Source organism: Talpa occidentalis, unplaced genomic scaffold (assembly GCF_014898055.3).
Source record: "Talpa occidentalis isolate TD23 unplaced genomic scaffold, MPIMG_talOcc4v2.1 talOcc4.7, whole genome shotgun sequence".
Classification (NCBI taxonomy): domain Eukaryota; kingdom Metazoa; phylum Chordata; class Mammalia; order Eulipotyphla; family Talpidae; genus Talpa; species Talpa occidentalis.
The window spans coordinates 102,920,235-103,063,381 of NW_023605083.1; the positions used below are offsets into that span (position 1 = coordinate 102,920,235).

Consider the following 143,147-nt stretch of genomic DNA (forward strand, 5'->3'; position numbering starts at 1 on the left):
CTCCCCCCATCCCTGGGGCCACAACCTATCTCTGCTACTCCTACTGTGCTATGCAGGATGGTCATAGTTTCTTAGCAGGATCTGTTTCACTGTGAATGATGATCTGTATCAACATGTGTTTACCAAGAGCCCAGCCATGGCAGGGAGGACAGGGGACAGTCTTGCTCTTGAAGCCAGTACCCTGGCCACAGCACAATGGGTCTTTCTTCAGTTGAACAAGAGGTTGCTGCACAGAGATCCTACTCAGGGGCTTGACGTCCTCAAGCCACACCATCTCCTGTGCACATGTCTATTCAGTGCCCCATCATCAGCTCTGAGCCCATTTTCCTGGTTCGGCCCTCACTGAGATTAAGAGGTAGCTGCTCCCCTTCTGTCCACATTTCAATAATCCTACAGAGACTAGGACATGCTCCTCCCACAACTATGTCAACAGGAAGGTATATGCCTCAGTGCAGCTTTTTCCATCTAGTCACTCTATCCATAGGCAAGGAGGATGAGTGAACCCCATTGTCTGGTCACTACTGACAGGTAGAAGAAAGTCACTGATCAGCAGGCCTATCTCAGGCAACATTCTATAAAACTGGTTACAGGTCCAGAGGCACAAATACAAAATCAACTTTCCAACCCAGATACTTTGGGGCACAGAGGATGAATACCTGCCCAGAAGACTCCTAACAAGGGGACCACGTGGTAGAGACTGATGAGAGGAGTTCCTGGGGGTTTGGTGAGCAGAGAACTCCCAGGAGCAGTCTAAGTATGTGACATGGAAAGGTATCTGGTCAGTCACCCTGAGACCCCCTCCTCCTGCTCATCTCGGGTCCTTCTCCAAGAAGCAAGAGTAAGAACAGCAGACCAAGAGCATATTCCAACAAACTCTTTATTTACAATTTACATCCAATGCCCCAAAGGTGCTTCTCATACCTCCCACCCACCCACATCCATACCCTCCCCCCAGGCCCTGCCCTCCCTCCCTTGCTGTCCCAGACACACCAACCCCCCACCCCCAGACCCCGCCCCATCCCTCCCCATCCCACCCTTCCGGTCCAAGGACAGCTAGTTAATAACTGAGATGAGGAGGAGTCCCCGAGGATCCTCCACTGGGGAGAGCAAGGACAAAGTCAGAGCCCCCACCCCTGGGGGGAAACATGAAGGGGCCTCCTGCTGCTCCCTACTGGCTGCAATGGCGCTTCCTCCTGTGCCCTGTGAAAAGAGGAGCACACCTTCTCTTCCAAGGAATTGAGGGGCCAAGCAGCTCCAGTGGCGAGGCTGGCCTCCCAGACACCCCCGGGTCAGCCCCTGGGAGGGGGCTCTTGTTGGCAGGAGCTGGGCCCACACACAGAGGGCGCTTCCTAGACTTGGCCCCACGAGGCCCAGCTGGATTGAGGCCCCGCCTCTGAGGACAGGGGAACTGGCTTGCCTGCTGACCGCCAGAGCCAGTAGTGGAGGCAGGGCCAGGACTCTGGGGGAGCCCCCAGGGCAGCAGGCTGTGCTGAGAGGCCAGGAGGAAGGCCAGACTGGGGAGCTCCTCCTCATCCTCCTCACTGGACCCATCCGCTGGCACATGAATCCCCCTGACTGCAGAGGTCTGCCCCAGGACGCAGGAGTCTCCACTGCCCAATCTAGAGGAAGCACATTTCTGAATCTGTGGGGGACAGGCGGGGTGTCCAGCCTGAACTGGAGGGGGCTCTTGCTGTCCCGAGGAGAAGGCAGCGGTGCGAGGCCTGGACAGGCCAGTGTCCACTTGGCTGGCTCTTGGAGGGGCCTTACAGTCAGGGTTCCCGGGGCACCCGTCACCACTGGCCCTTGGCTGGGAGCCAGGTCCGTCAGACTTGGGGGACTTTGAGTCCACTTTGGGCGCACAGTGGCTTGGGACGTCCAGCACGGCCCCTTCCTCCTTCAGAGCCAAGAGCCGCTTCTCGACCAGCTGGGAGAGAGAGGGCACAGTGACTGGGTCTGCAGAGCAGGACAGGACAGGCCCAGGGCGTGGGTGCATGGCACTTGAGAGGAACTGGGGGTGACCCACTGACTCATCTCAGAGATGGCAGCAATGTCATGCTCTGCACCTTCTCCCCAGCTATGTGTCCTCCCCCAACTCCAATTCCCCACAGGCTCCTTCTCAGTCCAAACTGTACCCCCAAAATGGGCAAGCCACTATCATGCCTCTCAGGCAGAGAAGGGATGCACAGAGCAACACAGGGTTCCTGTTCTGGAGATCTCCCCTTCCTGGATGCAGAGGGTGCCTGGTCCCCTGGCTCCCCTAGAGTGCCTTGCCCCCTGCTCACCTGTGCCAGGGTCAGTCCTTCCTCCTGCTCCAGCTCCGCAGCGAGGGCTGACAGATCCAGCTCTGGCTCTGGGGAAAGCAGCTCTTGCAGGAAGCGGGGGTGAATGACCGCCTCCACCTGGGACAGAAGGAAGAGGGGCTGAGCGTGCTTCAGGGGCACCTGTGAGCAAAACTGAGCTGCAAGAGTGGAGAGGAGAGACCCTTCCACCCTCGTGCACAAGGCAGGATGCTTCAGACCATCATGGCTGCAGGTACACACACGTACAAACACAGGCACACACACACCAGACACACAACTGGGCACATGGATGGACACAGGTAGACACAAGTGAGCATGTGAGTGCACACATGCATGCATTCACATGCACATGGACACACACACCAATTCCTGGGTCAAGAAGGAGTACACACGTAGGTACACATGTCTGCACATCAACACACGGGGACACGCGTGCACCCATTTGCACATAGAGAAACACCCATGCACACACATATGCACACACACACACAGCCCACACTCACAATGCACACGTAAGCACACACAAGGAAGATGGAATCACGTGCACACACACACGCAGGGTGACACATACCCACAGTGAATATGTACACCTCTGCACACTGACACAGACAGGCAGGTGAGGACCGAGGAAGAGAACTTAATTCCAAAGGCCTGGGGAGAACCCACATCTGGTCCTGGCAGAACCCTGGAAGCTTCCAGGACCCAGAGCTCTGGGGCAGCCCACCTTGGTGACAAAGTGTTGGTCGGAGCACAGCTTGTCAATGTAGCTCAGGAGCCCCGGGTCAGGGTAGTTTCCCTCCTCGTCTTCCTGCTGCTCCTTCTCCGCCTCAATGCATTCTCCCAGGGGTTCCCCCGAGAGGAGCCCCAGCAGAGCGTCCATGATGTCCACATACTCGTTCACGGCCTCAGGGGGGATCTCCTTGGGTGCCTTGGCCTCACGGGGCCGCAGGGGGCGGTGTGGCCGCTGGCGGGCGGCCTGGGCCCTGGCACCGGCCTTCCTGGGGCCACAGGCTGAGGCAGGAAGCAAGAAGGAAGGAAGCATGAGGGCCTCATCCCCATCCCAATGCATGGCCAGGGCACAGGGCGGGGCAACAGTAGCCCGCACAGCTACTGCTGGGTCAGGACACCGAAGCCCACACGCCACAGGGGGAGAAAGGGGAGGAGAGCATCCCGGAGGGTCGGTGGGAGGATGTGAGGCCACAGCTTCCAGGGGCTCCTCACGGCCCTCTTCCTGGGTGAATTTGTGATGGGCCTTGGGGCGGAAGGGGGAGAGTCCTGAAGCAGGGGAAGGGCCCTGGCACAAAGGGCAGCTGAGCCTGATGTCCAGGGACGGCTCTGGGTGAAAGAGCCAGCGCGCCCCGCAACCACCACCTGGCACTGAAGGGACCCCCATGGGACAGGGCTTTCCTCAGCCATGGCCTCTGGCCATCAGCTCCTGAGGGAACAGGGGTGCCATACCTGGCTGCTGAGCCAGCGGTGGGGGTGGGGGGCCCCGACTCTCAGGCTGGGGTGGGGCAGGAGTTGGCAGGTACCGCACCCCCATCGTGCTCTGTAAGTTCTGCATCTGCATCTCCTCCTCTGCTTCAAATTCCATGAACCTGGTGAGTGGGAGGCGCAGCCATGCTGAGAGGGCCCAGGCGGAGCCCACATGGGCCAAGGGGCAGCGGGAATGGGGAGGCTCTGCTGGGACCATCACGGCCACTCGATGAGGAGACGGGGCCTGGGGGCTGGACAACAGGCCCTGCGCGCCCCCAAGCAAAGGGCTACCGTACAGCCCCAGTTGTCATGTCAAGGTTTGGGGGCCGGGGTCGGGGGTGAGTGTGGGGGCTGAGTGGGAGGAGGAGCCCAGCACACAGGGCAGGGAGAAGTTTGGGATGAAGGAAGAGCCCTGGGACTGTGGGCCCCTCGCCCCGCAGCCTCGTCCTCCGTTGTCCCTGAGGAGCTCGTCTCAAGCCGCCCCTGGTCTGCACCCAGCCTCGGCCTGTCGCCCCGACTCACTTGGCCGCCATCTCGTAGTAGATCATCCTGTCAAAGTTGCTCTTGGCTTGCCACTCCCGCACGGCTCTCCACAGGCCCTCCTCCAGCGTCATGGTGGGCTTCAGGCGGGACAGCGACCGAAGCACAGGGCTGCAAGGAACGGGTTAGTCGGTGTCTGCAGCGCACCTCCAGCCCTGCCCCCGGCACACGCCTGCCCACCACTTCCTGCCTCACCCCTTCCCTCCTCCTGACATGCAGGTCCAGCCCCAGGAGGCCCTTCTGCAGTAGTTGGCCTCTGGGACGCCCTGTGGGTCACTAAGTTACTTTGGCTTATGAAGTGAGGTCTGTGTCCCACCAAGTGACATGTGAGGCATCTGAGCCCCCAGGAGAGGGTGCTGGACAGCGGGGCTATGGCAGGTGGCTAGGAGGAGGGGTCTTGAGGAGGGGGGGGCTCCGCTTTGCCATTACTCTGCTTAGAGAAGACTGCAGAACGCCCTTTCTACCATGGGAGGACACGGTGGAAAGGTGACCACCTGCAAGGCAGTAAGAGCCCACCCAGGGCCAAATCTGTCAGCACCTGATCCCACACTTGCCAGTGTCAGAGAAAACGGACCCTGTCATTAAAGCCGCTGATCCTGCCGGCCGGGTATAATAGCCAGAGCCCTCAGACACCGCACACAGTGGCTGGGAACAGGGTTCAAACAGCCTCGGAGCCCCTGAGTGTGAGGGGCAGGGCCAAACACAGGGCCCGGGCAGCTGGCCTACCCTGGGCTGCCTGTCCACGGAGAAGAGATTTGCTCAAGTACCCAAAGCCTTTGCTCCAGGAGGAGAGGCCGCTTCTCCAGGGCGTGCACGCAGCCAGCAGCTGGATGCAGGGTAAGACACTGCCCTCGGGCTGGGACTCCTCCAGGAGATGCACTGGGGACCCCAGGCCATGCTAACATGGCTCTGCAGCCTAAGTGGGCAGGATGAAGCCGATGGGGTGGGAGAGGTGAGGCCTGGGTATGTGTAGGGTAAGTAAATGATATCAGGCTTTTCTGCCCTCCTGCCGTTAGGATTGATGATGGAACCCTGTGGTCCCGAATGCATGCCTGATGGCGGGCACCTGGCGTAGGGTGTGGGCATGCATGGGGGGATTCACCTGGGCGCATACTGCTCTTTTAAGAGAGGTGTCACGGGGACACCAGCAGAAGTGGAACCACGAGTAGAGCAGAGAAGCAGAGACCACCAGAGAACACTGGAGAGCCCAGAGTAAAGACTTTCTAGGGGCTGGGAAGCCTGCCAGTCTCCCAGCCCCCCAGCTTCCCTGCCTGCTGTGTACCTGGTAAATCCCAAAAAAAGCCTGAAAAGCCACCAACGGCTCCAGGACTCCTCCTTTACCCTGTCTGTCCGGGTCATAGAGAGCGTGCTCCCTGGCCCTTTCTGCCCCTTACAGTATGGAAAGCCCACGTCCTAGCTACAGTTGTGACTGCTCATAACAGATCAGGCTCAACTGGAAGCTCACGTCACTTCTCTTCTAGAGTTGGGGCATCAGCTGGGGGAGCTCTTTGTTCAAGATGAACCTTCCATCATAACCACTGCTATCATTTCAAGAGTGGGCCTCAGGCCAGACATCTGCTGACTCATAGATTAGCCCCAAGGATCCCTGTGCACAAGCCCTGGGCAGTGCCTGTGCTGACTCACATGAGGAAGCAGGAGAGGGCTTCCGTGTCCGGACTCTGAGGAAGGTGCATCCGGGCCAGGGCCTTGAAGCGCTGCCACCGCCGGAAGTTCTCGTAAACGCTCTTGGCGTTGCAGGAGTCATCAGCTGAGGCATTGTTCTGGGTGGCAGCTGGCCCAGCCTCCCTGGAAGCCCCTTGTGGCTCTGGCCCAGTGTTCACTGGGAGCATGATGGGGGCCAGCTGGGCAGCGGGTGGTGGAGCGTGAGGAGGCAGGCCTAGGGCCCAGCCTCCATTGCCAGCCTGCGTGCCCACAACAACTGGGCTGGGCACAATGGTCTCAGCTGTAGAGGCTGCCACGAATAGGGGAGCAGGATAGCCAGCTGCCCCACAGAGGGCCCCTGGAGCACTCCAGGTGACGGGTGCTGATGAAACGACGAAGGTCTGAGTCTGGGGGGGCACCACTGGCCCCGCCTCGGACCTGACTTGCAGAAGAACATTGCAAGCCCCTGCCTCCTGGGGGCCAGGGCCAGGTGCTCCCACCACCAAAGGTGGCCTGGGGAAAGCTGACATCACCAGAGGGTTGGCCGGAGGGAAGACTGGGGTCATGAATGGGGGTGGGGGTGGCTCCCAAGGTGTCAGGTGAGGGAGGCCTGGAGTGGCAAGGGGCAGGGGATTGAAAGGAAGCATGGAGGGGCCAGGGTTGATGGTCAAATCCAGTCCCAGCATTGGAGACGCTGTGGAGAAAAGGAGAAGGGTGATGCAGGAGCAGCCCTGGCAGGCAACATGATGCTACCTTTTTCCTGCAGGCCTGAGGCACTAGCGATGAACAAGGCCACTGAGCAGGAAAACATGCAGTGTGCACGTGTCCTCAAGTGTACATGGTCTGTGCAGCCTGAATTAGTCTCCCAGGGACTTGCTCCCTGTTCACCAACACATGACCCCCGTGTGCTGAGAAACAGCCTCCCTACATCCCTGGTCTGGCCTGCACCCCATGCCTGACTGCAGTGTCTTATCTGAGCATATCTATTTGCGGGAAGCAGCCCCTTGTGGGTCACTAACTGATAAGGTCATATTATAGCTACAGAAAAGTCTCTTTCTGGGCTTTTTACCACCCCCCCTTAAAAGAAGTCAGCCTGCACACACTTGCCAGGGCATCATCTGTCCCTTTGCGTGAAGCAGTGATGGACAATATCCCCACCAACGGGAAACAAGGGCTGTGGGCCACAATCAGGGGCTGGACAAAGGAAGGAAGTCAGAAGTAGTTTGCACAAAGAACGACCCAGAGCAACTCGGGAGTCAGGCCCTATTGGTTGCACTCAACTGGCTGCCTTAGCCCCGTTGAATCCCAGACAACAGCACCAGGACTGAAAGGGAAGTGCATTTGGGCTCCAAAGAGCACAGCCCTGGCCCTGGCAGCTGCAGTGAACTCAGCCTGGCTCTGGAGAGGACATTTCATCGCCACCTTGGTCCCACAAGGGACTCACTAACAGTTTCCGAGCTTCGCCCCACCTCCCCATTACCCACTTGAGATCCACTTCACCACATTTCAAAGTCCTTAGGAAAATAAGGTGGGCCATTCCCGGGAGCCGAGTAATCAACACGGGGCTCAGCTTGCCCCCTTGACCTTCTCTGTGCCCCAGAAGAAGTCCCACGACTGCCCGTGAACATGCGACAAAGTGGCTTGTCCCCCTCAGAAAGCACCAGGGTGCCTGCTGCCTTCCTTTCTCCATACCCAGGGTGTTCTCCTGAGCCACCTGGGCCCACGGACTCTCCAGCTCCCGCTACTCCATCCAAACTACACGTCCCCAGCAGCAGAGTCACATCTGCATCTCAAGAATTGGAAGGGTGTTTGGGCCTCTGAACTCCCCCCTCCTCCAAACCCACAGACTGACCTCCAGAAGCCATCTCCACGGGCTTGGGTGCAGACCACAGCGGCCTGGCAGCCTCCACAATGACCTATGTCAGGTGCAACACGCAGAGACTGAGCTGGTTCCAACAGATGCTAAGTTGAAGTGGGACAAGTTTGAATTTAAACCTGGTTAGAATGTTGGAGTCAAGACATTCCGCAGTGGGGGAGGGGCCTGACCAGGTGGGCCTGGGAGGGGTGAGGTCTTGGGGGAACATTCCATGGAGGGCTCTGGCAGGAAGACAGAACCAGAACTCCTTTTGAAAGTATTCAGTGGCAATACAGTTGGCATGGGTGACCTTTAGCAAATGGAGGCACCGTTTATTTCACATTCCCAGCATAAGGTTTTACTCGTTTCTTTACTTCAGTTCTTTATCCAGCAATATAGCTTTGTGTCCCCCAAACTGTTAGGGGGAAAAGGATGTCCTAAAGGTAATTCCATACAGGCTTTGTGGACTCCACCCCCACCCCAGGCCAAAGCCAAAAGACACTGGGAACTCCAAATCCCATTGCCACCAAAGGGAAGGTGGCTGGGACCTGAGGGTGGGGTTAAGCAGCCAGGTTTGGTATAAAACCAGACACGTGGGCTTTGGGGGATTCCCCTTTTCGGCCCCCCCCCCCTCGCCCCGCCAGCTCGCAGTGCAGCCACCAGCTCTGAGAGTGCCTTTGGGTTTCCAGGTCGGCGGATCGGGTATTTCCCTATTTTCTCCCTGAGTTGTATATTTCCTCAATTCCTTTTCCCTTATAAATAAACCTTTTATTAACCTTTTGTGTGTGCCTGTAGTGGAGTATTCATAAGTCCCTTTTTAAGCGCGTGGGTGAGGACTCACAGCCAGGCAACCTGTTTTATATTGGGGCTGCTCCGTGACAAAACCACTCTGCTTACACCTGCAATAGCTATTCCCTATTTATCTGAGATTTGCATTGGACTGGGTTGCAGTATTTTATCTGGCAGCACTACCAAGAAAATATAACATATTGAACTAAACAATTAATTACTCACCCTTGTAAGAAAGAGAAACTGGAGTAAAGTCATGCAAGTGTGTATCTTGGGTCAACCACCGGTTTTGTAACAATTGGACTGACACACACACAAACCTGTATCTTTGGGCATTACAGACTTTTTGGAGTCATCATGCAGCAAAGTTCTGGGCTTACTGTGGTAGGAGTAGAAACAAGGCAGAAAATCTCCTTCTCTAAATTCAAATGACCTAACACCTTAGAGCCTTGGTTTGTCCAAGTGTTAAAGATTCCTAACCATGGATGTGCTCCCTAGAGAAACAAGGATTCTCACCACCAATGTCCAAGTCCCAATGCACGACCCTCCTCCCTCTTACCTTCTCATGACCATCTGAGCCTGGAAATCCTCATTGGCTGCCCAATTTCCAGTCTTCATCTCAGCACATTTCTCTTTCGAATCCAGCCTCATCATCACACAGTCTCACCTGCATGAACTCCTCATAGCTCCTTGTAAACAGATATGCGTGGCTCTTCTTTTCATAATTGGAGTTAATGTCAGTTTGTCAGTGTGAAATGATAGGAAATAACATTCATGTTCTTTGTAGCAAAAAGAGAGGAATTGGTAGGAAATTCCACAAGGGCATGCGGGTGACTATGCAGGGACCTGCTAGCAAACCTTAGCAGACAAGCTTCTTTGCCTTCTGCAGCAGGAGTAGAGTTCTCACTGATGGTTCAGAGTTGGGAAGGAAAGAGAGGTTTAGAAGGACTCTTCGAATCTGTGAATATTCACTGATAAAGTCTTATGTTTGTGCTTAAGTTTTTCTTATCCTTTGGGAAGAAATGACAATTTGAATCATAAGGACAAATTGTATGAAAATTAAACAGTAGCTGAATTGAAGTAAATTGGTGGTAAATTGGAGGTAAGGTCCAAACTACTTCCCATTTTGCCCAGGTTTTGCAAGAAAGTAATACCTGAATCTGCACAATTTCCATGTGATTTCTATGTTTTCCCTGAACTCTCAAAGTGCAAGTTCCAGTGACTATTTGCACTGAGTAGTTCCAGAGTGCTTGGCTGTCCCTCTGAAGGCTCTGACCTCCACAGTGACTTCCTATAGGGACGTCTGCTTTCTCTGTAGCATGGAAGTGTTTTCACGTACATGTCTGTTTTGAATATCTCTGCAGTTACTTTGTGCAGACAGTACCTTGAGGTGAGAGCAATACAAGGAAAATCATGGTGAACTTTACTGCCAAAATCTACTGTTTTGAACTGAATAATCAACTGCAGAGGTTTCATGATGGGGAAACTTTAGAAACCTTAGTAACTTCAACAAATAAGTTCTTATGGAAGGGTAGTGAGTCCAAATACTACGCACAGCTTTCCAGAAAGGATGGCTTCCTTGTCTGACCCTCCATTTGTCATGTCAGGTGGTCAGTTATTTCCAAGGTTCTAATAGTTTTCATATAAGATTGGAATGACTCCCTTCAGAGTAATTGAGATTAAAAATTGCATGGTGGGAAAATTGGTCGCAGATGCAATTCTTTTGCATTACATCTAAATCCACACCCTAGAAGGAGAGATAATTAAATTAGCCTAAAAGTAATTTGGGTTGTGCAGCCAATGAAGGGAGCAGGTAAAAGTCTTTCACATTATGATCGCTGGCCATGCCTGCAGAAAGCCTCTGTGCAGGCATTGACTGCTGGAGAAAATCTCTCTGGACATGGATCACATGCCTCAGAAGACCATGTCCAATCACAGAATGGCAAGATAGCGTGTTTGTGTCTTGTGGAGTTTGCAGTCTGGGCACCTGGAAGTTCTTGGTGGTGTTAGATGTCAGGAGTCTTCAGAGCAATCCTGTGGAATGAGAAATGAAACTAAACTTGCATTGGCCTAAGATACAGAGAGGATGCAACGATTGTTGAGTTTGTTGGAAGCATCACAAACTCAAGTCCTAAAATGATTCTATGATATTCTTCCCTAAATTGCAAAAGAAGGAGGGCTGGGGGCTGAAATTGTGCCCATATTCCATGCCACGTCAACTGAAATTGGCCCTGACTGTCAAGTCTTGGTTCAATTTATAATTAAAAACCCTATATAGGAAAGAACTATGAATCAACAACTATGGAAAAAGTCCAAGCATTCAATAAATGCAGTCAGAATGATAGTCTATTGCACTAACTGCGTTTCGAAAAGCTCTGGAAATGCACTCAGGGCAACGCACCTCTTAGATTCTTTGCCAGGTCTACAATTCTCTGCCAGAACTGTTCTTTAATGGAAACTTCAGAATTGGCCGGGAAAAGCACACGCCGTTTTGAAAGGCATGAACAAGAATCCAGGAAATGCACTGCAAAAAGGTTTGCACGCATCTGCCCCAATTTGCTTCAGGGTAAAGCTCTGCAAAACCATTCCCCGGTGTCACATGAGCGCGTGAAGCGCACGCTTGTCATTAAAATCGTGAGTGCTGCTTCCACTCGCGCTGGCTCTAAGGAGTACGGCCAGCCGGAAAGTTCTGGGGGGAACTGGCGCTGGCGCCTGCGGAGCTGCCACGACGCCCCGGGGCGCCCTGGCTTTCCTCCCCTGCAAGGGCACCTGGGACTGTTCCCTGCAGGCCCCGCGCCGCAAGCACGTGCCCGCCCGCGGGGGGCGGAGCTGTGGAGCCCGAAACGTCATCACCCAACGGCTCCCAGCGTCCGTTGCGGCTGTTTAGTGCGTGAGACGCGCATGCGCGCTACCGGGGGCGTGGCCACAACGGCCCTTATTGGGGGGGTGCGGGGCCTGGCAAGATGGCGGCCTCGTCGGTTGTGTCAATGTGGAGGTAATGGGCGCGCGGAGTGTCTGGCTCTTCAGGTGTGCCGCTCTGTGCCTGTTGTTCATGTGCCAGGTTTCTTCACTCCGTGTCTTTGTAGGAGACTCTATCCAGTATTTGTGTGCCTCTCTCTAGCTCACTCTGGGGTGTCGGTACCCCTGATCTGAATCCACTGTACCCCATATCCAAGGGCGAGTCAAGGATGCTGGCTCCAACGGGTTAACGGATGCCGGGGTGAAACCAGGCCGTGGTGTGTGTGTGTGTGTGCTCTCTGTGTAATGCAAAGCCAGAGGGAAATTGTTCCAAATTTGAAATGATCTCTCCAAATACAGGCTCACGTCGTTTGTAGAATGAGTGAGGCCTGACATACATCGTCACAGCTGCACTCCTTAGTAACAAAATTATCCACCCACCCTTTTTTGTTTTTGTCAATGAGGCAGCGACTTTGCTAAATCTCATCATCATCAAGCGTTAATCATACGCTGGTGTTTCCAAGTCATGATGGAATTCATAGAATTCGTAGTTTGGTGCAGATCCAAGAGCAGCCAAAATCAATAAGAGGATTAGTTAAGAATCAGTTGTGTAGATGGAATTTAAATGGATATAAAAGAATATTTTATACTTTTAATACTATGTAAATTATGCACCACATGTTCATTATAATGTTAATTTTTTTTTTTCTGTATGTATGTGTAGGTAGAAAGATACAGGACATACCTCTCTAGAGTGAGGTGCTTCAGGTGGTTAAGCCTTAGCCAAACACCACTGTATGTGTGTTTTTGACTTAAGATGGCTTGTGATTCCGGGAGAGTGAAGGTGTGGTGTCAGTGTGTTTAGTATTGTGTGTATGTGCTGTTATCGTTTAGTGTGTTCATTTTTTAACACGGTGTGTTTGTAAGGATATGCATATATGGTGGGTACCATCAAATCTAGACCTGTGTTGTCAGTACAGTAACCACTAGTTACTTGTGGCTACTTAAATTTAAATTCAGTTGAAGTCAGGGCCTCCCTGGTGGTGCAAGGGGTTAAGACACAACCTAAGACACAACCTGCAGAGGCTATTTGCAGTCTCTGCAGCATGAGTTCGATCCCTGGCCAGGGAGCAACTCACATGGTGCCGCAGACTCGCGGTCTTCTCCCCTCAGCAGTGTACTTCGGTCAGTCTACCTGTTCTGTTCCTCACTGTCCCTGGTGAATCCTGTACCCCACCTCTTGTATGCATAAATAAATATTTTTTTAAAAAAATTCAATTAAAGTCAAACATTTTATAAATCGTCTTCTCAGTCACACTAGGCTCATTTTTATTGCTCTTTACCATATTGGCCAGTGGCCACTCATTGGGCAGGACAGATACAGAACATTTTCATGATTACAGAAATTTTACTGCATACTCCTGCCTGCCCTAGAGTGTATGTTCATCTTCCTGCATGTTTGTATGTGTCCTGGTTCATGAATTTATGTATGGGTAAGTCCCTTCATATGCTTCATGAATTCATTTTTTATTCTTGTTCAGCCTGCTTTGTTTGTGTATCTGCTTCTGTGAGTCTTTTTTTATATGTTTCTGTGTGTACCCAGGAGTGCCTTTATGAATCCATGTGTATGTTCCTGGCTGTGCAACATACCCTTTCCCCCTGCCCCAGTGTTGGCATTTTGTTTAAAAAACAGCAACAACAAAAAACACTCCCCAGTTATCACATTTTCTTCCTTATCACATAGAAGAGGGAGTCTTTGTAGCTGGATTCACCATCACCCTCCCCAACCAACACAACCTGTAATTTAAACTTTTAGCCAAACCCTGTTTAGTTGTTTATACTTTCACTGAATTGTTGTAAATGTGGAAATGTTGATCTTCGGTATGGTTTCAGATCTAGAAGAGATCTTTGAGATGATATATTCTACAATTAAATGTGAATTGTTCAACTGTGCAATACTCCTATGATGATCCTTCTTGCATGTCTCTAGTGATAAATATTAGTGGACACATGGAAGTTGGGAAAATTCCTCATTATTCTGAGCTGTAAACTGTCATTTTTGCCTGCTATCCTAGGTTCTTCTGTCATTGTACACACAGTCTTTCCCCCTGGCACCCTGTGAATTATTTGAAGGCATTGTCTTGACTTGTCCAAATCTTCTTTATCCAAAAGTTCATTTCTTGCCAATTAGATTATCTCTTCTAGGATGGCCTGTTTGCTAAGATCCTTTGGGCCTCAGTCCCAAAGTTGTGTAGACCAGAGCCAGACTTTCTCAGGGTATGGCGTGATTGGGCTCTTAGTAATTGCAATCAGTAACAGTTAGAGATACTATGAACAAATTTTGCTAAATCTTTGAAAAGTTTCCAAAGGCCATAAAATTAGTTCAAAGCTTAAAATTAGTAAAATTCTCCTTCTAAAAGAAAACTGTACCTTTCTATCTATCTGGAACATTCCATGTTGCTCAGGTTTTCTGCTTTATTAAGGAGGATAAGGAGAATTACACATGCATATGCTCTTCATAAGGTAAAGAGAATAAAAAACAAAAACAAAACAAGGCTTAGGTGAAAGTTATAGCTAAAACCCAAAGATGGCTTCATAAAACCTGCCATCTGCCCCGTTCAGAAAGAATTTTGAGGCCAGGAATAAGGGGCTCAATCTATGTTGGGGAGAGTCACAAAGTCCATGTCTCTAAGACATCTTTAGAGACTCAATAGACATCTGTTCTATTGAGTTATCCTTCACAAGAATTCATACTGATTCATAGAAGCTTGTGTCATTCTGATTCATAGAATTATAAAATGTCAATTTATAGTATCACATATTCATACTGATTCACAGAAGCATAATGTTATACTGAATCTCCAACTCCAGTGTAGCACCACAAAGTATGTTATAGCCTTACTCCTGGATTTGTAGTTTCTTTATCCAACTTTATCCAAGAGAGAACTTGGTTCTCATCACCCATAATATATTTACTTCATCCTCAATACTAGAATACACATTAAAAAGTGTGGGATACTACCTGCAATCCTTTTTGACTTACATTATTTTTGAGCACCTGAAAAATTAATACATTTCTAATGTAAGAATAATTATAAGATGCACTCAAAGAACTGTCCCTCTTCCTGTTCTTTCTACCCTATTCCCATTTCCTCACCCCTGCCCTTTACCCCTTCCCATCCCTATCATTTTATTAATTTTTAGTTTATATTTTCTGTGATGTTTTGTGCACATGAATAGGCAGATGTGTATTTTTTTCTGTTTTCCTATCCTTTATTGTGTGAAAAGTAGGTACTTCATGAAGTTCTTTATATCTAGTCCAATGCCTAGATGAGCCACAGAAATCTTAAATATTTTAGCAACTTTAAGAGAATGAAGAATAGTTACTAGAATTAAACTGAACTGTTGAACATACTATTTTTCCTCTATCCATAAACATTCTGTTCCTTATAAATACGTAAAAACACTTACCATTTATCCTAAATGTAAGCACAAAATGGCAGTGGGTATCCTGATTGCCATTCTGTGCTTTCAAAACACTAGTCTCTATTTCTAAACTAAGAATGTATACAAACTTAAAAACTTCTTCTCATAAATAAACATAAAATTTTAGGCTACCTGGGTCTCTGACAGTACTCAGCTCTAAGATTCTGTGAGTCCTTGTTCCCATGGTACCTTCATTCTAATATTCCAAGCTTCAGGAGAATCATTTCACTGAGACATTTACAGGCAACATTACTGACTGGCCTTGAACCTGCTACCAAGGTTTGAGCATGGTTGGAATGGAATATACAATGAAGAACACCTTACAAATAGGGGACTCCATATACATACGGAGGGTCCTTGTGAACAACATGGGAGAAGAGAAGAGGACCAGGCTCCACATTAAAAAACTAGAGCAGACTTTAAATTACAGGCTCAGGGAGATCGATAAAGAAAAAGCAGCCCTGAGGAAGTTCTTGACAAAGCTTTCCAAGACAACTGGCTATTTTCCTCGACTGCCCTTCTGGTGACCAGTACCACTGTAGGTGAGGAGTTCATGGAAAGAGTCAACACAAAATACATGGGAGTCTCCTGTTACCTGTATGTGACTCAAGAAAGCAGTGAAAGAAACCACGAGGACAAGTTAAAAAAATGACTATACAACTGAACATACAAATAGCATGTCTGTAAGACAAACAACAGATGCCTCCTACACGAACGGAATAGTCATTTTTTCCAGATGATCCCATTCTTTATGACTTGAATGGTAATATGCAGTGCACACATTTTTTCTGCTCAGACTTTCCTTCAGACAAGAATAAATCTTAGCTATTGTAAAGATCTTTCTGATAATGATCATGGAATACATATATTTGCCTAATCCTGTTCTTATTGCTATATTTTTTAATAGCTTAAATAAAAGTTGAGGGTAAAATTAGGATGAAAATTATACAAGAAAAGCATAGAATCTTTTTTAATTTAAATATTTTTTATATAATTCTTACATCTTTTTTCATCTTTGCACAATGTATGCATTTTCATTTTTGTTATATTTCCCCATACAATTGCACCCCCCCCCTTATTTTGACTCTAGTCCTTCCTTTCCCTGCCCCTCCCTACCCGTCCCCGCAGTGTGTCTCTGGTTTATAGTTGCTTGTTGATTTTGATTTTTACTTTGCATTGATTAGTCTTTTTCCTGGTGTCTTATTTAGGTTCTAAATTCCTGCTATGAGTGAGACCATCCAGTATTTTTCTTTTTCTTTCTGACTTATTTCGCTGAGCATGATCCCTTCCTGTTCCATCCATGTTGCTGCAAACTGCATGTGTTTATCTTTTTTGATTGCTGAGTAATATTCCATTGTGTATATGTACCACATCTTCTTGATCCAGTCATCTATTTTTGGGCATTTGGGCTGTTTCCATAGCTTAGCTATTGTAAATAGTGCTGCTATAAACATAGGGATGCAGGTGCCCTTTGGAATTACTGTTTCTGTGTCCTTTGGGTAAATACCTAAGAGTGGAATTGCTGGATCATATGGAAGCTCTATGTTTAGTAGTTCAAGAAATCTCCACACAGCTCTCCATAGTGGTTAGACCAGTTTGCACTGCTACCAGCAGTGCAGGAGAGTTCCTTTTTCTCTACAACCTCGCCAACATTTGTTGTTGCTAGTTTTTTTAATATGTGCCATTCTCACTGGTGTGAGATGGTATCTCATGGTAGTTTTGATTTGCATTTCCCTGATTACAAGTGATGTTGAACATTTTTTCATATGCCTGTTGGCCATTTGCATTTCTTCATCAAAGAAGTTTCTTTTTGCTCTTCTGCCCATTTTTTGACTGGATTATTTTCTTTGTTTTTGTTGAGTCTCATCAGCTCTTTGTAGATTTTTGTGATCAGTCCTTTATCATTAGTGTTGCGTGCAAAACTTTTCTCCCAGTCAGTGGGGTTTCTCTTTGTTTTGGTTATTGTCTCTTTTGCTGTGCAGAAGCTCTTTAATTTGATGTAGTCCCAGCTGTTTATCTTAAAGCATAGAATCTTGAGGCTAAAAAATACATGATTCAAATCCAGGTTTTGCCATGTATTAACAGGTGTGATGCTGAACTTAGAAACTTTTTTCTTTTATTCAAGATGGAGATTAAACACGTGTATTAAAGGATTGCTTTAAGGATTGAATAATGTATGCACAGACATCTCCAAAATGGTAATAGTATTACAATTGATTTTCTTTTAATTATTATTTTCATTATGTAATGAAACCCAGATTCTTTTTTTTTTTTTAGCATTCTTTTTTTTTTTAAATGTATGTTAGGCATTTATTTATTTATTTATTTATTTAAATAATAAATTTTATTTTTATATTCCTCATACAATTGCAACCCCCCCATTCTAACCCCAATCCCTCCCCTCCCGCCCCCCACCCCCCAAAAAGTGTCTCTGGTTCATAGTTTTTGTTGATTTTGATTTTCACTTTCTTATAGTTATTCATTTTCCTAGTCCCTTATTTAAGTTTTCTAGATTCTTGCTATGAGTGAGACCATCCGGTATTTTTCTTTTTCTTTTTGGCTTATTTCGCTGAGCATGATCCCTTCCAGCGCCATCCATGTTGCTGCAAATTGCATGTGTTTATCTTTTTTGAATGCTGAGTAATATTCCATGGTATATATGTACCACATCTTCTTGATCCAGTCATCTATTTTGGGCATTTGGGCTGTTTCCAAAGCTTAGCTATTGTAAATAGTGCTGCTATAAACATAGGGGTGCAGGTGTTCTTTGGAATTGATGTTTCTGTGTCCTTTGGGTAAATATCTAGGAGTGGAATTGCTGGATCATATGTTTAGTAGGTCCAGAAATCTCCACACAGCTCTCCATAGTGGTTGGACCAGTTTGCACTCCCACCAACAGTGCAGAAGAGTTCCTTTTTCTCCACACCCTCGCCAACTGGTGTAAGATGGTATCTCATGGTAGTTTTGATTTGCATTTCCCTGATTACAAGTGATGTTGAGCATTTTTTCATATGCCTGTTGGCCATTCGCATTTCCTCTTCAGAGAAGTTTCTTTTTAGCTCTTCTGCCCATTTTTTGACTGGATTATTTTCTTTGTTGTTGTTGGGTCTCATCAGCTCTTTGCAGATTTTTGTGATCAGTCCTTTATCATTAGTGTTGTGTGCAAAAATTTTCTCCCAGTCAGTGGGGTTTCTCTTTGTTTTTGTTATTCTCTCTTTTGCTGTGCAGAAGCTCTTTAATTTGATGTAGTCCCAGCTGTTTATCTTTGCCTTCACTATCACTGCTTTGGGTGATGTGTCTGTAAAGATGTCTTTGATGTGAATATCACGTAGTGTTTCGCCTATATTTCCTTCTATGTATTTTATGGTTTCAGGTCTTATGTCTAGTTCTTTAATCCATTTTGAGTTGATTTTTGTGTATGGTGTGAGGTAGTGGTCAAGCTTCATTCTTTTGCATGTAGCGACCCAGTTTTCCCAGCACCATTTATTGAACAAACTTTCTTTGCTCCAATGCATAGTCTTTGCTCCTTTGTCAAATATTAGTTGACCATAAATCTGTGGGTTTATTTCTGGACTTTCTATTCGATTCCATTGGTCTGTATGTCTGTTCTTGTTCCAATACCATGCAGTTTTGATGATTATGGCTTTGTAGTATAGTTTGAAGTCTGGGAGTGTGATGCCTCCATTCCCTTCTTTTTTTTTTTCAGGAGAGCTTTGGCTATTCGGGGTTTTTTGTGATTCCATATGAATTTCATCAATAATTGTTCTATTTCTTTGAAGAATGACATTGAAATTTTGATTGGAATAGCATTGAATCTGTATATTGCTTTTGGTAGGATGGCCATTTTAATAATGTTTATTCTCCCAATCCATGAGCAGGGGATGTCTTTCCATTTCTTTGTGTCTTCTTCTATTTATTTTAACAGTGTTTTATAGTATTCTTTGTATAGGTCCTTTACCTGTTTTGTTAGATTTATTCCCAAGTATTTGATTTTTTTTGTTTCAATAATAAAAGGGATGGTTTTTTTGATTTCTTCTTCTTCAGATTTATTGTTTGTGTATAGGAAGGCTACTGACTTTTGTGTGTTGATTTTGTATCCTGCCATTTTACTGAACTGATTGATGAGTTGAATTAGTTTTTCTGTGGAGTTTTTGGGGTTCTCTATGTATATTATCATATCATCTGCAAATAGTGATAGTTTGACTTCTTCTTTTCCTATTTGGATTCCTTGGATGTCTTTCTCTTGTCTTATTGCTCTGGCTAGGACTTCCAGTATTATATTGAAAAGCAGTGGTGAGAGTGGACATCCTTGTCTTGTTCTAGATCTTAATGGAATTGCTTTCAGCTTTTCAAAACCCAGATTCTTTTCTTAGCTCATCTATTAACATAGGTCTCCAGGCGAGTCCATTTCCATTCATAAACCTTAGTTTTCTATGTAATGTGAAAACTGGACTAGCTCACTCACCAGGCCCCTTTTTGCTTTAGGTTCTTTGATACTAAAATTCTACTTTGAAATGTGTTTACAGCAAAGAGGAAGGATTTAGCAATCAGAATGCGTATCTAAGATGGTTTTAGGGGTTGGATGCGTATTTCCATTTAGTCATTTACCGATCTCCTGTTTAAAGATGTATGTTATTCAAGTATGATTTAGTTGTGACTAAGTTGCACTCTTTAGTATTTGTTTAGGCTCTGCAAATGTCATTTCTGCCAAATAGTGCTGTTTGTCACCAGGCAAGTTTGTTAACATTTGTATATCTTCATGTGTACCTCAAATTGCTTAGATTTTTCAACTAATAGGAACAGTAGTACTTAACTTAGAAGACTGTTGTGATGTTCCCCTGTGATAGAAATCTATTTGTACAACATCTAACATTTTGCAGGCATTCATTATGTACAATTGTTGTGGTTGTTATTTCTGGAAATAGGCAACAACTAGAGCTTCGGGGCTATAAAATGTGGACTCTCAACACTCACAGTGTGACTCATTATTCTTGAATCTCAGATATGAACTGCTTCACTAAATCTCAAGACACCTGCAAAAGAAATGTGTGTATCCAAAAAAAGGTGATACATAGATAGATGATATAGAGAAAGGAAAGGTGATAACTTGAGGATTTTGAGGCTGACCAAGGAAGACATGACTATGAGACAGCAGTAGTATACCATGAGCTTTATTCGGGCAGTGTTCTGTTAGGGTGCAGGAGAGGGGAAGTCTCTCACAGTCACAGATGTAGAACAGTGGCATGGAACCACACCACCTAGACAGGGGAATGGCATAGGAATTCCTAGGGGAAAGATGACATATGTGTATAGTCATTTTTATTCAGCAGCAAGATAGGAAGTACATTGGTTTGCTTAGGCAGCTGTAGTAAAGTAACTTGGTGGCTTAAACAAGAGAAATTTATTCTCTCAACCCTGGAGATTAGAAGTCAAGATCAGGCTTTGGAAGACTGGTTTCTTCTGCTAGCTCTCTCCTTGACATGTGGCAGGCCATCTAGTCCCTGTGTCCTCACTTGGTTGTCCCTCCATGTTTATGTCTGTGTCCTAATCTCCTCCTATAAGGACTCAGTCATGTTGGATTAGGATCCACCCTACTCGCCACATTTTACCTAAATTATCTCTTTAAAGACTTATTTCCAAATGAAGTCACATTTTGAGGTCCTTGGGTTAGGTCTACAATGTAAAAATTTTTAGAAAAAAGAACTAGGCTGATAACTGGATCAGAGAGCACTTGAGTCTTTCCTAGCCCTGAGGTTTGTCTTGTCTGAGGCTAGTAGATGTTGCAGTTTCGTAGGGCACACAAAACTGCCCTATGCAGTTTCATAGGGCACACAAAAGCTGGCAGACTCTAAATAGCTATGAATGGGTTTATTTGGGCTCTATTTAAAACAATTGGATATGTAAAAATTTGAGTTTGGTACCAGCAGGATATGTATCAAAAGGACCATAATGGGGCCTCCCTGGTGGCTCAAGGGTTGAGATGCAACCTATGAGGCTGTCCGTAGCCACTGCAGCATGAGTTCGATCCCCAGCTGGCCAGAGAGCAACCCACATTGAGCAGCAGACCTCTCTTGTCTCGCCTGCTGCTCCCCTCAGCAGGGCATTGACTTTGGTCAATCTGCCTGTTCTGTTCCCCAGTCTGTCACTGGTGATTCCTCTTAAACCCCCCTGCCCTCCCTCCCCGCACTCTGGCTTGTACCCCAGCTCTTGTATGCATAAATAAATAAATCTTTAAAAAAAAAAAGGACTATAATGTCTCTCTACTGATTAAATAAATTGAACAAATCAAAACCATCTCCTAGCTTTCCCTTACTATGTAGGTTAACTGCAAATGAACTTCAAAATCTTACTTTGTGTGCATATATGCTATGCAAATATTTTCTCCCACTCAGTGGGGTGTCTTTTTGTAGTTTCTTTCACTGAGAAGTTTTTTAGCTTGAGATAGTTCCATTTGCTTATTTTGCCTTTTGTTTTTCTGTCATTGGAGCTCAGTCCCCAGACATCCCTGAAGCCAATGTTGTGAAGTGTTTGGCCTGTGTTTTCTTCTATGCATTGTATGGGTTCTGTGCTTACATCCATGTGTTTAATCCATTTTGAGTTAATTTTTGTGTATGATGTGGTAGAGTGGTCCATGTTCATTTTTCTGCATGTGGTTGTCCAGTTTGCCAACACCAATTATGGAAGACACTTCCTTTCTCCGTTATACACTTTTTGCACCTTGTCATAGATTTGTTCGTATATATGTGGGTTTATTTCTGGGCTTTCAACTCTATTCCATTGGTGTGTCTATTTTTATGCTAATACCATACTGTTTTATTACTATATCCTTTTAATATAAGTCTTGGAACACGATACCCCCATTCCTTTTTTTATCAAGATTGCTTTGGCTATTTGGGGTCTTTTGTGGTTCCATATAAATTTCAGTGTTTGCTCTCTTTCATTGAAGAATTACATTGAACCTTTGATAGGGATTGCATTGAATCTATTGCTTTGGGTAAGACAGATATTCTAACAATGATAATTCTCCTAGTCCATGGTGATCATTGCTGTGTTTTACAGTTTTAGCCTGTTTATATCTCTAAACAACAGAATTATTTTGCTTACTGTATAAAAAGGGAATCAAACTAGAATTGCTCTTTTATGTATTATTTCTTTTGTTCAATCATCTATTCAGATACATGAGTGCTATTGCCTGCGGCTCTAGTTTATTTGCATTGCTGTAGTGTATCCCTGTTGTATGACTGTTATTCTACGAATGCAAATATTTGGGTTGTTTCTAATTTAGGGCTACTATAATGTTCACATGTCACAGTTCATGTGCGTAACAGCTTCATAAAGGTATCTAATGATATATCTCCAATTTCACCCTTTAATGGCAAACTATTTTCCAAAGGGACAGGTGGATGTGCACTATCTCCAGTGCAGAATGAGGCCTCTCTTACGACATATTCTCATTAAAACTATAACCCTTAAGCTTTAAAATTTCTTTTTGCTAAACTAAGAGTATGAAGTAACATCTCATCATGGTTTAATATGAGCTTCCTCAGATTGTAATGATTTTAAGTAAAGTTTCATACATTTTTTGGCCATTTTTATTTATGAAGCACCACCTATTTTATATTCTTTGCCTTTTTTTATTGAAGAGATTTTAAAAAATATATTTTATACTTAGAATATAAATTTATATTCTATATTTCAGTTCTTTATTTTCATGTTGCAAATATTTGGCTCTTTATTGCTTCAGTTTTAAAAATGGTACTTTTTAAAGGTACAGGACCTTTAAATTTTAATATAATGAAATTATAAATCTGTTCCTTAATGACTGATTTAAACAGTCCTAATGTTCCATGGTCAAAATACTATATATTCTCTTGCTTATTCTCAAAAATATTTTGTTTACTTTGTACATATCATAGACTTGATACTTGAATATTATTTGAGAAGAATTCCAATTTTTTTTTCCATATGGATATTCAGTTATCCCAGCACCGTTTATTTTTTTAATTAAATATTTTATTTTATATAATTCTTACATCTTTTTTCATCTTTGCACAATGTATGCATTTTCATTTTGGTTATATTCCCCATACAGTTGCACCTCCCTCCTTATTTTGACTCTAGTCCTTCCTTTCCCCGCCAGCACCATTTATTATAAAGGCCATTCTCTCCCTGTGCTTCAGTGTCATGTCTGTCTCTGGACTTTCAATTACCTTGAAATCTCTCTGTCCTCCATTTCCCTCTCCCCTCTTCGATATTTCATCCTTTCATCAATACCACACTTTCTTGATTTTCTTTGTGTTGCTATCACATTTAATTTACCTTTTTGATTATGCCTTAACTATTCTCAGCCCTTTGTGTTTCCATATAAATGTTTGGAATCATAAAGTTCCAGGGGGAAAAAGTGTTAAGATTTTGTTGGGGTTAAATTAAAAAAACATCAATTTGAGGTTACTAACATTTTCACCATTGAATCCTCCCATTTTGGGACATGAGATAATTTATTCACTTACCTCCTTTAACAGATTTAATTAAAGATTTATAACTTTATCTGAAAAGGTTATAGCCCAAATTGTTATTTTTCCTAGATACTTAGAATGTTTTTATTCCATTTTAATCAAATATTTTATTTTGTAAATTTGCTGATATGCAGAAAAATTTTAATTTATTCATTTTGTGTCCCAAAAAATCTCATCAACAATATTAATAGTTTATTTTAAAATTATCTGGAATTTGTTACATTCACTATCTTATTTCCAAAAAGGATAGACTTGTTTGATTCCTTCCAATCACTATGCATTTATTTTTATTTACCTTACTGCTTAAGCTCAGTTCTTCAATAAAAATGTTAAAATAGCAGAATAGTTTAGCTCCTGATTACTCAGGGAAAATATTTCACTGTTGAACCAGTAAGGGTGTTTTGTGGTTGCTGTTTTATAAAAACAGTTCTCAATTTAACAGTTACTGTTTAGTCCTTACTTGCTAAAGTTTTTAATCAACATAAATGGTAACTAATAACTAATTTTAGTAACTAATTTTCCTGCATCTTTTGAGGTGATCATAAAAATTTTGTCTTTTAATTTGTGTGAATTACATTGACAAGTTTTCTAACGTTTTATCTATCTAGGGGAAATCTGTCTTGACTACATTGTTGCCTATTTTAAGATATATTAATATATTGTTTTATTTTGGATTTTGCATCAATGTTCATAATTGACATTTTTTACTTTTTCTTAATGTCTAATTTTACTTTTTCTTAATGTCTTTGTTGGATCTTCATAACAATTTATGTTAGCCTTATATGCTGAGGAGTGTTCACTTATTTCTATTTTCTGGAAGTCGTGTAAGATTTAGTCACTTTATCATTAAATGTTTAGCATGTATGATTGTATTTTTTGTCATTTCTAAAATGTTTTTATTGTGGCCAGAGAACAAATTTTATATTAATCTTTCAAAGTTTATTGATTTATTTCCCAGAATATTTCTCCTTTTGTGACTAATCTCTGTGTATGCTAAAGCACATAGATTCTGTAGTTGTAGGTGTAATGTCCACATTGTCCCTTGATTCGTGTAACTTCTGGTCCTCTTTCTTCTGGTCAGTGACCCAGCTAAGATTGAGTCCCCTCTAGGTCTTAGATGAAATATAAACATGTCATTTTATAAAAAAGAAAATGGGGGCCTCCCCGGTGGCGCAGCGGTTGAGCACTGGGTTGCGAAGCTGCCCACAGCCTCTGCAGCAATGGTTCAATCCCCGGCTGCTCCCCAGCCACCGGAGGAGGGTCCCGCATGGTGCGCAGGCCTCTCCTGCCGCCCGCTGCTCCCCTCAGCAGTGTACTTCGGTCCTTCTGCCTGCTCTGCTCCCCGCTCTGGCTCTGGTGAATTGTCTCACCCTCCCGCGCTTCCGACTGTACCCAGTGCTTATATAATAAATAAATAAAATAAATCTTTAAAAAAAAAAAAAAAGAAAGAAAATGACAATCACCCTCCAACGTAAGGTTAAAGCCAGTGAACCTTTTTTTTTAGCTATCATAGGCAGACCCCTATTACTCTGGCCCATGATCTGGCTATGAGAGGGGAGGTGGGGGAGGGCATGCAGGAGACTAAATGTGCAGCCTCAGCAGGCCTCCTATGTGAAAATCAGCCCCAGGTAGGGAGTGAGAGCCTAGGACTTGAATTGGGATATTTGAGCAGACATTCTGAGAATCCTGATAACCCCCGCTGAATTTTCCTGAGTCACTCCTAATGGCAGAAATAGCCCTCCCAACCCCTCACCCCTTTTTACTGGAGGCACTTAGCCTCATAGGAGGGGTTGCCTAGAAAGATGACTGAGGGCCTGCTTACCCATTGCTTCCAGGTTGATACCAATCTAGATAGGGGAATATAAACCCTACTTTGTGACAAATGCCTTCATAGCAAAACAATTCTCAAACCTGCCTGATAACAGGACCTGGGAGTCTATGAGAGGTGGATCTTGCAAGTAGATGAGGGAAGGCGGAGTTTAAGAATGTAGAGAGAATGTAGTTTAAGAATTTTTACTTGGTTCAAAACAGCTGAGGTCACCTAGCAAGCAATAAAGACTAGCAGGGTTGAAGTGGCTACCACGTGTTTTTCCTGCAGAAACCTACACTACAAATCCCAGGGTGATATACATGAAGAGCTGGGAGAGTGCTAACTTGTTTATACAGATAGGGGAAAAAATCCCTGAGAATTGGAAAACTAAATGTCTTCTACCCCAATGGGAAGTGAAGGCCCCACACCAAGTTCCTGGATCTAAAAGTACAGATCCGAAGCACACTGACTGCAGGGAAGTTCCCCTGCAGTAAAATTCCCAACCTCCATCACAAATACATGAGGAAGGTCTAGGATACGCAAGGGCTTCATTCTCAGGTGAAGGACAAGGGCAAGATTCCAAATGTCTTGCCATCAAACATGCATTTGGTGGGCCTTTTGAATTTGAATTTGGTGGAAACAAGTACCAAACCTGGAAACACTTTTCTGATTAATACACTGGGTAACACAAAAGGCCCCCCCTTGCAAGTGTCAGGGACCTATAGTGTGAGAGGCCTTACCACAAACAGATCCTCGAGTGGAGGACTTTTGCTTTCCACAATGGACAAATACCTGGAGAGACTGGTTTTCTTTCACACTGGAACCTGACAAAACGTTCCTCTGAGACTTCATCCCAACCTCCATATATTTGATCTTCATCACCATGGAAATGGTGGCAAAAAGTGAAAGGGGGGAATTGTTAGGGGGAAAAGGCGGTCCCAAAGCTAATTCCATACAGGCTTTGTGGACTCCACCCCCACCCCAGGTCAAAGCCAAAGACACTGGGAACTCCAAATCCCATCACCACCAAAGGGAAGGTGGCTGGGACCTGAGGGTGGGGTTAAGCAGCCAGGTGGATACAAAAGGCAGACACGTGGGCTTTGGGGCGCTCTCCATTTTGGGGCGCTCGGCCAGCGCGGAGCCTCCGGCCAGCTCTGGGAGTGACTTTGGGTTTCCAGGTCGTCGGATCGGGTAGGACGCATTAAAGACTTTATTTCCCTATTTTCTCCCTGAGTTGTACATTTTCCTTATTTCCTTTCCTCTTGTAAATAAACCTTTTATTAACCCTTTTGTGTGTGTCTGTAGTAGAGTATTCATAAGTCCCTTTAAAGCGCGCGGGTGAGGACCCACAGCCAGGAACCTGTTTAATATCGGGGTTGCTCTATAACAGCTGAGTGGCATAGGCTGGTTTCCTTGGTCTTATAACCTGGCAGATCAGATGGTGCTAGAGATAGGTGAGGGTGAGGAATGTAAGTGGGCAGCATGCAGACCTCTGTATCCTACCTGAAAGCACCCTCCGTGATCAGGGGTGTTGATGACTACCCATGGTTGTTAGGCAGACTCTTCTCACTACCCCAGTCCTTGTGCAAGGGGCCTACAAAGAGTTGGGGTTTACAGACACAGGCTTCTTCTTCAAGACTGACACAGTTATACTGCAGCTAAAGGTTCAACCCAGTCAGCTGGAGACCGAGGCTAAGTTATGGGCCTACCTGGCACCACTCATCACAGAACAGTATTTTATCCCTATGACCTCTGTTCATGGTTCTGTCAGCACATCTTCCAGAGAACCTGCAGATTTCCCGGTCCATGACACCCTACACGACTGCCTGGGAAAAGCACCCATTTTACACCAAAAAGTAGGAACATTAAAAAATATTTACTTAATTACATATTCAGACAACAAAATCCAACCATGTTATAAACCCAGACTCAACCCACTGGCCCTCTGCCATGAGCTGAATGAACTAATAACTTAATGGGTTAACTGTGTTCCTGATTCCTTGTCTGAAAAAACAGATAATTCTGACCTGACCTGTGAGAATTAAAAATAAAGTCATATAGCACAGAGCCTGGCTGCTGGCAAGCATTTGAGAATCACTAATCCTTTTCCAATGCTGATGAAACAATCACTTCCGTCTCTGTATATATCCAAGCTCTGTGATGGATGCCATTCTCAGCCGTGCTGCACTTCAAAGTAGTAGGACCTGAGGATACTCGTCCCAATGCTCCTGGCTTCCACACCCACGATGCTCATGCTGTCACTCTCCACATGGGTGAACCCACTGTGAAGGAAAGAACACTGCTGTTAATGGGAGAAAAGGACAAATGTTTTAAGAGTAAAGTATTTCCATGAAGAAGGAGCATAACCCATGCACCTACCCCTGCCAAGAAAAAAATCTAAGTGATTCTAAAGCCCTAATTTTAAAAGATAATGCAAAACTGCATCCTTTCAAACTTTTATAATCTCACCCCCCACTGACTCCCCTCTATCACCTGTGTTTGGTGACTAGATCTGTGATTGTTCAGGGTACAGAGGGAGGGCCATGCTGGGGTCCACCAGTCTTGCCTGTGTGCCCCTGTGGGATGGTCACATCTCTGACCCAGATTGCATCTGGAAGATGTAATGATGCCAACTGTAGGTGGTGGTTTTTACATGTGAGAGGAGAAAATATAAATGGTACACAGTATCTTTTTTAACAGATAATCTGAGTGAGGACTTGCCTTATATCTCCAAATGGTGAGGGGCAGACTGGGCTAAGACTCTTGTCTCTGTCCCACCCTGTACAATGACCTTCCTGAAAAAGTGCTGCTGGAGGCCCAGGTAAGGTCATTCCACAGGCAAGTGAAGGAAAGGAGAAGCAATTACCTGGACCATCTGTGGGACCCCCCAAGCAAGTGATAGCAGCTCTTGAGGACGGGAAATTTATTTTCCTTATTCCACATGTAGACTCTCAAGGAGAGGTCAAAGGAAGAGGTGATGACGCGGCTCTGGTCCTTGAAATGAAAAGCCATGTGAGGCGGGAACATGGGCTTCAAAGTGGGGAGCCACGATGTGGTAGGCAGGCACCATACTCACCACCCACATGGATGTGATGGGCCGCTGGTGGTCCTGGAAGACTGCCAGTTGGAGGCCGTGGATAGTGAAGAGCACCAGTTCTGAGCCTGACACCAGCAGGATCACTTGAGAGCCATGGCCCTTCATGAGGTGAGGAGGCATCATGGTGTCTGACAGGGGGAAACTTGCAATTTCTTGTACTGTTTGAAATAAAAACACACAGATTGACATTTTCTGATAGCAGGGAGTCTGGAATAGTTAGGCTTCACTCAAGATGATGTGGTACATTCAAAAGAGGAACACCTTGGCAGTTACATCTGCATTCAATCATGACCCATGCACTTACTCCCCTAAATTTCCCATTGATGGCTCTAAAACACTGATTATGACGCCTTACTTCCAGGGGGCTGTATGACTGAAGGCACTATCACATGGAGTGATTGCATCTGGCGTTCAGTGCCATCCAGGGTAAGTCCACCCTGCCTACTACCCTCCCCATCTATGACAGGGACCCATAAGAATGGCCACATGAGAACTATGACATCTCGACATCTACCAAAAGTCATCACCTTTTACACTATATAGCACTCCTTAAAAAAAAAAAAAAAAAAAAAAAGGATCACTTCTTATGGAACTTAGCACCAGGTAAAACATTACCTCTTTTGAAGAATTCATGCATTTTCTTGTATCAGACAAGGGACTATATTACACACCTTGTTTCCCTTTTTCCCTCAGCTGCCAGGAATCTCAGAGTAAAATTTATAGTCAAATGATAACATAAAAACAAATAAACATAATACAAAAGAGAAAATGCTAAAGACCAGAGGGAAGGCATGTCAGTATGACCTGGGGTTTGGGAGATATAAAAGAAGAGGGCTGTAGGTCTCATATCCTACTGGGCTAGGAGCTCCTTGGGGAAGAGAGGGGTATGGCTTTTATTTATTTTTGTGGATACTCGGTGCTGAGAACAGTGTCTTTATTAAGATTTTTTTTTTTTATGTATACAAGAGCTGGGGTACAGGCCAGAGGTGTGGGGGGGTGAAAGGATTCACCAGAGACAGAGTGGGGAACAGAACAGGCAGACTAACTGAAATACACTGCTGAGGGGAGCAGCAGGAGAGACAGGAGAGGTCTGCTGCACCATGTAGGTTGCTCCCTGGCATGCCAGGGATGGAACTCGTGCTGCAGTGGTTGCGGATAGCTTCATAGGTTGTGTCTTAACCCATTAAGCCACCAGGGAGGCCCTGAGTACAGTGTCTTTAACACTGTTGTGAGAAGAGAGGTTAAGAATGATGGAAGAAAGAAGGCCAATGAGAAGGGAGACTGAACAGCAGTGAATCCCAGGGCCACAAAGTGGCAAGTGCTCAACCATTCAGTCAGTACATAAATCACAGACTATATTCACTGAGAGAAATGACAAAGTGCCCCAAAGGAAGCATGAGGATTCTGCACTTGAAGCATCCTAATGCAATGGTGATGACAGTATCAACACAGGGCCCTTACCCACAATGTCCACATTGTCCCTGGACTTCTTGGTCTCTAGCTTGTAGGTGGTGACAACCAACTGCATGCCGTTACCACTTCTGTGCATCACTATGAGCCTGGCCACCTCATCAGGTGCCCAGCAAGCTCTGGAGGTCAGCAAGATGGGGAGGGTGGCGGAGATAGGTGGCTCGTCTTCTGATGGACACAGCAAGGAGTGCATGTGGAATACCTGGGGAAAAGCCAAGGCGAGAAAGGGCTTGTATCTGACCTGGGAGCACTCCATGAAGCCTTCCATGGCCACTCTGCCCACAGACACGCACCCTCCATGACCTTGGTGGGTCTTATGAGGCAGCTGGGGTCATCTGTGGGCGCTCTACCAGGGTGCAATGCCCAGAGCAGCAAGGTTCATAGCAGCCTACATCTGTCTGCTGGAAATGCCTCAGCACATGAGACCCAGTGAAGCCAGTGTGATGGATAAATCAAATAAAGGCCTTCCTGGTTGAGTGGAGTTACATCATCACTTTGCTGTGCCTGCATTGTCTTTCTACATATTCCTTTCCTACCTCAGCATCTGACTCCAAATGCCCCGTGTTGGTGAAGGTCCCAGGCTGCTGCTCCCTGATTCTGTGGCCTGTCTCCGGCTGCCCTTCCTGCCCACTGGCCTCCCTGGCTACCAGGTACTGGCATGGCTGGTTCTTCCTGCTCTGGAACTTCTGTGTTTCTCCTGGCTACCACATCTAGCATGTCCCAGAGCTTCTCCAGCTGTCTGCTTTCTTTTCTGTTCTAATTTCCAGTTTCGGCCAGGATTCAGAAATTGCATCACTGTCCCTGCTCCTAAAGTTCTGGCCGTGAACCACCCTCATAGGTCGGTGACACAGAGGCCACAGTCTACAGCTTTTGCTATGCCTTTTCCCCAGCTGATCAGCATTCCTCTGGGCTTGAGCTGCATGCTGTTGTTCTCACCCTCAAGGGAGCTCTGTTTTCAAACCACTAGATGTCTCGTGAGATTTTCCACCACGTTTGGCTAAGGCCCCAACACTCTTCTAAACAGAATGCCAGCTGGGCAGCTGACCCCTTCAGCCTGTGGGAAGCGCAGCATCCCAGAAAGTCCAGAAGCTCTGGAGAGAGGATGGCAGCACCACCAATTCAGCCAGTGTCTTGAGAAGGTCATTTCTGTGGTGACTGCCACCAGTGACTATCCATCATCATGGTGGCCACAGGCCTCAGTCCTACATGAGAAGCCTTCCTCCCAGATGCATCCCACAGGCCTAGGGGGCAGAACCCAATACTTTGCTTATATAGTCAGGCCCCTGGCATAAGGAATACAACTGACACTGACCTTCGGACCCAGGTCTGAGTTCTGGGTCGACACGAACACCCACTGCCAGTCAGGAGAGCAAAGGAGACTCATGGGATTGTTTGGAAACACGCTCACTTTGGAAAGCAGCTGCAGCTGGGGCAGGATCAAGGTGTAGAGTGCTCCTTCAGCACAGGCAGCCTGTAACAGAAAGGTCTAGAAGTCAGCAGAGTGCCGGGAGCAGCATCTTATCCCAAAGGTGGTGGCTGCTGCTGAACTGCCACTCACCAAGGTACACACACTTGTTATTTTAAATTAACACCTTGAAATAGTTTCCAAAGATACAGGAGTTAATGAAGTCATACAAACAAGAGGAAATTTTAAAACTTGACAGATTAAAATAGCACTGATGGCTACTTCATTAACTTCATTCTATTACTCTTTGATATCTGGCTTTGATATCTGGCTTCCCCTGCATGGCATGCTTCTGAGATTAATCCACGTTGTCCATATGTCCAGTTTGCTCCTTCCTTGTATTTGAGTTCATAGTCACATGCTGCTTAATGGGAATGTATTCTGAGAAATGCCATTATGCAATTTGTCCTTGTGTGAATGTCACAGAAAGTATGCAAATCTAGATGGTCTGTGCACCCTCCTACCACCGAGACTACATGGTAGTTGGGTACATACAGTTATCCTTGACCGCCATGCAGCACATTACTCCCATTCTTTATAAAGACCTTCACCTGCTGATAAGAACTTGGGTTGCCCCCAAGTGCCGGATAATATAGGAAATATGAGTCAACATTAAAATAAGTAGCAAGTTATTCTCCAAAGAGCCATGCCACATCTTTTGCAAACACATTTTTGATTTCAGCTATTCAGGCTGACACAGTACTGATTTGCTGTGGTTTAAAATTGCATTTTGCTGATGACTGAAATGTAGGGCATCTTTTCATGTGTTAACGGCCAGTTTTATGGCTTATTTTGTGAAATGTTCAAATCTTTTGCCCACTTTAAAAGTTGGGCTGCCTTCTTTTTACTGGTTGCTAATAGTTCTGTATATATTCCTGACATAAATTTTGTGTTATTTATAATATGACAAATATTTTCTTCCAGTGTGAGGTTTACCTCTTCTTATTAACAATGTCGTCTGAAGAGCAATAGTTCTGAATTTGAAGAAGTCCAGTTTATCAATGTTTTTCTTATACAGTCAGAGCTCTATGTCCTAAGAAATCTTTAGCTACCAGGAGCCTTCCTGGTGGCATGGGGGTTAAGGTCTCAGCACTATCTAGCTAACGCCAGTCACTGTGGCATGAATTCAATCCCCAGCCAGAGAGCTGACCCACATGGTGCTGCAGACATCTCCTGTCTTGCCTGCTGCTTGCCTCAGCAGTGTATTTCAGTAGATCCACCTGTTCTGCTCCCCACTCTGTCTCTGGTGACTCCTCTCACCCCCCACATCTCTGGCCTTACACCCCAGTTCTTGTATGTATAAATAAATAAATAAATCTTAAAAAAAAAAAAAGAAATCTTTACGTACCTATGGCAATTTTCTACTACTCTCCAAAAAACCATACTATAATAGAGAAGTGAATTTAGTAAGGTTGCTGGGTAGGTGTATATACAAAAATCAAGTGTATTTCTATGTCTATGTATACAGAAATGATTTCTATAAATGTGCTATATATATGCAATTTCCTTATAAATGCAAAACTATACATTCCTCTATATTCCTTTACATATATGCTAAATATGAGCAGTGAAAAATTGGAAAATGAAATAAATTTTAGAACATTTAAAATAGTATGAAATACTTACGAATAATTTTAACAACTTACATGTAAATCCTGTTTACTTAAATCTATGAAATTCCATTGAGAAAGTTAATGAAGGCCTGCATAAATGGAGATGTACATACCATGTTCACAGCTTTAGAAGATAATATTAAGATGTCAATTGTCCCAAATCAATCTGGATTCAATGCCATCAAAATATGAGTAAGCAGTTTTGTAGAAATTGGCAAATGACTTGAAAATGTTTGTGGAAATGCCTGTATTTTTGAAAAAAGGCTGGAGGTTACAACTTTATATAAATCTGCAGCCAGTTGAGACTTGTGTTGACTGGCATAGACACAGATTGGTAGAAATCGACCTCACCTCATACAGCCAGTTGACATTTTGACAAAGGCACCGATGTAATTCAATGACGAAAAGATGGCCTGTCCTATGAATACTGAACATTCATTAGAAAAAATGAGCCTCAACCTGATCTTGTGCTGCTCATTTCACTAACTTGAAATGAGCCACTGCCCTGCACGTAGAACTCAGAAGGAACCCATGGGTTAAAGAAGAAACCACACAAATTTAAGCCAATATGTCAGGGTGCCAGATATCTCTCTATCCAGGGACCCATTCAGACCGTTGGCAGTTCAGTCCTATTAGCTGCAGAAATACAGTTACTTTGCTGTTTGGTGGCAGGACCATAGTCATGACCAGGTCCCCTACTATTAGTAGCCAGCAGTGGGCTGATGTGAGTGCCCACAGTCCTTGAGTCTCTCTGACTTCCCATTCTGTGACCAGCACTTAATGCGATTAGAGAGGGCACCCCAGATCATCACTCTTTAGCAGTGTAACAGATATTTCCATAATCCTTGTAGACTTTTGTCTCCTTGAAATTCCATAAATTTATTTTCTATATATTTTTAGGCCATCTTTTGAGGTGCATCCAAAATTAGCCTTGCTCTATCTTCCTGGGATGCTGATCTATTATTATGTCAAGTCCCCTGAAAGTGAAGACTTCTGACTTGAAGGTTTTTGGTCCAAATTAATGGCTGCATAGTTTGCTTTTGGCTGGCATCTCTGGTGCATTTTGTTTTCTTACCCTTTTAACTTCAACCTTCCTGAAATGCCGTGTTAGATGAGTCTTGTATTCTTTTCCACATGTCCCAAGCCCAAGACTATTTGTTCCCAGAATGCATGAGGCCCTTGCAACAAGGCTACAGAAGCCTCCTTACTGAGATGAAATGACATCTTGAAGATTGAGAGGCCTGCATTTAATGCACCCCTTTGCAGGGGGAAGCCAGCGTCCCTTTGTCCTCACGCGACACTTCTGGAGAAGGCCATCCTTTGAGTAAACAAGAAAGGGGCAGCATGTGAGTGCTGCCCACAGCACGCACCTGTCCCAAGTAAGGTGCCCACCTTAATGGACTAACAGATTTAGTTCTTTTCTAAATCTGTTACCTCATTGTTTGTTGCTCTAAGTCATCTGGTGACATCTCTCCCATCCTCTGAGGACCCCACATGTTGCCTTCTGTGCCATCAGGTGCCTTGGAGTAAACACAACAGGACAAAACAGCCCCAACATCAGGACTACAGCTTTGATGTCTGCCATCTCCAGAAGGCTGCCCTTGAAACTGTTTGCTCTTCTCAGCTCTCCTATGTTATCAGCAGATTTAGACAGTCTAATTTTACTCTGTTCTTCACAGAGATGACTGTGAACTTCATGGTCCACCATTCCCAGGAGGGACCTATAGTTGCTTCTTCATCTACTCTTATTTGAAATTATGTTGGATATACTAAGATGTATCCTTCTTCAAATGACTACAGTTGTTTATATGAAATCTGTTTCACCAGGTATTGCTATTTTGTTTGCTGAGCTTTAGTTCCCTTACAGTCAGCTCTCTTTACACATGAAATTGGTCCTGGATCTTTGCTCTTCTTGTCATCTGGGATGCCAGTTCCTCCAGTTCACTAATTCACACTCAAAGAACCTCTGCCCCCACAGGGGAGGTCACTGCCCCCTGTCAAGAGCCACTCCCTCGACATGCCTACACCCACTTTCATTTGCTTCTCCCTGGCTAAATATTCCCAGTGCCGAAGAATCATGTTGAAACCAAGTGTCCTGACAACAGAAGGCTGGCGACGTTTTGGGCAAATATGTCGAACTTGCCTCAGTTTTTCCTGTCAGGATAGCAGAGAAATAAAGACTCTGATCTAAGTCCAGGAGAGAGGGCAGGAGTGTGTGAATGTGGGGCTGGGCTTCACTGAGAGGAAGCCCCCACACAGTGGCAGGGAGAAGGAGCCAGGCTGAGCGGGAGAATGAGCGGTCACTCGATCAGTCACACAGGGGCCTGGCTGGAGGTGCTGGCCATCAGGGCAGCCACGCACCAGCGGTCACAAGCTGAGTCGGCTGGCATCCACAGGGCCCGAGAGCCAGTCACTCACCAGCAGGAAGGGGCCATCAGGGTGGTCACAGGCCTCCAAGGCAGATGAGTGTGTGGGGAGGCAGAAGGAGGCCGACTCCCACCCGTCCTCTGCCTTCCACACTTTGATCAGTCCCCGCTCGTCCACGGTGACAACGAGCTGCAGCCGAGGGTAGGTCACCAAGTGCACCAGCGCAGCAGGCTGGAGGGGGCTGGACCAGATCTCAGTGCCCTGGGCAAGAACAAAACGAATACAGTTAGATGGGTGCTGTTTATTTCAGAATGTGTTCTCATTTGTTGGGCTGTCACCAGCGCACAGCAGGGGCACCCAGGTGGGAAGGCAGGGCCGTGCCCAGACAGCGTCCACAGTACAGAAGGAAACAGCGTGGAAGTTGGGCTTTGTGGCTTTGTGTGCAGTCAGACGTGTGCTTTGTTGTTGGGCTTTGTGTGCAGTCAGACGTGTGCTTTGTTGTTGGGCTTTGTGTGCAGTCAGACGTGTGCTGCACAGGAGGGCAGGGTCTGAGCCTGGTGTGAGGACTTCCTGGGGGTGGTAGTACCACTAGGAGGACTGAGGGCCAGGCCCAGTGGGTCCCTGGTCAAGGAGAGGGCTGAGCAGGGGCATGCAACACTATGTGGCACGGTTGGGAGGCTGGGCATGGGGTGGAGCTGCCCAGCACCCTGCTGTGGGTCCCCCCTCTGCTGTCTGTGCACTAACTTTACGAGAAGAAACTGGTGACATGTGGCAGACCTGAGCAACAGGAGGTGAACACCCACCGGCCCAGAGGAGCTACATAATGAAGCGAGGACCCGAGGTGCCCCGTCCTGGCAACAGCAATGGGAACATAAAGCAAGCTGTGGTTCTCCAGGAAAAAGACTCCTTAGAGGAGGCTGGGTTCTGTTTACAAGTGGGCCTCTGCAGAACCTCTCAACTTGCATCTTCGCTCTCTCAACCTCAGTCTCCACTTATATCAAATGAGGATGAGTAATAACAAGCTCTGAGAACCAATGAGAAAACAGGCAGGGAAGCATTTTTTTTCACTCTAAGTGGCCCCACACCAGGCACTGTCAGCATGCCCTTCTCCCTGAGGTGGGCAGCGCATGGCATCTGCCATCAGTCAGACTGGCGTCTGCAGCTTAGACTGGCACAGCCACCAGTCCCTGCAGCTGATTCCCATCGGTCCAGCGGGGCTCACCCTCCTCACTTCACAAGTCTCCCATGATGGCTGAATGAGGATGAAGGGTGGCACTAAGACTGAGGACGTAGCATGCATGGGGTCCACCTTCCCCTCTACTCACCTCGTGCACATCCCAGGCACGCACAGTGCCATCGGAGGACACGGTGCACACCACGGACTTCTCCTGCCCATCAAAACGGTACTCGTTGTTTGAGATGTAAGCCAGCTCGTCTATCTCTCCTGAAAGAGAACGCAGACTGACCTGGAACGCACACACAAACTGCTGGGATAGGAATACTCCATCTGAAGTCTCTCTTTCTCTCAGGAGCACGACAAGCACACATCAGGGAACAACACTGGCCAGAGAGATGGGGCTGCTGCAGACCAACAATGTGGTTTTACATCCAGGACTGCCCACCTTTTGTCTTAAACCTGTAACCATGAACAACTCCCCACCCTCTGAGTTTCCGCTTCTTTTTACTGAAATCGATGTAATGATCCCCTCCTCTCAGGGCCACCGTGAGGATACGTGACATAACAGACATAGAAGCCAGCAGGGTTCTCATGAAGTGTTTCCAACTCACTGGCTGAAACATCAAGTCCCAGGACTTGACCAGGGGGTGCCCACCGCTGCCCCATACCTTTGTGGCCAGCAATGGCTTTGCAAGTGAAATCCTTCTCTGGCCTCCCACACTCCATTCGGAACTCCAGCTCGGATCGGCAGAGATAGTACTGTTTCCAGGTCTGGCTGCCCAGGATCATCTGGGAGGCCTTATGTGAGGACCAGCGTCTCAAACACAGCTGCCTGAAAAAAGGACCCACAATTCCAGGCAGGACGGAGCAGTCATTAGAAGGTATCTTGGTATTAATAAGCCTAACTTTGATCCCTGGCTTCACCACCTATTAGCCTGGACAACTCATTCTACCTACACAGACCTCAGTTTCCCCCTGAATGAGACGACAAGAGCGCTCGCCACATGGCTCGCTTTTGTGTATCCAAAAGGGGTCCTGATCCTCATTCCACACGAGGCCAGAAAGACAGAGAGGTTAAGTAATGAACCCAAAGCCATACAGTCTTGGTCATGAAACTAGAATTCATAAGTCTGAATTCTTGGACATCTCCAACTCTTGTTGAATTGTCCTTGCCTCCCCTAAATATCGTCAGCCTACATGATGTTGCTGATCTATTACTAGATGCATGTTTATAATTTTTACATCTTCCTGATAGAAAGTCCTTCATCTCTAGTAATGCTTTTTGTCTTAAAGTCTCTTTTGTCTGAAACTAGCATGACCATTCCAACCCTTTGCTTACATGGTCTATCTGTTTCCATTCTTTTATTTTCAACCTATCTATCCTTTAAATCTAAAATGTGTCTCACTAGATAGCATAAAGTTGGATCATATTTTTTAATCCCTTCTGCCAATCTCTGTCTTCTTATGGGAGTATTTAATGGATATACATTTAATGTAGTTAAGATAGGATTTACATACGTCATTTTGGTTTGTTTGTTTTTTTAAAATAAAAAGAAATCATAGCATTAACAGTGTTTTTATGGGCTCAACATACAGCCAAGCTGAGTATAATGAGCACACAGCTGTAGGAAATAACTAAATGGCCAGGGTCCTACCCATCACATCAGCCTCATCAGAGCACCTAAGGAAGGTTGGGCCGACGCCTTAGGAAACAACGGATGTGAACCAGGGGCTGCTCCAGAGTCTATGTAAAGGAAGGAGGTTCTGGCAGTGATCTGGTTAGAATGGGCACTCTTCCTGAAGCTGCTTCCAAAGTGAGTCTTGCTTTTTTCTTAATGCTGGCCACAGACTGTACTTGTTTGGATTAGCCTGAGAAGCTGACGGAGGTCTAACATGGGGAAGTCCCCTAAATCCCTCTCTGGAGCTTCTACCACACATCCTGTCCTGAGGAGGATCATAAAGACTGAAATCCAAAAAAGTTTCCTCAAACTGACTAAAGAGATTAGGAGTTTTTCTAATTCATATTATTAGTAATGAAAAGCAACAAAAGAATAGTGCTATATTACACTGAAAACTAAGTATGGTAAGATTGGAATCCAGAAGTCTCAAATATCTCAATGTACAGTTACCCTAAAAATAAAAACATTCAAGCAAAATTCCCTTCCATGTTTAGAAGAGCCTCCATGTGTGAACAGCTGTTTTCCATGACTAATGATTAAAACTAAATATAGCTCCTAGTTGACAGAGTCAAGGCCACACTCTGTCCAGTATTCAGCAAGAGGCAGAAGATCTGACACATCTGGGACAAAAGAAAAGATGTCAGATTCCAAATTAAGGGTAAACAGGAAAGAAAATTTATTAACTAGAAGATTAAAATTTTTTAAATTTCAAGCATAATTTCTTGATTTTAAGTGCTGCTATCAGATATGTATAAATTGCTATGTTGTTACACCAAAGTTAAATTATAAGTGATTTGTTGATTTGTCTTCTTTCAGCCAGCTGCATTCATTTGCTGTACATTTCTGGTCCTCAGTTGGGTACGCCTGCTATCAGCCTGCCATTGGATTAGTATTCCAGTATACTATAAAACAGGCTTACGCCCAACCAGGAAGGAGTTTCTTGCTTGTAGGGGCTGTGCTGTCAACAGAACAAGAAACCAGAAGGTTCTATGGACTTATGCAGTGTGCCCATCTCTCCTTGGCAGGGCACTCTCCCAAGATGGTTTGCTCTTCACTCACCTCCACAGTTCCTTGGTTTTTGAAACCTCATTCCAGACCTAGAACAAGAGAGAAAAAGAGTATCTGGGCAGTCAATATGAGTCAGCACCTGCCAGGCTCTGTGAAAGGTACAGGCAGCTGCTTCAGACTCAGAACCTACACTCAATAAAATACACCCTGGGGAATTAGCAACTTATCTGGACAAACAAAACAACCAAATAATGAGTATGAAAGGAGAGAACGACCAACTCAATGAGACCAACGGGCACAGAAATGTTTACTGGTAAAATCCCAAAGGACGAGTGGGTGTTCCCTACAAGAAAAGGGCAGGAAGAGGTAGAACCACTGGGCCAAGCCATGAGAAGTGTGTCTTAATTAGAATCTATGTTTCTGGGTGCTGGAGATTGGATTTGACCAAATCCCTTAAATCATAATGGCAAAAACAGAAGCAAGTACGAATTCAGAGTGGGGGAGTGGTAGGTCAAACTGCTTTAGGATGATCACTCTGCTAGCTGTGAGAAGGAAGGACTGGAAATAAGGGCAGAGCAGCAGTCCTGAAGCTGGGGCCCTGGGCACTGGTCCAGGGAATGTCCCAGAAAGACCAAGAGAGCAGTAAAGATCAGTCACCTCGGGGAGGGCACTCTTTGGGCCCTCGATGCAGGCTCGGGGTGGCCCAGAAGAGGATGAGAGTGCCTCACTCCTACCCTTCCTCTGTGAAAACAGCCAAGGCTCCAGCTCCTGCACTGTGCCAGGCTGGCGGAGTGACTCTGGGCAGCTGTTTGATACCTTCCTTATTCATGAACACCAGTACTTTTTTGGGACATTAAAAATTATAACTACAGAACTCAAGCAAGGCTCTGTTTGTTAATCTTTGTGTTCAACGACACAGTAATGTATTTTAAAAGTAAAGAAGTCCATTTACTCTACAAATATTTACTGAGGCTACACTAAATGCCAACACATACAGTGACACTAAGTGCCAAAAACAGTAATGCAAAAGGCTAAATCCCTGTTCTTGAGGACGGGTGTTGCGGGAAAGCAGACGCTAAGTCCACACACTGGGATCACTCAACCACAACGTGAGGGGGTCTCAAAAGGGGCCTCGGGGGTGCAGCCACCCAGAGGTGAGCACAAACGGTCGGGAGGGAGCGGGTGGGAAGGAGGGGAGCTGGGAAGGGACAGACTAAGCCTGCAGGGGGAGCCTACTCTCTAGTAAGGCCCCGGAGGGAAATCACAGAATATTCCAGAAGAGGGAGAAGTCTGATGCGCGTGCCAATCCCACGCTCGCACCTCGTTCAGAGACCACAGAGTTGGGGGACCACAGAGTGGGAGCTTTCATGGGAAGCCCTCCAAGGTCGCCAGGCCCCCATCCCCGGCCACAGCGCCGGCCGCTCATCCCTGGTTCGGGGCCACTCGGCGCCCCTCTCGATGGGGAAACTGAGGCCCGGAGGGCAGGGCCGGCCGGCCGCGCCAGCCACCGTGAATGTAGTCCCGCCTCCCGCCCAGGAAAGGGCGCGCTACCTTGTCCACCTGGGCGGCGCAGAGCAGGTCTCGCGCCTCCAGGAAGGAGAAGACATGCAGCAGCTCGTGAAGCCCCAGCTGCGGCTCCATCGCGCCCTCCGCGCCCGCCGCTCCGCCCAGCCACACCTTCGCCGCGCTCCCGCCCCGCAGGCCAGGCCCCGCCCCTGCCGCGCTCCCGCCCCGCAGGCCAGGCCCCGCCCCCTGCCGCGCTCCCGCCCCGCAGGCCAGGCCCCGCCCCTGCCGCGCTTCCGCCCCGCAGGCCAAGCCCCGCCCCCTGCCGTGCTTCCGCCCCGCAGGCCAAGCCCCGCCCCCTGCCGCTCTTCCGCCCCGCAGGCCAAGCCCCGCCCCCTGCCGCGCTTCCGCCCCGCAGGCCAAGCCCCGCCAGGTCCTGTTTGCCACGCCCCATTCAACAGAGGGTCCCGAAATTTGACTTGCCCTGGCTCCCTCCCTTACTCTCAATCCTAGTTCTGCCTCTCCCCCAGACACTCGAGCACCCCTTTATATTGACATTTGCTCTCCCCCTACCTCTAACTTCTTCATCTTGCCCTGACCTTGCTCTTGATCTGTGCTTTTTCACTGACCCTCACTGTGGACGTTGTGGTAGCACTGAACCTAGCACCCCCTGGGCCCTGCCAGTCTCCCCCTTGAATGTGCCCTCTTCTCCATGCCCTCTTCTCTTACCCTCTCGGCGTGGCCTTCGACCTGGACCTCTCACCTGTTTGGGCCTGACCTTCACCCTGCCCCTGGTCTTGACTCTTACTTTTATTCTGACCCTCTCTCTCAGACTCAGCCTGATCATAACCCTTGGCCTCCATAGCATCCACTGCTTTCCCCTAACTCTTGTTTCTACCCTCACCTGACCCTGACACACTCTTACCCTGAACTTCACCGTGACCTTGACCATCACCTTCACAATTGCCTTCAAATGACCCTCAGCTGCCCTATAACTGACCCTTGCTCTAACCCTGATGCCTCCCACCCTGTGGCCCCTACCCTGACCCTCACCTAGCTGTGGTGTGGCCTTGACCCTGACCTCATTCTGTTCTTCCTGGCCAGAGTGGATCAGGATCACATTCAGGATGAGGGCAAGACCCAGGGACAGTGATGAGGGTCAGAATCAGAGTGAGGGTGAATGTACAATTCAGGGTAAATTTCTGTCAGGTTAAGGGTGAAGGTGAAGGGTGGATGAGGTCAGGTATACACATCAGGGTCAGGCTCAAGGTCAAATGAAAGGTCAGGGTGGGCTGAGGTTCCAGTTAAGATGAAGAGTCAGCTCCATTTGTTTCTCTTAATTCTTCATTTCCAAATATATTTTAAAATCAAACCACATTAAATAAGAACAAGAGTCAGTTGGGATTATAATGTATTTATTGAACAAATGTGTTCTAGGAATGCTTGTCCCCTGTTCACTTGGTATCCCTGAGTAAGGCAGTAGCACATCTGGTCCTGGCCCACCCTTACGGCGAGGGTGCAAATGTTGGTAAACTGCCTTAATGTGTTGGCCTCCAACGTGAGCTATCCCTAAGCCTTGACTTCTGCTACCTCTCCTCCAAATGGGAACTCCATGCTATGAAGCTCCCAGAACGAATGTGGTCATAAATGGGGCCATTTTCCTGGTGACAATGCCACCTCAGCCCTAAAGAGGAACAGACACCAGACAGAGATACTTGGGGTTTTTATAACCTTAAAACTGAACTAGTGTTTAATGTCTCCAAGAACAAAATCAAACCAAGCCTTCCTTTCCACCTGTGTTGCCAACGGAGGGCATCGTACACTCTGCGGCACCCCACCCTCCCAGATGGCCCCAAAATAACTGTCCCTGAGCAGGAAGGCAGAGCCTGGAAAAATAGCACCACACAGGCATTGCCCCTCAGCATGGGTGGTCCCTGCACAGTAGCAAGAGAGCTCTTCCTGAGGGGCAGTCGTGGCACAGATGGGAGGCCAGCAGCACAGGCCACCGGTGTCTTGCTCTACTGAGGCCAGATGTCCTCTTGCCTGCTGGGGCAGAAGCGGAGCAGATATGGAGTGGTTCAGCGTGGCAGTAGTAGGCTGTGAAAGACCAAATCAGGCAGGAGCAGAGGAACAGAGGCCGTGGTCCTGGGGATAGATCAGGGGCCTGGCCCGAGTCAGCCTTCTGGGATGAAGGGCCGAATCAGCTCTGGGTTCAACAATGACTCCTCGAGAGGCCGGTCCACATGGAAGTCATGGACATGAGGGGGGCCTGGATGGGACTTGGGGGCAGGGCCTCCTGGGCGCTGAGGAATAGGCAGCTCCGACGGGTGGGCAGGCAGGGGGGCGGTGAAGAAGTATTGGTGCAGGAGGGCCTGGGGGGGCAAGTGAGGATCAGTTACTTCCTATCCCAGCTCAGCATACTGCCCTCAGGGCTTACTCCTTTACCTGCTCACCCACCCAGCTGCCTCTCATGTCTGAGCTGTTCGGAGGCTGGGTTGCTGCAGTGATCAAACAGAGCTGCACACACGTGAAGTTTCCACATAGCTGGGGGTGTAGTTAATGAAGGAAAAGTAAAAGCTACAGTCTGTTAGAGGACCAGTGCTGTGGAAAAGCAGGAGCAGGCTTGGGGACACCACAAAGGCTGCAGGTCTTAAGAGCAAAGTGGGGGGCCCTCAGAGCACCCAGCAGACCCTCAAAGTGATCAGTGAGCATGGGAGGCCAAGGATGCTGGCAAAGAGCCTCCCAACTAGGGGACAAACATGGAGACCAAGGACATGGGGGAGTGGTGGGACTTGAAGGACCTGGGCAAAGAGACAGCTGCCAGCGAGGTCACAGAGCTCGGGCCCCGAGCATGGGACCCTGTAGACACTGGAAGGCCCTGGGCTTGCCAAGTGAGAGGGAGCCACGAGTGGAGGGGAGGGAGATAGATGTCCTGCAGAGGCTGGTGGGCAGCCTGCTTGCACGAAGTCACTCTCTGTGGGGTGGTAGGGACACTGAGGGCAGTCTCTGGGAGGTACTGGGTGCACAGTGGCTGAGACTTGGAGAGCAGGGGTTGGGAAGCCACTGGTCTCAGTGGACTCTGAAGGCCGCTGATGTGGGACTCACAGGGATGTGCAGAATCACTAGTGCTCAGGGTGGGGAGGGGATGCTGGCATGAGGCCTGAGAAACAGGTTCATCCAGGAGGCCCTGACCATCAGTCATCAGCCAAGGACCTCCTGCTTCTCTGCCTTTCAGCCATCTCCCACCCCTCCTGGGCACCTCTCTGGACCTCTGCTGATCACTTATCTCTGGAAAACACCTCCCTGTGCATAGTCTGTGCTCCTCCAGGAAGAGCCAAGTCAGTCCCAAGTCAGTCCCAAGCTCTCCCCACAACCCCACTCCCAGTCTGCCCACTTCCTCGCCACAGGGTGGAGACCCCATGGAAGGGGACAGAACCGAAGTCTGCTTGTTCACTCTGGGCCAGAACCGAGGACGACACACAGCACCTGCCAGAGGCAGATACTTGTTGAAGGGCTGGAGGGAGCCACTGATATCCTGGAGATGTGCTCTTCTGGTGTGTGGTAGGGGCTGCCCACACCCTGGGCTCTGCCCACAAGAGAGGCGCACTGCTCCATGCCCCCAGCCTTGAAGGTCATATTTCCAGCCTAGCACAGTTCTGACAGACCCCCCATCCTGGGGCCACTGGGGAGGAAGGGCACTGCTAGGGGGCTTACCTGGGAGGCGGCGATGCGCTGGCCTGGCGGGTAAAGGAGAAACTGCCCCAGCAGGTCCAAGGCTTGGGGAGAGGCATCGGGCAGCACCTCGTCCAGGGGCACAGGTGCCTGCTCCTTGAAGGAGATCTTGTTGTAGTCAGGTAGCTCCGTGATCTCCTGCGAGAAAAGGTGCATGAGCCTCACTGCCTGCCCGCTCGTCCATCCTCAGTCCTTACTCACTGAGCCCACATGCCCCATCTGGAGCCACTGACACACAGATCACCTTGTCTTCCCCAGAGCATACTCAGGCCTTTACTCCTTCACCCTCCTCAGTGTTGGGTGCCTTCTGTGCCCAGTGGGTGAGAACTGCGTGTGTGATGTGCATGAGTGGGAAGTGACAGGGGACAGACCTTTGCATCTTCTCAGAGGAACCCTGCATTTGGGCCAGGATCATGGTCCAGGATGTCAAGGAGGTATGGGGACATGAAGTGTGGGGGAGGGGTCACTGGCTGTTGAGGCATGGAGGACACCTGCACCCCTCCCCACCAGGGCCCTTACAAACCGGCCAGATTTGAGGGCTGGGAGTGCCCAGGATGCGAAGCACACAGCAAAGTTGTTCGATATCATTTTCCCCAGGGAAGAGGGGAGATCCATTCAACAGCTCCCCCAGGATGCAGCCCACAGCCCTGCAGATACACCAACAGCTCAGATCTCAGATATTTCATAGCATGGACACATCTCCCCACACCAGCTCTAATCACCTCTCACCATAGACATCTCCTCACACCAGTGCTCACACCCCAGACTGGCTCAAGGACCCCACAAGGCAGCCTAGATGCTTGATATCCAAGGATACAGATCCTCAAATAGTCAAAGACCTGAAGCCTAGAACACAGAGCATATCCCCCTCTTCTCCCCCTTGGAGTACACTGCAACCCAGAAATAGTTCTGAGACTTCTGAGGGCCACACACAGTGTTGCAGACCTCCAAACATCCTCCCAAATCTCAAACACTAAGTACACACGAGCCAAATTCCCCCAAATAAAGGCTCAGATCATTCGCACCAGAAACCCAGGCCTCTGGACAGCTCAGAGATATCACATCCTCAGATTATCTGTCCTGCCCAGACCACCTCTCCCATCCCAGCCCAGAAGCTTCTCATGGAGAAAAACACTGATCCCACCCAACTCTCAAACAGCTCAAAAATGTCATGGAGAACACCGACCCCAGAATACTCAGAGATACCCCAAGGGGCAGACACTCCCAGGCAAACCTAGAGCACAGCAGGAAGACACCCCCAAATGGTTTGGAGACTCGATGCTCAGGAGAAAAGATGACTCTTGATCCACATTCCCCCTGACTAGCCTATAGAAGACTCACCACAGGTCAACGCCCTGGTCATACTGGCGGGCACCATACAGCAGCTCAGGCGCTCGGTACCACCTGCGAGAAGGAAAGCAGGTGATCACAGCCAGGTCACTGGGCTGACAAGATGCTACCTTGGAAAGTCATCCTGGCCCCAGACCAGCCCCATGAGCAATGTCTGGATAGAAGGTCCAGAAGCATCTCTTCCCTAGCATCTGGTCCATTGCCAGATCCTGCAGGACCAGTCTTCCCTACCTGGTGGCCACCTGGTGTGTGTAGAGGCGGTTACCATCTGGGGAGAAGACGCGGGCCAGGCCAAAGTCTGCTATCTTGAGCTGACCCGAGGCACTGATGAGCAGGTTGGCCGGTTTCAGGTCCTGAGAACACAAAAGAAAGTGGTTCCTCCAGGGTTCCCAAGGACCTTGGTAGCCTGTGTGCCCTGGTCAGCCCCAGCCCTACCTCCTCCAGGGTCACATCTGCAGGCCCTGTCCCTTATGACCACGCCGAATGCAAGGGCTGCCCCACCCCATGCTGGGACTGACCCGATGTACTATGTTGTTGGCATGGCAGAAGGCAACACCCTTGAGCAGCATCTGCAGATAGCTCTTCACCTGCGCCTGGGCCAGAGGCCTCTGTGCATGGCGCACCACTTCAGCCAGATCTGACAGCATGAACTCGAAGGCCAGCACGAAGCCCGCACCATGTGGGAACACGGCCTTCAGCTGCACCACCTGTGGGCAAGGCATCCCATCAGCCCCAATTCATATCACCCATACCCCTGGGATACTGAGTCCTTCACTGACAAGAGGCCCAGGGAGGCAGAGAAGTGACATGGAACTTAAGTTCAGAACCAGGGAGCACTGAGCAATCCTGGCTTCCCTCTCCTGAGAGACAGCAGGTCCGAGTCTAACACCAACAAACACGCCGGGGAAAGCAGGTCTATGGAAGGTCATTTGGGTAGCATCTGGCCCCCTAGTCAAGTCACCCAGTTGACAATCAGCTGGAGGGGAACACGATACACATCTGAGCACAGGTCTCCTCCTCTTTTCTCTTGGGAAACATATCCCAGTACCGAGAGAGACAGCAACAGTCCCAAGTCCCCAGTGTTGGGACAAGTGGAGACATATCCCAAATACTCCCTGAGAGCCCACTGGCCGGAGAAGCTGGGCTTCAGAGCAGTGAGCAGGAGCAAACACCAAGGAGCTCATAGCATGAGGAACAACTGACAAATGAGGGAAAAGAAACCCACAGGTACATCCAGGTTCTCGTGAGGACAGGAAGAAAACATGGGTGGTGCAGGTTATGCAGAAGTCTCGCAAGTGCAAGGCCCGAGACAAGAACTGGAAGGCAGCTGGGAAAGGCAGCCTTGTTTCAGGGAAGGACATTTGCTCTGCTCTGCACTCCAGAGCCTCGGTGGTCATCATGGGAGAGAAGTGTCCTGTGTAAACCTGAAGGCCCCTTCCCAGCAGAGTGCCCGGGAGTGAGTGGCTGAGCCTCCCTCCCCTACTTGGAAAGAAGAGGAGGTTCCTTCCTGCAACTTGCCTGGTAGAAGAGTGGAGAAAATGCAAAGTTTTAAAAACAGTTAACCCAGCCTATGGAACGTGAAGCTCAGCTATCGTCACCAGAAATCACGAAATGTTTCCAGCAAAGAGTGAGTGAGTGAATGAATGAATACACTAAGAAAACTAAGAAATACGCGGGTGAAAGAGTGAGAGGTGATGTGTGAATGAGGGGAACAAGAGGACAGAAGAGGGGGACCGGGGAGGGGAAGCGGAGAAGTGAGCAGAGTAGGGAAGGGCCCCCAGAGCGCTAGAGGGAGTGGAGGGTGAGTCAGGGAGACCTGGGCCACTCACATACTGGTTGTCCTCAATCTCCTGCAGGGCCTTGATCTCCCGCAGCGCCTGGTTGGGGATGCCATCCTCCAGCCGCCGCAGGGCCACCTTCTTCAGAGCCACGATCTCTCCAGTCTGTGCGAGAGGAGCTCAGTTACTGCAGCGCTGCGGGCTGGGCTCTGGGGGCCGGGCCAGAGGCCCTCGTGGGATGCAAAGCAACCTCGCTCTGGAGGGAAGGCAGGGATGGTCCCGCCGCCAGCACCGGGGCATCCTACCGAGGACGGCAAGTCGGGGTGCACCCCACCACGAGGAGGCAGGGGACGGGCCCAAAAGCGGGCCGAGGAGCGGCCAGACGTCACGCAGGAGTGAGCAAGGGGCGGAGGAAAGGCGAGGCCAACCCAGCCCCCTCGGCCGCTGGCCCCGCAGCCCACCTCACCTCCACGTGCTTTGCCTTGAAGACGATGCCGTGCGCGCCCTCGCCAATGCGGCCCAGGATGCAGTACTGGTCCATGGCGGCCCCACGGCCCCCGCCTCCCGGGCCGCGCGCTCCCGGCGTGCCCACGCGGCTGCCTAGCAACGGGCGGCCGGCGGCTCCGGGCCCGGCGGCGGGGCCCCGGCGGCACCCTCCCCCGCCCCGCGCCCCCCGCGCTGCCCTCGGCGGGGGATGTCCGCGGGCGCACGGCGCCAGGGCGGGTGAGAGAGCGAGGCGCCACCTCTGTCTCCGAGTGGCCGATGTCACGTGAGGAGCAGCTCCCAGGGGACCAGGACCGGCGGGGGCGGGGCCGCGGGGCAGGGGGGCGGGGCGCGCGGCGGGGCGGAGCGCAGCGCCCTACTTAGCCCGGGGCGGGCTGTGCAACCGTCCCGCCCTGGGCGGGGCCGAAATAATGGGGCGGGGCCTTCCCACAGTCCCGGGGCTGCTCTCGGCGTCTCCCTGCCTGCTAAAAGCAGTGGGTGAGTTTCAAAAAAGATAAACACATGCAATTTGCAGCAACATGGATGGCGCTGGAAGGGATCATGCTCAGCGAAATAAGCCAGAAAGAAAAAGAAAAATACCGGATGGTCTCACTCATAGCAGGAATCTAGAAAACTTAAATAAGGGACCAGGAAAATGAATAACTATAAGAAAGGGAAAGTCAAAATCAACAAACAACTATGAACCAGAGACACTCTATGGGGGTGGGGTGCAGGGAAAGGAGGGATTGGGGTCAAAATAAGGGGGTTGCAATTGTATGGGGAATATAAAAATAAAATGTATTTTAAAAAAATAAAATAAAAAAATAAAAATAAAAATAAAAGCAGTGGATGAGAAAAGGATTTCAAATGCAGTGAGCTGTTCACCAGTGGCTTTGTGGGCACCACTATGGGTAAATATGCCTTATGGTGGCTCCCAACACCACACCCTTGTCCAAAAATGTGTCTGCTGCAGGTGATTGCTATTCCTGACGCCTGGCCATCGCAGGGATGGATTGTGGAGAGTTTAGCTGAGTCAACCCTGGTATTGCTATCATGCATCCATTCTGTGTGGCCAGCTGCTTTAAAATGACACTGGCCCTCCCTGGTGGCGCAAGGGGTTAAGACGCAACCTATGAAGCTATCCGCAGCCACTGCAGCATGCGTTCAATCCCGGGCGAGGGAGCAACCCAAATGGCATAGCAGACCTCTCCTGACTCGTCCACTGCTCCCCTCAGCAGTGTATTTCCGTCGATCTGTTCTGTTCTCCACTCTGTCTCTAGTGAATCCTCTCACCTCCTGCACCTCTGGCCCCAATTCTTGTATGCATAAATAAATAAATCTTTAAAAAAATAAAATGACACTGGCCCCACTCTGAGCACCTGGGCTAGACCCCAGCCTGAGAGTCAATAGCACAAGTTCCTGATACAACTCCCCTAGCAGGCACCCTGCCCTACCTCTCAAAGCCTCCCCTGGCGAATCCCTTAGATAAGATCCCTGAAAACCCAGCTCTTTTTGGTTTTAGGTGACTAATCTGGCCTTAGCCTGGGAACTCCAAGGCACTCTGCCCCCAGGCCCTAATAAAGGCTTGTGCCTCAGGTGTATCTCTTGCCCTGGTTGGATGTAAATAGCAACACCCAGCCAGCCAGTCTCCAGTCTTTTCCCCAGGACTTTCTGAAGAGGCTTTAAGATTTGGTAAACTCGGGGATATAGGTTCTGCACTGAAAATGTCCTCATTCTCTGCCAACTTCAGTTCTTTTCCAGCTGCATTCCTTTCTCTTTGACAGGTTCGAACAAAAGTGAGCTAGTTCCCAACTGCAGGCTACTTGGTAAATGAGACCTGTTCCCCAATCAAGTTCCTCTGTCTGTCCTGAGGGACTTAGGAGCGAGCAGCCCCTGTGGGCTTCTATGTCCACTGGTAGGTGTGTGATGATTCTACTAAGGAATGGCCTGCACTCTGTTTGCTGTCAGCTTACGAATGGAATCTTGCCAACACAAGTTCTTGCAAAGACATTCACTGAAGCTCCAAAATATTGGAAAGAAAGGGACATGTCCATCAGTGGAGATGAGTTAAGACAGGCTGAATCAATATAACGATGTCTATGCAGCAATTATGTGCAGCGTCTGTGCTGATAGTGGTGAATTGGTTTCCCCCAAAGAGTCAGATAGGCTTTTCTCAATATACTCAGAGTGGGCCTCTTCCAATAAATCTCAGCTTGGTAGGTGAGCTGAAGGTCAGTCAGTCTAAGCCTGCGAGCCTTGGGAACTCTGACCATACTTACAGAATGCAGATTATTTTATGCTCAGACCAGTGAAGGTCCTAGAGACGAAGAAGAATTCTGTGTCCTCTGCCCTTTTTCCTCACTGAAAAAGCAATCACTGCACCCCCTTTGGTGAGCTGGAAGACTACAGGTTAGGGGGTGTCATATAGATGTAGGTTTATAAGTGAATATGTCCTTCCTATCAGAGTGAAAGGGTGAGGACAACCTTCCTTGTTTTGTGAAGTTTTTCCCTTTCTCCTTAATAGCTCAGGTCATGAAACATATATATATATATATATATATATATAGCCCTGGCCTTTCCCATTTTGCTTTAGAATTTACAACTGTGTAAATTTTCCTTATGTATGTTATTAAATTTTGACATTTTTGAGAAGGGAAACATGTCTTGTGGCCTACTAAATTTATCATACTGTAGGGTAAGTGAAAAGATATCAAGCTTTTCTGCCCTCCCGCCATCAGGATAGATGATGGATCCTTGAGGTCCTGAATGCATGCCTGATGGCAGGCACCTGGAGTAGGGTGTGGGCATAGGTAGATGGGATTCACCTGGGCTAAGACTGGGCTTTTAAGGGCGGTGTCACCGGTCGCCAGGAGAGTAGAGAACGAACCGAAGAGTGGAGAGCAGAGAGCAGAACCACGAGAGCAGCAGAAAACAAGGCCGTCAGAGAGCCCAGGTAGAGTGAAGACTTGCTGGGGGTTGGGAGGCCTCCCGGCCTCCCGCCCCCCCGGCCCCCCAGCACCCCTGCCCCCCTGCCTGCCATGTGCCTGGTAAATCCCAATAAAAGACTGAAAAGCTACTGAGGGCTCCAGGACTCCTCCTTTACCCGGTCTGCTCAGATCATAGAAAGCCTGGTCTGTATCCTCCTGCCCGCTACACATGCTTATGCTTTTGTCAAATAAAAATGTTACATGTAGAAATATTAGAGTTCTGGAAAAATTGAAAAAATTATGTGGGACTACTATTGGTGTCAACCTTGTTTGTATGATTTATACTCCTCTGAATATTTCCCAATAAAACTAATAAAACACAATTAAGGTGGGGAGGAAAGGATCTCGCCTGAATTGTCTGTGTCCTTGCCCCAAATCCTAGTTTTCTAGCAGGCCCTGTGACTCCTTGGAAATCATGATTCAGCGCACACCTCTTCAGGGCCCTGCAGCGGCGCAGAAAGCAGCCAAAATCTGAAGTTCAGGTTAAAATACAAGCTCTCTTACTTGTGGGTGTGGTTGGTCCCGGGGTGGGGTCACCTATAGGGCTGCATGAGGCTCCATGCAGCCAAAGTAGGGTCATGTGGGCCATAGGGTTACATGGGGCCATAGAGTCACTTTGGGTTTGTGGGGAGTGGTGCGGGGCTGCATGGGGCCACATGGATTGTATGGAGTGATTGTAGGGTCATGTGGGACCATATTAGAATTGCATGGGGTCATGAGGGTCTTGCATTGGTTCATGTAGGGCTTCGTGGCATTTGTGGGGTCGTGTGGGATCATGCGAGAGCATAGGTGTTAAGTGGGGTCATGTGGGGTGATAGGAAGTAAGTCTTGAGTGGCCACATGAGATCATTTAGGGTAGCATGGGATTATTGTGGGGTCATGTGGGATTATGTAGTATCATGTTGGGGTTTGGGGTGGTACAGGGTCACATGAGGTCATGTGAACATACAGGTGGCACGTTGTCTTGTAGGGCAGCATGGAGTTATTTTGGAGCAGCATGTGGGGGTATGAGATTGCATATGAGGTAGCTGGAATCATGGGGGGGGGTCATGTGGACTGGATGTGGGGTTGGTGGGGTCATCAAGGGGTCATATATGGTCATTTTAGGGCAGAATGGGGCACCCTAGGGTGAGACTGCTTGTTGTTGGTGTAGCTGTGCCCAGGATAGGGAGTGGGAACTTTAAGCTGTATGGTAGTTCTGCCCCAGGTGGCTCTCTGATGTTGAGACTGGCTTGTATAGCCAGAAACGGGGTCCTGTAAGGGGGACCTCAGTCAGCTAACACTCCATTCTCAAGCTTTTCAAGTTTGCTCCTTTGTATATTTAATTCTTTCAGCTCTGCAGATATCGGTGGAAATAATTTCTTATTCTTTGTTTTTCTCAAGCAATCCCAAGAGGATGCTCCAAATTATTTCATTTGCAAATTGATCCAGCAAAAACAAAGAGACTCTTACTAGCTTGAAAGGGGAACAGTTGTTGGTCTTTAGCGGTCAGACCCTGCTAATCATTGAAGTGAAATAAGCAGCGTGAGCTACTGCTCACCTCCCTTTCTTCGGGGGTGGCAAGCTGTGTCCATTCTACTTATGTGGGTTTTCAGGGCACTAAACCATCCTGGGGTTCAACAAAGGGACTCTGGGGCCTCCCTGGTGGCACAGGCGGTTGAGCGCCGCACTGCGAAGCTGTCCGCAGCCTCTGCAGTATGGGTTCGATCCTGGCAGGCCTACGAGAATCCCACATAGTGAAGCAGACCTCTCCTGTCTCGGCCGCTGCTCCCCTCAGCAGTGTATTTCAGTCAGTCTGCCTGTTCTGTTTCCCACTCTGTCTCTGGTGAATCCTTTCACCCTCCCGCGCATCTGGCCTGTACCCCGGTTCTTATATAAATCTTAAAAAAAAAAAAAAAAAAAAAAGACTCTGGTAAGGCATACACCTAACCCTAGGTCTTGACTCACTGCCTTCTGCGTGCTGAGGAGGTGGGGTGGCAACTGTTTTATAAAAGCTCATTTTGAGATCAAAACTCTGCATGATTTTTTGGAGAATACAGATAAAAGGGAACAGAGGTGTTTCTCAGTCCTACCTCCACAGTGAGGGAGGTCTGCTGCTTCCCCTCAAGTTTGGGGAGCAAAGTGGGTGTTTCCTTGTCAGTCTGTAACTAATTCACTCATGGCCATGGTGCTACTTGGTGAAGTGTGGTCCCCTCACAACACTGCAAGGCCGGAGCAGTTGAGGGAAGTCCAGGGCCTGGAAGTGAAGCCAGGAACACAGTGGGAAGGGCATCCCAGCACCACTCCAGGGATCAAGCCTTCCAGAAAAGATAGTATTAAGGAAGGTGGGTCTTGCTAAGTGTTAAAAAGGGGCTTAACTGGGTGGGTCTACATGCTTATAGGGAATTCTGAGCCAGAAGGAAGGAGGCAGTTCCCCGGGTCCCTGCTTGGAGCTGTGCAGCCTGGCCATGTCTTCAAATGGTGAGTCCTTTGGAGGAGGGTGCTGGTGGCAGGGGAGGCTGGGCAGGGGTTGGTCTTTGGAGATATTTTGTGAGTTGAAAGGTAGCTCTCACCTGGTGTGGATGGTGTCAAGACTTAGAGCAAGTAGGATGCTAAAACACCAAACCAGGCCAACAAGCTACCTTTGAGCTGGGAGTTGTAGGAGGCACCCAGGATGGGGTAGTGTTTTTTTCAGTTTGAAAGTGTGGAAAATCTCCTGGGAGCTGGGCTGGCCAGGGCTCTGAGGACCCAGAGGAGATGGGTCCCAGTGGCCAGAACCTTGTATTTTGCTCACTTTTCTGCACTAAGTGAATTGTTTGAACTGAATCACAAGGCTATAGTAAGTCCAACTTGGAAGCATTCTAGATGGGGTGGAGGCAGGAGCAAAGCTAACATGGAGGACTGGGGAGCTTCCCTAGGCCACAAGGGAAATAAAAATGTTGATGTATGGAAGTTCCCAGATTTTAAAGTTTTCAGGTTTTTCTCATATGAAATTTCTCATGTTTCAGTTTGGGATTTTTCTTAATATTTGTGAGTTTGGGTCCTACCCCAAATACATGATAATAGGATTCTCGAGGACCTGGTGCTGCTCCAGCTGGTACTGGTAATTACGGTAAACTCCATAAGAACAGTCTGGGCTACACTCTGTTGTAGGATGTGCGGGTGGAAATCCTGAGTTGGGGGCACTGGGTGTGAAATGTGAAGAGCAGACCTCACTGAGACTTGAGACCACTCTCCTCTTACATTGTATGTGTCTGCCCAGCACCCCAAGGAAGCCAGAGGCGCAAGAGGACCACATTCAACAAAAATCAATACAAGATCCTCAGTGACGCCTATGAAAAGGATTGTTACCCCGACTTTCCCATCATAAAAGAGCTGGCCAAATTAACCCAGATTCCTGAGCCACGAATTCAGGTGAAGTCTATCAGCCTTGGAGAGGAGGGAGGGGCAGGTGGGGAGACCAGTGGGATCACCAGTGGGATTGGATCCTGCTTTTTTTTTTTTTTTTTTTGTGGGAACGGCGGCCGGGGAACGAACTGGTGCTGCAGAGGCTGTGGGCAGTGCGGCGTTCAACCGCTGCGCCACCAGGGGAGGCCCGGGATTGGATCCTGTTTTAAGACAGGCTTAAAAACCTCTTGGAGTTAATCTTGTCAACACCCCAGTGAGGGTGGGGGGTGTATTATCCCATTCTTGGGATGGGAAATAAGGATCAGAGAGGGTTAGTCACTTAGGTTCTAACTCTGGCCAGGGGTAGAATCTAAATTGGCTTATTTGAATCTAAATTGGCTTATTTGTCAAATATTTACCTCATTAGAAATTGAAACTGAGAAATTCAAAAGTATTCACTAACTCATTTAGAAATAACCATAATAAACCCATCACATTAATTAAATAACCTGTTTTTCAAAAGCAACTATATTCTCAAATTTAGTGAGGAAATTTACTAAGAGGAATGATTGTTGAACAGGAGGCTGGATTCTTACATCCTCTGCCTTTCATCTGTCCACACAGCCTCAGGGGCATCACAGAGCACAGGGGTGGGGGTGGGGTGAGGGTGGAACATAGGAAATTTGACCTCCCAGTGGTCTCCAAAAGTGTGTCAGGTCCCAGACCATTTGGTCCTCTGGGTCTCAGCCTTGGGGGATTGTTCTGATGCCCTGGAGGGCTGGATCCCTCCTCCTCTAGGAAGTCTGCTGAGATGAACAGGTATAGCCTGGGGACTGGGGATTTTATCTCCCTCTCTCAGGGACTGAAGTGTGCTCTCAAATTTGAGAACCTAAGTATAGGAGCTGAATATCCTCAGGTTGTCTAAAAAGTTCCTCCGGGATTCTAATGTGTAGCCAGGATGGAATTTTCTACTCTGGGCCAGCATTTTTCAGTCCTAGACTATCAAGGTCTATTCCAAGGCATCTGGTTCAGAATGTTTGGATGTGTGTAAACTGCCCGGTGACACCAGCACGCCCGCGTCCTGCCCCGTACCTCCTCTGGCCTGGGCCACCGGCTATCACCTGGAGAGTTAAGCTTGGGTGCTCGGATGTCTCCCCAGATGGTTCTCAGGTGCAGCAGGGTCCATCACCCACAGGGTGCCTCTACTCTGGGGTAGAGGTATTCCACCATGTTTTACAATCAGGGACTGTTGGAGTGGAATTAGCTTCCACAAAGGGGTTGCTTTGTGTCTTAGAAATATCATTTAAAAAAAAAAATCTATGTAGCCCTAGAGATAATTAACCACATCACAACCCAGAGGAGAGATGCATTAACAAAAGTACTCAATACCTACAGAAAGAAACCTGGAAGGGGGAGTTTCTTCCTAGTTTTAGAAGTATAACCTGAACTCAGTTTTCCCAAATTTCCATCTTTCCTACATGCCCACTCCCAGTCCTAAGCCAGTGATATTTGACTTGGAGGAAACTGTAAGGACTCTAAGTGGCCACTTATGGACTGGCCTGGGGACCTTAAGCTCTGGGGGAGGGGCAGGCAGCCTGTCTGGATAGAGGACTTGCCAATAATTTTTCCTTGGAGGCCCCAAGCTAGGTACAATTTGATGGCCATTTACTGCCCAAAGAAGTCATGTCAGGGAGTACCAAGGTTCAGAGGTTAGGGGTCTGAGCTCCAGCTGGAAATCCTAAAGGCATCCTTGAGGAGGCACCTGGGAGGAATGGGCTTTTAGGCCCAGGGTGCCTGGCAAAGTTTGATTGCTGAAGCTCTGGTTAGGACAAAGGCCCTGGGGTAGCTCCATATCCAATGCTCAGGACTGGCACATAGCCCACTCTTAATACTACATATTTGATAATTTTTATAAATACTTGCTGGAAAATAGTGGGGCACTGGGCTCAGACCTGTGTCAGGGCCTTTGAAAATGCTAACCAGATCTTCAACAAGCAAACTTTGCCAGCTCCCTAGCCTAATAGCCTATTTGGGGCTTTTGAAAATTCTGTCTAAAGGTATTAGGGATGCTTTGCTGATTTACTTGTTTTGCTTGCAAGTTTTAAGCTTGCCTCCTACTTTATTGAGACATAATCAATACATAAGATTGTATAAATTTAAATCGTACAACTGGTAGATGTGACTTGCTTATATAGTACAAAATGGTCACCACTTTGGCTTAGCTAACATGTCCATCCCTCAAATAATTAACTTTTTTGAGGATGAGAACATTTATGATCTCATCTCAGCTGTTCACCAGGCTGTGCACAGGCCCCTGGGGTCTGTTCATCTTACACATGAAGTTTGCAGCCCTTGACAACATCTGCCCTATTTCCCCACCCCCTTGCAGGGGAGAGGCTTATTTAAAAGATTATGTGGATGATACAGGATCAATTGTGGTTGGTGAGGCAGAGAAGAGGGGCCAGGAATGAAAGTGGGGGGCCCTGATAAGAACCTGCATGCTTGTGAGTGTGTGAACATACACGTGTGGGTGTAAGGTGGGCTTTGGGGAGATGTGCCTGCAAGGTAGTTTGGGCCACACAGCAACCAGTGTGCCCCAGCCTAGACAAGGATTTTGCTTTCATTCTAAACTTGAGTAGTTTATTTGACAGTTGTTAAACTCAGGTCATATCTGTTTGATGATGATAATTACAGGCCTGGGCTTAACTAGAACATGACTTTTTTCTCTCTTTTCCCTTCTCTCCTCCTTTCCCCACCTTTTGCCCCTGCAGGTCTGGTTTCAGAATAGGAGAGCTCGGAAACGAAAACTAATCCAGAAGCCCAGTGTGGAAGGCAACTCACGGGTTCCACAGGCCTGTGCCTGCAGGTGCTCTTGCCAGCAGGGCCTTCTGGGGGCCCAGAGTGATGCCAGGCAACTCTCCCCGGAGTCGGAAGACGACTCTGGTCAAGCTGACCTGTTGGTGCGTCCTGGTGTCCTGCTCGTGAAAGTGGAACCGCCAGCCCTGGAGATGCCAGGCGGTACACTGGGGGTGTCTCCTACCCTGCTTTCTGTCTCCCAGAAGTGCAGCAAGCCAGACCCTGCAGAGATGGGTCAGCAGCTGTCCCCCCACTCTGGAGCCCAGGGTGGCAGCCCAACAGCTGCTGACCCAGAGAAGTCACCACTGCCCACTCCACCCCAGGAAGGAAGGTCGGCATCTCCCTCCCTCCCAGACGCCTTGGTGGGAGGCCCCAGGGTACCCCAAGCTGCAAGGGCAACACCTGATGATAAAGTAGAAATGACCTAAGTGCAAATTGATGGGAGACAGATTAAGTCAGGTATGTTTCATTTATAATGTTCAATACTATGCAAAATTTACAAAGCAGATTTTATACTTGACCCTGGAGATGCCTCCTAGACATACTTCTTGGGGAATGAAATTGTCGAAACGGACATAAAGTTGGTGTATGTGGGGGGGAATGGGGGGGTGGAGGGAGATGGATGGGGGTGGCAGGCAGTCAGAGGACCAAAAGGTTTTCCTGAGATGGGAGAAGGAAGACTTTTGAAACTCTGCCTGTCCTGCCTTTTATTGACTGATGAATGGGAACATTTACAATGTCCTCTAAACTCTTAGAAGGAGCTGGGGGTGGGTGGGGGCTGCCTATGGACATGTATTTAACAATCAATAAAGCAGGAGGATTCAGACTGTACACTTCTCTGCACCCCCTTCCTCTCCCTGTATACCTCAGCCACTTCCCTTGGCCAGCCTCAAGATGCCCCCGACCCGTCCTGCCCACCAATCCCTGTGTTCAAATGCTGAGCTCGTCCCTGCCCCAGGCAGTTTCCTGAAAATAAGTCGCCTTCTGCCAACTCATCTGCAGGGCCTACAGCAAACCCCTTGGTGAAATGAAGGGAACATTTCTTTGCTAGCTTGGTCCCCTCCCACATCCCCCACCATGCTGACAAGGAGGTGAAGGGAAGAGCACTTCAGCACAGGTGATTTGCTTAACAGGAGGTCTGGGGGCATCCCTCATGGTTGGGGAAGACCTGAGGACCCCTCTAGATCACTGGGAAGACCATATCTTCAGGGTAACAGGAGCAAACATTAGCTTTACCTAATTTTAAAAAATATGCATACAAGAGCTGGGGTACACCCCAGAGGTGTGGGGGGTGAGAGGATTCACCAGAGACAGAGTGGGGAACAGAACAGGCAGGTTGACTGAAGTACACTGCTGAGGGGACCAGCGGGCGAGTCAGGAGAGGTCTGCCATGCCATGTGGGTTGCTCCCTGGCGGGCCAGGGATCGAACTCGTGCTGCAGAGGCTGCGGACAGCTTCATAGGCTGCGTCCCAACCCCTTGTGCCACCAGGGAGGCCCTAATTTATAAATAAGAATGTGGTATGAGTCACAGATGAACACTGGAAATTTAAATTGCCCAGCATGGTCCAAATTTAGGTGAAAGCAGGAGCTGAGCACAGGCTGCTGTGTGTGGAAATACTTCCTTGTTAACTTTTCTGTGAAGTAAAGAAGGATTGAAACCTTAGAAACCCTGTGCCCTGTGGCCATGACACTCTTGGTGTGCCTAGACTCACCTGCTTCCCCCACCTGTTAGGTGAGCCTTGGTGGGTCCAGGGGAGGCCCCCAGCTCACAGCCAAGTCTAATCTTGTGTTGATCAGTAGACCTCTTCCTAGCCCACAACCCTACTCCCCACCTATTTTCCTTCCCCAAATGTAGTCCCCATTCAAAGGGGGTGTAACCCTCCCCCGACACTAAAAGGTCAGTCTCAGCTGCCCTCTGCAACACTCTTGAGGGTCTGTTCCTGAGGAAGGCTCGGGGCTTCCCAGGGCCAGGGGGACCAGAGCAGAGTGTGACAGGGAAAACAGCAGGTCCACTGAAAGATGATGTTTTCTCTTGTTGGGTTTGCCTTTCTTCTGAAATATCCTGGTTCTGGTCCCATGCCCCACTTGGACCTGCGCCATTTTCCCGGTGGGGCCCTGCCAGAAGGAAGGCCTTGCAGCTGTTCTGAGAGCTCAGAGGGCTATTCCAGGGTGCACCAGCTGGGACTGGGGATCCTTGGCTGCCCTTGTCATTGGGCTGGGAAAAGTCCTCCCCATACCCACCCAGGCCCACATGGTGATCATGGTGGGCCCTTTGGGGCCTTTCTGTTAGCGGGTGAATGGGGAGCCCTGTTGCTTCCCTGCCTCTGCTACCGCACATGCTGTGAGGGTCTTGGTTGGTGATGGCTGGTCCCTGCTGCTTTTATTCTGCTATGTGTGAAATAACCCGCTACCTGGTTCTAAGTAATGCTCAGGTTTTGTTTTGAACATCTCTGTTTTATGCCGAGATTTTGCAAGATACCAAATTACAACCCTGGCTCTCCCTTTAAAGAGCTCTGGGGAAAGGGAATCTTCTCTTGACAATCCTCCCAGAAGCGAACTTGCATTTGGGTGTGAGCTAACTCATTTATTCTGAATTCTGCCCATTTTTATGTAGTAGGCCCTCTGGGGGAAACATGGAACAATTATTCCCCAAATATTCTAAATGCTCCCTGTTCTCATGTCTTTCTCCACCGGCAGCCAGGTTCTCCCACCATCCCAGGAGGAGCAGCACCCATCCTCTGGGCCCACCCTGCAGGACAGAAGCACTGGGCCATTCACCAGGCCCTGATGCTGGCACACAACAGCCACCTGCCCCTCTTCCAGCGCAGACCTGAGTCTCCATTTCCTTAAGAGCCCAATCTTAAAGAAAAGTCAGTTATTTCCCTGCCCTCTTACTGCCAAACCCCGCTTCCTCACAAATAATAGCGCAGTGGCCAGTGTGCTCACATCCATGGCACTGGTTTCTCCTGACACCAGTTTGGTTATGTGGCCGGTATGAGGAAAGAGACAGTTGGGAGTTGGCTTAATTGTTTTCTCCATTTCTCCCTCCATCTGATTTTAAAAATGTTCCATTTCTATATCTGGAAGCCTTGCTTTTGAGCCCAAAGAGTGTTTTTAAAAATGCAATTTGTTCTTCTATAATGTCATTTTGAAACTACAATTAGTGGAAGTAGTGGCCAAAAAAAAAAAAAAAACCTGAGAAGAGGAATGTATTTGGTTCTGAGTCAGCCTGTAAAGTCTTTGATTTGAGATACCTCCTGGCAAACACATTTGAAATATTTTTGTTGATGAGGATCTAGAGTTGGGGGGTGAGCAGAACTGGAAGGTAGAGACCACTACAGCCTATTGTTTAATATTGAGGTCAGAGGGAAGGGCTGCTATAAGTCCCGGATGTTTCCTCACAGGTGCACATCCTGAAATCCTTCAACAACGTACAGGCTCTGGTCTCATCTGCATGTGAGAACCTGATAGAACAATGCACCGTACAATATGTGGCCAGGAAGGGGAACAGTTGCATGTTGGGTGTGTGGTGTACGTGTATGTTTGCGTGTAGGTGTGTCTGTGTGTGCGTTTGTGTGGGGTGTGTGTATGTGTGGTATGTATCTCAGAGGGAATTTGGGTCCTTAGGGAAAATCTAAGTAATATAGTCACAAATAATAAGCCATATTGTTTGATAAAATTAATTTTTAAATGCATTTATTGGCATTTACCATGTAATATATGGTTAAGTGCCAAAGAGGAAATGTATATGTCTGAAAAAAATTGGGTATAGATTCAGATGGAGGACAGAGGAGGCTGCTATCACAAGCAGGCAGCGTCAGGATGCACGTCAACAGTGTCGTCACCTGTCGGACAACTTCTCTGACTTGGAATGACTGGAAAGAGCCTGGGAAAGATCTATCAGGGGTAACAGGGGGGAACTTAATGTCAAATGTCTGAGAGCTGGAAAGAGTTCAGGTATTCTGGAGACAAGTAGGGCCGTGTAGACCGTAGGAAGACCCTTTGGAAATTGGTTCAGACTTGACGTCCTTTTTCCCATGTTATCTGCATACCAGTCTGCAGATACAGAAAACTTGAGAGGTGATGCTTGTTGCCCTACAGTCTGTCCTTCAGCCCACTGCTAATTCAGGACCTGCTAACTCACTTATGTCTCACTTCCCTTCCAAGCCACCTGTTCAGGGCCTACCACCAATTGTCCCCAGGTCCCTTTAAATGAGAAAAGACACATAAATGGGAAATCCTCTAATTAAGAGGCTGTCACTTGAAAGTCTAATTTGAACTGATCCACATTCTAAGGGGGAAGGAAACTGTTAATATTCACCAGCTTTCCTTTGTTTTAGTCCAGCTCCTATTAGCTTATGGTAGAAGCACATGCGTTTCAGGTAAAGAAAGAGATTATGTACATCTCTGTCTATTTCTAAAGAAGAATGCAAATGTTCTGTAAGACTTAATAAATGGGAGCTGCAGGGCGAGGGAGGGAGGGGGTCATGTCTTTCAGGATCTATAACCACCTCTTGCTGTCCCCAAATCCTGGAGTCAGATCTAGGACTGCTTGGCACTTTTCATGCAGCATTGTTAAAAAGATATCAGGGTGATCCTGGAGTCACCCTGGAGAACACTATCACCCCCTTCCCTAGCTTGCTGTCTAGGTCAGGTCCTTGAGGAGAGAGACTTTTTGTGGGGTATGCCTACAGGGGAGTCTCAGGGTCCTCCAGGTGCAAGGGAATCAGGGCTGTGTAGAGGAACCAACAAACAGGCAGGTGCTGTAGAGGCTCAGCTGATCCCCTGGGAGCACTAAGTTGGCATGACTCTTCAGAGCTGCTCACTTTGTACCCCACATCCCACAGCCTGTGGGAGGGAAGGGCGGTTCCTGTGGATGGTTCTACTCTCTCTGAGTCAGTAGAAGGCAGTGCTCCTGGCTGCTGGGGAGCCTCAGTCCTGGAAGGTACCTAGTTGTGCACTTGTAGTGACCCTTTAATGCCAGGCAAACACTGGCTTTGTCTGAAAGCTGGTGCTGTGGCTGTTTTTAGTCTTGATAGGTCATGATCATGTTTACACTCTCATCTCCTTTACTATCTGCTTACTACCCAATCTTGACACCTAAATGGTAGGACTAACTAGGTGTCCCATAGAAATTAAAACCCCATGGGAGAATGGGAGCCATGAGCTTTGCACACTGGAGGAATGTGTCATTGGAAGTGGAAGACTGGATGGTCTTCCACCGCTGGATGACCATACACATGGAGTCTCAGCCACTGTGTACAGTCAGCACTACGAGCTTCTCTACTGGTTGTCCTCCAAAGTAATATTGGTGTGTGCCAGGAAGAAGGGGACCCTTCCCTCTAACCCCCACTGTGCTCACCTTTGTAAGTGATGCACATGGAATGGAGGGAGGGACTTACAAATTCCACTTGTGTGAAGCTCTTGCCGCCTCTTTTGAAAATTGCATTCATCATTTATATCTAGCGACTTTGATCTTACTAGGATGAACATTAACATTCAGAACCCTATTTAAATGAGGTTGGGAGACTACAGAGTGTCCACCTGTGTGCAAATCAGCAAACTATAGGGCCCAACGCATTAACGCCTTCCACAGGAAGTAATGTTTCCCCTTCCAGTGGAACTGACTGGGAGGTCCTCTACAAGTTATTTGGGGGAATTGTTAGCCTTGGATTTGAGGAAGTGCCCGTGGATCTCACCATGAACGTATTCTTCAATCTGCCCTCTTTTCTGTTATTTTGTTTTCAAATACACCTTATTCATGATTTGCATAACTGATTGCTGTCGTTTGAGTTTGACACTTTATATTGAGGATAGGATAATGTGCTCCCATTTAAAGCCATAATGTCATTTGTTGAGGAATATTTCTAAGTGTATTGGATTTCTAGAGCAGCCATAATAAAGTACCACATGCTGGGAGGCTTAAATAACAGAAACCTACCCCACTCCTGGAGGCTTATGTGGTTATCACTATGTGTGTTTGTATCATAATCTCCTCTTTTAAGGAAGACAGTTGGAGTGGATTAGGACCTCCCTACTGACCTCATTTATCTTAATTAACTCTTAAAGAGCACCACTTAATGCATTCACATTTTGAAGTACTAAGGGTTAGGATTTCAACAAATGAATTTGGGGCATCATCCATTGCATTCCTCAGCCATCCTTTCTCTTAGGGTTACTTTGAATTTTGAGACTATCTTCCTACATAGTCATTGCACTAGAGCTGAAGTTTCAGCCTTGGTTTAGAATAGTTCAGTGGTTCTCAAACTCCACAGTTATCAGAATCACCCGGGATTGTTAAAAAGCAGATCACTGGACTTCATCCCCTGAGTTCCTGACTCAGCAGGGCTGGTGGGGCCTGAGAATGTAAATTTCTGACAAGCTCCCAGGTGATATCACACAAGGCTGCACATCATCTAGTCCAGAGACTCTCCACTAGGTGGCGCAGTGTGCACCGCCAGTAAGGTGATCTGGGGTGTGCTCCTAGAGAGGGGGTGGGAGGGGGCCGGGGGCGGTGAGGGGATTGGCAACTGCACAGTTTAGCCCAGGTGGATGATCTCCTCACCCTCCTAGGAGATTTACCTTAAGTTGTGTGACCCAACCTTAACTGTGGCATTTCAGACCTCAAAAGTAATGAAACATTGGTAATGAATAAAGCAGTAATGAACTGTAAGTATTAAATATAGGAACTTTGGGTGCCAGTGTGATCAGAATATGGAAAATAGAGCAGAAGAAGCTGAAGCGATCTTATTTTTGCTTTCTTGTTCTCACATTTTGTCTGTCAGAGTCAAGAGAAGATCCATTTACTTGTGAAATTAATTTTCTAACCATCTGTCATCCTTCATCATAAGTCCTAATTTTTTTGCACAGTGCAAGATGAACTATTTCTTTTTACACTTGCAATGGACAGCAAGATAAGCATAAGGGTTTGTGTGACTCAGCTAGGTTAATCAAAGAAAATTATTACTATTTGGAGAGAAGGGAGGTCAATTAAATATGTAAGTCAGTACATATATGCTAGAGAAAAGTAATATGATAAAATTGCAATTTTGAGTGGTATAAGTCAGAGTGATGATTAAAAGTGGGTGTTGTGAATATATAAATAATTTTAACTATATGTGAGGCTGTGTGATAGAAGTCTTCTTAACATTTTTGACGGGCCTGGTTATATATAAACTGTGAATTTGTGCTTATTGTGTATAAATGTTCAATGCAAGCTATATAATTATGTTATAAATTAGATCTAGGATTTCTAGCAGTCTCCCAAGTGATGTGGAGAAAGCAATTATCAAGAATATACCTCAGTAGAAGAAAAAACCAACTAGAGGAATTAAATGAGGAAAAATGTCAAATTATTTTGACATATGCAGATTTCTAAACACTTGATTAGTAAAGAGTGTTTATAAGAAATCTTCTTTTCTGTATGTTTCATCAAACTTCATATTAGAAAAGAACATTGCCCTTTTTCAGTGCCAAGATGAGGAGAAATAAATTTTACATGTTGTAAGAAGGAAGAAAAATGAGTAAGCAGATGGCCTTTGAGGATGATTCTTGGCCCGCTTAGAGCCAGCAGAAACAAGTGTTAACTTAGAGCTTTCACACTAAGGACCCCGAGCACACCCTCGCCTGTGTGCTGCTTGGGGTCTCTGCATGGGGAGGAGAGAAGTCCAAGGATAAACAGTCAAATCTGGTGAGAGGGGCAATCTGACATCCTCAATCACAGGTTAATTTGAGGTGAATTTCAAATGGAATCCTGCACTTTAGTTGCCACATGTGGGTGTATGTGCTATTCAGCTTCTTCCTTGTAAAGGAAAATCTGAACTCACATGGCGTGTTAAACAATTCAGTTGTTGTAACATATGCACAGACAGGATGACCGCACATGGTCCTGGGGGCCAGAATGCTGAGATCAAGATGTCGACAGAGCTTGGTTCCTCCTGAGGCCTCTCTCTTGCTGTGCAGGCACTGTGTGCTCCCTGGGTCCTGATGCAGTCATTACTCTGTGTCTGTGTCCTCATCTCCTCTTTGAAGAGGGACAGCAGTCCTGTTGGATCAGGGTCCACCCCAATGACCTCATTTTATCTTAATCTCTTCTATAAACACCGTGTCCAACATAGTCACATTCTCAGGTCCTGCCTTTAGGACGTCAACAGGAATTTGTGGGGATCCGAGGCCGAGTGTTAGGGCTGCCCCCACAAGCTAGTACACTTGGCTTCCAAGCAAGAGGAACTGAGAGAAGACTCTGTCAGTGAATCCAAGGGGTGTGTCCCCTCTGAAAGGGACAAACTCCAGCTAGTTATTACCCTCTCGTGGGGGTGCCTTTGACTAGTCAGGGTAACGGGTCTAGCAGTAGATATTGCAACAAACAAGATATTGGTATATTTTGCATGTAGTCTGAGAAGAGTTCCCATGGAGAGGAGGTGCGGAATGCAGGGAGAGCATGTTCTTATACCTGGTATGAGGCAGAAAAGCATGTTCTAACTCCTTTAGCCCCTTCAACCCCCTCTGCCCATCTAGGGTATTCTAAGGTGAGCAGTCTGGATGGGGCTGCAGCTACCCTGAGAGTGACAGGAGAGACAGCTGAGCGCATGGGGCCAGGTTCCAAGACTACTTCTGAGAAGTTTTCCACTTCCAAGTGTTCTGGATATCCACTTTCACTATAAAGCAGGGAGCCTCGCAGACAAATGTTTGCCTTGCTGAGTTATGAAGGTCAGTTGCTAGTCACCAGGAAGAGGGTGAATTTAAAGCATAAAGAATCCTTTTCCTATACTTGAAAGTATATTTTAATCATCACAGGTACCCTGACTCCTACTTTCAAAATTTTTTATATTATAAATATCTTCATTATATATATAATTACACATTTGTATATGTAGTGGCAGGATAGGCACAGGGCAGGTTATCTAGGATTCAAGCAGACCAGGGTAAAGGAGAGTCTTGGAGCCCTCAGTGGGTTTCTCAGGCTTTTATTGAGCTGTTACATATAGAGCAGCAACCTGGCACACAGCAGGCAGGGGTGCCAGGGGACCAGCAGGCCTCCAGGCCCCAGGCAAGTCTTCACTCTGGGCTTCTCTAGCTCTCTTTCTCCCCTTCTCTCTCCTGCTTCTCCTCCTGCTTCTGCTTCCCTCTGTGACTAACTTAATACTCCTCCCATAGCCCACAGAAGTAAATAAGATTTGCAACAATGTACCAACTACAGGTGCCCGATCAGGCAGGGCAATCCTAATGGTGGGAGGGCAGAAAAACCTGAAAAACCATTTACCCTATATATACTATGTGTGTGTGTGTGTATATATATATATATATATATATATATATATATATATATATAAATTCTTTGAAGAAAAGGCATATTTTATTAATCCTCAACTCCCTTAGCAGATTCATAGTAAAAGTTTGGTATCTGTTATCAACAAGTCCAACTGCTGGGATCCCCCAAAACCCAAATTTTTTTTTCTTTTTAAAAGATTTTATTTATTTTTGCATAGAAGAACTGGGGTATAGGCCAGAGGTGTGGGGTGGGGGAGAGTATTCACCAGGATTTGAAGCAGAACAGGCAGATCTACTGAAATACACTACTGAAGGGAGCAGTGAGGGAGACAGGAGAGGCTCCTGTGCCATGTGGGTTAGCTCCATGGCCAGGGATTGAACTCAGGTTGTCGCAGTGTTAGTGCTGAGCCTTAACTCCCAGGCCACCAGGAAGACCCAAAACTCAAATTATTTTAAGCTTAGTTTGCTTCTCTTTCATATGATTTATCATCCATAAGCTATCCTATGCTTTCTACTTCTGGAATATAAAACTGCAGCACATTCTGAATTCCATTTTTTTCTGAGTGATGATTGAATAGGGGTAACTGGTACAAGAACCTTGGAGTCTCACAACAAAAACAAAGAAAATAATCCAGTCAAATAATGGGCAGAAGAGCTAGAGAGAAACTTCTCCAAAGAGGAAATACAAATGGCCAACAGGCATATGAAAAAATGTTCAACATCACTTGCAATCAGGGAAATGCAAATCAAAACTACAATGAGATACCATCTCATATCAGTGAGAATGGCACATATTAAAAAAAACTAGCAACAATAAATGTTGGCGAGGATGTGGAGAAAAAGGAACTCTCCTGCACTGCTGGTGGGAGTGCAAACTGGTCCAACCACTATGGAAAGCTGTGTGGAGATTCCTCAGCCTGCTAGAGATGGAGCTTCTATATGATCCAGCAATTCCACTCCTAGGTATTTACCCAAAGGACACAGAAACATCAATTCCAAAGAGCACTTGCACTCCTATGTTTATAGCAGCACTGTTTACAATAGCTAAGCTTTGGAAACAACCCAAATGCCCAAAAATAGATGACTGGATCAAGAAGATGTGGTACATATACACCATGGAATATTACTCAGCATTCAAAAAGATAAACACATGCAATTTGCAGCAACATGGGTGGAGCTGGAAGGGATCATGCTCAGCGAAATAAGCCAGAAAGAAAAAGAAAAATACCGGATGGTCTCACTCATAGCAGGAATCTAGAAAACCAAATTAAGGGACCACGAAAAAGAATAACTATAAGAAAGAAAAAATCAAAATCAACTAACAACTATGAACCAGAGACACACCATGGGGGTGGGCGGGGAAAGGAGAGATTGGGGTCAAAATAAGGGGGTTGCAATTGTATGGGGAATATAAAAATAAAATAAAATAAATAAAATGCTAACAATAACAACAAAAAAAGAAAAGGAACAACAACAACAAAAAAGAACCTTGGAGTCTCAGCTGCAGGATGCCATATTCAAAACCTTTGGAGATTGAGTCTCTTCCACCTGCCTGCACAGCAGGCCATGTTCTGGTGTCTGACCCCACCATCACTTCATCATCCTCTTCTGCTCCTGCTTCTCTTGAAGATGCTTCCTCAGGAACTAAGGGTCAGCCAGAGGCAAAGAAGCCCATGCTTGTCACATAAATAACTGGCGTTAGTACATTCTGGTCTGACTCCTCAGTTTCCTGATGACAATGATGAAATCTAGTCCAAAAAAGATACTTTTACTCCTTAGGGGAAATGCAGCAACTGGCCCAACCTAGGGTCTTTATCTCAAGAACCGGTTTTCCTGAAGTTAACTTTAAGCTGTTGGGATTTGGGGTATCTTGTGTTTGAATAAACATGCATCTCACTCTCCATGGTTCCAGCTAATCAATGCTGAGTCATTTCATTAGTGACGCAGAAATTGAACGTATGCTCCTTTGTGGTTTAAGTCACTGTCCTATAAATATATCCTTTGGTGACTTTGTAACCAGGCAAATCCTATGTGAATTCAGGTCATGGAAAAAGTGGTCTTTGTACAAACTGATGTAGCGGCTGTTCCTTAAGGTGTGTGGATTCATTGGCTGACACAATCACCTGTAGGTCACAGCTCTCAGCTCTGTGGGAACACCTCCTGTTTTATATTTTAAGTGGCATTGTGGGCCTCCCCTGGTGGTACAGGCAGTTGAGCGCCGCACTGTGAAGGTGTCCGCAGCCTCTGCAGCGCTGGTTCGATCCAGGCCGGCCAGGGAGAATCCCACATGGCGTGGCAGATCTCTCCTGTCTCGCCCACTGCTCCCCTCAGCAGTGTATTTCAGTCAGTTTGCCTGTTCTGCTCCCCGCTCTGTCTCTGGTGAATCCTTTCACCCTCCTGCGCATCTGGCCTGTACCCCAGTTCTTGCATAAATAAATATATCTTCAAAATAAATAAATAAACAAACACAAACAAACAAATAAATAAATAAATGGCATCATATCGGATTACAGGCCCCTAACAGTGCTGGTACTCTCATAAAGATATGTTCTTTTTGTCTAGAAAACAACCAGATTGTACCTGTCAGTGTTGGGGAAGTTAGTTTCTCTTTGGAACAATATTTTCTTCAGAGTACTGCTTGAGTCCTGTTCCCAGTTGATAAACAGTCACCACTTAGCACTTTGAAGCAGAGTGAGGTAATGGACAGCCATTTGTCACAAAGATACACATCCGGAGCGAAAAGCCAAGCTTGAATATATACTGCGAGTCCCCTTGGAGGACTCTCTAGCAACATTTTAAGGGTCCTTGAGGAAAAGTCGTGGGAGGAAGGCTGAGTGTGTAGGCACCTCTGCTGGGACCTCCTGCAGAAGGAATCTGGCCCATTTTCTAAAAGGTTCTATTTCTAACTCCTTTTACAAAATCCCTCCCAAGCAGGTTTGATTAGCAGGGAGGTACTGAGAAAACTAAAGCAAAGGGACCAGTGGTGGGTGGGCGCTGGTATCAGGACCCTGACTGCTCCCCTTCAGCAGCTGGTCTCTCTGGATGCTTCCACAGAAACAGCTCGAGGTGACAGGCCCATCTTCACCAAGGATGTCCCAGGCTGGCTTTCACACCTGAGCCCTCAGGGCCTTCCCCAGGGTGAAGGCTGGTTTGACATCCTTACAGAGTTGTTATCCCATCCCTGGACTTGGCCTGTCTCTCCATTCACTAACTCTGTTATGACCTTCCAGACTTTTCAAATTGTCTCTATAAACATCATGGGCTTTCTTGGGTAGGTTATGTTGGAGGCGGCCACCTTGCGTAGTGAGCAAAAGGGCCTTGACCTGAGTCCCTAAGGCATGTGAAAACACATGCGTCTCGGAGGAAAACCTCTGAGTGACAGGACTTGGTGTTGGGAGCCTGGAAAGTGACCTGCGTGGAGTCGGGCTTCTACATCTCCTCAGCCTGAGAATAATAAAATGGAGAGATCCTGCGCAGTAAGCAGAAGGGCCTTGACCTGAGTCCCTAAGGCATGTGAAAACACATGCGTCTCAGAGGAAAACCTCTGGGTGACAGGACTTGGTGTTGAGAGCCTGGAAGTGAACTGTGTACATCTCCACAGATTGACAACAACAAAATAATGAGCAAACTTCCCAGGCTCAGGCTAGGAGGCGATAACATTATGTGTGTGAGAACTAACCGCCTGGTATCCTACTGTCTGAAGTAAATAGATAATAGTAAGAAAATAGACTAATCATTCATACGTGTTATCATTATGTGGTATGCTTTGATGTTACACCTGCTACAATTAAAATAGTATATAATGAGCACTAAGACAATAAAGATTTGCTGCATGCTGGACATGACAGTCCCCCATGTCTGATTTCCTTCACCGTCGCGGGTCAGGGTCGGACTCACTAGAAGTCCACAGGTTAAGTCCTACAAGCTTTTTCATTTTATACTGTACTATATTTGTGAAGAGGGATACTCAGTGATTAAGAAGTTAATATTATTCCTGGAAACCTTTATGAACTCTTGAATTAGTTTTAATAACTTACGTGTTGTTCTCTTGAGATTGACATCTGAACTACCATACTGCCTGCAAGTAATGATATTTTTTATCATTTTAATTCCAATACATACTTGGGATGTGTGTATTTCTAGACATACATACACAGGGATGATGTTAAACATCAGCATTAATAATAGGCATTAATAATAGGTCTTGTTTCCTGTCTGAAGGAAATCCACCTAAAATTTCTGAATTACTTACATATTTTTGTTGTGTGTTTTTTTTAAAAGATTTATTTATTTATGCATACAAGAACTGGGGTACAGGCCAGAGATGCAGGGGGTGAGAGGATTCACCAGAGACAGAGTGGGGAACAGAACAGGCAGACTGACTGAAATACACTGCTGAGGGGAGCAGCGGGCAAGACAGGAGAGGTCCCCTGTGTCTGCACAGGCATCTCTTTCTTAAAATTACCCCTTTCAAAACTGCAGCTCTTTCTGCCCACTTGTGTCTGTGCAAGAGTTCTTTCCTTTCCTTTCCTTTTTAAAAAATAATAAACCTGCCCTTTGGGATATAACTAAACATCTCTGCCTTGTGGGGAAACTGCCGCATGCCACTGAAAGGGGAGCTCTGGTGGAACTATTCTCAGAGCTAACCAAAGGACCCTGTTCTTTGAACCCAACACCTCTCCCAATTGACATCAACAGTATGAGTGACCTGAGAAGCCAGGAGCTTGTTGCTGGAATATTGCCTCAAAAAAGCAGAGGATTCGAGGAATATCCCAGAGCAATGAATGGGGTGAGTCTGAGGCCACTGACAGCTGGTGATGAGATTCTGCAGTGGAACTGAAGTGTGCCCTGGAGAGTATATAGATTGGTTTCTAGATCAGCCTGTCTTGAAATTAGGACAAAGAAAAATGTCCTTTACAGATGACTATGGAACGTGACTATTTTTCTGGAATGTGTCTCCTTCATTTGTCTTTCCAAATGAGTCAAGATAAATTCTAAAGAATATTCATTTGTTGAAATAATTTTGCTCTTTGGAAATTCAGTGCTGAGTTTCTAGAGGAATGAAAGGTACATGCCTGAAAGGGCTTTTCTCTTGTTAAAAAGTGTGATTAGAGGATTACCCAGAATGCTCTGTTCTGTATTTTCCCCGTGGCTTTCATTAGAGCTGTTCCTTCCTCAGCAGGTTCCATAATTATACAAATGTCTTAGCCTTTCAAGTGTTTCATTATTCATTTGTTACTCACTTAGAGCACCTAACCCTGTTCAGTTGCAGAGAGGACTTGGCTCAAAGCATGGACATAGCTTTTGTCTTTCATGTTCTTTAGGAAAGATAAAACGAAAGATCTGCAGTTTATGTTGTGATTCTCTTTACTTGCAGACTATCTCTTATAATTTATCATCTGCTTGTGTGAGCTACACTGTTCAAACCTTAATTCCTAGTTGCACTTATTTGCATCTTCATTGAAAGCATTCTTGCCTGCTTGAAACTTCCCACTTACCATCTCTGCATCATCCAGACAACAGCCTCTTCCCATCCTCTGGTTCTCAAGGCTTCATTCTCCTTAGTATAGTGGGGAGTATCCCCGCCTGTCCTATGCAGTCATTCTATATATTTTTTTTAAGATTTATTTATTTATTTATACAAGCACTGGGTACAGTCAGAAGCGCGGGAGGGTGAGAGAATTCACCAGAGCCAGAGCCAAAAGCAGAACAGGCAGATTGACGAAATACACTGCTGAGGGGAGCAGCAGGCATGACAGGGGAGGTCTGCGCGCCATGTGGGACCCTCGCCGGGGCAGGTGGGCGATCAGGCCGGCGCTGCCCAGGCTGCAGGCAGCTTCGCATCCCAGCGCTCAACCCCTGCGCCACAGGGAAGACCCTACGCAGTCATTCTGTAATAAAAGGTTTAGCAAAACCATTCCAGAATACCGATTTTAATTATGAATGTTACTTATATAAAGCTTTTAAAAAATGTTAAACAAAACTTAGTGGTCAGTGTCCAGTGAAATATATAAGGGGAAATAATTCAATGATGTGAAATGGATAAAAACGTGCCACTCTTGGCATCTAGTAACCAATAATAATTTTTAAAAGTTCATTAAGCATTTGGTTATTTAATTGTCATTTAGAAGATTTCAAAAATGCAAATGCCTTGGAGGTGAGCAAATAGTTTAAACATGGGAGGAGATGGTGATACTGTAATTGTAGGTTTTCAGGTCTAGTCTCCCAGCCAGGAATGGATCACAGGCTGCAGGGGCAGCGCTGAATCCTGGCTTCTAGACCACCTCGGGTTGGTGTCTCACGAAGCCGCAGCAGGAACTAAACTGACGCTCAGGTAAGCAAATGAAGAGGCAAATTTGTTTAGAGAAAGAAAAAGTTTATTGAGGAGAAAAGGATCAGAAATAAAGTGGGACTCCTAGGTAGTTGGAACCAGGCCAGGGAGGGGCAAGGAAGCCAAGTGGAGTCTGCCTCAGGGAATATACACCTTCTTTCCTCATTATTCTAAAGGTCCACCAGTCTCTTTGTGATTGGTTGGTTCTCGGTGGTCTCACTCACTCTGCCCTAAAGTCTCTATGACCAGAAATAAGTCTCTGTGTCCCAGCCCTCATCTTAGCATATTTTTCTTTATCATCCTTGTTGCCCCTAGTCCTGGGGCAACAGGACTGGTTGTCTCCCCCTTATCTCTGGAGCCTTCCTTAACTCTCCTGAAATCCCTGCCTGCACTGTCCCTGAAGCTGCCTAATTATCCCTATCTTGCCTTAGGACTCAATGGGGCTTGGACATGCAAAACAGTAAGAATGAAGCATAGCATAGTTATACCATGTTGTATTACAAATGCCTTTTGTTTAGGGAAATTCACATATAGCCTTAATAAATAAAGGTCCTTAATAAATAATGGCCTGGTTTCTATAACAGCCTCAACAACAAAGACGCACAAACAAGGACTATCAGAATCCATTATCTGAGTTTCCCATGAGTAGGCAGCATCCTGGCCTGTCATTGGGTGATCCAGAGCCAGCGCTCAGCCTGGAGGTAGCACCCACCACAGGTAATGAGTGACTCCCAGCTGTGTCTTCTCCCAGGTAGTAGCTGGCTATGTGGTTGCTGAGCCTTTGCACTGTGACTGGCTGACTTTGAGATGTACTGTAAGTATAAAATACACACCAGAGTTTGAAGATTTCTTATTTTTTAAAAAGTAAATTATTCATATTTTCTATGCCAATGACATGTCAAAATAACAATCTTTTGGACATATTAGGTTAAATAAAATATAGCATTAAAATTAAGTTTATATTTTTAATTCTACAATATGGTGACATAATGAATGAAGAGGTAGAATTACGGATGTGGTTTGTATGGGTTTTCAATGAACAACACTTCTGAGACGGTCACACTGAAGTGCTTTCTCTCTCTCACTCTGCCCTCTGTCCACAGACCATGCTGCCGCTGCCAAGAGATATGGGGAAGGGGTTAACAGTAAGTCAGTAGAAGGACCAAGCGGCGTCCCAAAGTACCTTTGCCTCAGTCTGCCTGCATGGGGACAAAAAATACCTTTTCAACTTCAGCGCCGGTTGTGATGCTCCTGAGCTCACGGTCTGATTCTTGCCAGCATTTAAAACCCATCTGTCTGGGCCTCCCCGGTGGTGCAGCGGTTGAGCGCTGGGTTGCTAAGCTGCCCGCAGCCTCTGCAACTCGGGTTCGATCCCCGGCTGCTCCCCGGCCACCGGAGGAGGGTCCCACATGGCGCGCAGACCTCTCCTGCCGCCCGCTGCTCCCCTCAGCAGTGTACTTTGGTCCTGCTGCCTGCTCTGCTCCCTGCTCTGGCTCTGGTGAATTCTCTCACCCTCCTGCGCTTCTGACCGTACCCAGTGCTTGTATAAATAAATAAATAAATCTTTAAAATAAAATAAATAAAACCCATCTGTCTCCCACGTGCTCAGGAGGCCAACGTGCTGGGAGAATATGCATCGTGATGCAACATTCTCCTGAGCTTGACATGTTTTAATTCTTACTATTCCAGATCAACTTCTTTGGTTTGGGATATAATTTAACATTAAAAAAAAAAAAAAAGCCCACAACCCTTTTTTAAAAATCAAAAAATATATGAGCAGTGTGATACAAAGATGAGTCAGTCACTCATACTCAGTCCCTCTGGGGGCTCATGCCTGGTCCTTGGAAGGGCCTGGGCTGCCCCAGACACATCACTCTGGCTGTGAGGGCCTCGAGGTTTCTGTTAGCAGACAATTAGCAGGCTGTCATTATAATGTCCACATTTGCCAACAGATGTTGTCACCTAAACCTCACCCACACGCAGAACACTAGCCATCAGCCAGGGTAAAAATGCAGAGTGCATTAATGTGGTATGAATGAAAATTGCTCCATCTTAATTGTCTCTTTGGCTCTCCTGTCCAATTTTTCTGTTTTAAACATATATGGATAGGAGCCCATCCTCTAAATCTCAGAGCATATCAGAAACCCATCTCTTTGAAGGGTGTGAAATTCTAATCAGTCTTGGGAGTCGCTCATGATCCTGGGGGACTGCTCATCTTGTCATATATTTGACAAATGCCCACTTCACGTGGTTTTGATTTTTCTCTCATTTCCAAATGTCTTCGATAGACCTGAGCCTGTTCTTATAGACAACCATCTCAAATACTATGATAATAGGTGAAGGATGACTTAAAAAAGAAAATCATACTTTATTCTTTCAGTCATAGGTCAGCAAGCTTTTTCTGTGAAGGGCCAGATGGTGAGTATTTCAGGCTTTGCAAGCCTCTGTTGTAACGACTCAGTTCTGCCATTGAAGCAAGAATGCAGCCCTATAAGTGGGTCAGCGTGACTGTGTCCCAATAAAACTTTACTTTGAGTATCAATTATAGAATTGAATATTGTATTGGGAGTGCACAGAAAGAGATGTGTCGTGGAGCAGGTGTGCAAGGCAAGATTGTGCTGCTGCATGAGCAGCCCTCTATTTATTAGCAGTAACAAGCAAGTGTGATTGATTATGTGACAATAGCAAGAGAAACCGGGATCAGGAAAGACAAAGGGTATCCAATTTTTATGGGGAATTGGAGGGGATATATCTGTCACATATAAGGAACTGGAAGCATCGTGCCGAATATACATACAGGGAGCTCTTCCTGTGCAAACAGTGGCATGTACTTGATGTAATCTCTGAGCTACTCCCAGACCACTTCAGACTGTGACCACACAATCAACCAAGGACTACTTAGACTTGCCTCATGATGTGGGCCACTGTCATACAGGAATGCTTCTTCCAAATCCTACTCCTGCAGGTTCATAGAGAGGCCACAGTTGAAATTTGAGTTCCATTTAGTTTTCATGTAACACTAAATGTTCTTCTCCCCACCACTCCCATCATTTAAAAATATAAAAACCATTCTCAGTTTGGGGGTTATATGCAAAAAGGCAGCGGGCTGTAATTTGCTGCCTCCATCTCTAAATTGGTAATGATTATGACCAATAATTATTATAGAGTGTTGGTGCTGTTATTAATAGTTCTCATAGTGCCCATAATGATTGAGTAATCGAGACAAAGGACCTCAATTCTTAGAATATTTCCTCTCACCAAACCCAAACAGAAAAAATTAATGTTTTGATTAAAAATCTTTTCTCACCAAACCTACGTGCCCTTTTCCAAACCTACGATACAGTAGTAATATAAAGAAGAACTATGTCTACATGATGGAATATTACTCAATTGTACAGCAAAAGATGAAATCTTGCTATTTGTGACAATACGGATGTAATGACAGTGTATTAAATGTAATGAGATAAATCAGATGAGTATGATTTCACTCATATGTGGTACATAAAGAAACAAAATAAGCAAAGGAACTAAATAAAACAAAAATAAGTTTCTAAAGTGAATGACCAAATTAGTGGTTACCAGAAGGGAAGAGGAAATAGCAGGGGGTCAATCACCTGAAAAGGGTCTGTTGTATGGGGAAGGTAGAATTGCACTTGCAGTGAAGTTGATATAGTATATACATACGTTGATCTTGGAATGATGCATGCCTGACACTTAACTAATGTTACAATGCAATGTAGCTTTAGAGAAAATAATGACAAAAAAAGAATCGCATCAACTCAGCTTAAAAAAAGAAACATTTCCCCCATCCACTTACATCCCTCTGTGCCTGCTCCCTGTTCTGCTTCCATCCACAGCCTGTACTGAGCCCCTCAACATGAATGCCCGGGGAAGAACCAATGCCCTTTCTCTTCTGAGCCCCTTCTGCCAGTGCGCTGCTTCTTGCTCTTGATCAAAGTGTGGGTGCTGCACCAAGGCCACCTTCTAGACCCCACCTTTCCCGATTGGGTTGCCTGCCTCTGGCCTGACTGGTCCACCAGCTCCAACCTGCACTGAGTTCCAAAGTCAGCCTCTGATCAGCCACTCCACCCCAGCTCTCATTTCCTCTTCTCAAAATGTATGCTTTGCCTTTACCTGCTCAAGTAACTAATTTGCAGCCCGTAGAAGGTGCATTCTTAGTCCTCTGCTGTCTTGATTCCTTCATCTGTGAAATGGGGACAGCTGTGAAGGATTAGCTGCACAGCCTCCAAGCCTGCAGGGGATGTGGGAGGAGCTTAGCTCCTTCCCCACCTCTGCCCAAGGGCTTCCTCATGAGCCCAAGAATCAGAGTCCACCCACCATCCATGGTCCTCAGATAATCAAAAGCAAACAGTTAGTCTTATTTTCTTTTTGTTCACACCTCAGATGGCCTGGCTCCCGGTTCTGCGTGATGGCCGGGTGCTGCTGAGGGTGTCACCCCCTGAATACCCACAAAAATTTCACTACGTTTTCATCAGAGCCTTTCCCAGTGGGGTCATTTTTTCCCTTAAGGCAACTTACTTTTCTAATAAAACTTTCACTATTTCACCTTTAGAAATGAGATATCTGTAATTTGTCAGTTTGACCTATTTTAAAGGAACTAAGTGTATATAATAAAATCACTTTGAAAGAAATGTCTGGAAGAACAGTTTTGGAGCAAATGTTAAAATTCAGTGAGAAAAAGAAAAGTACTTTAGATAAGGAAAAGGCAGGGGCAGGTTCAGGAGCTGTGATGGTTATTTAAAGTGAGTTCTTCATTCCTGGCACTGTTACTGATGCTGCCACTTTTATTGATAAGGATTCTGAGCGGTGAATCCACACTCTGTCTATTCATTCATGCTAAATAGTTTCAATAAGGCTGCTGGCAACTGGAAATGAATTAAACTCATTTTGATAATTTTTTTTGATTTTGATAATTTCAATAAAATATGTGACTTTGCTTTTTTTGAGGGGTTTTGTGGGAATGAGGGGTTTGTGTGAAAATACATGCTTCCTTTTTGATATCTAATTCTGAAGGAGTTGTGTATGTGTGTTGGAGTCTCAACCCCAGGAGACAGGCAGTGGAGAGGCGGATCGGATACTGGGCTGCTGTGTAGGTTTTCCGGGGAGTTCCAGATCCTGCAGCCAGCAGGACGGCGCCCTCTGTGAGGTTAGCATCACGGTGCACAATTTGCCCTTTTCCTCTCAGGGACAGCACTGCACCAGTTGGGTCTGCAGAGGTAAGCACCTTGCCAGGTCTGTTGTCTCTGCCACACCGGGGCCACTCCTGGCTCACCACACCTCCCTTAAGCCAGCTAATCACCACTTCAGAATGGAACCTGAGGCTTCTCACGGAGGTGCTAGAACACTATTCCAGACCCAGGTGCTGAGGAACACAGATAGTGGGCCTGCTGAGATGCTGTCCTTCTGGTGCTGGGCCCAGTGTTTACACCTAGCAGTTTGTGGGTCAACCAATTTTGGATCAAAAATGAAATTTTATGGCCTATATTAAACCCAGTGCCTATTGGAACATAAGCTACATCCTGGGGCCCCGGGCAGCTGGGGTCATGCTGCGGCAGGTTTCTGGATTTGTTACACAATTTGGAATCTTTTACCATGTTGGTATTTCCAACCTAGCAAGGAAATCTACCTATTGCTTTATATTGAGGAATAATTTTGGTACTGCTTCTTGAATGCCTATCATCTGTCTAGTAAAATAGGCCTTGTTTTGCTGTTCATTCATGTTTTGAGACCACAGAAATTCAGCGTTCTCTCAAGTATTTAACCCCTTTGCTTTGTCACCTGTGAATGTGGCCTCATAGCGACTGTTATGAGAAACACACATTACCTGGTGCTTTCCTCACCACCGCAGGATAGATGGTACTTTCTAAAGTACTTACTTATTTTTATTTCAATTGTGTTCCTTCTAGGTAGAGAATTAGATTTTCCTTTTTAATACCGGATGTGACCTTCTTTCTTTGCATTTGCTGATACGATGGATCTTCTACCCATTGCAGCTCTGTCCCTGTCACTGACCTGTCGTGGACTTGTGCTCAAGGCTTCCTTTTGTGATGTGTGTGGTGGTCAGATGGCTCCCACTGACCTGTGGGCCTCAGGGGTTAAGTCTCAGCACTACCAAGCTATTGCCAGGTTAAGTCCCAGTGCTATCAAGCTATCACCAGCCACTGTAGCATGAGTTCAATCCCCTGCCAGGGAGCTGACCCACATGGTGAAGCAGATCTCTCCTATCTTGCCTGCTGCTCCCCTCAGCAGAAGATTTCAGTAGATCTGCCTGTTCTGCTCCCCACTCTGTCTCTGGTGAATCCTGTCACCCCCTGCACTCTGGCATATATCCCAGTTCTTATATGCATAAATAAATAAAAATAAATCTTAAAAAAAAGAGTTCAAGGTAAAGAAATGCAAAAATCCGTGATCCACTCTTTTAGGAACTACTTTTATTATTTGGGGGAAACTTACTATTGGTCTGTCTGTACCCCTTTACCAGGACAGTGGGGATCAGAGAGGATCTTTTGGAGTGGGGCTGCCATCGCCTGTGTCTTCAGCAAGAGACACTTAGGAATGAGAGGGTCCCCATACTAGACCCCAGGACAGGTGCAGGGGAGGTAAGAGAACTAGCTTTGGGGACTGAGGAATGATGAAAAAGAAACAGATTTGTCATCTTCTTTGCCAAGTCACCCCCACATTGACTTGCCCCTCCTTTTGTCTTTGTTCTTCAGTGGTAGGGCTTTGAAATGGAATCTAAATGAAGGTCACCTGGGGTGTTGGCAGTGGGGGTGATGCAAGGCGCTTTCCACATCTGTCCCTCCCTCCTTCCCTGCTTGTACTGCTCACAAGTCCAGATGCCTTGTCTCCAACATCAGCTGAGAAGCACCTTGTCTTTCTTCCTACTTTCTACTAATAATTCTCAAGACATAGCTGACTTTGACAAGAGCGACTCACGGTATCTTTGAAGGCAGCATTTTCATGGAGGCTGTCCAAAGCACAACTGAAAAGGGAACTGCTGTGACTAATGGAATAAACGTTAAGTAATTAGTACTTGCCAAAACCAGACAATTATGCTTCAAAGTAATCAATTTTATATTTTTTGTCTCCATTAAATTGGCTGGTTGGCAGCTATTTTGGTGTCTTGTGAATTTTGCCATCATTCAACAAAATTAGCATTCTTTTGTCAATATCAGTTAAATCCCAATGTCTAAGAGAAAATGTTGAGGCCAGCACATGACAATTTTATAATGATTGGCACATTTTGATATTTTTACAATATCCTTTGAAGAAGTGAAATGGCAGATGCCATGCTACAGTTGGGATTCTCTAGAAAACAGTCTGCATGGCGGTGTGCAGGCAGGATCTTTAAGGTACCTTCTTGGGAACCACCCTGTCAGAGAGAGGGAGGGCAGCTACACAGATCAGGATGGAGCAGGGCTATGATTAGGAGCAACAGCATCCTTAGCGGATCATGGGGAGTTCTGAGCTGGAATGGCCTTTCTGATCTGCCCCTGGTAAGGCAAGGGATCTGGGCCTGACACCCCCTGGGAGGGGATGAGACCTTCAGTCAGGTTACTGAGAACATTTCCCATGCGGGAGTCCGGCTGGAAGCCTTTAGTAGCAACTACTCCCAGCAGCTGGGGGATAAGGGACCTGAGGGCCACCAGATAAGGTAAAGTAAGAGCAACAGGGTTCCTACCATGTCTATGTGGAGACTGTCTTCCTAGCCAGGACCTCAGAAGCTTGTATTACAACCACAACACTCTCATGACTGCGCTGACATAGTCATTATCTTTTCCATGATCTCTAATACCTACATTGTCTTACCTGGACAGAGTCTTTTCCACATTTTAAAATAGCGGTTTTATTTGTGCTCTCGTGGAGTTCAGAATAGAAACTATGATTTTAGCAGTTTAATATGAGCTTGCTGTAAATTGTTCTGAGAAAGTTGCTTGCAGTTTTTTTTATTTTTCTTTAGGCAAAATACTTTTGAGGCACCAAATGAAATCTCCTCAGAATAGTCTCTGGAAGAGAAAACGCAAGTGAAAAGTATTGGTGATTTGGAACGCCTGCAGATGACATTGCTGTAACCTTACATGAAGGTAGGTATTCACAGGTACCTAATTAGTTTTCTAATGCTTTGAGATGTTTTGGTTTTCAGAGGACTATTTTGAAGAATTTTTTAGAAGCTGTATTGAGGTATAATGGACATATAAAGTTGCAAGATACTGAAACTCTATATCATGGTGGCCTGGTATACGAACACATGGTGGAGGGGTTTGCTCCAGGAAGTTAATTAGCACCTCCATCAGCTCACATACTTATTTTTTCTTTCAGTAAGAACGCTTAGGTTCTGCTCTTTCAGCAAATTTCAGTGACACAACACAGTATTGTCAACTACAGTCACGAAGCTGTGTGTTAGGTCCTCAGACCTTATTCGTTTAAAAGCTGAAAGTTTGACTTATTTTACCAACCTCTCATCTTTCCACCCTCCAGCCCTTCGTAGCCACTTTTCTACGCTCCATTTCTATGAGTTTGACTTTTTCCTTAAGATTTCACATATAAGTGATGGCATCCTATTGGCCTGACTTATATTATAATTAGATATTGTTCTTTAGGTGATGTCAGATCACCGGTTTCGTTTTAGGTTTCAGTGACATCTTTGTGGGATGGTTCATAAATGCTTATGCATATAAAGTCTGTAGGCTACAAAGTTTGTAGCCTAGTAATTCCAAGCACAACCTATTAGAATGATGGCCTCTCTTTCTATCTAGAAGTTGCCACACATCACAGCACAGAGCTGTGAATTAAAATGTTGTGTTCATATAGGCTTTTAAAAATACGTAGATGGTATAGATAGTAAAATTTGAAAATATAAAGTCAAACTAGGCAAAAAGAGAGAGCAAATATGCAACAGTCATAGCCAAAGTGGCCCCTGGGAGACAGCTTCAAGTTTGCTGGGTTCCTCCCAGTAACATGTGAGGAAATACCATAAGCCAATCCTTATTACCAAATGACAAAACCAGTTCATTTCCTTTGGAAGAGATGAGGTTATTGCCATAATTAAATTCTAAAATTTATGTGAAGAGAAACAGCCAGTTAAAATACATTTTAAAAATTCAACTGGACATCTGAAACTGATTGGCTTTTTAGCACTAGGTTAACCCAGAGATTGTATCAATCAAGGTCGCTGCCCCTGATACCCTGGAGCCTGTGGGCCTGGTGGGCATGTTGGACTGCAGCTCAGAGCTAATTTGAAGGTAGTCTGAGGGGGACTTGGATTACTGATGCAGGGGCATATTTGTCACCAGTAAAATGTGGTGTGAGATCCCACAATGAAAACCTTGTTTTCATGTAGAAGGACATTGGATTTTAAGATGGACACAAAGGTTAAAAGAGAATGTATTCTAAGGCTTAACAACTGTGTGGATTTTAAATTCTTGCATTTCCTGTGAGTTTCAACTAGAACTCTGTTTTCTTGGGGACAAGAAGGTTTTTTAAAATTATATTACTTTCTTTTTTTTTTTTTTTAAAGATTTATTTATTTATGCATCCAAGGGCTGGGGTACAGGCCAGAGGTGCAGGGGGTGAGAGGACTCACCAGAGACAGAGTGGGGAACAGAACAGGCAGATTTACTGAAACACATTGCTGAGGGGAGCAACAGGCAAGACAGGAGAGGTCTGCTTCGCCATGTGGGTTGCTCCCTGGCCGGCCGGGGATTGAACTCGTGTTGCAGAGGCTGTGGATTGCTTCATAGTACGGTGCTTAACACCCTTGCGCCACCAGAGAGGCCCTTAAATTTATTACTTTCTTAATTTAGGTAACCTTGGTTTACAACACTCTATGATTCAGAGGTATAGGATAACCTATCTTTAGGTTTATGTTACCACACCACACCCATCACCAAGCATCCGTAATCCTCCATCATAGTCTATTGTGCCCCCTCTCCCTTTTCCATCCGTTCCCTCCCCTTATGGTAGCGTTAATTCTATAGTCAGATTTCCAGGGTTTGTTTGGTTTGGTTTTGTCCGTTCCATTTGATTCTCTGTATTCCACATATGACTGAGATCATCTGGTATTTGTCTTTCTCCTCCGATTTATTTCATTTAGCCTAATCCCCTCCAGTTCAATCTAAGTTCTCACCAATGGCAGAGTTCATCTTTTTTTTAGCTGAATAATATTCCGTTATGTGTGTGTGTGTATGTATATCTATGTGTGTGCGCGCATATATATATATATATATATATATAAACATCTTCTTAATCCACTTGTCTGTCTTTGGGACTTCGGTTGTTGCCATAACTTGGTATTGTAAATGGCGCTGCAATGAACATAGGAGTGGATATATCCCTTTGAATCAGTGCTTTTGCATTCTTTGAGCAGATATCTAGGAGTGGAATTGCTAGGACATAGAGTAGATCTATTTTTAATATTTTGAGGAACCCTGACAGAGGCTGAGCCATTCCCACCAACAGGTTTTTACAGGTGTGTGGCCAACAAAAGTTCTGAAGTAATAGGAGGTGACTTTCTCATGAAAAACGACCAATGAAGGCCTCCCCGGTGGCGCACCAGTTGAGCGCTGGCTTGCGAAGCTGCCCGCAGCCTCTGCAGCGCCGGTTTCATCCCCGGCTGCTCCCCGGCCACCAGAGGAGGGTCCCACATGGCGCGCAGACCTCTCCTGCCGCCCGCTGCTCCCCTCAGCAGTGTACTTCGGTCCTTCTGCCTGCTCTGCTCCCTGCTCTGGCTCTGGTGAATTCTCTCACCCTCCCGCGCCTCTGACTGTACCCAGAGCTTGTATAAATAAATAAATAAATCTTTAAAAAAAAAAAAAAGAAAGAAAATCGACCAATGAGAGGTCCAGGGCTTGGAAGAGTAGCCTGTGCCCACCCCAGGCTTTATTCTTCCCTCTCCACACACACAGAAAAAAAATTTTTTTTTTAAGACTAATCATTTCAGAAAAATGTAAACTTAACTTTTCATTTTAATTCATCTTTTGTTTAGGCTGGTGGAAACATCATTGAAAATATTTTCCAGCTGAAGTGAAGACTCAAAGGTTTTTATTTTTTCTTCATTTTTTTTCTCCTGAGGATTCTGCTGGCATTTTACATGGATGGTGGCACTTTGTAAGTAACATTTCTTATAATTAGTTTATAAATTTTGCCCCAAGTAATCAGAATATATCACAGGATTTAATTTATCCTGACAGAATCTGGTCACAAGGTGCTAACTAAATAGGACCTATTATTGTTTATTTCATTTAATTGCAGATGTAAGAAATGATGTTTTGTGATTATCAACAAACAGGACGCTTGCTCTCAAGTGCTGTCTTAATTATCATGCTATTTTAATAAAAATATACCCCATGTGTCAGTTAGAAATCTCCCGGTGACAAGAGGCAGAAACAGTCATCTCTGCTGGGAGGAGCACTGGGGAGTGGGGGGTAGGCAGGGTCTCCTTCCTGGGAACTGGTCCTTGCTCAAGCGGCCACCATGCACCCCCCCTCAAGCTTCAGGGCCACCACCGTGTCCTCAGAGGGGGGAATGGGCTCTCCTTGTCCTGCAGGGACAGACTCAACCCCTCTGCCTCTCCCTGAGAGCAAAGGGTGGCCCCCTCCCAAAGGTTGTTCACTGACCCTTCTCCTAGGAGGACAAAGGGTTGCTGACTAGCAAATGAAGAATTCTAAATCCAACCAGGAATAATGAAGCACTCCCAAGTGAAAGTGCTCCTGGTTTGCTGCCCCCTGCAACCCCACCGTGAGGGCATTTTAGCAGGTCTTCTGGCCACTGGGTGCACTTGTCCTGGCTGGACTCTTGTTTTCTTTCTTTTCCTTTACAAAATTATTTATGGATTCAGTTGTATTTTATTTCAAATTTATTTGTGATAAGAACATTAATACGAGACCTGCACTCTGAACCCATTTTTTGTGCACAATAATTCAGTATTATACACCATAGGCAGTGCTGGGCAGCAGGGCAGATCTCTGGAACTTACTCATCCTGGGCTGCTGGAACTTTGTTCCCACGAAGCAGCAGCTCCTGTCCCCTCCCCAGCTCTAGGGAACCACCTTCTTTTTCCTTCTGTGAGTCTGACTAGACACCTCAATAGGCAGAATCATGCTATATTGTCCCCCTGTCTGGCTTATGTCACTTAGTGTAGTATCCTTCATGCTGCTGTACAGGGTAGGATTTCCTTCTTTTATTTATTTATTTATTTTTAAAGCTTTATTTATTTATTTTGTGCAGGCACTGGGTACAGTCAGAAGCGTGGGAGGGTGAAAGAATTCACCAGAGACAAAGTGGGGAACAGAACAGGCAGACTGATGAATACACTGCTGAGGGGAGCAGCGGGCGGCAGGAGAGGTCTGCGCGCCATGTGGGACCCTCACCCGGCGGCTGGGGATCGAACCGGCACTTCAGAGGCTGCAGGCAGCTTCGCAGCCCAGCACTCAACTGCTGCGCCACCAGGGGAGGCTCCTTCTTTTTTTTAAATTTAAAAACTTAAAAAGAATTTTTTTGAACATCCTTGTTTATTTTTTCACACTATGGGATTTCTCCCCTTCGGTGTGGTCATCGCAGCTCTCCCACTACCAAGGCACTCACGGTCCACCACAGCCCACTGTGTTCTCCTCCCACATTCTCTACTCTCCCCGCTTCACTCCCCCCTCCCCTGTTGAATGACTCAGATGTACCCTCCGCTTTCAAGGGTGGGTCTTGGAGTTTGTCTTTGCCTGAGCCTTTGGTTTCTCTAGATTCCAAGGGAAACCATTCCATATTTATCTTTCTCCTCCTGGCTCACTTCACTGAGGATAGGGATTCCTTCCTTTTTAAGACTGAATGACTCTTCATTATGGGCACACACATTTGCTTTTCCCCTCCTGCACTGATGGACACCAGGTGTTTCTGCATCATAGCTCTGTGGTGACCTTTTCTCTCTCTCCTCCGTAAATGGTTGAGAGGTTATCCAGGCAGATGTAGCCTCTTCTATATGTCACTTGTAGCGCCAGGTAATGTCACAGGTCTCAGCATTTCTGAGGCCCAAATCTTTCCAGGCCTCTCAGAACCAGCAAAGCTGGGGCTTGCCCCAGACGTGCCCCACCTGAGGTAGTGTGCTAACTTGGGGCTTTGCCTGGATGCTTGACTCACCCTTCATTTTGGAGTCTAACATGTGGCTGAATGTGTGTTCAGACTTTGTGAATTTGGAAAACTGATGGTTTTGCTGCTTCAGAAAAATGGAATGCAAATATTTTCTCTTGCCTCCTGGGAGGATAAGAAAATTAAGCCTTCACCCATCATGAAGATAAAAGGAACTAGATTTAGTAGATCTGAAAAGATCTCCTATGGTCAGGGACATCCGCCTGAGGGAATCATAAAAAGGTCAGAGGGTGAACGTGGAGGGAGAGTGAGAAGGCTTCTCTCAGACACTGTGGCCTCTCCCTCCCCAGGCTTAGGACTCTGCATCCCACTGATTATCGCAGGACACCCACAAACCCAAGAAAAGAGAGTGGAGGCACAAGACATGCAGTGAAGTGATGCTGGGGAATCCCACACTTTCCACCTACTTATAACTGGGGTCCCACTGTGCTCCTCCAGTCTTCTTGGCTCCCCCTGGCTCCTGTCACAAGGCTCACACAGTCACTGCTTTCCTTCTGTGATTCCACTGCAGGACCTTTGCATTTGCGATTCTGATAGTTACCCCAGGATCTCTGCATTTGCTGGCCTCTGCATGGCCTAGTGCATTCGGTATCTCCAGAGATAAAATAGCAGAGAGGGGGAGAGGCCTCTCATGACTACCTAATATTATAAGAGCACCCCTGTTGGTCTCTATCACTTTACCCATTTTTCTTTAACATCATCTCTGATATTATTTGTTATATATTATTGCATGAGAATATAGGATTTTTTGTTTAATTTTGCTATTCCTGCAGTGCCTATAAGAGCGTCTGGCGTGGTAGGTGCTGAATCAATTTGCTTCAAAAAAGAACAGCATTTCCTTTCCCATCCTTCCTGCAGACGTGGTGTGGACAAAGCAAACGAGAAAAAGGTGTAATGGTAAGAGGCAGCGGCAGAGGGCACTATAGAGAGACCTGTGAACCTGAAGCTGCTCTAAAAAAAATGGATGAATTAGAAAAAAGAAAGGATACGTACTAAATATTGGATAGAATCGAAGTCTTTAGGGACTGCTCTTTTGTAAAAATCAGGTGACATGCACTTTGAGACTTGCTATTTCCCTGTTCTGCCTCTCAGTGTGACCCCAGGACATCCTCGCAGGGACGAGGTGCCTGCCCGTGAGGACTCGGGGTGCCCACTTCCCAGCTCACTCAGCAGGGGGCGCTCGCCATGTCCGCAGCCCTCCTGCCTGGACGCGCTCTTAGGAAATACCTGATAGGCTGAAAGGGGCTGGCAGGAATATTCTTGTCTTAAGAACCCCACAAAACTTTCAGGAAAGTGGAGTTGAAGAAGGTGAAGGCACAGGACCTCAGGGCTCCTTTTAATGACAAAGGCGTTTCCATCTTGATTCAGTTTTTAAAACGTTTCTTTTTAAGACAAGTCCCTTTTGGAGTTAAGTGAGGGAATGCCTTTTGGGAGGAGACTCTTTTCTTTTGTAAAAGCATAGTTTCATAGTATCTCAAAATAATTTTGCATGGTTTTTCCAAATGGTGGGGGCGGAGTCAGTCACAGTGGCTGTCAGTCAGGAGGGTGTGTTAATCAGGGTTCTCCAGAGAAAAGGAACCAATAGGAGAATGCAGAGGAACAAAATCTGCCACCCCAAAGTGTGTCTTTTTGGCTGGAGGTTACTTTCACAGGAGAAGCTCTGAAGGCTGCGTGGAGGTTGCTTTTAGTGTTTCTATGTAAACTCAGTAGGAGCTTCTCCCAGGAGAAGCTCTCATCTCTTTTTAACACAGAAGGCAGAACTTTTTTTTTTTTTTTTAAGATTTATTTATTTATGCATACAAGAGCTGGGGTACAGGCCAGAGATGCAGGGGGTGAGAGGATTCACCAGAGACAGAGTGGGGAACAGAACAGGCAGACTGAAATACACTGCTGAGGGGAGCAGCGGACAGGACAGGAGAGGTCTGCTGCGCTATGTGGGTTTCTCTCTGGCTGGCCAGGGATCGAACTTGTGCTGCAGAGGCTGCGGATTGCTTCATAGTGCGGTGCTTAACCCCTCGCGCCACCTGGGAGGCCCAGAAGGCAGAACTTAAATCTGTAAATCTTTATCTACTGTGCCTTCCCCAGAAAAACTCCTTAAATGAATTTCCCTTTTCTTCCCCTAACCTCCCTTGTCTTAGCAAAGCTACTTAAGATGACAGGTAAAGCCACATGGCCAAGTTATTCAGTAATGCCGGGCCTTCCCTCTGTATATATGAGCCATTATACATGTTATTAGTAAACTTCTTTTGGACTATTTTCTCTTATCCACTTGTCTGGTGCTTGTTTGATAATTTGAAAGCCTGGAAGAGCCTAGTGGGGGTACGGGGTAATTTCCTTAGTGTGGAAATGAGCTCCTGTGATTATGGAAGCAGATAAGCCCAAATCTGCAGTGTGGGCCAGCAGACTGGAGATCCAGAGAGTGGATGGTGCAGGTGAAGTCTGAAGGCTGCCTGTTTGAGGAGTCCCTCTTCTCAGGGAAGTTTGTTTTTTTTTTTTTTTTGTTCTGTTCAAGCCCATAGCTGACTCAACAGGCTCACCCACATTGAGGAGGGCTATCTGATAATGATTTACATGCGAATGTCATCCAAAAACACCATCACAGAAACATCCAGACTAATATTTGACTAAATATCTGGGCTCTCCAAGGCCCAACCAAACTGACACTTAAAAATGAACATCACGGGGTGAGAGGGACACTCAGACACACCTGTGGGTTAACAGCCTTGCCTTTGTTGCATTATTTCTCAGGATGCTGATAGGTGATTTGTTCCCAAAAAAGTAAATCTGCAAAGGGACAGAAAATTACACAGGATGTAAGAAAAAAGGAATCAGAAAGGAGTCAAAACCTCATTTTCACTAGTTAAGACACAATAAGAGAGATCAGGAGTGGAAAAACTACCAAAGGGCAGGATAGCATTGTGTGGTAAATGAGTTCATCAGGCTTTTTTTTTTTTTTTAGATTTATTTATTTATTTATACAAGCACTGGGTACAGTCAGAAGTGCGGGAGGGTGAGAGAATTACTGACGAAATACACTGCTGAGGGGAGCAGGGGGCGACAGGAGAGGTCTGCGCTCCATGTAGGACCCTCACCCAGTGGCCGGGGATTGAACAGGTGCTGCAGAGGCTGCAGGCAGCTTCGCTGCCCAGCTCTCAACCGCTGCACCACCGGGGAGGCCCTCGTCAGGCTTTTTTTTTTTTTTTTTTTTTTTTTAATAGAGGCATGCTTTATTTATTTGTTTGTTTTATTTATACATGCACTGGGTACAGTCAGAAGCGCGGGAGGGTGAGAGAATTCGCCAGAGCCAGAGCGGGGAGCAGAGCAGGCAGAAGGACCGAAGTACACTGCTGAGGGGAGCAGCGGGCAGCTGGAGAGGTCTGCGCGCCATGTGGGACCCTCCTCCGGTGGCCGGGGAGCAGCCGGGGATTGAACCGGCGCCGCAGAGGCCGCGGGCAGCTTCGCAACCCAGCGCTCAACTGCTGCGCCACCGGGGAGGCCCCTCGTCAGGCTTTTTATGCCATTTGCCTTTGTGGCTATCACCTGTGGCATTGATCTTGCTGACACAGAAATGCGCATGGGTGTGAGGAACGGGTGCCTGATTGTGGATACCTGGAGCATGGGTGTGTGTGCATGTGCAAGTGTGCACACCTGTGCCTAGGAGGGAGGAGCTAAAAAGGCTGCGTCACCCTAGGAGAGGGGAATTACCTGTTGCTGTCTTCCTGCTGGCTTGTTTCCCTTGCATACTATTAAAACCCGTCATGATGACACCAAGGCTCCAAAGTCCTCTTTTAAACTATTAGAACTGATGGGGAACCTATCCGGCCCAGGATGGTTGCATACAGTATGGTGATACATAGCAAAGGAAAAGCTACGAGAGCTGAAGTGACCTGTGTCTGCCTTGGTGGACCAGTGGTTCCGATTTGCCAGAACTGTTTCAGCTTTAGCACTCAGCAAACCCATAAGGTTGGCAAAATATTTGAAAGGCATTTACATTTAAAATGCCAAGGGATGACTAAGTCCTGAAGAAGCAGGAACTCTTATCTCTCTAATGGAGGAATAAATTGACAGTCACCCAAAAGGTGTTGGACAAGTGTCTAGATAAGTTAGAAATGTCCAAGAAAATACCTGAAAAAATCTTTCACAAAATACAAAAATGTGTTTATGGCAGCAACACTATTCATAAGAGGGAAGAAAAAAACGCAGAAACCTCCAAAAAGGTCTAGAATGAGGACTAGATGAGTACTTGTAATCATGCAGTGGAAAATTATAGTGGATAAGATAAATGCCCCAGAGCCACACACATCAACTTGTGCTCATCCTCAAAAACTAAGAGATAACATGAGGTTTCAAAATGAAACACAAGGCAGGATACCATCTATGTAAGTTTTAAAGTAAACTTTTTATTGAAATGATCTGTGTAAATATCAGATGACTAAAATCATTATTCTCCAAACAAGATTAAAAGAAAGCGTGCCCAGTGTAGGCTAGTGACGGGTTACTAAGAGGGCTTGGAAAACCAGAGGGAGATTTCAACATTATCTCCAGCATGCTTATGTCCTGTGAACATAGTGAACATGCTTTTCGGAAGATGGCTCCAAAAATCTTGCTAACATAGGGTTGTCACAGCCTCCAATTTGTAAAACATTCAATGTGTGTGAAGTGCAATAAAGCAAGCATGATAATCAGATGTACCCTGCAGTTTTGAGGTTCAGTTCTAACTGGATTTTCTTTTTCTTCCTTTGTCCCCACACATCTCTCTGTCCTTTTATATTACAGGTTTTTTTCCTCTACTAAGTGTATCCTGAATCCTATTCAATTTGAAAGCACATTCACAACAAAGAGTAGATCAATATCTGCTGTTCTTAAAAAATAATTTGAGGCAGGGAAGGCAGATACTTAACTTGATCCAATAAGTGGCTCTGAGAAAAAACTCAGTTTCCTTATCTTCAGCATGGGGTATTGTTTGAATGTGATTCCATTCCTTTTGTAATTATAAACTATTTGATTTTGGTTCATTTATTGATCAAAGTTAAATAAGTATCCTTATTTCAGATGCAGTTTTTAAATATACATAATTTCATGATATTTTCACAAGCTAAAAGATCTCAATCCATCTAATTTAGGTATATTTTAGAACTTTGCACGTAAAATGTCACACATGAATTTTATTATGAGTAGGACGAGGATGTTTAAATATCATAATCTAGAGGAACAAGTGAGGCTACGAATTGGGTGTAAACACAACAAAAAATAAATGTATGGGAATAAAGACCAGGTAATTACACTCATTTTTAAAAGACATTCTGCATGGCAAAACAAAACAACAAAACCCTCCAAACAAAACCCACACACAGAACCACTGACTTTTTTTTTTCTCACTTCCCCTAGAAAACCAAATGTTTTAAAATTTAAAATTCTTTTTTTTATAAATTTTATTTTTATATTCCCCATACAATTGCAACCCCCCCATTCTGACCCTAATCCCTCCCTCCCGCCCCCCACTCCCCAAAAAGTGTCTCTGGTTCATAGTTTTTTTTGATTTTGATTTTCACTTTCTTATAGTTATTCATTTTCCTGGTCCCTTATTTAAGTTTTCTAGATTCCTGCTGTGAGTGAGACCATCCGGTATTTTTCTTTTTCTTTCTGGCTTATTTCGCTGAGCATGATCCCTTCCAGCGCCATCCATGTTGCTGCAAATTGCATGTGTTTATCTTTTTTGAATGCTGAGTAATACAGAACCACTGACTTTTAAACTCAACGCCAGAATTGGCCTATGTAGGGCAGGAGACACACTGGAGACACCCAGACAGCCTGAGATGATGCCCCGAGGGGGAATCAGGGAGCCTGCGACAGCTGCAGGGTGCCCACAGCTCCCAAGGAAACTCAGTCATTTTACCTTTCCTCCTGCAGTGAGAAGAGGCTTCAGAATGAAGAATAGAGGGACATGTGACTTGTACAAAATGCAATTAACTTGTGACTTAGGTAAAACATGGGAGGGAATTATGAACCGTCTAGAGGATTTTAAAAGACAAATGCTGTCACTGTTACCCACTATCAGAAAACCACTGCACTGAAGAGGCTTCTGGTCATCTCAGAAGTTTCAGATGCTTTATAGTCTAGTCAACAGTGGCAGGTAAATCAAAAATTTATTTGTATTAAGTTCTTTGCTATGAGGTAAAGCTCGGGGTCCTGGTTAGCACTGGTGGGAAGGACCCAGATTGTCAAGTCCTCAATGGGGCTCTTTGCTCTGACCAAAGGTCAGCATCTTCTCCCACCCTCCTGACCCAGTCCCTCAGCCCCAGCAGGCCCTCACTCCCAGAGCAAGTGTTAGCAGATATAACATCTGTCGTTCTGGCTTCCATTCGATTTATTTCCAGGAAAATCAAGACACGATTGTATCTGCAAAATGGGGAGCAAAGGAAAAAACATCCTATATCTCATATTCACAGAAATTAGATGGGTTTTATTTCAGGACATATTTCATTTCAGAACACAAAGAGAACTTTGACCTTAATCTATTTGTTCTGGTTTTAAAAAGAGGAGCATCTCGTACTGACTTTGAAGGTGTTTTTAACTTCAGGCTTGAGTCAATGTGACGTGTTTGTTGTTCCACAGAAAAACTGATTTTGGAAGGCAGTAGGGAGCAGAGAATAGACATCCCCAGGCTTGAATCTCAGTTGAGCCACTTCCACCTTGAGCTAGTTCTCTTCACTAAGCTTCGGTTTCTTCTTTTATAAAATAAGTGTCTCAACACCCTTTTTTAATTTCCCTGGTCTTGCTATATTTCCTTAAGAGATCCTTTCATTAATTGCTGATTTCCAACCTGCTGAGAGTCACTGGAATCATTTATCACACCTGGGTCCCACCCTAGCCCAGGGAATTGAAAGTTCCAGGTGATTCTAGTGGGAATCCCCCTGGGCAGCCATGCTTGAGAGCCACTGTGAACTTGTCTCAGTTTGAACCATCTGATATCAATTCTATTTTCTGCTTAGATCCTGGATATAGATGTTAATTATTTTAATTACATCTTATATTCATTCCTCTTAAATACTCCTTTAGTGCAGTATCTACCATATATAGTCTCTGGAGTAGGCAGTAGGAATACATAGAATTCTAAGAAATTCCTTGTTTTTAAGAATTTTAACTAATAGGTAGAAAATGCATTTAGAACTTTCATTAAAATACCATAAACCTTGGCTTAATGGAATCACATTATTAACTATAATCATATATGTCATTATATGTTGTAGACAATAGGACAAGAAAAGGACTTAAAAGCTGCATAGAGATTGAAAAGGAATAAAAAAAGCTGTCTTTGTTCACAGACGACTTGATTGTCTATGTAGAAAATCCCAAAGAATCAACAAACAAAAACAGCAAATTGCTGGAAATAAATAATGGCAACAAGGTTGCAGGATACAAAAATTATAACTCAGTCGCTTTCCTATACAGCAGCAATGAACAACTGGAATTTGAAATTAAAGTCATAACATCTTAAAAAAAAGAAAAGGTAACTGAGGGAAGTGATGGATATGGTAACTAACTTGATTGAGGATATTTTATGAATCTATACATAGGGTCAGTGTACATCAAGTGTATAGTTTAAATACATGCAATTTTACTCGTTAATTATACCTCAATAATGATGGAAAAAAATCCAATACCAGTAACATTAGTACCAACAAAAAAGAGACATTCTTAGATAACAAATCAACAAAATATACACAAGAGCTATGTGAGAAAACTACAAATTTCTGATGAAAGAAAAATCAAAGATCTAAATAACAGAAAGAACTCAGGGCCAACATTGTTAAGATGTCAGTTCTTCCCAGCTTGATCTACAGATTGAACACAGTCCCAATAAAAATCTCCACAAACTGCTTTGTGGTTACATAAAAACTGATTCTAAGGGCTATATGGAAAGGTAAAGAGACCCAGAATAGCCATAATACTACTAAAGAACAAAGCAGAAGGTGACTTCACTCCAATTTTGAGTCTTACTATAAAGCTACAGTAATCAAGACAGTGTGGTGTTAGTGGAAGAACAGACATAGATCAGTGGAACAGAAACGAAAGCCTAGAAGTAGACACACAAATACAGTCAAATGACCTTTGACAAGGAGCAAAAGCAATTTAATGAGAAAGGGGGAAGAATAGTCTTCTTAACAAGTGGTACTGAAACCACAGGAGATTCATAATAAAAGAAAAAAAAATCTAAGCAACGACATACTGTTCATGAGAATTAACTCAAAATGGATCACAGACCTAAATGTAAAACCCCAAAACTTGTAAAAGGTAGCATAAATCTAGACGACTTGGATTTGGCAACAAGTTTTAATATCAACACCAAAAGTATGATCCATGAAGAAAAAAATTTGCCAAGTGAGACTTCATTAAACGAAAAATCTTCTCATCTGTGAAAGACACTATTAAGAGAATGAAAGGACAAGCCACAAACTGGCAGGATATATCGACAAATCCTACCTCTGATGAAGGACTGTTATCCAAAATATGTAAAGAAGTTGTAAAACTCCACGATGAGAAATGACCCAATTAAAAATGGGCAAAATTTTTGAACAGACACCTCACCAATGAAGACATACAGCTGGCAAACAAGTATATGAAAACATGTTCAACCTTACTAGTAGTTAGGGAACTACAAATGACAACCATAATGAGACATCACCCACACCTTAGAATTAGAATGGCTGTTATCAAAAACACAAGCAATAGCAACTACTAGCAAGGATGTAGAGAAAAGGGAATGTAAATTTGTGCAGCCACCATGGAAAATAGTTGGAGATTGCTCACAAAATTAAAAATACCATATTTTTGCTTTTTATTGCATCTATGAGATAATGGATACCAACTAAACTTATTAAGATAGTCATCCCACAGTTTATATCAGTCAAACCATGATGTTGTACAGTGATATGTGTTGATCATATCTCAGTAAAACTGGGGGAAATATGGTGAGGATGGGGAACAGTAGGAACTCTCATTTCCTGCTGGAAAATGCAAAACGGGGTGGCCACTTCGGGAGACAATTTGATGCTCTTAAAAAGTTAAACATGTTCTTACTCTGTGATCCGGCAGCCACTCTCCTTGGCGGTTGCTCATTTACCCAAATGATTTGAAATCCACACTAAGAAGAATCTGCACAGAGATACTTAGAGCAGTTTTATTCATAATTCTCAAAACTTTGAAACAACCGAAATGTCTTTTTGGGAGTGGGTAACTGATGCATTCAAACAATGGAATATTATTCAATGATAAAAAGAAATGGGCTATTTACCCACAAAGTGCAAAACACGTATATGGCTACGGGAAAGGCATCAGTCTGAAAAACCATGCACTGTATGACTTCAGTATGAAATTCTGGAAAAGACAAAACCATGGAGACTGCAAAAGACCAAGGGTTGGAAGAAAAGGTGGGGATGAGGGCCTCCCTGATGGCACAAGGGGTTAAGACACAGCCTATGAAGCTGTACACAGCCTCTGCAGATGAGTTTGATCCCCGGCCAGGGAGCTCCCCACATGGTGCAGGAGACCTCTCCTGTCTCACCTGCTGCTCCCCTCAGCAGTGTATTTCAGTCAGTCTGCCTGTTCTGTTCTCCACTCTGTGTCTGGTGAATCTTCTCACCCCCTATACCTCTGGCCTATTCCCCAGCTCTTATATATATAAATAAATAAATCTTAAAAAAAAGGGCAAATGAACAATTAAAAAAGGGGGGGTGATGAATACGTGGATCACAGGGCATTTTAGGGGACTGAAACTATTCTGCATGATTCTGTAGTGGAGGGTACCTGACATTATTCATTTGGCAAAACCCAAGAACTGTACGCTACAGAATGAACCCTAATGTAAAGTATGGATTTTAGTTAATAATAATGTATCAATATTTGTTCATTAATTGTGATAATGCACAACACCAGTGCAAGGTGCACATGGGGAACACTGATGGCAGAGAAAGAGGGACTGTATAGGAGTGTTCTGTAAACATAAACCTGCCCTAAAAAGCAATGTCTGCTAATTTAAAAATACACTACAGAAATACCACAGGGTCATCCACTAATTTTGAGAAAAGTATTTATAAAATCTGATTGAATAGAAGTAGTAAAATAGCAAAATGAAGGTGGGGTGGGGGGGCATTGATGACCATGTGTGTCTCTGGTGTGGGAAACCTTACACACCATGGTGGACAGAACATTCAGAGGAGATGTCCATCGTGATGGGTTTTATTCTGGTTTTCCTACTGATGACAGATGTCCAGACCAAATGCATTGATAGAAGGTTTGCAGTTGGACTGCTTAAAAAATAGGCAAGATAATTTGGGGGGCTCTCATGAAAGTGTCTCCAGACTTTATTTTCTTCAGCTGCAAAGAGGGGCATATGATTTGGAAGTTTCCTCCCACTTCAAGTGCTATGAATCTTCGATATTCTGGATATAGTAGGAAGAAGAATTTAAAGTATGTTTACAAGATAATGAGTTTCAGACTTAGAGTTATCATTCAGGAATGGAATTTAGACTGTCTCAACTGGCACTTTACAGCAGGGTTGCCAAACTTGCTCTGTGAAAGCATAGATGGTGGCATTTTAGGTGGCATTTTAGACAATATGTCACAACTGTCCACTGGGGTCTGCAGTAGGAAGCAGCCCAGCCTCCACCCCCTGTCAAGAATAGGAAAAACTGAGATCCATTCCACTTGGAATGGACAATGTCCAAGATTATTCCCACCCAGGGAGATCCCAGACTTTCTCAAGAGCTCTGAGCTGGTATGCAAATTAGCTCAAGCCCATTATTAAATTTTGTTGTTGTTGTTGAATTAACATTGGTTAAAAACATTGTATGGGTTTCAGGTGCACAACATTATAATTTAACATCTGTCTACACTGCATTATGATCACTACCAAAAGCTTAGTTTCTATTCATCATCATATAATTGGCCCCCTTAACCCACCTTACCCACAATCCTCCCCCTTTCTCTCTGGCAAACACCATTTTGTTCATATAATCTAGGAGTTTGTTTTTGTTTAATTTGTTCAATTGTTTTGTTTCTTTATCTTCCAAATATGAGTGAGTACATGTGGTGTTTGCCTTTGTCTGATTTATTTCACTGAGCATAATCACCTCAAAGTCCGTCCAAGTCAAGGCCCATGAATGACATATCAAAAAGACAAGAAATGACAAGTGTTGTCAGAGATGTGGAGAAAAGGGACACGGGCTAGGGTAGGAATGAAAACTGGTGCTGCTATTATGGAAAACAGCCTGGCGATTCCTCAAAAAACTAAGAATGGAAGTAACACATGATCCAGGAATTCCACTTCTGGGATTTACCTAAAGAATACAAAAACTAATTTGAAAAGATGTCTGCAGCTCTGTGTTCACTGCAGCATCACTCACAAAAGCCAAGCTAAGTTAACAATCTGAATGCCTGTTGATGGATGGATGGATGAAGATGTGCTGTATATGCATGGAATATCACTCAAGCCCTTCCTTTAGGCAAGAAAATATATTTATTATTTGTGGTTTTTTATAACAGGAAGGTGGTGACTTAGAAAGTCGTTTTGAATCTACATAGCTAAAATGAAGCAGAAATTCATAGCTATTTGGGTGAAGTCAAAATGACACTTTCTTCATCTAATGACCCTCATGGACCATTTGTATATGGTGCCAGGCATTTGGCTAACTTCCTTCCTTGTTGATTTGACTTCATATTTTTTAGCTTAGCAGGCTCCCTCTAAGGAGAACAATACAGCATGAGGGACGTTTAGACTTGGATAAATGCTTGGGATTTGAGACCTGAGCTCAGATAAATGAGCTCAATCTCGGGTGCCCAGGAAGCGCTGGACAATGATGCAAATTCCAGCCTCTCTCAAACTCCACTCCTGTGTGTGGCATACAGAGAAGGCTGTATCTAACACTCCACCGTTCTTCTCCCCTCCCCTTTCTTCTCCCAAGGGTTATAGAGAGGCTAGAAAATACAAAAGGGTTGGGGGGTGGGGGTGGGGGAAGCTCTGGTTCCCAGCCAGAGCGCAGAGATGAACATGGAGAGAAGAAGAAAGTCTGCAAACCAGTCAGCGCCCAGGACACCCCCCACCCGCCGTCCTTGAGCCAAATGCAGAAACACCCGATGAGGTAAACCCATGACAGCCACAGTTATAAGTAATTGGAAAATCATGGAAATGATATTTTTCTCTGCTTGCAGTATGGGCCACAGAAAGCAATGTGAAATTTAGTGTCGGGACAGGGTTGGTGGGGGGAGGTTTGCAAAGGTGGGGTGCGGGAGGGGGTGCACAAATACATCAAAAAAGATAATTCTTGGTCCTGAAGTTATTTGCTGTAAATGTATATGAGTGTTTTGCCCTTTAAAATTTCAATTTCTGTCTTGTAACCACCATATGGTCTTTTGTCATTTGCATAGTTATCTGCCACTTGAGCACTGACTTATTTATTATACTCCAAAAAATATTTACAGAGTGAACAATGAATTGGTAATAGTAAAAATATCCACTAGAACCTCATTTATGGACTGCTGGGTGTCTCTGAAACATCACCTGGTGTCCCTGAAACTCCCAACATAAAGATTTGCCGTGGTGGGAAATGTGGAGCAGATTTAAATTTTAGATCTTCATTTTCAACATTAACTGTGTGATGAGACTCTGGGCTAAATCATTTTTCCTAATTTCATACACAATGAAGTGAAAAGCTTCACAGGATTATTAAACCTCACACAATCCCCTCAGCACACAGCAGACACACTTGGGATGCTGGAATTCAGTTAATTATTCGGGTACTCACCCCAACCCCAAGGAGAGGACAGCCAGTGACCTCCAGGGAAGCTCTGGCTTGCTTCTCATTCCATCGTCTTGGTTACACACCGCTGTCTTGTTTTTGTTTTATGTCTCTTCCTGGAGTGATAGGTTGGTGAGAACTAGAGTCCTTATAAGACTCACAGCAAGTCTGTCACTGAACCCGTGGACTCTCTATTGGGATTTTAAAGTGAGCACTGTATCACCTGAAGAAGCAAATAAAATCTGACCTAATTCTGATAGCCTGGTGCGGAGGCAGCTGCTCACAAAATTGACTCAGCAATTTTGTTGAGTGTGTGTGTGTGTGTGTGTGTGTGTGTGTGTTTTGCGGGGGAGGGGTGAGGGGTAAGGGGCGGGAGAAGAGATCATTTTCCTCCAGGAGGTTCTGACCTGCGACTTTTTTTTCTCTCCTGAGCAAATGCTGACTGAATTTGACTACAGCCACCTCCTGTGCTGCATTTATTTGCATAATTGAGTTTCTCCATATTTCTTTGAGGAAAAGTAAGGGCTGGGCCAAGGAAAGTAGGGAGCAGCAGCAGGAGAAGAAATCACACCAAATATTGCATCTTTCTCATTTTGGGCACAAAAGAGGGTCCTTCCAGGCAAGCAACTAATTTGTTGGAAATTTTTATTTTAGTAACATTGGTTTATAATATTATATAGGTTTCAGGTGTACAGCTTTGTATTTTAATATCTCTATGTACTACATTATGATCCTGCCAATAATCTAGTTTCCATCCACCACCATAAAGCAGACCCCATTATCCATTTTAATGCTCCCACCACGGACCCCTGTCTCTTCTGGGAACCATCATGCTGTTGTCACTCAATCTAAGGGTTTGTTTTTGTTTTGTTTGTTCATTTGCTTTGTTTCTTTATCTTACACATATATGTGAAATCATAGAGAATTTGTGATTTCATTTATTTCTGTATCATTTATTTCCCTCAGCATAGACCCCTCAAGTTCCATTCATGTTGTCACAAATGGCCAGATTTCATCTTTTTGAAATAGCTGAGTAGTGCTGTACTGGGGACGCAGCTCACTATAACTAGCACATGTGAGGGGTGCAAAGAGACTCTTCTGTGTTCTAGGTCAGGACCATGGCACTTCTGGAAAAGAGAAAAACCTCTTGAAAAAAACATCTGAAAAATGGTATTTAGAACTTGCAAGTAAAGGTGGCTGCAAGCTTTACCAGTACCCAATGACAAAAACGTGAAAAACACAAACACAAATGACCAACAGACAGTCAATGAAAAGGGGAAATGGAAAACCGTGAACTCTGAAAGGTAATGGTTAGAGAAAAACAGAACAGGAGCCAGCACAGCTGGGGGTGAGGGCTGCCCCAGCCCAGTAGCCAGTCCACAGAGAGAAGCCTTTCTGGCACATGATTTAGCCAAATTGCAGAAGCAATAGGAGCCTGGGGTTCCCAGGCCAGCTGAGACGCCCCCTCCTGAAGTGGCCAGCCCCAGGAAGGCAGAGGACAGAGGGGTGGCTCTGTCCAGCCCTTGTTGCCCACTGGGGATAGACAAATGCAAGGCAGTGGGGGTAGGGGGCTCTAGGACCCATTTGAGAGGTTAGTGCTGCCTCAGGGAGAAAAGCTTTAACAGTAGGGACTTCTCAGATGCCTCTTTTTTCGTAAACCTTAAGAAAATGACAAGGAAAATAAGAACAGAAATGAACATTCCAGCCTAAGTAACTAACAAGAACACCTCTAATCCCAAACCTCAGTAAACTTAAAGTGGGGCAGCTGAAAGCAAGCGGATTCAGAGCCCATGAGAACATGACAGGGACAGACCTCACATGCGGCCCGGAGACCAGGGACACGGGTCAAAACCAGCCGGAGCTCCCTGTGGTGTGTCAGCCAGCAAGTCGGGTTTCACACACGCATTTGATGAGAAAACCTTAGAGGAAATACTTCTGTTGATGTAGGGTCTTTGAAAATTCAAGTACTGCAAGGGCTACTATGACTAACAGCAGAAATGAAGAATGCTGGTTTTCCTTCTGTTGCCATGGGAGCGGAGTAGAGCAGCCAAGTGGGGTCTGGGCTCACATACAGCTTAATTACAGTCTCATCGTCAATGTTCACAAAATCTCTGAGGTCAGGGGCATTCAACCTATTTTGCTCTGGACCTTGGGGAAGATACACTTTCTATTTTACACACACACACAGGTATTACTAGTAAATTCTCATTTAAAAGTACATTCTTATTACATATGCTGCATCCAGGTATTTCCTCTATGTTTATTCTATCTTATTGTTTTCTTAATGCAGCCATGGTGATAAGACCTTAAGATGATCCCCAATGATCACCTTTTGGAACCCCCTGTCCTTGACTGAGGGCAGAACCTGCAACTCATTTCTAACCAATAGCAAACCAGCAGCAAAGGTGGTCATTTGCATCACATTGTTCAGGGAGTCTGCCTTTCCAGACTGGAGGAAGAGATTCTCTGTGCTGGTTTGAGGAAGTAAGTGCTATACTGAGGAAGCCCTTCCGGCAGTAGCTTCCAGTCAGTAGTCAGCAAAAACCAAAGCCAGGCCCTCAGACACACAGCCACGAGGAACTTCACCCCGCCCCCCCACAACCACAAGGAAATGCACCCACCAGAAAGCCTGGAAGTGCATTCTTCCCCCTTGAGCCTCCAGTTTGTGGTTCTCACTAACACATAGTAATAATAAATGCTAAACACACCAATTCCTCATCCCTGCCCCCCCCAAAAAAGAAACAAAGAAAGCTCATTAGTCACTCCTAGAAGACACTAAAGAGGGAAAAAGCAGACTTTAAAGCTTTTTTCTCACCTTTTCTGTACAAATTGAAGCAGTTGGAGATAATTAGAACATCACTATTTCACAGTCCCTAGTGAGTTAGTGAATTTAAGCAATGAGTGTTCAGGGCTGCAGGCATCACCAAAAAGAGAGACAACCAGACTCTCTGTGAGAAACATGACATCTGTGAGACATGCTGCCCAGACAATCATGTTGGAATCTGACTACGCCCTAGATGCAACTACTCATCTGACAGAAATACAGAGAGCAAAGGAAGGTGGTCAATGCAGTCAAGAGGACTGTAGACCAGTCTCATTCATAGATGTCAATGCAAAAGTATTAATATGAGTCAATAGACCTTATCAGTGTGTTGTGAAATCATAAACTATATTCATGTAAGGATGACTACCAGTATAATTAATAATATTAAAGCTCACAGAGAAACATATATATTTGTCTCAAAATTCATTTTTTTAAAGATTTATTTATTTATGCATACAAGAGCTGGGTACAGGACAGAGATGTGGGGGATGAGAGGACTCACCAGAGACAGAGTGGGGAACAGAACAGGCAGACTGAAATACACTGCTGAGGGGAGCAGCGGGCAAGTCAGGAGAGGTCTGCTGCGCCATGTGGGTTACTCCCTGGCCAGCCGGGGAATCGAACTTGTGCTGCAGAGGCTGCTGATTGCTTCATAGGTTGCGTCTTAACTCCTTGAGCCACCAGGGAGGCCCTCAAAATTCATTCTTGATGAAAACCTAAGTGCAATAAGAACAGAAGAGTATTTTAATTATTAATAATATATATATAAATAATAAGATGTGTATATATAAATTATATGTGTGTGCATATGTATATATATATATATATAAATAACTTACTGGGTGAAATACACCATTAGAATCAGGCATATATGGTTGTGCATTGTCTGCATTATTTAATATTCTTATTAAAAATCATTAGGCAAAAGAAATAAGACATAGGCATAGGAAAAAAGGAGGTAAAGTATTATTATTTGTAGTTAATATGATAATATACCTGGAAGACCTAAAAGAATAAAATTTTCATTGTAAGGAAAAAGGAATTCAGCAAGATGGCTGGGTCACCACCACCATCATTGCAGCTAATTCTGTGCCAGGCAATGGGCTGCGTATGTTTGATATGTGAACCCCTTTCATTCTCAGAATAATTCTGTGAGGTGCACATTGTTATTATAGTTCCAATTTTAAAGACAAGGAAATTGAGGCACAAAGAAGTTAATTTATTAACTAAGTGGCAAGTCAATATAGAGAATCAATCATGTTCATATTTGTGAGCAATAGCTACTTTTAAAAAGTCCCATTAATAAACCTAATTATCTGGATAATGTGCTCATCAAGAAATGAGTAACATGAAGATCAGAGTGGCTAACTTACTGGTGACCTCTCACCTCACTGCTGTCTAGACCACCATCTCCAAAGTCATGTGTGAATGTCAGATCTTCCATTCAGATTCAGGTTTATGTGGGTCCATCACAACCAGCAGTGGGGGTCTGTGGGAAATAAGTAGAAGTTCCATGGTGAGAAAGACCCCTGGAAATTATTCATCTGCTTTCAGCTCCTTGTCACACATTAAAGTTTGTCTTAGTTCAATTAAGTGAATTTATAGTTTCTATTATTAAATTGAAAACCATTGTAATAATAGGGGAAACAACTGGGAAAGTCTTTTGTACTCATGGTAATTTGCAGATTATCTCATAATAAAATATTTAAATGTGGTTTTTAACTTAGACATTGCAACAGAAAACTCCAATGTGGTTAAATTTTTCCATAAACTAGACATGACTCTCAATAGTTTCTTACCCAGAAGGTATTTTCAGAACATGAGCAGATAATCTACTCCTTCAAGGTAAATTCCAGTTTAAGCAATAAGCAATAGATAACTTCTTTTTTGAAAGAAAAGTGATGAATGAGAACATTTTTGCTGCTGATGTCGTTTTGCGTCGTGAGAATTCTTATAGCACACCTAAAAAGTGGGGAATCTGGGATTTTTAAAAAACATGTTTTGAAATCTCCTAAATAAAGAATCCACTTGATAAAGATATAAAAAAGTAAAACATCTTCTAATTAATATGCAAGTCTCCTAATCCACATCCGCAGAGATGGAACTGACTCCCTTAAAATCTTTGTAATATTGTCACCAAACTAGGGAATGACTCGGGGTCCCTCAGTCGATTCCACCCTCCCCCATACAACAGGCTAGTAGCATATCAGTCGCTGCCCACCTGCCAGGAGTTAGGGGGAGTGACCAAGAGGTCCCGCTACAAGCCCAGGGAGGGCTCTTGAGACTCTCTGGTTAAGACTGAAAAGCGGACTCCACAGACACTGGTGAGCACAGGCGAAGGAGTCAAGGTTTATAGTTTAGAAAGAGATCAGGGAAAGAAAGCGCCAGGGAGACCTCCCTGCTCATGAAAGAGATTCTTGGAAGTGCGGGAATTAGGGGTCTATATTGACTTTAGGCCTGGGGTTTGAGAACAAAGGAATTAACTTCATTGGCTGAGAAGCTCAAGGAGAGTAGACTTGGCTAAAGTCCATTATTGTTGCTGATTGTGGCCGCCCATCAGCTGCAGCCCGGTGGTCTGCAGGTCTCCTGACAGTCTCCAAGGGGAGCATTTCATGGAGGCTGTGTTCAGGCAGCCCCCAGATGAACTGGTCTGGTCTCAAGTCTGTGACTCCCTCTTGCTTCTAGGTCTTTTAACTCTTTTTCCCATAACAGCCAACTAGATAAGCTGTGGAAAGATAGCTCAGAAATGCCCAGGCTGGGAGAAATTAGTGCCAAAAAAAAAAAAATAAACAACAACAGAAAAAAAAAAATGAGACAAGAAAATGTATGGCAGCAGGTGTCCTGGACCAGAGTCATCAGACTTTTAACCTCTGGGGCACACTGGCACCACTAGGGGTCTTTAGGAAGCTCTGGTGCCCACCCATCCCTGGGGGTCTGAGGTCCAGGTCTGGAGATTATTAGCCTCTCAAAGCTCCCCCGCCCCCTCCCATTACAGGGGTGGGAACAAAGTTGCAGGGCCAGGTTGACACCACTATGATGGTGGCAGCGGAGGTTTCAGTGGTGAAGGTGGAGCCACGTGCCCCCCATGCAGTGGGAGCGGAAGGTGTTGTCCCACAGCAATGGCACCTGCCCTGGGTGCCCCTCAACACAGCGTTACTTTGTTTTCATTTCTACTGCTATTTTTAATTTTAAAATTCTTGATGCTGAGCTATCCTCACGGTTTAAAATAGTTGTGCAGGGTTTGCTTTTTTTTTTTAAGGAAGTGAAGAAAATATCATGAGACACTTTTATGATGCAGCAGAAGTCATAAAAAACAGTTATACGTAAGACACACAGAGATCCTTGTTCACGGATGAAGAACAAAAGATGTGTTGTCTTTCCTTTCCCCAAAATAGCAAGCAGTTACGACTGGAGTTGCAGATGGGAGAAAGAAAATACGTGGCTCAGGAACACAGGTGCCTTGAATCACTTTAATTTTGGAACAGAATCAATAGGGTTTACAGAGGAAGGAGATGCAAAAGAGACTAAGGGGCTTGACAAACTGTGATTTACCCACTTTCATGTTTTAAGCTAATAAGTGAACTATTTAGAAGACTGTCACATTCTTGTGTCTCAGATTTTGGATGTGCGTTTAAATTGGATTTCCAGTGAGACAGTTTAGAACTTGGATGCTAACGAGACTGGTCCGGCTGCACTTAGAGAACCAGTGAGCTAGAAGATTATTGCAATAATCCTGTCAAGAGAGATGAACCTGATTGATGGCAATCGTGCCATCAGGGACAAATTTGAGAACAATTTAGGAGTCAAGGTTAATATGACTGGATGATGACTTTGTAATTGGGGGGCTTGCTCTCAGGTTTCCACATGGAGTGACGTGGTGGGAAACCAGCAAGCCAGGGACATCCTGGCATGACTAGTAATTTTGCTGGAGATGAAGTTCTGCTTTAGGCACATGGGGTGGAAGAGCTAAGTGATATCTCTCAGAAGTGTGCAGGGAGCCATTTGCAAGGTGGATCTGGAAAGCTGAAGAGAATTGTCCAGAGAGCCATTTGAGAGTAGCTGACTTACAGGCTGGGTGAAGCCACAGAAGTGGCTGAGATGGTGTGGCAAGAATAAAGACCACAAGGTGACCCATGCTTTGAAGGACGAGGGTCAGATCCTTTGAGAATGACTGACAGACTGGGTAAAGAGAGAAATCCTGAAAACTCAGGCAGCTAAGGCCAAACATAGGGAATGGAGAAAGGAAATTATGGAGACAGACAGACAGACCATAGTACCTAACATCAACAGGAGGAGTAGCAAGGAAGGACAAAGTGATTTGTGATAAGACTGATTTCCTCTACTTTGGTGATTTCAGCAGAAGGAAGAGGGCAGGGCTAGATTTCAGGAAAGGGTGAGCCAGAACATTGTTGGCGGGGAATGGAAATGTGAAAATCATATTAGGAATTCGTGCTAAAGAAAAAGAGAGGTAGATAACCTTCGCTTTGATTCTTCAGAAGAAGAGGCTGTAATCATGTTCATGCTCCGAGCAAAAAGCTGTTAGAAAGAAGAGGTTGAAGGAACAGAGTAGATCTCACCACTCCCTCCACTAGGAAGCCAGGGTTGTCCTGACATCTGGGAAGGGATGAGCAGAGAGGTGGATGGCCCTGGCGGCTGGGAGCATCTTCCCCTGAGCACCTAAGGCCTCGGGAAGAGGCTGTCAATCATGCAGCCAGAAGATGGACAATTAACAGGGTTTAATTAAGTGAATGAAATAAGGGGCTGGGCAAAGTGGGATGAGGAAACTTAAGAATTAGGCACAAAGAAAGGTGATAACATCTTAAGGATGGATAGGTACGGGGACAAGAGGTATAACAGGGGGCTGTGAAGGTCAAAGCAACGGGTACGACTGTGTTGGTCCAAGGGGGTGGTTGTGGGGAGTGTGTGGGGAGGCATGACTAGATACGGGGGTATATGCTGTAAAGTGGGCACACTGGATTGTAGACGCTGAGCCATTGTCCTAGGAAAATACAGTTTTAGGGTCCTGCCAACCTCTGGTTATAATATTTTTATCAATCTAATATAAAATCTTGTTGAACTATGTATTTTTGCTTAAAGACACCTTGTTTAATATATATTTCTTACAAATAACTAGTTGGATGCAGTGCACCTCTGTAATACAAACTAGCAGAGAATGGTTTAACACTTTCCCCACCCTTGGCACATGACTGAGAACTTCTTTAGCTCCCAGGAGCACAATAAAACTGTGCATTATATATGCATTTCATTATACATGCTTTTATAAATTTTTTGTCATCCCACACATCCAGAAATTAGGGTGCTTTTCCATCTTTTCCACTGGTCTTAGGCATTGTGGAGGATACCTGGGCACTTTCTACAGTGGCGCTATCATTAGGGAATTCCCTTCTCCATTTTCTGGATGTACCATGTTGTTGATTCACTGACATTGAGCTCACTGCCAGCTGATGGTAACTCCTGCCTGAATGAAAATATATACGATATGTTATATGTAGCTTTTGCTGCAAGCATTCGTGTAAGAATCTCTTAATGTATATGTAAGGACTTCTGGCTTTGAAATCAAGTGATGATCTCACAAGGAGCATCCAAAGAGAGCCATAACCTTCCTGGGCAGGGGGAGCTCAAATATAAGAGGGTCATACTTTCAGGGCCCCAAGAAAACAAAACCTCTGGGGCAGGGGAGGATTTTATCATAAGTTTAATAAATGCCCAGAACAGTTTAGATAGATACTGTGTTTTTAAAGATATTATCAAAAACCAAACTTATTGAAAATGGAAATGATTGCCAAAATAAAAATAGACCAACAGATGATATGTAGAGCAGAATGAATACAGCTGAAGACGGAATTGGTAAACTAAAAGACTCCTAAGAAATTCTTCCAGGGACCTCCCTGGTAGTGCAAGGGGTTAAGCACAGCGCTGTGAAGCTGTCAGCAGCCTCTGCAGCATGAATTCAATCCCCTGCTGGCCAGGGAGCTACCCACATGGCGCAGCAGGCCTCTCCTGTCTTACCCACTTCTCCCCTCAGCAGTGTATTTCAGTAGACCCGCCTGTTCTGCTCCCTACTCTCTCTGGTGAATCCTCTCACCCCCTGCACCTCTGGCCTATACCCCAGTTCTTGTATGCATAAATAAATAAATCTTAAAAAAAAAAAAAAGTTCTTCCAGAATGCAATACAAAGAAATATGAGAGCCTAGGAAAACAGCCCCAGGAAATCCAATGGCCATCTATAGGAATTTCAGAAGGAAAGCATCACCTTCATAATCATAAGGTCAGAAAAGACTTTGTAAGAATGATACAAAATCCAAAATAAAGGATTGTTAAATGCAACGTTATAAAAACGAAAACCTTGTTACTACCAAAAAAATAAATAAATAAGCAAAATGAAAATAAGTGACAGTTTTTAGAGAAAATATTTGCATTTGCATTGTGTATAACATGAAAAATGAATGTCAAAATTACAGAATTTCTGCAAAATTGCTAGAAAAGAGAAAAAGTAGGAAAATGCACAAAAAGTAGAAAATGTTTTGAGTGAGCAAAAAAGGAGATTGGCTGAGGATTCTGTCGGTAACTGTTGGTGCTCAGGCTTAGGTTTGAATCCCCCTTTCCTATCCCCGCCCCTGTTCTCAAACCCGGGATAAGGGGGGGGGGAGGATTTGTACGCTGTCAGCAGTCAGATGGGAATAGTAGAGTTAGACTCTATCACAGTCCTAAGACCAAGGATTTGATTATTCTCTTCAAAACTCAGAATAATCTCTTATCTGAGAAGTAAATGGAGACCTTATTGGGGAATTTTTTAAATCTACCATGAAATGACCATGAACCGGGGATATTTACAGGACAAAGGGCAACCAAAGCACGTAATTATCAGGAGGTCAGCCATCGTTACCATGCACACCAAACAACCAGACTTTCAGCCTTCGAGGCGCTTGTCAACCGGAATCAGATAAACTTCAATTCCAACGGTAGTAAAAAATAAGAAATCTCTTTGAATTTATGAGTCTAAATGCAGTAAGATCTTCCGAATGGTCTGACAAAGGTAACAAGTTCTTGACGTTATTACAATCCATCCTCGTGGGATATTATTTTATAATTTATAAAAATAAAGAGAAGGAAGAATCAGTAACAGGGAGCCAGCTCAGTGCCCTCGGAGAGTGGGGTCAGGACAATCATTTCTTCATTGACACCCAATAAGGATCGGCTCTGAAGAATGATGTAAAAAATATATTAAAAAAAGAAAAGGAAAAAAAAAAAGGATCGGCTCACTGTCCATTTCAAAAGTCTTATTTCAGACTTGTGCTTTGCATATGGCAGCATAAAGAGATCTCTGATCCCTTGATAGTAAGAATGAAAAAGAAACACTCTTTTTGAAACAAAGAGATCTTCAGCCCAAATCAGCTCACTCAAAATTGTGAGAGGACCAACAAATACTCAGCAGACAGTACAGGGTGAAGCCCCCATGCCCAGTGCAGTCTGATGCATCTAGCAGAACTGGGGACTGATCAGGAGTTGAACTGGATGCTTGGAGGCAGAGGTAAGGAGAGGGCAGAAAAGCAGTAGGAAGGATAAATATTAAAACCTGCTAGGCCCCCCTGCTATTCCACCTGAGAGAAACTTCTGTGGTGGATTATTTTCCAACAGTTTAATTGTTTCCCTACCCTCTGCTGACTTTGAGATTTGCTTTGACAAATAGAATGTGCTAGAAGTGATGTAGTGTCCACTCCGAACCCAGGACTTGAGTCTCATTTTAGCCTCCACTGATCCCTGGGAACCCAATGGGTTGTGTGTGAACAAGCCTTGCTGGCATTTTGGATGAATGGGTCGTGTCTGGCTCTTGCGGACACAGGTACCAGTTGTCAGAAGCAAAGCTCCCACTTGAACAGCAGCTCCCACTTGAATTGCAGCTGATCACAAATTCATGAATGAGCTCTGTCGCCCAGAGCCCTTCCTAGATCACCAATCTAGAGGAGCTGAGGCTTACTAAAGTGTTTATCTAAAACCACAGATTTTTTTCCCCTTTTGGACAGAGGTGTTTAATGCAACAAAAGTTAACACATTAAACTGTATGGGGAGCTAGAAATTTATTCTCTGGGGGAAGTGAACCAGAGAGCCTTTTGACTCAGAATCAGCAGCCAAGCAGTAGTAGGGGCAAAATTTGCAGCTGAAAACAAAGATTGAGGAGGCATACCTCTGGGCATTTATCCCAAAGGAGGAGCATGGAACAGCCTGTCAGCAGCTGTCCCCAAAACAGGGACCACATCCACTGGCCCGGTAGGCTATTGCATTATCACCGCGGAGGTGATCTTCCAGTATATAGAAGAAAAGTCATCGATTTTAGAAAATCCAGCTTTCTGCCCCATCACTCCACCCCTTCACCACCCCATATAGAAATATGAAGCAAATTTTAGGTGCGTTGCTCCCAAATATCAAAGAATATCCAAGTGTAGGGGAGGAAATAACCCTTCATCTATCCTCTTAGAGTCAGTACCTGAACTTGCAAATCAAACTGATAAAAGACATGAATGAGGGGGGAAAACCAGTATTTATTTACACATGCATGTGAGAATTAAGTCATGAGTCATTCAGCAGGGTGGTTGAATTGGGACTTAAATACCATCTTGACACAGTGTGATAAATTGTGGAGAAGTGACAAGATAAGGGAAAAGCGATGTGTGTTTGGGGGGCAGTAAATTATGGGGTGGTTAATTTATGGAAATTAACAGAAGATGGGATATTCAGTAAGTTTTGTGCAGGTCATCTTGGTGTGGACTTTCTGTCTCTGGTGATATTGATTTGGTTGTAGTAATGGTCTCCTCTGAAGCCAGAGAGGAGAGGGGAACATTCTTCCAAAGAAAAATGTATGCCCTGTCTTGAGGCAGAAAGGGAGGAGGGAGAGCTTTTCCCGAATCTGCTGTTTCTCAATTGCCTTCTGCTTAAAATAATTTTTATGCCAATGTGGCTTATTTTGGGATAGCATATTCTGATCCCTCCACCAGGATAATGAGGTATTTGAAAAGTAGAGAAGAAAGCCAGCATATAGGGAAAAAGACAGGAATAAGAATAAACATCAGCAGCATGGAGAGTAAAAGACAACTTTAAAAAACCTGTAATTGACAGGTTCTAGAATATAAGAGACAATAACCAATGCTATGAAAAGAAAAATAAAGAGTAAGAAAAATGCTAAGAAATTAGACTACGGTAGTGAGAATTTTATTTTCAATAGAAGCATTAGAAAATCATGTCAAAGCAGTCTTCAGGAAGGTAAAATAAAAACTGAAGGATTCTTGGGAAGAAAATTAAATGAGTGACTCAATCTGAGATTGACTGATGGGTGTTTGAGATAGTGAGGCCAGAAGGCAGCAGAGAGACTTACCCAGAACTACACATGTGAATTTCCCCAGGAGGGAAGGGCTTGACTTTGCAAAATGATATAGTCACTGAGTGCCGGCACCGGGAGTGAGAAAAGCCCCAGCACACCATCACAAACATGAGCTGGGGTGGGGGGCGGCGGGGGGTGGGGGGCCTTTAAAAAAAAAATAAGGATAAAATGAATGTCACCAGGCTTCTCAACATTGTTAAGAATAGAATAAAAACTGGAATATGTCCTCAAAATTTTAAAGAAATTATATTCAATCTAGATTTATATTCTGAGTCAAACAAAAGCAAAGGTAAAGCAAGTTTATTGTTAGAGAGGCAAAGACTTAAAATTTCATCACACAGGCACCCTATTTCAGGGCACTCCCAGAGAGGTCTTCTGTTCAAGAAGAGAGAATGCTGAGAATGAGGATGGCATGTGACTTAAAAGCAGGGACTCCACCCCAGAGGGTAGGGAAGAACACCCCCTAGAAGGCCCTACCCGGAAGGCCCAGGGCCATGACTGGGGCAGTGAGGTGAAGTGCAGACTGGAGGAGCCCGGGTGTGAGGAGCAAATGGAGATGGCACACAATACCTGAGTTTGGCCAAGTAGACAGTTGCATTATGAAGTTAGAGGTGAGATAAAGATAAGAATACAGAAAAGTAAAGAAATGAAAAAGATGTGGCCATTATTAGTTCTTGAAAAAAATGGTAATTAAGGAGCTGAATATATGAGCTATAAATCAACTCCTATTTATATGACTTCAATTGTCAGAGCAGCATAGATCAACTATACCAAAAATGTTCAGCTCTTTGCAGAGGAGGACAGTGGGGGAGGTTGGAGACATAAGTTCATCTTCCAGAGCGTAGAGTCAATAGATAGAGCTGGCATTGCTGAGTTAAGACACAGTGGATGTATTACAGAGTCTGCAATGCTGAGAGTTTGAAAAACTGCCTGAGTGAAAATTCCTGAAGGCAGAGCAAACACAGATTGACAATACACTGGGGCCAAAACATACCACCTGAAAATAAATTGAGGAATCTTCCATTGAAGTCCAATGCACAATGGGTTTCCCTGGTGGTGCAGGGGTTAAAGACACAATGCCATGAAGCTATTGCCAGCCACTGCTGCATGAGTTTGATGCCCAGCTAGGGAGCTAGCCCACATGGTGCAGCAAACCTCTCCTGTTTCACCCTCTGCTCCCCTCAGCAGTGTATTACAGTCAGTCCTCCTGTTCTGTTCCCCATTCTGTCTCTGGGGAATCCTTTCACCCCCTCACCTCTGGCCTATACCCCAGTTCTTGTATGCATAAATAAAATAAATCTTAAAAAAAAAAAAAAAGATGCTTACTTAAAAAAATAAGTACAATGCCAAATGACTCCAGCATTAAGTGAACAGCAAGGGTCAAAAGGTCCTCCAGGACAGCACTTGGGTAGCGGAGAGACTCTCTATATGGAACAAAAATTAGTTTATCTACCCTTATTTATATATATATATATAGACCAAAAATAAAAAGCAAGCAAACAAATAAAAACTGAATATATGCCAATAAAGAGGCCCCAGGAATTTTTGGAGGTCATGCCCTCCACACAAATTTGTGTTGCTACTTCTGTTCCTATACGTGATAGCTCCCATAGTAGGCTCTCCTGTGTGTGGTGCTGTGAAATCTGCATGTATGACAGAGGGAGTGTAGACAACTGTGCTTCTCAGTTCTTTAATCTGTCCTTCTGCAGTGGGCCTCACAGGACAGGGCATGTGCTTCCCTTCCCAGTTGATAGCAGGCTTTGCCAAGTGAGTTGCTTTGGCTAATGGAAAGAAGATACAGAGAAATAGAAAGCTATCCCATGCTTATGGATCTGAAGCATAAAAATCATTAAAATGACTTTTTGCCTAATGCCATTTATACGGTCAATGCAATATCTATCAAAATCCCAATGGTTTTTTCAAAAAAATTGAACAATTATAAAAAATTTATATGGAAATACAAAAGTCCCTAAATAGCTAAGCAATTATGAAAGAAAAGAAGAAAAATGGAGGCATCATGCTCCATGATTTCAAACTATACTACATGGCAAAACAGTATGGTGTTGGGAAAAAAATGGAAACAGTTCAATGGAATAGAACAGAATGCTCAGAGATAAACCTGCTCAAATGTGGACAATTAATCTTGGATAAAGGAGCCATGATCACACAATGGATAAAAGAAAATCTCTTTAACAATTGGAGTTGGGAAACCTCATACATGGATGGCTTCATAAAAAAAAAACAAACAAACCTAGAGTTATACTTAACTCCACATCTAAAATTAACTCACAATGCATCAAATATCTGAATATAGGAACTGAAACCATAAAATACTTCAAAGAAATCATAGGGGTCACACTACAAGACATCTACCATAAAGATGTATTTGGGGATGCAACTCTAATAGCAAGGGAAACAAAAGCAAAAATAAACCATTGGGGTGATACTGAGCCAAAAATCTTCTATACCTCAAAAGAAAGCATCATAAAAGCAAAAAGGCAGCTTACAGAATGGAAGAAAATATTTGCATATCACACATCTGTCAAGGGGCTAATTTTCAAAATATAAAAAGTACTTATAGAATCCAAATTAAAAAAAAAATCAAAATATGTGCAAAAAACAATTTCCTAAAAAAGACATTCAAATGGCATACAGACATGCAAAATGGTTCAACATCACTTATTATGAGGGAAAAGTAAATTAAGCCATAATGAGATATTACCTCATCCATGTGAGAATGGCCCATCTCAAAAAGAATGGAAACCAATGTTGGTGAGGTTGCTGAGAAAAAAAAAAATTCTCATCTGCCATTGGTGGAAACGCAAGTTAGTGCAGCCTGTTTGGAACACTGTATGGAAGTTTCTTAAGAAAAGGAAAATGGAAATTCTATATTATCCAGCCATATATCTGCTAGGTATTTACCCAATAAATATGAAAACTCTAATATGAAAAGACTTGTGAACTACTATGTCCATAGCAGCATTGTCCATAACTGCCAAGTCATGAACCAACCTAAGCCTCCATCAACACACAAATATATAAAGAAATTGTGGGAGCTATTGGTGAGAAAATATATTATTGAGCAAATGAATATAATAAAGATTCCAGCAGAACTTCCAGGCCAGGTGCAATGAACATTCCAACGCAGACATAAACAACAAGTTTGCTTACTTACAGCTCCTTCCCTTTCAAGATTCATGGCCAGGGCCTCAGCACTCTTAGCTACAAGGTCAGGCAGCCGGCCAAGCTGGTCTCTCTCTTCAAGGCCATCCCCGAATACCTGCATCTTTCCCCCCTTGCCTTGCCCTCCTTGTCTGGGGACTTTGCCACAAATGGTTGTGCCTGCTGAAAAACGATGTTATCCATGTAACAGATGTGGACACAGTTGTGTATAAAAGGAAACCTTGGTCTTTAAACAGGTGCCCAGACCTCACGGGGCTACCCTCGTCTGGGATCTCATGCATGAGTAATAAAGCTTCTCCTGACCTCACCATTCCTGAAGTACTGCTTGTTCTTCCTCTGCCTGGGTAAAAGGCTAAAATTTATTTCTACAACACTATCTCAATGGAATAGTACACAGCTGTTTAAAAAGATAAGATAGTTTGGGACAAAATGGATAGACCTTAAGGTGACTATGCTAAGTGAAGTAAGTCAGAAAGTGAAAGACAGAGATCAGGTGGTTTCAATCACTTGTTGAATATAAATAACTTTAAAAAATACACTGGGAAAATGCAGCAAAAACAAATCTTGAACTTAATGTAAAAAGAAAATTGTTGATTACTGGAGGGAATGGGGGTAGGGAGGAGGAGACAGGGCGGTGGTGGGGGAGAGAAGGGGATAGGGTATTTGCATAAGTGGTTTAGTGGAGCACATATGGAGGAGTAAATATGTAACCTCAAAATTATAATTTAAACGAATTTTAAAAAGAAGTCTGACATAGATCTCATAAATCAAGGTGTCAGCAAGGTTGCCTGCCTTTGTGGAGGCTATGAAGGAGGGCCTAACTTCCTCTTCTCATATTCAGAGGCATTAGTCATTTCTCAATTCATGTTTCCCCCCTTTCATCTTCAAAGCTTGCAATGGTGGATCATTCCTTGTATCTTTGGTTCTCTGACTCCACATTTAAATAAAGATTTGTGTGATAAGATTGGCCCCCTGCATCATCCAAGATAGTCTCCCCTTCTCAAAGACCTTAATCACCTTTGAAAGTTCCCTTTTGTCATCCATAGATTCTAAGGGCTGAGGATTTCTGTTTATCTTGGAGTTTTTTAGCTCGTAATGAATATCTTTTCATTCAAATTTGGTTGCCTTTAGTTTTTGAACATATTTATAATTAATTGAAAATTTCTATGTAGTAAGTCTGACATCTAGACTTTTGAAGAGGCAGTTCCTGTTGGTTTTATTTTCTTTTGTGGGTCACACCCACCTTTTTCTTTACATGTCATCTAATAGTTGTTGAAAAGTGACATTGTAATAATATAACATGGCAGTGCCAGTGGTCTAACCCCTGTCTTTATGGTTTTCTGTTTTTGTCAGAGTTAGGTATTATTTCTATTTGTTTGTTTAGGGATTTACATGAACTCATTCTCTAAAGTACGCAGAGTGCCTTAAATTAATCACCCACCTTTTCTGAGGGGGCACTATGTGCTTTGTGGTCATACCCCAAAAGGCAGTTTAAACTCTGCTTTTGACTTCATTTCCTGTTTACATAGTATCTTGAAAACAATCAGAGGTGAGAGATTAGGGCTTTTTCAAATCTTTCTTGGGCTTGTGCATGTGCACTAGACATGTGTCTACCTTCTAGAAATTTAGGATTATGTCAGAGGCTTTCAAAGCTCTTAATAGACATTTCATTGACCTGTTTTTTTCTTTTAGGTTTTTTGGGTTAGCTTCTTACTCACCTTTACTTTTATCCAGCTTTAGGAAGCTGCAATATTAAATAGCTGTTGTTGTTTGGCTTTGACAAATTTCCCAGAGATAATGGCTGTTTGCAGTGACTAAGTTCTGATTCAGATCAAATCATGTCAAATCCTATGTGGGGGTTGCCAGGAACTGGCATGTTAAATATTGGAAATTCCTTAGGGTGGAACCTCTAGGGGAACTCCAATCCAGTATCACCTCCTCCAGTGTCTGCTGGGATCATGATTTTTATAGTTACTGTGTTTGCAAGGATCTTGGTTTTCAAAGCTATTTCAGAGCTGTGGAGAGGTAATGGGAGTAGGATAGTGGAGCTTACTGTTCTAACTGAAATTTGTGATTTTTCTTGAATAAATGCTCAAATTATTGAAACGCTTTAGTTAATTCCAAGAATTACGGAAAAAGCTGATTTTGACATTTTTGCAAGTGCTCTTGTTTTCATAAAGGAACAAATTTTTCAAAGTCTTTATTCTACCATTTTGGAAATGTCTTGTCTTAGTTTTTAAAAGGACAAAATTGTTATAATAGTAATTACCTTGCATGGCAGTTACAAGAATTAAATAAAGCAATGGACATAAAGTATCCAGTGCGATGTCTGGATTATATTATTGGAGACAAGAAAGAAATGTGTGTGTGTGTGTCTGTGTGCGCATGTACATGCGTGTATAGAAATACAATTTTATATTTTATCTATTGTTAGTTTTAAGCCATTTTTACCTGTAACAATTTTTGTTAACAAAAGTCTGTCACGGGAGCACTTGTATTCTTTGTTACTTATGAAGACCTTATTGTGGAGTTTCTCAAGATAAAACACAGAAAATCAGGATACTAATTCATATTCTGAAATTTGTAATATAGCGAGGGTAGTGAATGTGTGTGTGTGTGTGAGTTGTGTGTATGAGCAAGTGTGTATATCTGAGTGTTATTGAATACCAGTAACAGTTATTGAAGACTGCCTTTTCCCCATTGTACTTTTTTGCCTCCTTTATCATAATTAATTGGCCATATATCTGTGGTTTATTTATTGGCTCTCTATTCCCTTCCACTTATCTGTCTATTTTTATGCCAATACCATTCTGTTTTGAGGACTCTAGCTTATAATAGAGGTTAGAATCGGGGAGAGTGATGCCCTCAGCTTTGTTCTTTCTCAAGATTGTTTTGGCTATTTCAGGGTCTTTTATGGTTAAAGTCTGTTTTTAAATACCTTTAGTTTCACATTGTCTTTTTTTTTTTTTTTTTTTTGATAGAGGCATGCTTTATTTATTTGTTTGCTGGTTTGTTTGTTTGTTTTGTTTATACATGCACTGGGTACAGTCAGAAGCGCAGGAGGGTGAGAGAATTCACCAGAGCCAGAGCGGGGAGCAGAGCAGACAGAAGGACCGAAGTACACTGCTGAGGGGAGCAGCGGGCGGCAGGAGAGGTCTGCGCGCCATGTGGGACCCTCCTCCAGTGGCCGGGGAGCAGCCGGGGATCGAACCGGCGCCGCAGAGGCCGCGGGCAGCTTCGCAACCCAGCGCTCAACCGCTGCGCCACCGGGGAGGCCCAGTTTCACATTGTCTTTGCTTTCAGAGGCATCTGTTAAAATTCCTTTGAGTTTATGTGATCTATCTTTGAACAGTAAGCCTAAAAGTCTACTTATCTTTAATGTCTAAGAGATTACTCTATTATAGTACAACTCATTTTCATATTTCAATATCAAACTTTGATTTTCATAATAATACTATTTTCTAGCTCCGACTTACTCACGTGTCAATTTTTTTCAAAATGCCCACCTAAGTCATATGGCTTTTTAAAATAGTTAACTTTTTTTATTTTTTACATCATTGTTCATTTTTAAACAATATTTGCTTTCCCCCACCCCCTCATTGTAGTCCCCATAGAGTGTCCTACACCAATGCACGTCAGTCCCCTGTGCTTCTCCCTCTTCCTCCCTCTGATCCCTTTCCCTCCTCCTCCCCTGCAGTATGTCAGACTGCTTTATAAAGCAAAAATACTGGGCCTCCCCTGGTGTCGCAGCGGTCGAGCTCTGGGCTGTGAAGCTGCCCGCAGCCTCTCTACAGTGCCGGTTCCAGCCTCTCTGCAGCGCTGGTTCGATCCCCGGGCCACTCTGAAACGCCGGTTTGATCCCCGGCCTTCGGCGAGGGTCCCACATGGCGCGCAGACCTCTCCTGCCTCCCCTCAGCAGTGTATTTCGTCAGTCTGCCTGTTCTGTTCCCAGCTCTGGCTCTGCTGAATTCTCTCACCCTCCCGCGCTTGTGACTATACCCAGTGCTTGTATAAATAAATAAATAAATAAATCTTTAAAAAAAAAGGCAAAAATACTGTTATTAATTTTGTGACTATTTTTCTTCCTAGTTTTCAAAAAACGAAACAACGAATACTTGAGTATTTATAAAATTTGCACAATGTATCAAAAAGATTGATCATTGTTGTCTCAGTTTCCTCGCAGACCTTTCTTACTGCTCCAGTTGTGTATACTTAAGCTCCTGTTGTTTTCCCCCACTATAGAAATGGCATTTCCTTTTTCCTTTCAATAAAGTTTGCTTTAGTCATCCTTTTAGTGATGGCATTTAAAAGTTTCCATAGCTGGGCTACCAAATGGAATGTTTGAAGTCCCCACAGCCACCCCTGACTGCCCCATCTGCGCGTCTCCACTGTTCTCTCAGATGAACTTCCACCCCCTCTGGAGTGTACCTGTTCCTTCCAGATCTCATGCCCCCTCTAAGCGCCTGCCCCAGTACCAATCAGGAAGCCTCAACTAAACTGTGCCATTTGGGGGAATCCACTGTATTTTATTTGTACCTCCTGACCCCCAAGTTTTAGGGTGGTGACTAATGTCTATAAACAGAATAAACCAAAGGAAATGCAACAGGCAATCTCCCAGTAACATTCTTCCTCTATAACAGGCTAACATTTCCACTGAGAGCTCAGGAATTTACTGTAAGTCTGGGCCTTTGCTTAATATACTTATATGCATGGCTATGGGGCCCATAAAGTTCAAGAATCATTCAAGTGTTTTTCCTGCTGGATTTCTGCAGTGAGAAAGACACCTCACTAGCACAACCAAAGATAAGATCCCAGCCCCAAATTACTTATTGACACAAAGACTGAACAGAAGTGAGAGAAGAGGGAAAAAAAAGACTGTGAGTCAGACTACTGGTCTCCCTGCTGCTCGCTTTTTTTTTTGAAGCTGTGGACAGTGAGGAGAAGGCAGAGCCCTCGAGAGTCTTCGGAATCCCTTGCTCAGCCGCATAGTCTCCTTTCCCTTTTTTTCCTTTCTTTTTGGCTGAGACTGTCAAAACCAATTATGTGCTTTTGTTCCCTCCAAAAAACTTTTTTTTAAGATTTATCTATTTATACAAGAGCTGGGGTACAGTTCAGAGGCGCAGGAGGGTGAGAGGATTCACCAGAGACAGAGTGGGGAGCAGAACAGGAGGATGGATGGAAAAAACTGCTGAGGGGAGCAGCGGGTGCGACAGGAGAGGTCTGCCTCGCCATGTGGGTCTCTTCCTGGCCAGCCAGGAATCGAACCCGTGCTGCAGAGGCTTCAGGCAGGTTCAGGGCAGCTTCACAGTGTGGCGCTCAACCCGCTGTGCCACCAGGGAGGCCCTTCCTTCAAAATTTTTATTGCATGTTCCCAAACAAGCGCAAAAGTGTTGAGAAACTTAGAAGGGAGCCCACCTACCCCTGTTCCATGTCAGGCACTACCCACAGTGCTCTGAGTTTCATTGCTCAGCAGCCACCAATTTCCAGCCCCCTGCCCCGGCCCCTTCATTTTTTCTGGAGCATTTTATAGTGAATCCCAGAATTTCACTCTTAAATATGTCACTATGGCTCTCCAAATGATAAATCATTTTAAAAAATGTAATCAAAATACATTGCCATGCTTCCCCAAATTACCAACAATTCTGTGATCCCATCTATTACCTACTTTGTTTAAAATTTTCTCAAAACATTTATCTTTCTATAGTGGTTTTATTTCAATAAGCTCCGGTCAAGCTCTCCATAGTGCACTTGGCTGAGAAATCTCTTAAGCCTCGTTGCTGTGGCTTCTCTGTTTTCAGGTCTCACGTCTGGCCTGCTCAATATCCCACCACATTGAATCTATGGGGTAACTAACACATTCCTTTGTTTCCTATAGTCTTGTAAACTGGTGTTTAGATATGGAGGCTTGTTTGACTTGAGTTCAAAGATTTTGTCATGAATATTTTGTGAGCAGTGCTGAAGTTCCTCTTGTACCCCTAATGCCTAATTACCCCAAGTTTGGTGGTTTTGTAACAGGGTGGTCCCCAGGAAAGGGGGAGTTCCCTGCCCCACCCAAGGAAGGGTGGAGCTGAGCAGGAAGAGGAGAAGCTGGAGGAGAGACTGAGGAAGGAAGCAGGATGGAGCCAGGAGACCTGGAGGAGGCGCATGGAGCCTAGAGACACGTGAAGAAACTGCGCTTGTCTTTTGGTCCTGGACTTGTTATAGGACAGGGAGAGGGGCACCCCAGACCCCCACAAACCTGCCTATTCTAAATGGGTTCGGCCATCCGCCGCATCAACACAAAACACATGAGAGTAATGGGAAGGATCTTTAATAAAACTAGGAAACAATACAGGTAAGGCAAAGAGTCTAGTTTCTAAATGAAGCATCCAGAGTTACCCGTCCCCTCGTGGGTAAAAGTCCATCCAAATGGGATTGGCCCAGAACAAGGCCCCAAAGCCTGCCACAAGTCTAAAGCATCTTCCAGTGGGGACCCACAGAAAAGGGTCACAAACAACCGGACAAGCCCGGAAGGAAAAGAGCAAAATCAACATCAAGATAAAAGCTGCCATTGTTACCTCCCCACAGATCTCACCCACATCTGTGTCACGCAGTCCACGACCAAAAGACAAGCGCAGTTTCTTTACTTGTCTCTAGGCTCCATGCGCCTCCTCCAGGTCTCCTGGCTCCATCCTGCTTTCTTCCTCAGTCTCTTCTGCAGCTTCTCCTCTTCCTGCTCAGCTCCACCCTTCCTTGGGTGGGGCAGGGAACCTGGAACCTTCCCCTTTCCTGGGGACCACCCTGTTGCAGACTGGGTGACACAGATGTGGGTAAGACCCGTGGGGAGGTGACAATGGCAGCTTTTATCTTGATGTTGATTTTGTTCTTTTCCTTCGGGGCTTGTCTGGTTGTTTGTGACCCTTTTCTGTGGGTCCCCACTGGAAGATGTTTTAGACTTGTGGCAGGCTTTGGGGCCTTGCTCTGGGCCGACCCCATATGGATGGAGTTTTACCCACGAGGGGATGGGTAACTTTGGGTGCTTCATTTAGAAACTAGACTCTTTGCCTTACCTGTATTGTTTTCTAGTTTTTATTAAAGTTCCTTCCCATTAAAGTGTCATATGTTTTGTGTTGATGCGGCGGATGGCAGAACCCATTTAGAATAGGCAGGTTTGTGGGGGTCTGGGGTGCCCCTCTCCCTGTCCTATAACAGATTTGGCGACCACGAAGATTTAGGACAGCCATCCGTGGTTAGTCAGCCCCATGGGGAAATTGGGCTTCCCTATGGCACTGGCTACCATAAGCGCAAATGTGATTTTTGGTTTCTCCGGTGTGTTTGTTTTGCAACAGGGTGGTCCCCAGGAAAGGGGGAGGTTCCCTGCCTCACCCAAGGGAGGGTGGAGCTGAGCAGGAAGAGGAGAAGCTGGAGAAGAGACTGAGGAAGGAAGCAGGATGGAGCCAGGAGACCTGGAGGAGGCACATGGAGCCTAGAGACACGTGAAGAAACTGCGCTTGTCTTTTGGTCGTGGACTAGGTGACACAGATGTGGGTGAGACCCGTGGGGAGGTGACCATGGCAGCTTTTATCTTGATGTTGATTTTGCTCTTTTCCTTCCGGGCTTGTCCGGTTGTTTGTGACCCTTTTCTGTGGGTCCCCACTGGAAGATGCTTTAGACTTGTGGCAGGCTTTGGGGCCTTGTTCTGGGCCAATCCCATTTGGATGGACTTTTACCCACGAGGGGACGGGTAACTTTGGGTGCTTCATTTAGAAACTAGATTCTTTGCCTCACCTGTATTGTTTCCTAGTTTTTATTAAAGATCCTTCCCATTAAAGTGTCCTATGTTTTGTGTTGATGCGGCGGATGGCAGAACCCATTTAGAATAGGCAGGTTTGCGGGGTTTGGGCTGCCCCTCTCCCTGTCCTATAACAGATTCATATGTCGATTTGCTGTTGGAAAAACTGGCTTGGGCTTTGTGAAGATCTGTGTGTCTGTATGTAATTTGTTTGTAGTGACTTGCTAAGACATTTGATTTTGTGGAAATTGTTCTGTGCCAGTTTTACTCAAAAGATTAGGCAGTACATTGGACCATGTGGCCAGATCAAAGATGGCGTCTGAGGCCACTTGGAACTTTTTTTTTCTTTCTTTTTGTAATCTCTGCTGTCTCATTAGCATTTCTAAAGGCAATAATGGTTCTTCAGTGGTATGTTGCTTTGTCTTTGACTACTTCCTGCCCTGTGTCTGACCGGTTTTGCAAGCCAACTGTGGAGAGGTGGTGTTTTTAATTAGCAAATGTATGCCTGGGTGTTAAGGAAAGAGTAGCCTTATCAGTAACTGGTAATCGCTGGTATCCTTGATGGATTCTTGGAGATAACTTGAATTTTTGCAAAGTCTGGATCAGAAAAATTAACAAGATTTTGTCTGAGTCTTGAAGGATTTGCTATTGTGAATTTTGTCTACACAATTTGTTTTGGGCATGTTTGCCATTTTGAATACTGGATTTGTTCAATTGCTGGTGTAAGACAAGATTCTAAGTTTCTGCTTCCTACTGAGGAAGGTCTGTTGTGGAAAGCACTCTTTAGGGTGCATCATGTAACTGTACCAGGTTTTCATACCTGTGTGGTTGTTGTCCCTCCCTAGTGTGGGGGAGGTGTAATTTGTGCTTAGATGTTTAATCTGCTCTTTCAGCTTCTGTCCCAGAGTGGCTAACAGAAGTAAGGAGATGACTCCTTTTAATTGAAAGTTAATTACTGATAATTTGATTTTGCTTTTTCAGGTTCTATTCCAGGAAACCCAAGGATTGCCTGCTTGGTGGCTAACAAGAGATGACTCCTTTTGCTTAAAGGTTTACTTTTGCTCTTTCAGCTGCTGTACAGAATACCCCAGGATTGACTTCTAACAAAAAGTCTTCAACACTGAAAACCCTAAGGTGATAAACAAGGTCATGTAACTCTTGTGATTAATAAAACTTTTCCTTCCTATTTCCAAAGTCTTAGGTTTGCAGGATGACAACTGGAAATTTTTCTGCCAGCAACACTCCACATTTTTTTTTTGGACTTTGACTTTTTTTTTCTGAGCCTATGGAGTAAAACTGCAGTTACATAACATATTCTACGTGGCATAACTAAAAAAAAAAAAAAAAACTGTCTGTCTATATGTTGTATGTCTGTATGTCCTTCTGTCTGTCTTGTCCTCCAGTGATTGACAGATTGGTATACATGGTGCCCATAGACGTTGAAAAAAAAAGAAAGAGTCTCCGGTTATGAGAAAAACAAAAAGTTATGGTTTGATTGTCAACATTGTGCTACTGAACTAAGCCGGTGCCTTCATAGACATTGAATATTGTTGTTTCTGTTAATTTTCTGATATTTATGGCAAAGCTTCCCAGAAATCTAAATTCAAGTACAAATTTGGTAGCCTGTCATTTGACTGATGCAAGGAAATTTTGTGGAACCTCAGTAGAGCTCCTGAGACACTCCACGAAGTTTCTCCCTTTCCTCCTGGGAAGGCATTACATGAATTTGTTCTATTTGGCTTTTACCTAATGAAGTAAAACTGGAAGGGAAGCATTGTCACTTGGGAAAATGGTAAAACTTTGGTATGTACAAAATGTTAACAGTAGTATTTGGTATGTATGTAAATTGTCAATGGTGATTGTCACCTTGTAATATTGTATAATTCAATTGTTTCACATCTACAGAAATTGCTTCTGAAAATATAGGGAGAAAAGGTCTCAACAGATTCCTATTGATGGAACTGTTGAGAGTAAAACTTTTCTACTAAGGACTGAATAGACTTGGAAATACACCTCATATTTGTTATAGGACAGGGAGAGGGGTAGCCCAAGCCCCGCAAACCTGCCTATTCTAAATGGGTTCTGCCATCCGCCGCATCAACACAAAACATATGAGACTTTAATGGGAAGGAACTTTAATAAAAACTAGGAAACAATACAGGTAAGGCAAAGAGTCTAGTTTCTAAATGAAGCACCCAAAGTTACCCATCCCCTCGTGGGTAAAACTCCATCCATATGGGGTCGGCCCAGAGCAAGGCCCCAAAGCCTGCCACAAGTCTAAAACATCTTCCAGTGGGGACCCACAGAAAAGGGTCACAAACAACTGGACAAGCCCGGAAGGAAAAGAGCAAAATCAACATCCAGATAAAAGCTGCCATGGTCACCTCCCCACGGGTCTCACCCACATCTGTGTCACCCCGTCCACGACCAAAAGACAAGCACAGTTTCTTCACGTGTCTCTAGGCTCCATGCACCTCCTCCAGGTCTCCTGGCTCCATCCTGCTTCCTTCCTCAGTCTCTTCTGCAGCTTCTCCTCTTCCTGCTCAGCTCCACCCTTCCTTGGGTGGGGCAGGGAACCTGGAACCTCCCCCTTTCCTGGGGACCACCCTGTTACATATTTACTAAGTTTTCCTTGACATAATACTCATGCTTTTTTTGCATTTTGTTCTAAATCCACAAAGTTCTCTTGTTTTGGTGACCAGGATCTGCAGCAAGGTTGTAATTTTTTTTCCCCAACAAAGCTAACTTGTGTTTGCATTTTCTCTCCCCTTGATACCAACACAGCATAAAAATAGTGGTAGTAATCTTTTACTACTTATCTCAGAGTCTGTTTTTGCATAACTTCCATAGGGATTTTGTCTGTTTTAACAAAAAATTGGACGTGGTTTGATTGTGTGGCTTTGTGTGGAGTTCTTCCAGAAAGTTGAAAAAGAGCTGAATCAAGAAGAGGAGAACCTGTTTGCCTTGTTTGTAGGGTTCCAGAGACCTCCAAAGAAGGTGAGGAAGCTTGCCTCCATTGGCAGGACTGGACAACCAGGCCAACGAACAAGCCCTGGTACCCTCGAGAAGAGGAAAGCCCAGGTGGAGTCTGATGAGACCAACTTTATACCTGAAGCCTGCATCGACTGGATGCCACCGGTTCGCTCTGATCCTGTATGGAGTATTTCAACAAAGCCAGCTAAAAATTGCTGTTAGTTATTTTCTGCCCTGTGATTTTATGCAAAAATAGGAAAAATGGTTTAAAAGTAGATTTAGTTTGCAAACTTTTGCTATGCTGTTAAAAGTTTGGGATCAAGGTTGAGAAAATTTGTGTTTTACATCAGTTGAACCATTTTAACATTTTTTTCCCTGTGATTTTGATATATTTGCTATCTTGTTTTAGCCAATTCTCCAAATTTTTTTCTTTTGGCTTGGATAATGGACTATTTTTAAGTAATGAAACTGTCATACTGGACATTCATGGACAATGCTGCTGACTAATTGTTGCTTCTCTTACACACATTGTAACCCTAAAAAAGACTGTCTCCTAAGACTACACCCTGAGATTGTGCCACCATAGATATGGTGGAATAAAAATTAAAAGGGGGGATTGTAACAGGGTGGTCCCCAGGAAAGGGGGAGGTTCCCTGCCCCACCCAAGGAAGGGTGGAGCTGAGCAGGAAGAGGAGAAGCTGGAGAAGAGACTGAGGAAGGAAGCAGGATGGAGCCAGGAGACCTGGAGGAGGCGCATGGAGCCTAGAGACACGTGAAGAAACTGTGCTTGTCTTTTGGTCGTGGACTGGGTGACACAGATGTGGGTGAGACCCGTGGGGAGGTGACCATGGCAGCTTTTATCTTGATGTTGATTTTGCTCTTTTCCTTCCGGGCTTGTCTGGTTGTTTGTGACCCTTTTCTGTGGGTCCCCACTGGAAGATGTTTTAGACTTGTGGCAGGCTTTGGGGCCTTGCTCTGGGCCGACCCCATATGGATGGAGTTTTACCCACGAGGGGATGGGTAACTTTGGGTGCTTCATTTAGAAACTAGACTCTTTGCCTTACCTGTATTGTTTTCTAGTTTTTATTAAAGTTCCTTCCCATTAAAGTGTCATATGTTTTGTGTTGATGCGGCGGATGGCAGAACCCATTTAGAATAGGCAGGTTTGTGGGGGTCTGGGGTGCCCCTCTCCCTGTCCTATAACAGTTTGATCACTACAGTCTGAGGTGTCCTTGTCAGCCTGCTCCACCCATCATAAGACTCCCCATCGGCCTCATGGTTTTATTGCCTAGATCCATCTTTTTATCAGTGGCTGCAAAACATTGGTCTTCTATTTTGTGGTCGATGTTTATTAGCTAGAATTCTCCTCTAACTATTCGGTTAACTTGAAATATTTGTGCAGAGGAAAGACAGAATAAGTCCATGATGCTTTCTCTCAATTTGTCTCTTGTGTATATGTGTGTATACATTTATACATGTGCACGTGTGTTTTTCTATAGTTTATGTGGATGGTCCAAATAACAATATCAGTGTTATAATAACAACACAAATAACAAATATTAAGTATTGACTGTATGATAAAAGTGCTATTTGTTGACTGAATGGCAGGAAGCCATTGTGCGACATCTCACCTGAAGTGCGTGGAGAGTGGTCAGAGGAGTTTCAATAACAATGACAAAATCAAGAGAAATAAGTTTAAATAAAGTTTAGTCAGACTGTATTTACTTGATTATGAAATTGCTCTGAAAGGGAAACACTGAAACCACGCTCTTATAGGATTCTTACCAGTAAGGATACTGAAGAACATAAGTTATTGCTGTCCAAGGCTTTAGTAGGAAGTCATGGAAAGATGTTTTCAGTGGCTTTACACTTCTAGATGGTTTTCCTTAAAGTATGTTTAAGTTGGCTGTCTTCATTCTCACCACAACTTGTAGGTCCATTACTCCTTCCTCTTAAAGTGGACCCAGGGGTGGTGTGAAAGTGAAAGCAAAAGGATGACCATAGTTTTTTAATTTCCCTCACGGTTTTTCAAAGTTTCTTCACTTCTCTAAAACTTAACGTAAGTTATCTTGAGAGATTATCTTTATCACCATGGTAAAGAGTCAAGTAATTTATACTCTTGTTCCTTAAATCTTTCCAGGAAATGCACTCTGTATTCCCTTCCTGCCAGCTGAGAATCCAAATTGTGGAAATCTGTTCACAGTGTGCCAGAGTCCCAAGCCACAAAAAGGGAATTCCTGCTGGCCTCCCAGTTACTTTGAGAATGAACAACACTTGACTCCTTTAATAACCAAGTTGCTAGTGACCTATTAAGCCTGTTACTAAATAAGTGATTAGCACTTCATTGTAAGCACTGCTGACTATTCTTGCAAAATATTAATTCAGTATTAAAAAAAGTTTCAAAGTTTCAACAACTGCCATTAAATCTCCAAATTTTCTAAGGATGGCGATGCAGTCACCTATTGGTAGTTCACCTGGAGTGGCCCTGGCAGCCAGTGGGCTGGTCTGTTTTTGGGAAATATGGAAAGACCAAGTAGGGGAAGGTCACTTCTCAGATTTACTAACAAGCTCTGCAGGCAATCTAAAACAGATACCCTCTTCTCTCACTTAATCCCTACACCACACAGCCTCAGGGGTAGGATTATATTCTAAAGTGAGCACTTGAAAGACGAGGAATGCTTTGATTCATAGTTACAGCTAAGTGACAAGCTAATTCTACTCCTGCCTTTATCCTGCACGTACATGTTCCCACACCCCAGCACCTTTCCTTGAGTCAGGCAGGAGGAGCTCATGTGAGTTCAACTAAAGTAAGAAGAGCCAATTAGAGGGTGAGTGTGTGGTAGGAGGGGGCGTGGGCAGGGGGTTTGTTCCCCTGTTGCCAACACTGTGTCTGACCCAGAGTCAAAGGCAAAGCCTGTTTATTGAATTGAAGCAGCTGATGAAAGACAGATTCTCAGGACTTGAGATACAAATCTGTTATTCTCTTCTGAAAGGTCCTACATTTTGTTAATACACATGTGCATGTTGTTTTCTGTCATGACGTTTGCCAATTTTGACCAGCTTTTCCCAATCCTACTTCTTTTTCCCAAAGATAGAAATTAAAACAGGAAAAAAGTTAAAGATTGGGGACTTCCCTGGTGGCATAAAGCGTTAAGTCTCAGCACTATGAAGCTATCTGCAGCTACTGCAGCACGATTTCCTTTCCTGGCCAGGGAGCTGACCCACATGATGCAGCAGACCTCTCCTGTCTCACCTGCTACTCCCCTCAGCAGTGTATTTCCATCGATCTGCCTGTTCTGTTCCCCACGTTGTCTCTGGTAAATCCTCTCACCACCCCATACCTTTGGCCTACACTTCAGCTTTCGTGCGCATGAATGAATAAAATAAATCTTTAAAAAAAAATCCTTCTGTCCTAGAGTCACAGGTGAAAGACAGTAATATGCACATGAGTGGGTCAACTCAACCTCACCTGGGGTACCCTGAACCAGCAATTAACCCACGGTCTGGTTGGGGCTGGCACCTTCACTTCATGTGAAGTTTCTTCACATTCACAACTCAGGGCCCACAAAAGTAAAATTCCTACAGAAGTTGAGTTCTTACATAATAATCACAATACATACAAGAAAGTGTTAAAGGTTAAGAAACATAGTCTGATGTTGTAAATCATAGGCATGTCATTTACACTAACCACACACATACATACACGTACATGATGAAAAACCTTAGGCTAAGAATTCTAGAACAGTCTGGAAAAATATTAAATCCTTTTGTTGATAAAGAAGGGAGTGGCATCCCTAGAACAAAAGTATTCAATAAAACATGCTTTCTGGCAAAAGAACAGGTGAGTATGGGAAAAATTAGAATTACCTGCTGGAGAGGTGATAAAGTGATGAAAGCTAAGATTCTTCAAAATTGAAGGACATCAGTCCTTAACTTAAAAAATTCTACCTAATGTTAAGTAAATACATATAGTAATAGTGAATCCCTACCAGATCCATCATAGTAAAACTTTAAGTACAAAGAAATGCCTTGAAAGATACTGAAGGTGGGGGATGGGAATTATCACATGCAAGTAAAAAGAAAATAGGTCATCTGTTCCCTGGGGAAGGAGGTAAGAAATAAAACAATTTAATACAAACCCTGAAAATGTGAAGCCAAGCTGATCTAGAGCAACAGATGGAATACAAAATGGCACAACCACTCTGGAAAATTCTGGCAGTTTCTTATGAAGATCAACTTCAGTCACCATCCATCCCAGTCCCACTCAAGAGAAAAGAAAATGAATATTCACACACACAAAGTTTTACACAAATGATCATAGGAGCTTTATTTGTAACTGTCAAGAACTAGAAACAGTCAAATATCCTTCAACAGGGGAATAACAAGCTATTATATACCCATGAGACAATACTCAGCAATAATCAAGATGAAGTATTAGTACAGGTAGCAACACCAGAGAATCTTTAAGGTGTTTTGTGCAGTGAAGGAAGTCAGTTTCAAAAGGTTACATACTATGTGCTGCTCTTGTGTGACATTCTGGAAAAGGCAAACCCATGGAGTTGGGCAAGGGAGTGAACTGCCCCAGACTTGGACTGGAAGTGGGGAGTGTGTGAGTGCCAGGCAGCAAGACTTGATTTGTTTAGATGGTGGAATTTTTCTACCTGACACAAATCTATTAACAGAACTGTGAACCCAAAAAGGTCTCTGAGAAATTTAGAATTTAATTAATTTTAAAAAATTGGTGCATGAGTGTGCAGCAAAGAAAGGACATTGGATAATGCAACTTAAGATCAGTGATCGACTGTCTCTTTTCTAATGATTGGAAGTCACAGTCCAACTGATGTCCAATCAATTCCAAAGCTCTGGGTTGGGCAGAAGGGGGCATAGATTTCTGAAAATTGTGTTTTCTTAAATATTCATCACACCATATGCTAGAGTTAGAAAAATGTTTCTATATCTTCTAAGGCTATCAAATAGAAGAGGCAATTTTAGTGAAAATTTAAGGTGACATTTTTAACTGAAAATTCTTTTAATAGGGAGGCCTCCCCAGTGGCGCAGCGGTTGAGCGCTGGGTTGCTAAGCTGCCCGCGGCCTCTGCGGCACCGGTTCGATCCCCGGCTGCTCCCCGGCCACCGGAGGAGGGTCCCACATGGTGCGCAGACCTCTCCTGCCGCCCGCTGCTCCCCTCAGCAGTGTGCTTCGGTCCCTCTGCCTACTCTGCTCCCCGCTCTGGTTCTGGTGAATTCTCTCACCCTCCTGCGCTTCTGACTGTACCCAGTGCTTGTATAAATAAATAAATAAATATTAAAACAAAATTCTTTTAATAGGAATAGGGATTTCAACTTAATGAAATAGAAATAAATTTAAGCATACTACAAGATACGGATATATCTTTAAACATGAAAAGTAAGGATTCAAAAGATAGACTTTGTACCTGAAATTGCATAGGAGGAAGGACCAAATATAATAATATTTCAGGAGAGGCAGTGTATGCACAGTTCATGGATCTACTGTTACATATTGAATTTGAAAAGAATTAACAACAACAACAAAAAGAATTAAACTGACTCAATTTTTTATAAGATGATGTCTTTTATTTGTCTGCTTTTTGCCCAAAAAAAGCCTAACTGCAGGTATTTATCACTCAGCCCTCCCCAAGAGCAGGTTAGGGCTCCCGGTCTCATAAAATGAACATTGTGCTTGTTGACTTTCTTTCTGGCTGCATGCCCTAGGGTGGGGCCAGTTTGGAACCAAAGATCCTCAGAGTATAACTGAGTATTCAGTCCCCTATTCTTCCCTGTTTGAGATCAATGTTTATTACACAAAGTCACTGAAATGACCATGTCTGTCTGACCACGTCTGTCTGGTTAAGATGAAGTCTGTCCCCACCCAGCATGTGCTACAAACTCCAACACAATTCCAGGCAGGCCTGTGCACCCTTGAGAGAAGAAGATGGGCAAAATTCGGACAATAAGCAGTTACCTTCTTAGAGATACTCAGCCTGGGAGGAGAAAGCTACTTTGGGAGAAATTGTCTTGAATAAACCACTGGACTCAATCTACAGATGGCATTGCTAAGGTGGGTTTGGCATGGGACCAGGGGTTAGCACCAAGAAAAAGATAAGGGGGAGAATCATAGTGGTATAGTTGTTGGCTGATCCACCCTGGCAAACTTGTTTCTCAGAAAAAGTTCTCTTTGTGGTGCAGAATGAAGCTCAGCTCAGCCAGTGACAAGGGGAGGTGAATCACCACATTAAAAGGCAGCCCAGCAGTCACCCAGGCCCCTCATGGCTCACACCTGGTCCTTCCCGAGTTGAAATCCAGGCAAAGACATTCCCACTGACACAATGGCAGTAAACACTGATACCACAGAGGGAGGCAGGGTGGTGTCGACCAAGAAAAACACAATGAGCCCAAAGTACAATAATATCTTTTATTTGGGGACTAAGGGTACAAACTCAGGTATCAGCCCAGATTAGACCCTGCTGGGGTCTTTAAGAGGTTTTTAAGGGACAAAGAGAGGGGACGGAGAAGGCAGGATCTCAGAAGCTGCTCACCAAGAACTAGGATTGGTTGCAGATGATATTCCTTAGAGTTCATTGGCTTTTAGCCGAGCTGGCCTTGGTTACTATGGAGAGAAGGAAAAGAAAAAAAAAAAAAATCTCTGCACGGTTCTAGAAGATTGTGCCTAGCTGGAAACCTGCTCCTTCCTGTCAGTAAATATTTTTTTTTTAAGTTAAAAGTTCAGTAAGATAGAGTTTCAGCACAAGATGGAGTTGTTTAGTCTGCCTAGAACATTCCTTTTCACAGTGGGAAGGGAGGAGGCTACATCAGACACTGGGGGTGGGGGTGGGGGACGGCAATGGCAATGAGGAGGGGAAGGGGAGCAGGAAGAGGGGACAGGGTCTTCTCTGTCCCAGACACACTGTGAACCCAAACATCCTACCAACTGCAGGATGATGAGTGAATGAGAGAGATCAGAGAGAGGAAATTTTCAGATCAACTCCTAGGAGGGCTGAACTTTAAGGAAAGTCCTGCTTGTTCTAAGCCACCTCTTCCAAGGCAGTACTTCTGCGGTCTGTGCCTCTCACATTCCCTGATCTGTCTCCTGTCTTGTCCCCCACCCCCTAGCTGGGACTTGGTAGGGGACCATGCCCATCAAACAGAAGGTAGCATCTTCATGGGCCGCTAGCCTGGAGCTCTGCAATCTAGAAGGAAAGCATGCAGGTAGTTGGCATGATTGCTGGCAGAGACCTTACAGCATTCCTGAGTCTCCTAGCAGCAGCTCAGACTAGCAGAAAGGCTTGTCAGGTGCAATGCATGGCCTGCTTCCTCACCCCCACATGGGGATAGTCACAGGCCACGTGAATGAAGATGTACCAGGATGGAATAGTCTACACACATGTTCCTGGCACCACCTTGGAGCGGGCACCCCTGGAACACTGTGCCTACCCAGGCACGGGTGTCCCTCCAGCAAAGCATCCGTTCACCATAAAACAACTAGCAATCTTATTAATTGGAAATGAAACATTAAAACAAAAGACACTATATTTTTTTTAGTAGAAAAGAACTTGAATAGAATTAGTATGAAGGGCCTCCCTGGCGGCGCAGGGGTTAAAGATAGTGCTATCAAGCGATCGCCAGCTACCACAGCACAAGTTTGATGCCAGGCCAGCCAAGGAAGAAACTCACATGGGATGGCAGACCTCTCTTGTGTCATCCGCTGTTCCCCTCAGCAGTTTATTTCAGTAGATCTGTCTGGTCTGCTCCCCACTCTCTCTGGTGAATCCTCTCACCCGTTGCACCTCTGGCTTACACCCCAGTTCCTGTGTGCATAAATAAATAAATCTTTAAAAATAAAAGAATTAGTATGAAATAGAGAGATGAGAAGACAAAGAATACAGTTTTCAAATGAAGCACCCAAAATTGCCCATCCCCTCATGAAAATGCCCAGCCAAGCAGAGTTGGCCCAAAGCAGGGCCACAGAGGTCCAAAAGCTTGCCACAAGTCTGAGGCAAATTCTGGGAGGAAACCACAGGAAGGAAGCAGAAGGGGCGAGACAAGTCTGGAATAAAAAGAATAAAATCAAAGTACAAATCAAAGGAAAGGCTGCCATTGTCAGCCTCCCTGCAGATCTCTCACCCACATCTCTTCCAAATGTCTCCTTCCATGTCCCCCAAGTCCCTGGTGCAAGTCCAAGGCTGGGAAGCAAGCATGGCTACTTCACATGTCTCTCTGCTCAAAGTGCCTCCTCTGATAGTAATTTTTTTAATCAAGTGCACTTTTGAGCTTCTTCTTAGAATTGCTTTTCCTTTAATGCACGTATTGCCAGACACCATAAAGCAATTTTTAAAATAAATCAACACACATAATTTAAACTGATAAGAACAGGTATTACATTTAATCTTTGCCAAAAGGCCAACATATGATAGCATATACAATTTTGAGTAATGTTTTTTAATAATTTTTTAGGAGGTTAAAAATGTAAGAAAGGGAGGATATTGTGACAAACTCATCAATAGGTGCTTGAGTGCTAAGAATAGATTCTTTGACTCTGACTCAGAGAGAGGGAGAAAGTACCAGTTATCCCTTGATCAACAAAGGTCTTCACAGATTCATCGAAGGGACAACTTGGCATCTTGGATAAAAGCTTCATCAGAAAAATCTATGGAATTTCCTCTCCTGGAAGGAAAAAGAAGAAAAGAGGGAACTGAAATTGATGATTATACTCATTAATTTCTCTTCCCTATTCTATAAAAATTTAATTATTGTTTAAATCTAAAACTAGGTGTGACATTGTTAAGTGCTTGAGAAATGAGAAGCAACCAGTCCTGCAGCAGCACTGAGCTCACCACTCTCAGGGCCCAAGGATTCTCCAGCCTCGCTTGCTCCACCTGTGCATTTGCTTCTTCACCCAGTGGTTCAGTTATTCAGGCATCTCCTTAAAAGCAAATATTCCAGTACTTTTGCTATAAGGCAAAGGATCTAAAAGAACTGTCATTGGCTCAGAACATCTCTCAGTGGCTCTGGGTCTGGTCACCATAAATACAAACGAACGGGCCTTTGGTGCAGCAAAAGAAAAAAAGAGGATATATTTTAACGTACAGGGTAGAGGGAGAGGGAGAAGGTTGGGTTTCCATGATGTAGCGCTGTAGCTATAGGACCCAACAGGGTGTGGCAAGGCCTGCTGTATCTGGAACAGGGACCTGGAGCACCCAGGGACAAAGTATTACCAAGATCTGCCACCACTTGGGAGGCAGGGTGCAAGAGAAGCCTCCCTGGCCGGATGGCTCTTATTTGCAACAGCTCTGACAAAAAAATAATTGGAGCCAATATGCATTCCATTTTAAAGACTTCCAAAATGGCAGCTCTGCTCCACCCCCTTTTCAGCAGCCACCTCGCTCAGAACATCAGGGGCAGAGTTCAGACCAAGGCACTGTGATAGTGCGAGCCTCGTCCTCTCTGACTCAGCAGTGTCAAGAAGTCAGGAGGTAGAGTTTGACCCTTCACCCTGGTGGGAAAACCTGAAGGATTTATGCCTAGCCCAGGAGGTAGCACCAACCACACTGAGACCCACTCCAACATTTTGACTTAATTCTTTCAGAGATAGCCTGGATGCTACCTTTTATTTATTTATTTATTTATTTTTAGAAACATTTACTTCCACATAATCAGAACTTCATCCCTGTATTGCCAATCAATTTGGGGAAATTGTGGCACTATTTTAGAAACCTGCATCCCATCATGAAATGCTTATAGGGGTCATGGAATCATTTGAATCATGGAATCATTTTTTCATTAGAAAAAAATTTCTAATGAATCATATTATAGTCCTTCATGCCCCCAACCCGGTTAAAAATCACTGGAATTATTTAGAAATGTTTCCAATACTACATGATGAACTTTTGACAAAGTAATTTTACGGTACTTGAACTAGATCAATACATTCTGGTCAATACAATAAGGATGAGTTTGCCCAATATGGCAGGCACATAATGGGATGCCAAAAGCTATCCATAGTTTATCTTTGTGACTACACTCTATTTCTCCAGAGATGTAAATCAAAACCATTTCCCAAAGCCATATACAGAGTTTTAAAAAAATATACCTAGTAGTTTTTTGAGGCTACAGCTTCAGTATCTCAAGACATTTTGCCTATTAAAAAATCCATAAATTTTCAAGCTAAGGTGAAAAATAATCTAACATTACAACATGTAGCTGGGACTAATCTATTTCATTACTTTTTTAACTCAGGAGAAAACCCAGGAGATTTATGAGATCTACCTAAGAGATTAACCAGACATCCCCCTTTAGCATCTGATGTATATCAGAAAGATCTCTAACTCCCATCTGGTTATAATAAGGATAACAGAGAAAAGGCTTGGGTGTTATACTGACTCTAAAGAATCAATTCTTTTTACTTGAAGTAAAAAAACTGAAAGTCAATTCAGGGAGGAAGTTTAATAGCCCCTGGAGCAAATGGGAGTTTTGTTCATTTTGGAAATAATAACTCATGGCAGCTGGAAAGTGAACACATTTTGTTCCTTTAGAGAAACCCTGAGTGACAGCTGCCATCCTGCCCCATCGCCTGGAATAAATCTGCACATGCAGTCACCTTGGTTTGTTGGCACTTTTAACTTCTGAAACTGGCTTGGAAGTCTACATTTAAGGACACATGAATTCTTTCCTAAGAGAAATTCTGCATGTCACCCAGTGAACAATTATTTTAAGTTTTACTGAGTATGTTTGCGGTTGATGTTTTGGCAGGGGTCTGTGTGCTAGGCCAATGTTCCATTTTGTAGATTTTCTTATGCTGAAATGCTAGTCTATTCCAGTAACTAATTTATTCTTTCTAGAGTATATGTGGTCATAATTAATTTAAATAATTACCCTCTTATGGAGGTTTACAAACTGACAAGAGGAAAGTCATTGTTTAGAAATGTTTAAGAACCTGTAATAAATGCTATACAGTGCCAGTTTTTAGAAGTTGGGTATTGCAAAATACAAGTTCTGTGAAATGATATGCAAAACATCAAAAGAAATTAAAAACTTCTCTAGAACAGATGATTTCACTACCTAACATTTAAAGAAGAATCAACTCCAACTGCCCATGATCTAGGCCAAAACTCCTAAGAGGAGAGAACATTTTTCATTTCATTTGAGAGAGGTATTGAACTAACACCACAATCAGATGTATGAAAAAAGGAAATCCCTCATGAACATAGAAAAAAATACTCTAACAGCATTAGAATTCAGCAGGACAAAGAGAATTATACACTATAACGAAGTGAAGTTTATTCTATGGAAGAAAATCTAGTCCAATATTCAAAATTCAGTCAAGGTAACCCATCACATTAACAGAAGAAGAAGAAATTTCACATGATCATATCAATTGACATAGAAAAAAACTTGTGAAAATAATCAACATTCCTTGTAAAAAATATTCTCAACAGGGCCTCCCCTGGTGGCGCAGTGGTTGAGCGCTGGGTTGCGAGGCTGCCCGCAACCTCTGCAGCACCAGTTCGATCCCCAGCCACTGTTGAGGGTCCCACAAAAAAAAAAAAAAATTCTCAACAAACTAGGAATAGAGGGGAACTTCTTTAGCTTGATCAAGAACACCTGCCAACAGACTACACTGATATCTTACATGATGGTGAAGGCTGAAGGTCCCCTCTACTCCCACAAATGGGAACAATATGAGGGTGCCCACTTTCACCATTACAATTCCACTGTGTGGAAGTGCTAGGCGAAGCAAAGGCAAGGAATGGCAACAAAAGACCTACAGTTATAGTTGAGTCTCATTATTTGCAGTAGTTGTCTTCTATAAATTTGCTGTAATTACTGAGTTAGCAACTTCTGAACTGTTGCTCCTAAGGGAAGTATATTGTTAGGTTCCTGTGAGCCTCAGGTCACAACATTTTCATCAACTCAAACACTACGTGCATTATACAGTTTCTCTGCCAACATCCTTATAAATATCCTTATAAAATAAGCTTGTCTTATCAGCATTGACAACCTTTTCCCCTATCTATCACTTAGCAAGTATTTTTAAAATTCTTCTCCAGTCTCCTGATCTGCAGAACACACCTCACCTGCAAACTTAACATTTTTCATGCTGTGTAGCTGTTTGAAATGTGCAAACCAGATGGCATTAGCCAAGAAGGGTTCAACAGTTTTCTGATGCGGAGTAATGTGACCATCAATTGCTTTGACTTTCCTCACAACCATGCTGTCCACCACACTTTCTAGCAAGAATGTCATCACAGGAATCCGCAAATTTACCTGCCTTCCCATAGTGACTGAATACATTTTTCCAGAGCAGCCTCATGGACAGACTGGTGACTCTCCTCCTTTTTCTGGGTATACTATGTTGTTGATTCACTGACTTTGATCTCAACAGTCCCATATCTCAGGCTGACAAAGCTTGTGTTACGCATCTCTTTTCTTCTAAGGCACATCATAGCCTTTGTGTGCTTAGGAACACCAGACAGCATGTCAGCACTATACTTGAGACCTAAACAACTAACAAAATGCTCAAAAATGCAAAAAATGTGGCACAATATAGTCCACCAAAAGGACACACAAAGGCAGAGATCTCCTTGTTCGACCTCAGCAAAGAATAGGTACACCAAGAGACTAAAAATTTTCAGTGCTCTATGCATGTTTGCAGAAGACCATGAAAGCACTATGTGTATTGTTTTGAAGTTACAAATAAATTTTAGTGAATAAAATTACAAATATAGAATTCATGAATAATGAAGATCAATGGCATTTGCAAGTATGTATGTGACAAAGGATTCATATCTAGAGTACATAAAGAATTCTCAAAACTCAACAGCATAAATGTTATGTACTTATTGTGGGAATCACTTTGAATATATACAAATATCAAATCATTATGTTGTACATCTAATACAATGGTTTGTGTCAATTATATCTCAATAAAAATAAAACTCAACTGTAAAAATATAAACAATGTAATTAGAAAATGGGCAAAAAGTCTTAGAGAAATATTTCATCAAAGAGGCATATGAATGACAAATGAAGCACATGAAAAGATATTCAACATCATTAGTCATCAGGAAAATTAAAACCACAAAGAGATATAACTAGATACCTGTACTGAAAATGCTCGATGCCTGGCAGACTCATCCTGGATTTGGGCAGACCAAAGAAGAGCTGAGGAACCGTGGGTAGTTCTGACATAACTTTATTGCTTCAGCAGGGGACAAGCTATGGGGCAGTGTATGCGACAATGTATGTGGCAGAGTCAGTGGAAAGTTCCACTGGTCTTTTTATAGCATTTAGAGACAAAGGCGGCAGTAGGCCAAATATGTGATGGTTACCTAATGTCTATAGTTTAGCACAAGAGGGGCACATATCATGGTTACTTAACGTCTGCGAGCCTGGGTGACTCCATGTTTCTCCCCTGACCCCACAACACCCATCAAAACAGCTAGCATAAAAATGATGACAAGACCATAGGCTGGGGAGGATGAGCATGGACCTCTATGGCATGGCTGGTGGAATATAAAATGATATCACCACTTCAGAGAATAGTATGGCAGTGTCCTAAAGACCTAGACAGCCATGCACCATACAACTTAGCAACTGCAGTCCTGAGCTTTTGCCCCAGAGGAGTGGAAATTTAAGTCTACATAAAAATCTATACATGAATGCTTGTACCAGCTTTATTTTAGTAGCTTAAAATTAGAGACAATCACAATATTCTCAACAGGTAAATGGTTAAGGTAAGCTGTGGTTCATCCATACTGTGGAATAATACTCAGCAATAAAAAGGAACGCAGTGATGATGCAGCAACAATTAGGATGGATCTCAAGGACGTTATGCTAGGGAAAAAGTCGTTCTTTATATATCACTGCACATCTATTTGAATGACTATCAAAAGACCAACGTATTAGCAAGGAAACAGAGAGAAGAGAACCTTTGTAATACTGTTGGTGGGAATGTAAACTGGTGCAGACAGTGTGGAAAACAGTAAAGAGATCCCTCAAAAATTAAAAATGGAAATTCCACGCAATCCACTTATCCTACTTCTGGGAATTTACTGAAAGAACACAAAAACATTAATTCAAAAAGGTATATGTATCCCCAAGTTCATTGCAGCGAATGCTACTTAGCTATTTAAAAAAGATGAAATGTCTTAATTTGTAACACCATGGATGAACCCAGAAATATTGTGCAAAGTGAGGCAGTCAGATGGAAAAAGACAGATACCATACGATTTTACTCATAAATGGGAGATAAAGAAACAAAACAAGTGAACAAATCAAACCAAACAAAAACAAATCCTTAGACTCTAAGAACAAAACCGTGGTTACCAGAAGTCACGGGGGAGGGGGCAATTGGGTAAAAGGGGTCAATTGTATGGTGAGGGATAGAACCTAGAATTTTGGTGATAAGCATAAAATTATATATACAGATGTTGATATAGAAGTCTGTATCCCTAAAGCCAATAAGCTATAAACCAATAAGCTATAAAAAAATTTAATTTTAAAAAAGAAAAAGGTAAATGACTAATTCCTGAAGCTCACAAAAGGTATGATGCCACTTAAGAATACTCTCAAGAGGACAAAGTTACAGAGGTGGAGATCACATTGGGGGGTGTCAGGATTATGGTTACTGGTAAGGGAGGGACACAGATGGGCAAGCTGGAGGGGTTCTTTGTGGTGATGGCTCAATTCTGTGTCTTGGTGACTGGAACCTGCATAGGTGAGGAAATGACAGGACAGTGCAAACATACCCTGCCAATTTCAGTTTCTCAGTTTTGCTGTTGCTCTACAGTTCTATAAAATATCATCAGTGAGGAAACCAGGGCCAGGCACGTAGGGCCTCTTTGTATTTTTTGTGTGTGTGCAAGTTTCTGTTATGCTATTATAATTTCAAATGAAAAGTTTACAACATCTTTAAAAGACATGTAATGCCTTGGGAGAAAGTGTTTCCAATAGCAATGAAAAAACAAGCATCAATAACAGAGACTGTCCAAAGAAGTTGTACAATCGATAAGTGAAAGAGAGACTGAGAAAAATGGGCAAAGCACACATGCCGCACATTCACAGCACAGGATGGAAAATGCCAGATCCGCCGTGAAGACGTCCTGCTTTAAGAGAGTGTAAGAGCGTGAGAATGTGTCCATCAGGACATCAGGTCGCCTGGACTTCATGTGTCTCCTTGAGGTGCAAGCCATGTTGGTGAACAGAAATGGGCCCAGAATAGCATCTCCTGGGCTGAGTCAAGTGTGTCTAGTGAACTCACCTCTAATTTTGGGCTCTGCACCAGAAAATCCTCTTCTCTGTCTGTATCTCCCATATCAGAGGGGTTTCAGTTTCTTTTTGAATTTTCCTGCCACTGGACCCAGGCCTGCTGAAGGCATAGCCACATCCTGCTCATCTTCAAAGCCGCAGTCTCGGCAGAACTGGACATATGGAGGCTCAGGAAATACTTGTTGGCTGATCAACTTGCTCATCCAAAGTGCACTGGCAAATGAACAACCTATGTTTCCCAACACCTCCCCCTGCTCAGAGTTTTCAGAAGGTGAGTCTTTTCTTCTGCCTCAAGGCAAATGCATTAAGATAATGTATCTCCTTTCAAGGCCATTGTGTCTAATGAAATTCTTTTTTTGGTTTTACAAAACAATAAGAGCAGTAACAAGCAGCACCAACTCTGAGGCAGGCTCCTTGTCAATAGCTGTGTATTTTTAGCTGGGCAACAGCAGCAAAAAGATCCGGGGCAAAGCATTTGCCTTTCTAAGCTGCAGGAGTGACTTCAGTCTTCACTAACCCCCTGGAATATACTGTGACCTCTGGAGTGGAGATATTGGCAGGATCGAGGATCCTCTTCAACACCAACTGGCCAAATGACCTCTTTCTACTCCCACCTGCCGCCTTCATGGTTACTTCAACTTCAGTATTAAAGGAACAAAATAAATGATGAATACTCATTTGGGACAATGATTCATATATTCCGCACACTAAAAATCCCCTTTTTGTATCTTCATGTAATTCAAGTCAGAGATCAAGTCTGTCTGAGGATGTGTCATCCTGGGAGGTGAGGGAGGAGAACAAGGTCTTTAGCTATTTTGTTTTGTGTTTTATGAGCTTTAGCAGGAATGGAATTGATACCGGAATTGTCAGGCCTAGTCTCCCAGCCAGGAACGGATCCCAGGCTGCAGGGGCAGCGCTGAGCCCCAGCCACTAGACCCCCACGGGTTGGTGTCTCACGAAGCCCCAGCAGGAACTTCGCAGACTCTCAGGCAAGCAAGCGAGAAGAGGCAGGTTTGTTCAGAGAAAGAAAAAGTTTATTGAGGAGAAAAGGTACAGAAATAAAGTGGGACTCCCAGGCCAGGGAACCAGGCCAGGGAGGGGCAAGGAAGCCAAAGTGGAGTCGTGTCCCAGGGAATATAGACCTTCTTTCCCTAATTATTTTAAAGCTCCACTAGTCTCTTTGTGATTGGTTAGTTCTTGGCTGTTTCATTTAATTTGCTACTGAGCAGGGGATCTTCACATTCCTTATCTAACAGGTTTCTCTTTCCCCATTTGTTACTTCTTTATCTTTATGGCCCAGTCCTCTGGATGGGCATCCCTGCATTGAAGTTAAACAGCTGCCCTTCTAAGTTGTCCATAAATTAAACCATTCTCCATTTCTCCAATCTCTGCCTCCCTTTACCACCTGAAGGAAACCAGGGCCAGAGTTAACAATGTTGTCCTTGGTCCTGGGATGTTTGTTTTTCCTAGTGGAATTAGTTACACTCCTCTTGCTGCCCTTATCTCTGAAGCCTTCTTTAACTGTCTGAGGTCCCCTCCTGCAGTGTCCCTAAAACTGCCTAATTACCCTAACTTGCCCTGTGTCTCAGAATCACCCATCTCATCATGAATCCTGAGTCTGAAACTTGCAGCAAAAATACCCTAAGACCTCAGGGACAGTCACCTCCGCTAGTCTTCTCATTACAGGAAAATTGCAGCATTAATCTGAATTCTTCGTGCTTCACCAAGATCAGCAAATTACAGCACTTGACCAGTTATATTTCAAGAGGACAGATGCCACCATCAGTGACAGAGTGCACACCACGTCTGTCCTCTGTCATCACAGGAGAAAGTACACCTTGATCTCCGCATCATGGATATTTCCTGCTCCATATTTGCTTACCACTCACCCTTACTCCTGGTTTTAAAGATTTGTTGGATTATAGCTTAATAGGTAAGAGTGATGCTGGCATGTATTACAGCTGCTGCTGCCACTTTACCACGAGTTCTTGTCTCGTGAAACCATAGAAAGGAATTCACAGACTTTTCAGATAAGTAAGCAGAGAGAAACAAATCTTATCTTAGAAAGGAAAAGTTTATTGAGTAGAAAAGGAACAGAAATAAAGTGGGACTCCCAGGCCAGGGAACCAGGCCAGGGAGGGGCAAGGAAGCCAAAGTGGAGTCGTGTCTCAGGGAATATAGACCTTCTTTCCCTCATTATTCTAAAGCTCTACTAGTCTCTTTGTGATTGGTTAGTTCTCGGCTGTTTCACTTAATTTGCTACAGAGCAGGGGATCTTCACATTCCTTATCTAACAGGTTTGTCTTTCCCCATTTGTTGCATCTTTATCTTTATGGCCCAGTCCTCTGGATGGGCATCCCTGCAATGAGGTTAAACAGCTGCCCTTCTAAGTTGTCCATAAATTAAACCATTCTCCATTTCTCCAATCTCTGCCTCCCTTTACCACCTGAAGGAAACCAGGGCCAGCGTTAACAATGTTGTCCTTGGTGCTGGGATGTTTGTTTTTCTTAGTGGAATTGGTTACACTCCTCTTGCTGCCCTCATCTCTGAAGCCTTCCTTAACTGTCCGAGGTCCCCTCCTGCAGTGTCCCTAAAACTGCCTAATTACCCTAACTTGCCCTGTGTCTCAAAAGCAGGCAGTCACACTCACCTGGACTGCATGAGATTTTATCAAAGACTTTTTCTTCTCCATTTCAAGCAAAAACAAACAGAAAGTCTCAAAAAAAAAAAAGCACAATAATCTCGTAGTAGTTTTGATACTTTGTAACTGTAACTAATTATGCAAACCTCTGTGATTTTCATAGCATTGTGTTACCTATACATGACTGTAAGGCAGGA

General features: G+C 44.7%; 4 protein-coding genes, 2 long non-coding RNA genes and 1 pseudogene across 7 annotated transcripts; 2 read left to right on the forward strand and 5 right to left on the reverse strand.

The window, feature by feature from the left end:
• Nucleotides 1-1,044: 1,044 nt before the first annotated feature.
• LOC119231533 (NUT family member 2G-like) lies at nt 1,045-7,982 on the reverse strand. Its single transcript, XM_054688933.1, has 7 exons — nt 7,831-7,982; nt 5,961-6,672; nt 4,299-4,427; nt 3,759-3,898; nt 3,025-3,311; nt 2,283-2,399; nt 1,045-1,924 (listed from the first exon to the last, which is right to left on the reverse strand). Exons 1-7 carry the CDS (start codon nt 7,841-7,843, stop codon nt 1,169-1,171), a joined length of 2,154 nt encoding a protein of 717 aa, XP_054544908.1. The 5' UTR covers nt 7,844-7,982; the 3' UTR covers nt 1,045-1,168.
• Nucleotides 7,983-11,581: 3,599 nt separating this feature from the next.
• Nucleotides 11,582-40,133, forward strand: LOC119231065 (uncharacterized). The gene is made up of 4 exons (XR_005121856.2): nt 11,582-11,617; nt 17,192-17,264; nt 28,851-28,915; nt 39,077-40,133. It is a non-coding gene; the product is annotated as an uncharacterized LOC119231065 (long non-coding RNA).
• On the reverse strand, nt 25,919-40,923 carry LOC119231064 (F-box/WD repeat-containing protein 12-like). Its single transcript, XM_037492688.2, has 10 exons — nt 40,820-40,923; nt 39,320-39,357; nt 37,250-37,413; nt 36,730-36,848; nt 35,456-35,665; nt 31,272-31,430; nt 29,951-30,161; nt 28,469-28,647; nt 28,259-28,386; nt 25,919-27,674 (listed from the first exon to the last, which is right to left on the reverse strand). The coding sequence occupies exons 1-10, from the start codon at nt 40,907-40,909 to the stop codon at nt 27,566-27,568; spliced, it is 1,407 nt and encodes a 468-aa protein (XP_037348585.1). The 5' UTR covers nt 40,910-40,923; the 3' UTR covers nt 25,919-27,565.
• Nucleotides 40,924-42,150: 1,227 nt separating this feature from the next.
• Nucleotides 42,151-48,199, reverse strand: CDK20 (cyclin dependent kinase 20). Of its 2 annotated transcripts, none has more exons than XM_037493733.1 (8): nt 48,098-48,199; nt 47,683-47,796; nt 46,441-46,560; nt 46,085-46,206; nt 45,845-45,907; nt 45,027-45,150; nt 44,486-44,641; nt 42,151-43,143 (listed from the first exon to the last, which is right to left on the reverse strand). In XM_037493733.1, exons 1-8 carry the CDS (start codon nt 48,170-48,172, stop codon nt 42,946-42,948), a joined length of 972 nt encoding a protein of 323 aa, XP_037349630.1. In that variant the 5' UTR covers nt 48,173-48,199; the 3' UTR covers nt 42,151-42,945. The 2 variants fall into 2 exon arrangements, with proteins under 2 accessions (XP_037349630.1, XP_037349629.1); XM_037493732.1 differs by having other exon boundaries at nt 46,372-46,560.
• A 2,796-nt stretch (nt 48,200-50,995) lies between these two features.
• On the forward strand, nt 50,996-57,911 carry LOC119231913 (diencephalon/mesencephalon homeobox protein 1-B-like). The gene is made up of 5 exons (XM_037493734.2): nt 50,996-51,067; nt 51,484-51,583; nt 53,483-53,561; nt 54,343-54,494; nt 57,239-57,911. The coding sequence occupies exons 3-5, from the start codon at nt 53,549-53,551 to the stop codon at nt 57,749-57,751; spliced, it is 678 nt and encodes a 225-aa protein (XP_037349631.1). The 5' UTR covers nt 50,996-51,067; nt 51,484-51,583; nt 53,483-53,548; the 3' UTR covers nt 57,752-57,911.
• Nucleotides 57,912-67,052: 9,141 nt separating this feature from the next.
• On the reverse strand, nt 67,053-72,128 carry LOC119231534 (NFU1 iron-sulfur cluster scaffold homolog, mitochondrial-like; annotated as a pseudogene).
• A 59,327-nt stretch (nt 72,129-131,455) lies between these two features.
• LOC119231788 (uncharacterized) lies at nt 131,456-140,635 on the reverse strand. The gene is made up of 4 exons (XR_005121948.2): nt 140,302-140,635; nt 133,605-133,706; nt 132,717-132,850; nt 131,456-131,652 (listed from the first exon to the last, which is right to left on the reverse strand). It is a non-coding gene; the product is annotated as an uncharacterized LOC119231788 (long non-coding RNA).
• Between the last annotated feature and the right edge of the window lie 2,512 nt (nt 140,636-143,147).

Excerpts from the sequence above, each read along its gene's own strand:
- LOC119231533 (XM_054688933.1), bottom strand. Across the intron at positions 4,428-5,960 it reads GCCCTCTCCTGCTTCCTCAT|CCCTGTGCTTCGGTCGCTGT; the intron begins GTGAGTCAGCAC and ends CGTTCCTTGCAG. Across the intron at positions 1,925-2,282 it reads AAGGACTGACCCTGGCACAG|CTGGTCGAGAAGCGGCTCTT; the intron begins GTGAGCAGGGGG and ends TCTCTCTCCCAG.
- LOC119231064 (XM_037492688.2), bottom strand. The coding sequence starts at position 40,909 with ATGGAGCCGCAGCTGGGGCTTCACGAGCTGCTGCATGTCTTCTCCTTC. Across the intron at positions 35,666-36,729 it reads GTGCCTGGGATGTGCACGAG|GGCACTGAGATCTGGTCCAG; the intron begins GTGAGTAGAGGG and ends GTTCTTGCCCAG. Across the intron at positions 27,675-28,258 it reads GGGTCCCACAGATGGTCCAG|TGGGTTCACCCATGTGGAGA; the intron begins GTAATTGCTTCT and ends TTTCCTTCACAG.
- CDK20 (XM_037493732.1), bottom strand. The coding sequence starts at position 48,172 with ATGGACCAGTACTGCATCCTGGGCCGCATTGGCGAGGGCGCGCACGGC. Across the intron at positions 46,207-46,371 it reads CCAACAACATAGTACATCGG|GACCTGAAACCGGCCAACCT; the intron begins GTCAGTCCCAGC and ends TTGTGTTCTCAG. Across the intron at positions 44,642-45,026 it reads CCAGCCCTCAAATCTGGCCG|GAGATCACGGAGCTACCTGA; the intron begins GTTTGTAAGGGC and ends CTTTTCTCGCAG.
- LOC119231913 (XM_037493734.2), top strand. Across the intron at positions 54,495-57,238 it reads TTCCTGAGCCACGAATTCAG|GTCTGGTTTCAGAATAGGAG; the intron begins GTGAAGTCTATC and ends TTGCCCCTGCAG.